Source organism: Amphiprion ocellaris, chromosome 17, assembly GCF_022539595.1.
Source record: "Amphiprion ocellaris isolate individual 3 ecotype Okinawa chromosome 17, ASM2253959v1, whole genome shotgun sequence".
Classification (NCBI taxonomy): Eukaryota; Metazoa; Chordata; class Actinopteri; family Pomacentridae; genus Amphiprion; species Amphiprion ocellaris.
Window position 1 is genome coordinate 6794613 of NC_072782.1, and position 144179 is coordinate 6938791.

At 39.1% G+C, this 144179-nt stretch overlaps 9 protein-coding genes across 12 annotated transcripts; 1 reads left to right on the forward strand and 8 right to left on the reverse strand.

The window, feature by feature from the left end:
• Positions 1-642: 642 nt before the first annotated feature.
• On the forward strand, positions 643-6949 carry LOC111570736 (prosaposin-like). Its single transcript, XM_023273656.3, has 10 exons — positions 643-784; positions 869-924; positions 1405-1479; positions 3997-4122; positions 4210-4323; positions 4409-4489; positions 4595-4778; positions 6243-6301; positions 6383-6448; positions 6533-6949. Exons 1-9 carry the CDS (start codon positions 703-705, stop codon positions 6437-6439), a joined length of 834 nt encoding a protein of 277 aa, XP_023129424.2. The 5' UTR covers positions 643-702; the 3' UTR covers positions 6440-6448; positions 6533-6949.
• A 317-nt stretch (positions 6950-7266) lies between these two features.
• Positions 7267-19298, reverse strand: mat2aa (methionine adenosyltransferase II, alpha a). Its single transcript, XM_023273647.3, has 9 exons — positions 18955-19298; positions 15561-15638; positions 14787-14909; positions 14253-14365; positions 14027-14170; positions 12479-12697; positions 12046-12228; positions 9964-10097; positions 7267-9848 (listed from the first exon to the last, which is right to left on the reverse strand). Exons 1-9 carry the CDS (start codon positions 19046-19048, stop codon positions 9746-9748), a joined length of 1191 nt encoding a protein of 396 aa, XP_023129415.1. The 5' UTR covers positions 19049-19298; the 3' UTR covers positions 7267-9745.
• Positions 19299-22000: 2702 nt separating this feature from the next.
• On the reverse strand, positions 22001-44581 carry LOC111570731 (inositol polyphosphate 5-phosphatase K). Of its 2 annotated transcripts, none has more exons than XM_055019345.1 (13): positions 40545-44581; positions 34392-34958; positions 32189-32296; positions 31926-32034; positions 31717-31833; positions 30181-30356; positions 28668-28779; positions 28348-28457; positions 26756-26966; positions 26522-26659; positions 25272-25337; positions 25092-25196; positions 22001-23298 (listed from the first exon to the last, which is right to left on the reverse strand). In XM_055019345.1, the coding sequence occupies exons 1-13, from the start codon at positions 40682-40684 to the stop codon at positions 22807-22809; spliced, it is 2451 nt and encodes an 816-aa protein (XP_054875320.1). In that variant the 5' UTR covers positions 40685-44581; the 3' UTR covers positions 22001-22806. The 2 variants fall into 2 exon arrangements, with proteins under 2 accessions (XP_054875320.1, XP_023129416.2); XM_023273648.3 differs by lacking the exon at positions 40545-44581 and adding an exon at positions 37645-38066.
• Positions 44582-44720: 139 nt separating this feature from the next.
• smtna (smoothelin a) lies at positions 44721-48514 on the reverse strand. The gene is made up of 8 exons (XM_023273660.3): positions 48356-48514; positions 47760-47858; positions 46969-47044; positions 46766-46894; positions 46621-46678; positions 45754-45865; positions 45474-45625; positions 44721-45321 (listed from the first exon to the last, which is right to left on the reverse strand). Exons 2-8 carry the CDS (start codon positions 47844-47846, stop codon positions 45174-45176), a joined length of 762 nt encoding a protein of 253 aa, XP_023129428.1. The 5' UTR covers positions 47847-47858; positions 48356-48514; the 3' UTR covers positions 44721-45173.
• Positions 48515-52193: 3679 nt separating this feature from the next.
• Positions 52194-61888, reverse strand: slc35e4 (solute carrier family 35 member E4). 2 transcript variants are annotated; one of them, XM_023273651.3, is made up of 3 exons: positions 61759-61888; positions 58769-59379; positions 52194-53695 (listed from the first exon to the last, which is right to left on the reverse strand). In XM_023273651.3, exons 1-3 carry the CDS (start codon positions 61842-61844, stop codon positions 53172-53174), a joined length of 1221 nt encoding a protein of 406 aa, XP_023129419.2. In that variant the 5' UTR covers positions 61845-61888; the 3' UTR covers positions 52194-53171. The 2 variants fall into 2 exon arrangements, with proteins under 2 accessions (XP_023129419.2, XP_054875352.1); XM_055019377.1 differs by lacking the exon at positions 61759-61888 and adding an exon at positions 59478-59613.
• Positions 61889-64350: 2462 nt separating this feature from the next.
• On the reverse strand, positions 64351-81352 carry LOC111570739 (oxysterol-binding protein 2-like). Its single transcript, XM_023273659.3, has 14 exons — positions 80817-81352; positions 78328-78533; positions 74015-74265; positions 73707-73875; positions 72438-72555; positions 72277-72343; positions 72017-72154; positions 71617-71862; positions 71083-71203; positions 70288-70391; positions 69837-69932; positions 68714-68898; positions 68336-68556; positions 64351-66750 (listed from the first exon to the last, which is right to left on the reverse strand). Exons 1-14 carry the CDS (start codon positions 80975-80977, stop codon positions 66608-66610), a joined length of 2226 nt encoding a protein of 741 aa, XP_023129427.1. The 5' UTR covers positions 80978-81352; the 3' UTR covers positions 64351-66607.
• Positions 81353-91926: 10574 nt separating this feature from the next.
• Positions 91927-106180, reverse strand: atp6v0a2a (ATPase H+ transporting V0 subunit a2a). Of its 2 annotated transcripts, none has more exons than XM_023273640.3 (20): positions 105505-106180; positions 105091-105169; positions 104808-104905; positions 101641-101778; positions 101169-101245; positions 100932-101058; positions 100695-100777; positions 100509-100602; positions 100215-100427; positions 97905-98055; positions 97657-97796; positions 97411-97568; positions 97207-97297; positions 96998-97116; positions 96294-96504; positions 96087-96206; positions 95887-96003; positions 94726-94843; positions 94442-94613; positions 91927-92953 (listed from the first exon to the last, which is right to left on the reverse strand). In XM_023273640.3, exons 1-20 carry the CDS (start codon positions 105613-105615, stop codon positions 92851-92853), a joined length of 2520 nt encoding a protein of 839 aa, XP_023129408.2. In that variant the 5' UTR covers positions 105616-106180; the 3' UTR covers positions 91927-92850. The 2 variants fall into 2 exon arrangements, with proteins under 2 accessions (XP_023129408.2, XP_023129407.2); XM_023273639.3 differs by having other exon boundaries at positions 101169-101266.
• A 1346-nt stretch (positions 106181-107526) lies between these two features.
• Positions 107527-113761, reverse strand: nfkbil1 (nuclear factor of kappa light polypeptide gene enhancer in B-cells inhibitor-like 1). The gene is made up of 4 exons (XM_023273643.3): positions 113409-113761; positions 112474-112586; positions 110648-110759; positions 107527-110559 (listed from the first exon to the last, which is right to left on the reverse strand). The coding sequence occupies exons 1-4, from the start codon at positions 113680-113682 to the stop codon at positions 109976-109978; spliced, it is 1083 nt and encodes a 360-aa protein (XP_023129411.1). The 5' UTR covers positions 113683-113761; the 3' UTR covers positions 107527-109975.
• Positions 113762-121792: 8031 nt separating this feature from the next.
• Positions 121793-123880, reverse strand: aplnrb (apelin receptor b). The gene has a single exon (XM_023273649.3). The coding sequence runs from the start codon at positions 123775-123777 to the stop codon at positions 122701-122703; it is 1077 nt and encodes a 358-aa protein (XP_023129417.1). The 5' UTR covers positions 123778-123880; the 3' UTR covers positions 121793-122700.
• Between the last annotated feature and the right edge of the window lie 20299 nt (positions 123881-144179).

Sequence of the window (144179 nt, forward strand, 5' to 3'; positions counted from 1 at the left end):
CTTGTTCAAATTCATACTAATACTTACCAAAAAAATTACGGTAAAGACATTCAGGACACATGCAGGTCAGCTCTATGGGCTGAATGTTGTAGGAACTTTAAAAGTACAACTAAACATGAAAATGAACTACAACTAAAAACCACAGTGATCAAAGCTTAATTCTCTTTTTTGGGATGACAGATGTGTTCAAAAGATGTCCAATGATGAGATGTGAAGAGGTGCTGAATACCTGCATGTTCTGTGTGACTATTTGCTGATACTGTACAGTTTCTGGAAAGCTGAGAGGGATGATTTAAAGAAAGAATAATTTATTCTATTTCAGTTTCTCCAATGCAAACTAGGATTATGAAATCTCAGTTGTGTTTCAGTGTGGCCACAGGGTTGTATATATACAGTAAGATGTAGTCTTAAAGAGAGTGAAAAAGGCGAAAGAGAGCATGCTGAGCTGGATATGATGGCGTTTTTAAGTGTGTCTTTTCACAGATCTCTTTCAAATAAAAGACATCTAGCTTTTGCACCTTGGTGAGGAACTGAATGTGAAACTTGACTAATATTAGCATATAGAAAAAACTGTTCTGCTATGCTGGAAAGCTGAAAATACATCTTATCACAAAAGCACAGTGTTTTTTGTGTGTTTGATAGGGGCCACAGTGGGCAGGTGCACCAAGTCAAATATAAGCTGCATTTAGAGTTTCCTCACAGATGCGAGGAGGGAAGACTTTCAGCTTCAGGATGGCCGTGTTCACGTTTGTGTTGCTTGTCTCTATTGGTCTCCAAGGATGTGGTAAGACGATGAAAATATTGTCAACTTAAATAATTTTTTTATTTTATTTTTTGAATCTTAAATGCTCAACATTTCTGTCTGCAGTTCTGACTTTGACTTATGATATTGATGGTTTGCGAAGTGTTCCAGATGATTCTAAAGTAAGTGATGATTTTTTTTAAGAATTCCAACAGAAGTGTGTTTTGCATTTCTCTGATTATCAAGTGCAAGTTTTACAATGTGTCTATCATTCAACTTACTAAAACAGGAGTGATAAACAACAAATATTGTTTTAAGAGATGTAACTATGAAGAAACTCAGGGAATTAATGCATTCTTATGGTTTGCAAAATCATTTTGAGTGTTAAATTGCATTTTATAATGCATTCATGTTCCTATTTTGGAGTAGTACAGTATGATATTTCAACACCACTGTTCCATTTGCAGTGAAATTAGAAGCAACAGGACAAACAGTGTTGGCTTTCTACAGAGAAAACAGTGATTTGCATTTGTTCAAAATCAGGAAGTCTGTTGCAATCCTTTCTCTTCAAGAAGCTACAAAGATAAAACTTTGACACAATATTCTAAAGTTTGAATTCTACTGTAACTGATGTAGCTACAACTGAGGTTCTTTCTTTTCAGACTGGGGATGTCTGCAAAGACTGCACCCAAATATTTGAACTCCTTGTTGACCTGCTTTCCAATGCAGACCTCCAGGTGAGTACAATAGTTGGTTGAGCAGCAAACACATTCCTGAGTGTTCAAATTTGCTTACTGATAACATTATCAATATCGTGTATGTCCATATTCTCAAGTCAATATTAAAATATACACTGTGCTACTGCAAGTATCTGCTCAGAGCTGTGGTTGAATAGTTTTCATTAAATGATAAAAAATGCTTTAAATTCCAGGAATTATTTCATCAATTGAAGCACATTCTTCACATTCAGAGATACAAACAATCTGTAATCAGTCGTGTATGTCGAGGAGTGTACATGATTGAAAAAAAGGTTTTTTTTTGTACAAAACCACTTCCTGTTTTCAATGTTTAACAAAAGTTGAAATGAAATTTCAGAGAGCTTTCGTTTCTCACCTGACCTTGAGGATCCTCTTTTTTCTGAGCCTGATCTGGTTTGTGGAGAGTCCCATCTGAGTCCAAAGACAGAAAGCATAAATTCTAGATGCTTGATTGACTGTTCAGAGTCAAGCATCATTATAGAAAGAAAACTTGTCACTTATGGTTCATTTTGCAAAAATGCTAGGTTGGGACTGGAAAGCTGAGAATAAATATGCAAGATTTGCTCAGTTCCTCTTTCCTTCTTTTACCAAGTAAACAGTAATTTATTTACATACACGCATTACATATACACAGTGCTTCACCAGGCAAAGATAACAACAAAAAGTTTATGACATGAGACCTGTTTTGTAGTATGGATGAACAATTCGCTAGAATTTTGAGAATACATTCCTGTATTGTTTTACAAATTATATTTAAGAATTACAGCTCCAAACCACTGGAAAATTAAACAGTGCAGAGATAGCTGCAATAAAAATGTTCAGTGAAAGACCCATGGGCTTTAAAATGCCACCACAACTCCCATTCACCTCCACTGTACTGGCATGGCAGCAAAAATCCAGTATCCATGACCCGTAAAAGTGAACCTGCCAAATATTCATAAAACTCCAAATTTGACAGCTATTAGATGAATAAACAAATAACACATTCTAAAAATAAATATGTGCACAAACATGTAAATTAAACAATAAATTAAGAAGGGGCTTCATTAAATAATTAAAACTTCACCCAGCAGGGAGGTTATTTACACAAAATTACAGAAATTGCATTTTTCAGGGTGTGATTTTCACCATAAAAACAAACTTGAGAGTTGTCTAGCCTACTAATACTCAGCCAGTCAAATGCCACATACTGAAGTTAGCCAGCTAGCTCATGATAGCTTTGAGCCACAACACAGCTCAAGTACATGAAGCTAAAAAACAAAATAGCTTCTATTATAAACAAAAAACTGTCCACAGATACAACCGTTAAAGTAGCACAACGAAACTACAGATGCTAACCGTATTGATGCTACCGAGCTAGCCCGCTAGCCTACCTCGCTTTGGGAGAGGTTTGGCATTAAGAGTTGCTGCCAGTGCCATAAATTTGTTTTAAATTCAATTACCTTGACAGGCTTTGTGGTTTTGAAGATGTTCTGCGTAGAAAGCTCGGTATTACGACCGAAAAAGTGACTTTTCTTCCTCAGTTTCTCAGGAGTTCGCTTGGCTAGCTAACTGACGGTGAGTCTGAGAGGAGTTCTGTGATTGGCTGGGAGATGAGAGGGCGGAAGTCAAGATTAATTAAATTAAATTTAAAAATTAAATGGAAGATTTTTTCATGTGTATTTTGTGTATATATGTTTGTACGGTGTCCTTGCGTGCTGAGAAAGGCGTCTTCAAATAGAATTTATTATTGTTATTATTATTATTATTAGTAGTAGTAGTAGTAGTATTAGTAGTAGTAGTAGTAGTAGTAGTAGTAGTAGTAGTAAAACTATATTAATAGAAGTAGATACGATTCATTAAGTTAGGTAATTACTTGACCATTTATGATTTTACTCGTATGCATTATCAGTTAAAACAGATAAGATTACCCCTCAAGAATAAATAATAATAATAATAATTAAACTAAATATGACATCTTGGAAAGGGGCATTTCCTTCCACAAAATGATAGTTTCAAGTCATTTTTTTTATCGAGACAAAGGCAATAAAGGCAATAATGTAAAATAATCATTTAAATTTTCATATATTGACACTGCTAATACCACAGATGCATCACTCAAAACTCCAGTATTTCCACATTTTCTACAAACAAACACACCTGTTGTTTGGGGGTGTTTTTTGTTCAAACTAAGAGACAACCTCCCACAGGACTCTCATGTCATTTGTTTTTTTTTTATATACATATATACATATGTGTTTATGTTTGTTAGTAATTACAGAGGATCATTTCAAATCAGACCAACATAATGATTTTAATGCTATTTAGAGATTAGCATGGCTACTATCACCACGAAAAGGGCTGAAATGAAAACTGGCCTTTGTTTATTCTGAGGTAAAAGCTAAAAGTTTTACTCCAACCTCCACCAGTTAGGGACTGCTTTTATTTTGAACTTCGACTGTGTTTCGCAAAGGGGAAAATATATCTCCAGTAATCGTAGCCACTTCTTTACACTAGAAAAAGATCATGGGTGAGATTGAATCTCTGTGCGACCATCTGCCTGGACCAGCTGCTGTCAAAGTCTGCAAAGACGAGGTGGAGAAGATGCTCCCAGTGGCCATCAACTTCATGACTGTTGTTGTCGTAAGTTTGAAGCTGGATCCAGATTAAAACAGAAACTGTGTTTCTGAAGCTGTTCTTCATGAATGTTGTTTCCTTTATTCTTTCTAGAAACCAGCAGAGGTTTGCAAGATCATCGGTCTCTGTAACTCTTGTGACAGTCGTGAGAAGATGCTCAGGTACTTTGTCCAGGAGGCACTACAGTCTGCAGTGACAAGTGACAATGTGAGTAACTTCAAAAAGGAATCTTACTGTATGTGAAAAGGTCAACTTGTGCTTCACTCCAGTGCTGTTTGTGTCTGTCTATCAGGTGCAGCCCACAACACAATGCTCCTTCTGCATTTTTCTTGTCAAGACTTTGGAGGATTTGCTGCCAAAAGAAAGGACCGAGGTGAGTCGTGGTAACACGGTGAAGAAACTGAACAAACACCTCTTTGATGCCTAAATGTCACCAGACAACACTGCTGATGGTATACGACTCTCCGTTTCACTGCAGGGCGCTGTCATCAAGCTGCTCGAGGAGATTTGTCACATTTTGCCCTCCACCTACCGCGACCAGTGCGAGGCCGTCATCGGCAAGTTCAGCAAGACGGTGCTGGATGCGATCCTGAGCTACGCCACGCCTCAGACCATCTGTGCCCTCATCCACCTGTGTAAAGGGCAGGAGGCCGCTTTTGTAGGTCGGTTTGCCTCATCTCGTTGTCACTGAGGTTCACTCATGGCTGAAAAGTTGTGAAATTTCAGAGGAGAGAGACAAAAGTTTCAAACTGGCTCCTTAACACCCTCTAACTTGCAAAAATATATTTACTTGCAGTGTTTCTGTGCTAGATATTCAATAGTTTGTGACGATAAGGAAGCCATCTTAAATATTGAGTGGCAATAAGTCTTCAACAAATCACATTCTCCATGTACTATTTTATGACAATTTCCAATATCATACAGAATGTTAGAAAGCCACGACACACTATATAGTAGATATCATAGATGTACCCCAGTCTTGTTCACATTAAATTGGTAGATTCCCGTTCCCAAGAACCCTATACAGTCCCCAAATCTTCCATCCATCCATCCATTTTCTACCGCTTATCCGGGGTCGGGTCACAGAGGCAGGTCATTCCAGATGTCCCTCCCCCTTTCCAGCTCTTCCTGGGGGATCCCAAGACGTTCCCAGGCCAGACGAGATACATAATCCCTCCAGCGAGTTCTGGGTCTACCCCGGGGTCTCCTCCCAGGCGGACATGTTCGCAAAACCTCCAAAGGAAGTCTCCCCGGAGGCATCAGAATCAGATGTCCAAACCACCTCAACTGGCTCCTTTCGACATGAAGGAGCAGTGGCTCCCTCCAGACGTCTGAGCTTCTCACCCTATCTCTAATGCTCATCACAGTTTTTTCTCTAATTAGCCTCACTGATCAGTGGTTTTCTTAGAGCTACACAGCTGTTTAGTCCCAATCCCTGGAATTCCCTTTGCATTGCACATGTGGAAATACTCTTACTTTCACTATTAAACATAGCCGTGAGTTCTACTGTTGATTTCCTACGATCATCCAAGAATTTGTTTCGACCACATTTGTTCCTCAAAGATGATGGTTCACCACTATCCTTCCAGGTTTTGATAATGCATCGGACGGTTCTTAACCTGATTTTAGTAGTTTCAGAAATCTCCTTAGTTGTTTTCTTTGCTTAATGCAGGTCAATAATTTGACCCTTCTGAGACAGATTAACATCCTTTCCATGACCACAGGATATGTCTTCCAACATGGTTGTTTCAGAAATGAGAAGCTCCTTGCTGCATCAGCTAGAGTTAAATAAGTTGTTGCAGCTGAAACATATTCATCAGTAATTATCCAATGGAAGGCTCTTACCTGTTTGCTTAGTTAATTCCAGGTGGTGACTTTTTTGGGACAGGCAGTGTATTTTAAAACAGATATAACTTGTTACCGCCTCTATAAGTTGAGGCCTTCTTCTGCTTATCATAGCAGAAATACCACAACAGCAACTAAACATTGAGTCATACTGGACTTAAAAGTCATACTGGTGTGTCATTTGCTTGGCAGGTTTAAGTGGCTAAAAAACAAAATACATTTGATCACATTTTAGAAGATGACTCAATCTAAAAGGAATGTGTTTTCCGTTAAACTCACAGATCCATGCACTTTGGCGTCGTACAGGTGCAGAGACATGAAGACCGCCCTCAAATGTGGAGTAAGTACATCAAAATGAAACTACCTGTTTATCGTATAGATGCTCAGTGGTGAAAATGTTTCATTTATCTACTTTGTGCAGACTTTGTTCTACTGCCAGAAATTTGCCGGGAAGCCTCTGAGCTACAACACACTCTAAAATCTTGAGGTAAGTGAAATCTTAAGACAGGAATTAAAATAGGTAATAAAATGTTACACAACAGTGCATAAAATATCAAATTTCTCTTTCCAGGGTGGATCAAAAATATGAGTCAACCTCGTGGACGATCTTTCCGCATCAAGCTGCAAGTGTTTTCCAACTGCTCCACGTTCTGATAGTATTCCTTTCATGTCCTGATTTGACATGTTACAGCATTTTGTGATTTAGCGCCTGCTTTGAGTGAAGAAATCCATAGTTTAACAAAATACAGGGAATTTCTGAACTTCAGCCGCAAAGATATAAACGCTTTACTGGATCAAATGGTTAAATCCTTAACAGTTACTTTGTTTTTTACACTTTTGTACTAACCAAATAGTATTTTATACATCAACTTTCCTGACTTCATCAGCTTTAACAAGGTGTTTTCTTGTAATCTTTAAGAAAATTAGCATATAAAGTATGCGACATGGCTGTGATAGGACTGCTTTATCAATAAAAGTGCCATCTGTGTTTGTTGTGCTTCTATCAATTCTCTGTATTTTGTAGGCTCAATTCAAAGGTGTAAATCCTAAATGTAAGGAGGTTATGATTTCTAAAACTAAATTTGCGCATTTGAGGTTTAAAAGTAACTGTTACCTGCAGTATGTGTTAATTTTCAGTTCTTTCTAACAGACAGCAGAATAGTAAAAACCAGAATAGAAACCATCAGTCTCTCCCAATGAAGTTACCTTTTGTTAGAGAAGTGATCATTTTTACCGCCTTGATCGACTGAATCCTACTTCTGCTTTCACACTTCCACATTAAATAAATACACAAAGTACAGCCCATAAGCACAAAGCAAGAGTGCAGTTTATTTCAGCAGTTTAAAAGAGAAACTCAGCAACAACTCAGACTCACCAGTATGAACCAGTGAGGTGGTGACGTTTGTAACCTCGGGGTACAAGTGGGAGGAAAGGGCCAAAGAGGTCAAAGAAGTCATGTGTTTAGGGGTACAAGTTGGGGGCATTTGCAGGGAGTGAGAGAAGGCACTTTTACACATTTAGCAAACACACCGAGACTCACATTCAAAGTTTTACAAAACAATTTTAACAGGAAAAAGCTCTTTAAGTCCTCCACAGGAGACCACGTAAACAGGCTGGTTTCTCTGTACAACACCAACCAATCATCGGTCTCACCTGTAGAGGAGCTGGAGGAAGAAAACGCATTGTAAAAAAAATCCTTGTGAGGTTGTGTACTTTCACCGGATTGTCGCACAGACTAGCTCACAGCACCACTATGTGGTCGTTACCTGAAGTGTCTGTAGCTCAGTGAGGAAAGCACAAGGTGGTGCCAAAGGAGCCAAACTAGAAGTCTTCATTTCAGTACTATTTGTGGGGACACGGCGCCATCTAGTTACATGATGTACACATATTTTAATCTCACTAACTGCACAAATCGCTGACCAGCAACCAACCGTGATGATTTAATACGTTAAACATTGATCTCACTTAGGCTGACAGCTAACTTTTGTTGGAGTGAAGGAGAAAGACAACTGGGGAAGCATTCAAAGGCATATACTGTGTATTCATTAATGTCTTAGGTTCAAATTTAGCCGTGGTCTCTTGTCATGCTCCTTTCCACATCTTATTTATCTCCATTTCTTGAACATAAACTCCAACCAACAGTTTATAAAAGAACAAGAAGAGGGGGCAAGCCTTGCAAACCCAGTGTGCCATTAATAACCCATGGGGTACGATGTAAAGAACAGACCTATGTTTTAAAAAACAAATAAATAAATAATTTAAAAGGAACGCGCCGGCTGCGACCTCAACATTCGTTTTGACAACTTCAGCACATGTAACATTCAAAACAGAAGCCTGTTCAATTTTTTGGGAGCTCCAGGAACTAACTCTGCCAAGAAGGCAACAGTCACAATACCATGTCTTACATTCACTGACTGTGTGCTGCTTCTTTCTTTGTCTTTCTGATGCTCTGCTCTTCGTGGTCTTCCGTACCAGGCCACTTTGACTCTCCACGTGGAGTGGAAAACAGTTTTCAGATACAAAAACGTGTGGCACATGTTATTCAGTTGTCTGTCCTTGCTGGTTGAACTGTTAGGTCCGTCAAACGCAATTATATAAATTATTTCAAGTACAGTGTTGCCGTGAGATAAAGGCAGTCCCGGCCTAGGAGCGACGGAGTCTGGGTTTCTCTGTAGCTACACCCAGAGTCGGTCCCAGGAAGGGTAAATACAGTGTCTTTATCTTGATTCAGCAGAACATTGACACATTTAACATAATTTGGATTATTCACATGACATTTAAACCTACAAAATAAATTACAAAAATGGAGTGATTTCATGGTGCAACCCAACAGAACCACAAGGTCGTTAGCAGCTTCTGACTTCTCTGTAAAACGTCAGAAAAGAAAAAATGGCCTGAAGGGTGAGCACAAGTAAAAAATAAACAATAAGAAAACTGTTGCGTTTGACCCCATTTGTGTCCTAAAAACTATAAAAACAGAGAAGGAGGAGTGTGAGGGAAACAGAGAAGATGTTTTTGCGATGCTAAACTGCCTTTAACCCAATAAAGTTAGGCAAAAGTGGAAATAACACGTTGACATGTAAGGACAACGCAACAGAGGATGCTTTCACTTCTACAACTAGTCGGGCTCACGGAGAGCAAAGACCTCTGCCAAGGCTAAAAGTTCACTTTTCTTTGATATGCCGTTTCACATCCTAATCCTGGTCAAACATTAAAGCGTTCTTCCTGTGCCTGTACTCCACCTCTCCACCAAGTTTCATGAACACCAGCCTGGTAGTTTTTGTGTCATAATGCAGAGAAACGGTAACAAAAACAGAAACTTCTTGGCGGAGGCGACTATACTGCAGTGAGTTTCTGTATTTAAAGGTTCCGCAATACTAGAAATGTTCTCATTACTGGAAAACACATGCTGGAAATCTGTCATAAATGTAGTTTTAATACAGCGTTAATAATACTTAACAGATTTTCTGATTAACAAGTGAGTGCACTGTTTACTCGTGGTGTCAGGAAACTAGATGATCATTAATCACCACCAAATAGATGAATAATGGCTGGTAGCACCACTCAGATTGGTAGATGTTGGCAACTAAAGTAACTATTGTTTTCTCTTTCCGGATCTGTGCTAACAAGTGGATAAAGGGCATTTTTTTAATCTAACAGAGGCTCTTGTGATGTGATTGTGGGTGTGAGGAGAAAGAGGGAAGAGAAGAAGGAAGAGAAGGACGGTCGACAAACACAGAATTTTCTGCAGTACACCTAAAGCCTGCTAGGAGAGAAGAGAGGTTCAGTATTTCAGCTTCTTGGGCACCTCCCATGAAAAGACGTCACGACCAAAGTGACCATAAGCTGCTGTGCCCTGGTAGATGGGCTTCTTCAGGTCAAGATCCCTGAGAGACAAATAAAATTACAATTAATGAAGCTTGAAATGTGTAAAATGTCTGTAATGGGGACCTTAGCTGCATGGTTAGTAGTAAAAATCTGAAAACAGATGTCACAGGATACCTCACGATAACTCCTGGACGGAGGTCAAAGTTATTCTTCACGATGTCCAACAGCTCCTTTTCGCTCTTCTGGGAGGTCCCGTAGTGGAAGATGGAGACAGAGAGGGGATGGGCAACTCCAATAGCATAGGAGACCTAAAACACACGTCAAGGTTTATGAACACATTCGGTTTCTAGTTTTTCAGTTTGCATCTGGATCTCTTCCTCCAGTCCTAACATGAACTCAGTGAAGAGAAATGTGAGAAATGTAAACTGAAAGCTGTACGGTTCAACACAGCAGCCAGAGCTTTACCAATAAATCTGCCTGGTCACTATTTAGATATGTGAGCTGACCACAAATATATCAGCAGAGAAGAAGCACAAAACGCTAGCTGAGAAAAGCCATAGATATGGTCGGGCACAGTTTAAAAAGTTTGTCCAGATAGTAGCACTGAAAACGTATTTGTAAAACGTTCTGCACAGCACATATCTGAAAATATATTCTGACCAGCAACTTAATGGGTCTGAGCAGCCACAATCAGGACACTCAGGACTACATAGAACATCCCTCTAAAATAATTACCTGTATCTGGTAAGTGGAAAACACAAGAACCAATCACAGAACATGATACTGCTCAGTGTCTGTAGAATTAGTAAATTATTTTTTCCCCTCCGAATTCACAATAATAACAATGTACTAAATGGCGACTTAAGAAGACATAAAACATCCAAAAGCACCGAACAACAGAACCTGACAGGTGACACGCTGGTGCACGTGTGACAAATGAGGACTGATCATAATTACTAAAAATAGCAAACTATTAATTTGTAACATTCACCTTCAGGCCTGCAGGAAGCTAAGATATTGCTGTTATAATACAAGAGGTCCTCGGTTTATGACGTCCTCTACTTACGTCGTTTCACCGTTATGTCGGAACTGATAACGGGCTGATCCTTGGTTTAATGTACGGCGTTTCGTCATTAAGTCGGAACAGGTTCAGTGGAACTAGTTGGCGAGCAGAGTGGATGAATATGTCGTCACGCAGTGAGTGGATGAATACTATATGTACAGTAGTTACGCAGCGCTATAAGACGGCTTTGTTTACATTTGCCGCCACACTGGATTATGCTACATTCACTTACTTCATTATGGCTCGCAAGCGTAAGTCAGACTTACAGTTTACATTTTCGCCGGTATTTTCCTACCGAGTTGTATTTCAGTGTGAGCCAATGACTGTTTTTGTTACTGTAGTTGTACAAATATGTAAACTGATGGACATTGTGATGCACGTAACGGCTTTGTTTACGTTTTCACCGGAGTTCCAATTTATGTCACACCGTAGGAAAGGCACTCAGACGCAAGTCGAGGACTCCCTGTATATAGATCCTATAGATAGTTCCTACAGATTGATGTAAGCCGATTTTTGCTGTATGTTGGAACTCCAGAGAAAATGTAAACAAAGCCGTTACGTGCATCACGATATTCATCAGTTCTTCATAAAAGTCAGGAATACCAGTAACTTTCATGCATGTATGAGTCATTGTACAAGAAGATAACAGAACATGGTGCACTGTTTTTACAACTCGATCTAACAACGCCGATGTTCGTCGGTGTTTCGCCCTGTTCCGAGCGTTTTATTAAATCTAATTTCACTTCCATGGTGTGTTGCCCTAAGGGCAGAATTATCGATGTACTTTTATTTTGAAAATCCCTTTATTTTGAAGTTGCCTGTTGACACTTGTCCTTTCCTGTCCGCTATTTTGATGTTTAGCTTTACACATATACATGCTTTTCTGGATGCACGGCTCTCTACTTTGTAAACACCACAGAAGCAAAGTCGTAAATAATTAACGTCACTTTTGGACTTACTGGTTAAGTTAAAAGGATTTATTACTTACATCTGGAAGCCATAATTAAGAGCAAAAAGTTAGTGAATGTGGCACAATCCAAGGTGGCGTACAACCGGAGAATGTAAACAAAGCCGTCTTATAGCGCCGTGTGACCGCGTATTCATCCGCTCATCAACTAGTTCCATGTAACCAGTTCTGACGTAACAACGAAACGCTGTCGTAAACCGAGGACCCCCCTGTACTACGTACTCACCTGGACCAAGACACGCTTACAGAGTCCAGCTTTTACAAGAGATTTGGCCACCCAGCGGGCAGCATAAGCTGCAGAGCGGTCAACCTTTGTGTAGTCCTTCCCAGAAAAAGCACCGCCTCCATGAGCTCCCCAACCTCCATAAGTATCAACAATGATCTTACGCCCAGTCAGGCCGGCATCACCCTGTGAGAGGAAACACAGAGTTCTGAGGTTTACGTACCGTCAAAAAATATACGTCGGCATAAGCATTTTAGAACAGCTACTTCAATATATTTGAAGTAATGTGTCATCATTTTATTTCAAAGTATAAAAACTTGAAATAACAATTTGTGTTAAACAAAAATCAAAAACCCTTCAAATGGTTCTTTAAAGAAATGTGACATGAGGTTTCACTGATTTGAGTGTGCAGACATTACAGATGTCTTTGTCTCACCTGTGGTCCTCCGATGACAAAGCGGCCGCTGGGCTGCAGATGGTAGATGGTGTCATCGTCCAGGTACCCACTGGGAACCACAGCTTTCACCACCTGCTCCTTCAGACGATGACGCATCTCTTCCAAACTTACGCACTCGTCGTGCTGCACAGAGATCACAATGGTGTGGACACGCAGCGGCACCATGGCTCCTCTGTCCTGCCTGTACTGAACAGTCACCTGAGGGGGGAACAAACAGAGAAAGGAAACCAAATATTTAAAAAGTAAATAGTAAACTATCTGTTCAGTTCAATATTTGTTTTACCTCCCGGCAATATGATTGTAAACCTTTCTGCAAATAAAAGTACACAGGTTGGAAAAGCATGTCCATGCTTAAAGTAAATACATGATTGTAAATGACATTTACCATAAAGGGATTCTACACTCCCCCAATGGCTTAAAGGTGTGATGTGACCTGCTAATGTTAACTGTTATTACTCTAAGTTTCCTTTTGCATCATTACCAGAACAATCCTTAGAGTGGCACTAATTACAATAAGCTGCAGGACAAAAAAATCTATGAACATTTCTTGTTTGGCATAAGGTGCAGGACTGCTGACACGATAAGTAAATTAAGCAGCATTAACTGGCAACAACTTAACCATTTAAATCATTTATTGGGAAGAAAAAAGTATGCTGATTTAATAAAATCTTGTTGCAGGTGTCACGGTACAGGAGTCCAGGGTCCACACACACTGCTGTACTTCCACTGTGTTTTATTGATAATAGCCATGCAGCAATTCAATCAATGAGATTTTCTTCAGGCACAAACAGACAGTGTTTATTTGGCTGTTGATCAAATTGTTCCATGGCAATTATCAACAAAACACTGTTGCAAATGTTAACGTTTTAACTTTTTATTAGCTGTCCAAAATCAATATCAAAAATTCTGAATAACTCAGCATCAAGTGGCATCTTGACAAACTTACACTAAATTAAATCAGCTACGAACAAAGAACACTGAGTGATTAAACACACAAATCAATGACGAACGTTTATACAGAATATGCAGCACAAAACCAGCAAATCGAGAAGTTTTACGTGTGCCTGCATAGACTGTGAAATTACACTAAAATATATGAACAGATTAATGACAGCAGAATGTAGTGTTTCTCTACAGTAGTGGTGATATGTCTGTCTTTAAATATCATCACCTTCCTAAAATAATGGCCTCAGTCATTTTTTGACAAAAGTAATTTTTTTGCCTAAATCATCTCCTCATGATGCTGGCCACCTCTGGTAAAATCACCTAAATCCTCAGTTGGACAGATCATGCGATTCTACCCCTGTCATCTGATGGCTTGCGTCAAGGTACAGTGTAGTTTGGTTCAGTTTTTTGTTTTACTTGAAGAACCTGACAAAATGACCTAGGCCGTTATTTTAAGAGGGTGTCAATATGTACATTTGGAAAGAAAAATTCCAGAAAAAAACAACAATATTTTGCTTTCTCCTATTTTCTAAGCAATTAAGATGGACTGCAATGAAGTGGAGAACTGTTTCCTTGTCTGACCTGAGTTTTGGAGTCGGGTCGGAGCCACGGCAGCGTTCCATCTCGTCGTAATTCCGCCATCTTGGCATTCAGCTTGTGAGCCAGGACAATAGTGAGAGGCATACACTCCTCGGTCTCATCGGTGGCATACCCAAACATCAGACCCTGTCAGAGGTGCAGTCACATATCACAGCATGAATACAGGTCAAAATAACACTTAAGTACATTACCACCACGACTCTCCAACCTGGTCGCCGGCTCCCACGTCCTCCTCTTTGCGATCCAGATGAACACCCTGAGCGATGTCAGGGGACTGCTGCTCCAAAGCCACCAGCACGTTGCAGGTCTTATAGTCAAAGCCTATAAAACATGAGACCAGAGCATCAGTACAATACTTCACACCTCACCATTACATTTAGTACTCTTTGGCAGTTTTTAAATCACATGGGAGCAAGATATGTCAGTCAAAACTGCCAATTAGAGGTTAAACTATCCAACTGATTATTGAGAAAGAGTTGATGATGTTTCCTCAGGCATGTAAGGTGAATCAAACACATTTAGCCTGAGGGACGGCACGTCGTATGGGAAAGGTACAGGTTTCTGCACATTCACCCTTCTGGGCTGCAGTTACATATATCGTCTTTTTAAAAGACATCTGGATGATGCGTGGCCTTCTATACATCAGACCGGAGTAGTTACAGCTACCACCACTTTTACAACTGTGGACGGGCTTTTCCTGTACTTGAACTAAACTCACAGCTGCCTGCTCTCATCACTGTACCTTTGGAGGAGTCGTCATATCCAATGTGCTTGATAGCATCCCTGACAATCTTCTGGTAGTCGACGTGGGCCCTGGAGGTGATCTCCCCCGCCAGCAGGATCATCCCCGTCTTAGCAACAGTCTCTGAGGACAAAACAGCAAGCAGTTTAAGCAACGATTGTAAGCAACAGGCCGGCAATTCTTACATTTGTGTTTTAAATAATGTGCCTTAATTAACATTATAAAATAATTAATATTTTGACATAAACAGTAACCGTATGTTAATTTGAACACAACATTATTATGGTAAAATCTGTTTCCAACACCTAGAGGGACAATATAAACCTACAGGCCTTGACACAGGATATGAATTGTTTGTCCCAAATAGCCTGAGGTTGATGTAAAGCTGACAAGCAAAGACAAAACTGAGTTAATTTGCAATTTAAACATCCAGTCCATTGAAGAATAACTTTCTAAAAACCCCAAAAGCTTCTAAAGCTTTCAGAAACTGCATTTCTGGTGAATTCTAATCTATACAGACACAAAATGAGACTTTTAGCTTCCGATTTAGTTTAGATACTACTCTTTAGTTCCTGCTGCCATCTGGTTAAAATGTGGCGAAAACAGTATGATGCATCAGAAAACATTACTCAGAGGAACCACAAGATCCAATAAGTAGCATGACTGTGACTGGATGGACTTTACCCCTATTTTGCTAAAAGCCTCAGTTTACATAAGCACTATTCAGTAAAACACAGCCTTTATAGTCGACCTGTTTGCTGTCCAAAGACTCACCACATGCTACTTTGGCATCAGGGTCTTGTCTGAGGTGGGCATCCAACACGGCGTCACTGATTTGGTCGCATATTTTATCTGTGGAGAAAAATTTGTATTTTTCAGAACATGTAACAACAATTTCTTAGTTTTGCTTATGGTTAAATAGTGACAAATTCCAGAAGACTTAGTGTTTGATGTTACACCAAGTTCACAATTAAAATTAAACAGATTATCCTGGCTTCAATTCACTAAAAATAATAATATTCAGAATTGAGTCACACTCTTCTTGGCTACATTCTTATAAGTAACATTTGTGAAAAATAAAACCTGCTTATGGCACTGGATGTGCTTTAGTTTTTGATAAGCTCAAGATTATATTATTTCCCTGCAACACAGATAATGCTGGTACAAAATTAATTCTACTCATACAGAATGCTGCAGCTCGAGTCCTAACAAGGACCAAAAAAGTAGATCACATCACTCCCGTTCTTAGATCTCTACACTGGTTTTCCTGTTTGCCAGAGAATAGATTTTAAAATACTGCTGATGGTTTTTTAAAGCACTGAATGGTTTAGGTCCAAAATACATAGCTGATCTGCTGTCACTTTATGATCTCGACCTCTGAGGTCATTAATTACTGGTCAGCTTTCAGTCCCTAGAGTTACAACTAAACTTGGTGAAGCAGCATTTATTCATTATGCTCCACACATCTGGAACAAACTCCCTGAAAGCTGTAGGTCCGCACCAACTCTCACTTCTTTTAAATCAACGCTCATAACTTTTCTGTTTGCCACTGCTTTCCTATTATAGCTTATTTTAATCTGTTTTAAATGCAAATTGCAATTTTATTTTTAAATATATTTCCAATTTTCCTTTTCTTTTCTATGTTTTATTATATTTGTCATTTTAATCCTGGTCATTTATGCTTGTCTGAATGGTTCCAATGTTTTAATGTAAAGGACATTGAGTTGCCCTTGTGTATGAAATGTGCTATACAAATAAAGCTGCCTTGCCTCAAGCAGCAGTAGTGCACTCATCCAGGTTAGATGTGTTCATTAACCAACATTACCGTTTTAAATCTCAAATCGAAATAAAAACCACTGATTTCCTTATGACACTGAATTTTGACTGTATGATGCAGGAGCTATTTTTCAAAAACATTTAACATCTCAGTACAAAGTATGCAAAGAATCCAAAAGAAAAGGAAAAAAACGTCTCACAGTAGCACACGTGTTTTCTGGCATGTGTTGAGTAAAGAAAGGCTGTTTGTACCACTGTTAAGGTCTGAATAATCCAAGCTCTACTACAGACTGGTTTACCTTTGGCAGCCTTTAAATGATATTTTCTATTCACAGACCTTAAATTCAAGTTTGCTCTTGTATCTACCTCAATTTAAATTTACTGTGTTGGCAAAATTTGGACTGGTGTGACTGCTTTTAGAGGATGTCTGAACCTGTTCTGATGTCCTCCTCACATTTTGTTCACCTGTTGCAAAGTATTTGGAACACGACACAGTTAGAAGTTTCTGTTGCTGTTTGTAATATGTTAATAAATTTTTACAACTGGAAAAAAGTACATCTCTACAACAGAACAGATGTCACGAAACAACCAAGTGTGGAGACGTAACCAGACCAGAAGTCACAAGTCAGTAATGATTTAAACCATCTGCAACTCAGAGGTAATGAGGTTATTGATACTCTTCCTGTAGGGTTTGATGAAGCTGGTGGGCTTTTTGAAAGATAGGATCACATTAAAAGACTCGCCCATCTACAGAACCATGTGTCGGATCATCTGTCATACCAGGATGCATTAAACTATTTCTTGGATGCCAAATGGTGGAGCTGTGGACATTTGAGTGTCTGGCTGCAGCCTGAACTGACCTCCCATCATCCATCACGCTAACGGCCTGTTCTTGTCTTTCTCCCGTCATCTGTGGCATCAAGTCGTTTCAATAAAGCTGCATTTTAAGGTGGACTTTCATAAATCACCGGTCAAAGTAGTGCCATTGTGCTGATCACACGGTCTGATTATTGTCGTTTAGAGCTACAGCTGACTTCAGTGTGGATTAACCCAATAGTTAAATGGCTAAATTGAACCTTTTGCCAACAGGAAAAAATTGATTTCTCTCCAAGTCAGAAAAGAAGACCACTTGCAAGCTGTGTTTATATTTTAGTTCAGTGTGTAAAGGCTGTGGATGTGACTACATTACACCCACTGAGGAGCAGTGGCCCCTGCAGTACCTATATTTAGGAGCAGTCATAAGCCTATTATCTGTGGCAATAGAGCTGCCCCTGCTGCCCTAATGTACTGAAAACTGCAGCATATTGTAGGTCAAGCTGCTGAATAGTTCTGCAAATAAAAGGAGGAATCACTGTGCTGCTTTTTTATTTTACTACAATCTTTGAATTGTACCTGAACATATATTAGTTTTCCGATTTCATTATCACTTTCAGTTCCCACTTAACTCCATTTTAACCTTTTATACTGCAACATAGGCTATATTGTGTTGTTTTTAGTTAGCAGAAAGCTAAAACTAAAGAAGTCTGATGCAATAAGTACTAGCTTCGTGAAGCTAATAAACTTCAGCTCCAACTGTTTTATAGAGGTGTTTGTGGTCATGTGGGAGAAATTCAGCCTTTATTCATTATCATAGAAGCCAAATATTTCAAACTACTGCCTTAAAAATGACCATAAAGCTGAATGAACTCTGACAGCTTCAGCTCAGAGTAAACAATATGATGATGCAACACAGCACGGTAGTTAGCAATACTGTCTGACTGAAGGCCAAAATACTCCCGTTATCTGTCTTATTATTGTCATTATCAGCTACAAAACATCCGACCACATGCTGCAGATCCATGTGGGGAACCTTGTGATTGACAGACACCAACAGTCCCGACTAATGGGTGTTAGCTTCAGCAGCTAGCTGTTAGCACACATCCTGAATGGACTACAAAAACGGTACTTCCGCCGCCTGCAGGCTGTAAATTGTCGTTGTTGAAATATGTACGCTTTAAAAAGAGTGTATATATGGATTTAAACTGCTGACAGAGCAAAAGAAAGGATTGCCAAGCTACTATATCGTTTTTATTTTTTTTATAGTTAAAACAGTCACTTTTCCTCAGCCTTTATAGAGCCATGAAGGCAGCTCTGTTTAGGGCTTTAAATGTACTTCTATCCTCTTATTTAAGTCTGCTTTATTCGAGACCATAAAAAAACCCATGAACTCACTGTTAGCATTTGAAAACAACCCATGTTGTTTTCAAATGCTAACAGTTGCAGCTAAAGTCGATTAAGGAGCAGCTGAGCTAACTGTGACCTTGTTTGAGAGGCTAACGGGATGCTAGGCTAATCATCCTGGTCGCAGGGATAAAGTGCTTCTCAGACAGGCTGTGGTGAAGTTAAAACTCACCGGGGTGTCCTTCTCCGACGGATTCAGAGGTGAAGAGGAAGCAGTCTTCATCGTAGACGGAGTCGTTGTGGAAGCCGTTCAGGTGGCCGTTCATTTTCACACAGTTAGCTAACGAGCTAGCCGAGCTGATGCCTGCGTTAATGCAGCTTAGAAGGAGCCGGGGACACTTTGGTAGCCTTTAACTTTGGTCTCCTGCTTTCACACACGAAGCTGCCGCGGATATTCAAGTGTAGCAACGCCGGGTGGAAGTCAAACGAGGCGGACAGCTGTATTTATTCGCCTGAACAACTTCTCCAGAGCCCTCAAGTCATCCCTCTGCAGCCAATGCTGTCGGTGAGCTCAGACCATGTGGTGCTAATGGGCGTGATCCGGCTGGAGCAAAACAAAAATGTGCCCGTGGGGTAAACCGGAAAGCATGGATCCTGACGAATATAATATGCAGACAATAACTGAGAGGCTGGAGCATTCTGGTGCATAATGAGGACTTTTATTTTAAGTGGATTCTACTGATAAAACTTTGAATTTAGATAGTCTTTATTGTCAAAATATTCAATAATTAGAGTAAATAAATAATAAATGGTGAGGCTAGAGGCAGTGTAATTAGAAATAAATACAATTATTGTACAAGTTTGAAAGAAAGTGATTGCACAAGAAAAATTTTATTACATTATTTCCTGGGAAAGAGGATTCCAGTTTTTAAATGTTTAAATTTAAATGTTTCCTTGTGGCTTTTGAAACAATCGGGTAATGTCTTAGTGCTGATATATCTCCTGCTTTGGATTTTTCTGAGGTTTAACATTCAAGAAATTCATTAAACTTAAGATTCTTCAGATTTTAAAACACCATGAAATAATAATTCTAACATTTTATCATTTATATTAGACAGTATTGGAAAGATGGAGCGCTGCAAGACATGTTTCAATGTGTAATTCCTTTTGGGATAAAAACTTTTTATTTTGGATGTTTACCACAGTAATGGAGAAAAAAGGATAAATATCTATTGAGTGTTTTGTTGATTGCAAGTAAGAAATCTATAACTGAGATATTCCCACCATGTCAGCATGCTGGATAATTATAAAATGGAAGCGATGACAGCGTTTGTAAATCAAAAACAAGACTGGTTTGTAGCATATTGGGGAAAATGGGTTGCTTGCATAAAAATTAAAAAGCCCAATTTAATTTTGAGTCTGGAAATTTAAAGGCAACATAGTGGTCACTCCCTAATGTTCTTAAAGATGTTCTCATTTCTGTTTATCTTATTTTTTGATCAGAAATTATTTTCTGAGAAAAGAACAATGATAATATTGTGCACATGCTGACACGTAAATTGTACTCATCACTAAAAATGGTTAAAAGTGATAAATAAAGAATAAAGGGGTTTGGAATTAAAGTATTTCCCTTCTTTGATGGCTTTTAAAAGATCAAGTTTTTGCTGAGGTGATTTTTGAAATCTAGTATTTCTTAAATCTAAGGATTTTTAAGCACGGAAGACATGAAAGTATCAGCTATATCACACATTTCAATGATATCTAAATGAGTTAAAATATCTGTATTTTGCACATTTTAAGGAGTTTATGAGCCTGAAAGAGTTAAACGTTTTCAGTATTCCACTCATCTGAGACAATTCAAGCAGCCTAAAGAGATTCCTTCATTTTTTGTCGTGCTCATTGTATTCTTCAGGTAATATAACTTTAGTGGTACCAGATATTAAAATAAACAAGAAATTGAAGAAAACAAGGGTGGTCTAATCATTTTTTCCATGACTGTTTATCTGCTCCACTGCCATAATGTCATATAAACAACTAGCTTGAGTAGATGTGTGATAATGACGTTATATTATACATTGACCCTTAACTTTCTGCATGTGAGCTACACAGCTGGCATCAGATGACACTTATCACTCAGAGGAAGATTCCTCTCAGCTTCCCTCGCCTCCCTGGCATCTAGCTTTGGTTTTAGATCCGTTTGTAATCCAAAGAGTGATTGTCTTGATTACTAACATCATGACACACCATAAGCTGTGTGCACTCATCCAACCCTCCGCAGAAACCTTAAAGTCTTTTTTCTCTAAACTAACCGTTGATTTTACTAGAAACTGACATCTGTTTTGATGTTTCTTTGTCAGATTCTCGTCTGTATGAAGAATTCGTAGCATATTATTGATATATATATATATATATATATATATATATATATATATATATACATATATATATACATATATATATATATTGGACAAGCTATTTAAAGCCTTTTTTTGCTTGTTTTCTATTTATGATTGTTTGATTGCGTGGTCACTGCTGAAAACATGAAGATTTCTGGGATAATAAATCTGTGATTCTTAAATTTACAGAAATAACTAACAATTTAATTACTTTCTTTTTTAAATCTGAAAGAATCAAGATCAGATCTGCTTGATCTGCTGATATGTTATTCCTGTGACACCATTGCAATAATTTGTCATTTACACATTGCCAAACGCCTTTAATTGATTATAGCGGCATCTGAATGGGATAACTGGGTTACATTTTTGCAAAAAGTGTGAAATCTGTTTCTCACGGTTCCGTCCTGCTCCAGTAGTGTGTTTGGGCTGTTTGTTGGATTGGTTTTGAGAACATCAGTGATTAGGAAAATGAAGAATAAAACCCCTGTCAGGCCCCTGTCTGGGTTAATGTCAGATTTTTTTCCCCAGAAGTTGTGACTGCAGGCAAAAGTTTAAACTTCATGCATTAACTGATAGGCGCATCTGGCTTTTGGGGGGTTTGTGAAGCATTTTGAGGAAGACTTTTTCTACATTTTAGCATTGAATGACACAGTTTACATGCCAAAACCATAAAACCCCTGAACACCTCACAAAAGTCATTCTAAGTTTTCTAATTCAGAAGTGTCAAGTCCAAGTAAAGTCACGAGTTACTGTTGGTAAAGTGGGTATGCAAGACTTCACTGCTTCTGTGTGAAATGTCACGACATATATGCACACGTATAACAAATATGCACTTCTTCTTCAATGTTTGAAGTATTGTTTGTCCAGTAAACAGCACATTAGTTTAGTTTCCCATTTGTTGTTGTTTTATTTGCACACTCACACAGTTAAACAGCACTGTTTTCCTTGAAGCAAAACGACCACATTAGCCTAAACGTCCATTCACTGAGCTCCATAGAACAGGGGCTGTATTCACAAAGCAGCTAAGAATAAGAGCACTGGTCTGGGATTACAGTTCAATTTCACAGTCACGTGTAAATTTCAGATTGACTTGAGGTGATAAAATGCTCTAAAATCTCCACTCTTGGACACATTAGACTTCTTTTATGAATACAGACCAAGACCTATAGAGTGAAAACCACCATTGGGTTGGAAATTTCACACGTATAATTAATGTTTTAACACATAGGCCTACACAAAAAGACACACACACACACACACACACACACACACACATACACACACACTCTCTGTTGTGAACAATGATACCATCGATGCTTGTGGTCCAGGGTCCTTATGTGATATCAGACTGCTTACATGGATCCATATTGCTGTCAATAATAACTGGCCGCATCCATCACTTTGGTTTCACATTCATTATGCTTTGTTTATGTATGATATAGCTTATGAGTCTATAAAAGCACTTGTCATTGAGAGTCTGGACACATTTTTGACTCTGAGATACACATACAGTAGTGTATGAGATGACTGAGAAACAGGGAGCTGCAGGGCTACAATGTGGAATGTTTGCAAACTACGTTAGGAGTCATTAAATGTGCTGCTTCTACGAGCACAGTGACAGCGTGGAGGTCGGATCAGACCCAGAACACATGGATATCGCCCTCGTCCTCCTCGTCCTGCATCTCAGTTTAACTCTTGATCTTCACGTTCTTTGCAGCGTCCGTTTCCCCTGCCTTCCTTATGTGTTTCACCCCTGTGGGGCTAACCTGAGCTGGTCTGGGTTCACCTAGGATGGCGGCGATCAGGGCCTCCGGTGCCGTGACGCCGCCGCCCGGAGACACGGGGCTGCGGGGGGTGAGGGGGCTGATGGTGGGAGACGGCACGGTGTCGGGGGAGACCAGGCGCTCCTTCTTAGAGGCAGAGCAGGGCGAGCGGCTTCTCGTCTGGCCGTCTTTGGAGCGAGGACAGAGGCTGAGTCCCTGCAGGGAGGGGAGGGGGTTGGACGACAGAGAGGGAACAGCGGGGCTGCGGCTGCGACGGTGGCGGTGGTGGTGTTTGCCGGTTTTGGGACTCGGGCTGCGGGAGTTTGGAGCCAGCAGGACCAGAGTGCTGTCGTCTTCGGAGCTGACGTCGGAGCTCTCAGAGCGACACACGGTGGGGCTGTGGACGGGCATCCTGATCTGTGGAGGACGAGGAGGAGATTAAAGTCAACTACAGGGCAAATAAAAGGAGTCACAGCACGACTCCTGCATTCTAAAGCTACTTAACAAAAAGAAACATCAAGGAAATCTATGATCATGATTATAAAATTATTCTTGTGCAATCACTTTCTTTCAAACTTGTACAATAATTGTATTTATTTCTAATTACACTGCCTCTAGCCTCACCATTTATTATTTATTTACTTATTATTATTATTGTTGCAGATACATACATTTTAATGTAGCATCTTAACCCTCCTGTTGTCCTCATTTACAGACACCAAAAAATATTCTTTCCTTGTCTGAAAAAAATCCCAAAATTCAGCAAAAAAATTCTCCAAATTTCTGTAAATTTGCAAAACTTTTAGGAAGAAAATTCCAATAATTCCTTAAAAGTTTCCCTTAAAAGTTTTACTTTAAAAAAAAAAAAAAAAAAAAATTTGGCAAGAAAATTCTTATAAATATTTTCAAAAACTGATTAAAAAATCTTCCAAAAAAATCCTAAAAATATCTAAAGTGATTACACATATATCAGTAAAACTTCTAATATTTTCTTTAAGAACATTCACAAAAAAATCTACCAAAATCCAGGATTATGGTTGATTTTTTTGTGAATGTTCTTAAAGAAACATTTTCAACATTTCTTTTTTTCCAAAAAAATGTTCAAAAATTTCCCAAAAATGTTGAAAATGTGGACATCAGAAGTTTCACTGTGAAAATATTTTTTTTCTACATTTTCAAACTTTAAAACGGGTCAGTTCTGACCCGCAGGACGACACGAGGGTTAAAGTAGGAACTAGTCAAGGTTTAGACAGTTTATCATATTTTGCAAATTAATCAACGTTTTGTGTTTATAACCTGAATCTGCATAGTAACTAGAAACAGGGACTTCTTTTTTATTACCAAATAATCATTATTTTCTCTCATATGTTGGATATTTTCCACACAGCAGTTTATTCTCATGGAAAACAAACAGCTCCAGAAACAGTGGTGGAAGAAATATTCACATTATTTACTTAATAAGTAAAGAATAGCAACAAAAATGTTAAATTAAATGCAGAAAAATGTCCCCTGTGAATGATATACTATCATATATTATATCATTTGACTATTATTAATAATGCATTCATGTAAAAACAGGATTTTACTGCTTGTGATTAAGCTCATTTTGAACTATTCTGCAACTAATCATTGTTTTCATTAAGGAGTAACTGACTGATTATTTTCTCCACTGATTGAATCTCTAAATCATAAAAACAATGCCATGAAAAGTTTCCTAAAGGATTACTAAAGTAGCTGCCAATTAAGTGATTAATGGACTCATTATTTTAGCTCTACTTTAGCTGTACAAAACAACATATTTTTATAAGCCCTTTATATATTTTGTGTGCAAAAAAAAAACAATTTTTAAAGTAACTACAGCTTTTGGTTAAGCGCAGAGACGTAAAAAGTACAATATTTCCCTCTGAGACGCAGTTAAAGTGAAAGTAAAGTAAAAGTACCTCAAATGTGTTCCTAAGTGCAGTGCTTGAGTAAATGTAGTTAGTTACATTCCACCACTGTCCAGAAAATATTCACGTTTTAGGAGCTGGAATCAGATAAATTTAGCTCTTAAAATCTTTTAAAATGAGACTTTAATACACTGTATACTTAATCGTAATCACATCCTGCATACATATATACATCTATACAGTATATATGTGAATATCAATTCATGAATCAATCACAAATAGGATTACAGTTGCTACTTTTTGCTTTCTGAATTGTGTTACCTGAATCGGTGACGACAATCCAACGATGCTGTTCATGTTATTACTGTAGTAACCCAGCATGTATTCACAGTCATCTCTTGGCAAATCCTCCTCTGAGAACGTCACCTGCAGAGATGAAAACAATAAAATTAACTCAGCTGCAGCTCCGCATGTATTTGTAAACGTGAATACATGACCCACCTGTGTCGCATGCTCTCCTTTGGCCCACACATACGCCTGGTAATCTTTGTGATGTCTGAATCCAACCTGCACACAAACAAATAGTGCTAATAATAATTCCACGTCTTGACACTCTGCTCTTTCATCATGTTTTCTCTAAAAAAAAATTAAAATCAATCAACCCTTCTTGCGTCAAGCACTCTAGTTGGCTGTTAAAACGACAAATTTCTGTTTCTGCTACACAAATAAAAGTCTGACAACAAAAATGGAGGTCAATATATAATTGCGGGACTTTTTGTATCATAGTTGACATTTTTGCTGTTTTCAGGCCTAAAATCAGCATGACCGCCTATAACCAAACACCACATGGCATTTTTACAGAAAGATTCTTCTAAATATTATATATACAATTGAGCTAAACTGAAATTGAAAGTTATTAATAAAGATATTATAGTAAACCTGTTGACTTGCCATAAATCCACGCTTGACTCACATACTACTTTATATTAAATAACTCAGAAAGCCTTGGAGTCTGGCCAGTCTTTTCTTCAGGAGGAAATGACATCATGTGGAGCAGGTCATGTGATCTGGAATTAACACACTTCCTGGAGAGGTGTTTTTGTAATGGGGAACTTAGTTGAAAATGATTTCTTGGACAAAGATACAATTTATTATTTTCCATATAAAATTTGATATATTACCAAAAAAGAAATATCTGTCATGATTATCTCAACTTAATAAAAAGAACACAATCAAAACTATTTTTGAATAAGCTCATTTTACTATTGTCTAGCTAATTAGAAGGTGGTTGTTATTAAATTGGGATGGTTATTTAGTTGACATTTTAGTGATATCCAGTCATTTTTATTAATGTGATTGTTTCCATAATAAATAATTCTGGAATTTTGTAAAGACATGATCATAATGAACATAAAAAAAATGATTTTTTTTTAACTTTTAATAAAAGGGTATATCCCATGGACTTCAAAAGTCCCTCAATTATATATTGATCCATGGAATCAAATGTTTTTAAAGGTGCTATTTTGCAGTCGATCAGTTAAAGCAGCTTTATCTGATTTGAAAATGTGTACCTGGACAGTTCATACATTTATGACTTTTACCATTTCTATTATTTCATCAGATTTTTACAGGCGTTTGTATTTTATTGGATGTGAAGTTATAGATTAGCAAGTAGGATGTTTGTCATCTTAAGCTTTTTACTTTTTTACAAAGTTGTCTAAGTTTATCTGAAGAAATGCTTCAGAATGTACCTTGTATATTGCGACCCAGTCCCACGAGCTGCGCTGATAAGTTGCTGCGACGGTGAATCTGACTGTAGCGTCTGAGAGTTTGCTCCACTCCTTATTTACCTGCAGCTCCACCAGAGGCATTTCCACCTTGAATGGGAACTAGAACAAAGACATATACAGTTAAAACAGCATAACAATAAAAAAAAAGACATTTATTAGCGTGTATTTGAGGTTAAGTATCACATATCATCTTACATGCAGTGAAAACAGAGCAGAAACAGGTTTGTGGTCGCTGATGGTGAAGCCCATGTGGCTTCGGTACACGTGTTGCGTCACTTTAGTTGCGCCCCCCAACCAGGAGGTCAGACCCCGCTGCAGCGCTGCATTGTGGGTAGGAACTGGGGAACCGGTGCGACGAAGGCGCCAGAGGATGCGATCTGTCCAGGCAGGTTTCCTCTTCTTAGCACTGACAGAAAAGAAACAGAAACAGACTTTGAGAGCACCAGTTGCATATGTAAAGGAATAAAATCTATAAGTCTCTCTGTCATTCCCCCAGACGACCACACGGTCTCTGCCCGGATCTCATCATGTCTTGCAGATATCTCAGGAAAAAAAATCCACTTTCAACTTAACCCTCTCCAAGACTGAGCTCCTTGTCCTCCTAGCCAGTCCCTTTATGCAACAAGAAATCAGCATCCAGCCTGAGTCAGTCCAACTGAAACCCACAAAGTCTGCCAAAAACTTGGGTGTCATGATGGATGACCAATGAACCTTCAAGGCTCATGTGGCCTCCGTTGCTCGGTCGTGTCGATTTGCCCTGTACATCAGGAAGATCAGAGCCTTCCTGTCTGAACATGCAGCTAAACTCCTGGTACAGGCTCTCGTAATATCACAGATTGACTACTATAACTCCTTACTGCCACGTCTCCCCACATGCACAAACCTGCCAAACCTCTGCAGATGATCCAGAATGCAGCAGCACATCTGGTTTCCAATCAGTCAAAAACATCACGTCACCCCACTGTTCAGACCGTTTCACTGGCTTCCAGTTGCTGCCTGTATAAAATTCAAAACTCTAACACTTGCATTCAAAACTACACTGAAAACAGCTCCCTCCTAACTGAACTCACTACGCTCGGCCAACTAAAGGTGCTTGATCCAACCACTACAACAGGGCCGGTCCATAGCTAGACTCTTCTCTTCTGTGGTTCAACGGTGGTGGAACGAGTTGCCAAACTTTATTAGATCTGCAGAGTTTCTTTCAGCATTAAGGAAAAGACTAAAAATCTGCTCTTCACTGAACATCTTTGCACTTGACAGACTGCAAAATAAAAAATCCTATTACCTCCCGCACTGCCTGTAGACACCACAGTCCTGTTATCACATTTGAACTTGTTTTATGGTTTTTATCCAGGTTGTTTTCTCCTGACTAGATCCTTGCTTGTGTTCTATCCTCTCTCAGATGTACATCGCTTTGGATAAAAGCGCCTGCCAAATGAAATAGTAGAATTGTAGAAGTTTGTGACGGGCGCTTCTTGTCCCGGCCTGAGATCTTTCTTGCGTGTAGTTTGCATGTTCTCCCTGTGCATGAGTGGGTTTTCTCCGGCTTCCTCCCACAGTCCAAAAACATGCTGAGGTTAATTGGTGATTCTAAATTGTCTGTAGGTGGGAATGTGAGTGTGATTGTTTGTCTGTATATGTAGCCATGTGATAGACTGGTGATCTGTCCAGGGTGATTCCTGCCTTCACCCTAAATCAGCTGGGATAGACTCCAGCCCCCCATGACCCTAATGAGGATTAAGCAGTGTATAGATAATGGATGGATGGAAGTTTGTGAAGAAACGAACCTGGTGTCGTACGTATGAGTGCCAACATCAAACTTATATGTCGGTGGGAAGTTGAGCGGCCCCTCCATGAAGCCTTCCAGGATGGATTCTGTGTTTTTAGCCATGTTGAGCTGTGAAGTCGTCAAACAAATCGGAAAACAAAACAGAACAACAGGCCTGGATGAGTTCCATTCAGTGTGACAGAAGGTGATGTTTGTTCAGTTTGTGCTGCAGCTCCCTCTGGTGGTTGGTGATCAGCAGGCAAACAGGTGGCCTAAAGTCCTCCAAAAACCTCCATCTGTCTCTGGGAGTGTGTGAATGTTGTGAAAATAAACGCTCACCTGGTCTCGCTCCCACAGCAGAGGCAGCTTGTTGCTGTCTATGGCACATTTCACCACGTGGATGTCGTAGTCTTCAATACGGAAATTTAAATCCCCAAACCAAAACACAACGCTGGGGAGAGAACAAACAGGCCTGTCATTTACAGGAGGAAGTGAGCAGAGACACAAAGGAAACGGATAAAAAATTAACCCTCTGAGCTCCAAAAAACACCAAATTGGTCTTGAAAGGCATGCTATGAAATTACACCATTTATCAGAGCCAGAAACCATAAAAACACAAAAAAAGATCAGATTTTCAACTTTTCAGTGGTCCTTGAACTGCTCCTTTATGATGTGAAGGTCTATCTGAAAATATATCCAAATTTAAGCTTATAATCATGATATGTTATCAAAAACTACTTTCTTCTGCACCTATTTTTTATTTTTTTAAAAAACAAAAATAAACCACTAATGAAATTCTGTAAAAGACAAAAAAATCTGCAGGAACTTTTCACCTGAACTGGGTTGAACTGCAGGCTGTGTTTATAGAAGGCAGATTACAGAAACAAATTAAAAATGTAAGTAGTAAACTATTTTTCACATGCAGAATCAACATTTTTCCAAGTATTGGTAATACCAGTGAGTACTTTTTAGGATTTATGTATTTTTAACTTTTACTGTTCTGCAATAAAAATATTTTTGAGCTCTTTCTACTTGAAGCTGTGGTTTTCACAGAGGAGCAGGACCTTATATTGCAGTGAAAAATGTGTCCACAGTGAGTAAAAATGTGATGGGAGCAGCTTCAGAGGGTTCATTTATCCCAGCTGAACATTGTGCTATTTTTGTTTGTCATATAACTGTTTACAGCAATATCCTGAGAAAGATCCAACATTATTGGAGAAATAAACTCAAGAGACGTTAACGATCAAACGGTAAAGCTTTTGAGTTTTACTGTTATTCTGCAGATGTTCCCTGTTTTGTTGAATTACAGATAATATCTAGAAATATTAGTCATGTTAACAATACAAAATTGGACAAAAACTGTAAATAACGTCCACATTCAAAATCAGTATTTTTAAAAAAATGTTAATTTGTTTTTTTTACAATGTTTGACATCAAATTACACTAATTACTGTATTTAAATTAGCTAAACGTCATTATTTGTGCATATTTGTCATTACTTGAACGAAAAATTGTGTATATTAAGGACTGAAAAATGGTACATAATTGGTTTTAGCAGTTATATTACAGATTTGCCTTAATTTATGAAATTACCAATAATAATTAGTAAAAAGAAAAAAATACATATCGACTGTAAAATAAAAATTAAAGTTAAAAAAATGGTGAAAACTGTAATAACTTTCCATTTAAAAAATCTGTATTTTTACAAATAGTCATTTGTTCATTATTTTGGGCTGATAAATTAATGTGTGTACGTTTGACTGACTGACTTAATTATGGCAACTCTCTTTCTTTTATGGCTGCAAACCTCATTTGGCTCAGTCAGACTGATACATAAAATAACGTCACCCACTCATGGTCCAGTACGCCGGTCGCCGTCCCTCCCTCAAACTGCTGCTGCTGAAGGATGCTTTCAAAGTCCTCCATCCGCTGCTCCAGGTTCCTCATGTGAGCCGGCAGGTGACAGTTGAGGAAGCACACCGGGTGTCCAAACACTGTCATCCTGGCGCTGACGCCCCCTTTATTCCCCTTAGAGTGACAGAGAAGGGCAAAGAGAGGATGCCGTGACAAACCCAACGCACTGAGTCTTTATAATAACCTGGCCAAGAGGGCAGCAGCATAGTCACATTAAAAAAAGAAACAAAACAGTACACAACAGATAAAATTAACCCTGTAAGACCCAGATATAGAAAGAACATTAACAAAAATTTTTTTTAATATATATATATATATATATATATATATATATATATATATATATATGTAAAACCCAAATATAGAAAAAAAATTTGCAAGAAAAAATAAAATTGGCCTAAACAAAAAATATGTAGAAAAAAATTAGCAAGAAAAAATAAACAAAAAAATTATATACATATATACCAAATATTAAATAATGAGCAACAATGAGCAAAAAAATAAACCAAAATATATATACGTATGTACGTATACACACACATATACACACATATATATATAAAAATCTCACCAAAAATTGACTATATATATATATATATATATATATATATATATAGTTATATTTTTTATATATATATATATATATATATATATATATATATATATATATATATTTTTTTTTTTTTTTTTTTTTTTTTTTTTTTTTTCAGTGGGTTTTACAGGGTTAACAACATTCTAACTTGCACACAGACAAAACTGTAATGATTTCACCAGAACTTTGAACTCATCCAGTGTAACAAGGGCTTGAAGTTGAAGTTGAGACTGTAGTTTATTCCAAGCATTAGATGCAGAAAACCTAAATGCTTTCTTGCCCAGTTCAGATTTGGGGACGACAAACTGCAGAGTATCCATAGATCGGAGATTGTGACTTCCATGTTTCCTTGTTGAAAGACAAGACAAATAGGAAGGAACAGCACCCACAATGGTTCTGTAAATAAACACCAATGACTGAGATGTCGGGGACTTAAAGACGTGTAGTAAACTTTAGAATAAAGCACACAGTGGTGAGTAAGGGGACCACATCTGATAATGAACCTCAGTGCCTCATGGTTCACACTATCCAACATGCTAAGACAATTAGCAGAAGCCTTCATATACAACACATCTCCATAGTCAATAACAGGCTTGTTGGTTGTTTCCACCAGTTTCTGTTTGTGATGTTTTTTTTTCTTGTTTTTTTGACACTGAGTCACAGAAGCAGAAAGCCAGACAGCTCTGCTGCTGCACTGACCTCAAAGAGAAGGAGACTGCACCAGCAGCAGCCAGGGTGATGCTGACATCAACACGCACGGGAAGGTCACACAGCGACACACATGCACCTGCACACGCTACCTCTGACCAGCACGTCCCATTAAACCCCACCGACACGCTCCTGCCTCATCATAAATCAGCCGCTTTGATGCGCAGCACGTACCCAGTATCCTCCCAGTCCTGTGCGAGTGCTCTCTGTCTGCACACCTCGGAGGAATGGAAGGTGGCAGAATTTAGAGAAAACCAGCAGCAGCACTCCCTGCATTCTCTGGGACGCCACCTAAACACACGAACAAGATCATGAATCACTAACATTTACAAAAAGGGCAACGAAAAGGAAGTGAAGGACGACAGATTTAACCCCTTACTGACCAAAACATAACCAAACGGACTGAGCGTGTCCATGAAGAGCTCGCTCCACTGGTCTGAAAAAAGAGCATCCTTCAGCCTCTTGTTTATCATGGAGTTGACTTCTTGGAGTCTAGATGAAAGTAGAGAAATATCATTAACTAAAAAAAATGAAAGGAAAGTGATGGGTAACAGGAGGTAACAAATCAAAACCAACACAGATGACTGAGTGGGTGCTGGCGGCTGTCTCTCTGGCACCGCTGAGCCGAGCACAAATACTTGCTTACCCGATGATAAACATGTCGATGTTCCCATCTGAAACATTTGGTCCAAACAGAGAAGTGATGTCATCCGGCGGTACAGCTGATCCCACGTTCCATGTGACGATGTGGACCCTTCCAGAGGGCAGAAACAGAGGAGACGCTGCATTAGATTTAAGTACCATACAGTGGAGGGTGAAAGAGGACATAATCCACGCTGTAATCCTCAGGGGAAACAGCTTTCATCAGGGTTTCTGTATATAGAAAAAAAGATAAGCACAATTAAGCACCTCCGTGTACCTCCACGATGACTAAGTATTGAGCGTGCATGTGCACGTGGGTGAGCCGAGAGGGAAAGAAGTGATGGAGCTTTAAAACTGAACTACTCGACACGCTGTTTTACTGCAGAGACAACATTTTGGATTACTGTCAGCTTAATTATCTATGAATCTATTAAGTGTCTCACTTTGTTTTCTTGTCGGTAAAAGTGTAAATTGCGAAAAATGTCCATTAACTGAAGGAGACGTCACGTAAGATGAAGAAAAGCAGCACAAACTGATATCTGAAAGACAAAAACGGGAAAATATTTGGCATTTTTAGGTGAAAAATGATTCAAATATCAAAACAATTGTCTTTACATGGACTAATCAGGTAATCTGCTGCTGATTTCAGCTTCTACTCTCTTTATATTTTGATAGATAGATAGATAGACAGATAGACAGACAGATAGATAGATAGATAGATAGATAGATAGATAGATAGATAGATAGATAGATAGATAGATAGATAGATAGATAGATAGATAGATAGATAGATAGATAGATAGATAGATAGATAGATAGATAGTTTATGGTAGTTTAAAAATCAAACAGCCTTGATTAATTTAGTCTTGTTTTCTATTTTAGGTTCTAATAAAGACGCATGTTATTGCTGAGTACTGATAGCTGCCACTGAATGTTTGCCTGTTTTAATGTCATAAATGATCAAATTTACATTACTATTCTTAAAAATGTTATTGCTGTCTTATTCTTTGTTGTCAGTAATTAATTTCATCTCATAATTCCATCACTGAATGACCATATGATAACCTTGAATGTAAAAATCGATATACAATATAGAAGAAAACAGCATCAGTGTGTTATTGTACGTTTTCCATACAAATCAATCACCACATCACACCAAAACAAGCCTGAAAGTAAAGCAATCGACTCACATCAACACGTGCTTTCAATGTAAAGTATTCAGATGTGATTTGTGGTGATCTTAAAAAAAAAAAAAAAAAAAAAGGCCTCTCTACAGGAGCTGATGCCATCTGAACGCCTCTCCACACATTTTATTCTTCATATAAACACACGTCCACCAAGTTGAACTGAGTTTTTACAAGCAGCCGTTGTTTATGAGCACGGGACCCAACAAAATGCCTCTGGGAAATGTGCCAACAAAATGTGCCTGTGTCACTCTGTCAGGTTCATGAAGCTCTTAGTGCCGCTGTGATTCATGTGACATGAGTTGGGCTCACATCAGCTTCCTTCCAGCCGCTGACTGCAGGACACTTCTGCAGCTGTATTTAGACACGATGAGCACCAGCATCCATCACAACAGATTTAACCCTCCTGTCTGTCGTCTTCATTTAAGGGCACTGCAAAATATTGTTTCCTTGTCTGAAAAAATACAAAAATTGGGCAAAAAAATTCCCCAAATTTCTGAAAATATGCAAAACCTTCAGGAAGAAAATTCCAATACTTCCTTTAAAATTTCCCTTAAAAGTTTTATTTGAAAAAAAAATCCCCCAAATTTGGCAAGAAAATTCTTGTAAATATTTTCAAAAAATTAGAAAAATCTTCCAAAAAATCCTAAAAATATCAAAAGTGATTACATATTATTATTTATCAGTAAAATTACTTATTTTTTCGTTAAGAACATTCACAAAAAAATCAACCAATTATCCAGTGAATTTTGCTGGATTTTGGTTGATTTTTTGTGAATGTTCTTAAGAAACATTTTTAACATTTCTTTTTTTCCACCAAAAAATGTTCAAAAATTTCCTAAAAATGTTAAAAATGTGGACATCAGAAGTTTCACTGTGAAAATATTTTTTTTTCCACATTTTCAAACTTTAAAACAGGTCAATTTGACCCGCAGGACAACAGGAGAGTTAAACAGTGGGTGGAAACGACACAGGCTAAGCACTGCAGGACTGTTATGATGAAAGTGTTGCTGGTTGTCTCACCTGAAGTCGTTGTTTTCTCCCTCTGTCTTGTCCGACTGAGTCTGGCTCTGAGTGGAGCCCCCGGGTGAAGGCGTCCTCTGCTGAGGACTGAGGCTGGACTTGGGGCTGAGGCTGGAGGGTGGGATGGGGCTCAGGTAGGTCTGAGGGCTGTGGGGGCTCTGAGGACTGTGAGCCGGCAACGTGAACTCTGTTGGAGTATGTGGCAGGACGTTGGCACTCTGAGGTCCTGGGATGTTAACGGGGATCAAATCTATTTCCTTCCAGAGCGAGTGGTCCAGGGTGATCCTGGTCGGCTTTGGAGAAGGTTTAGTTCCAAGAGCAGTCGGTCTCGGCCGACTGATGCTCGCCAGGGTTGCTGGACCGGACCCAGACTTTGCCTCCCCTGACTGCATTCGATCTGTCGGCGTGGGACTCGTTCCAGACGGTTTCTTGAGGACCTCTGGAGGACTGATCAGAGGAGGTTCCTGGATCGTGAGCTGTGGAGTTAAACCTGGGCCGGCTCCGCTTAACGCACCGGGTCCAGGTTGCACCGGACTGACCGGTTTCTGCGGCTGGCGATCCATCAACCTGCAACATTGTGAGGATTTTTATTTATTTATTTAACCTTTAGTTCACCAGATAAAAGACCCTTTGAGATCAAGACCTCTTTCACAAGGGTGACCTGGCTAAGAGAGGCAGCAGCAAACATCAAAGTAAACAAAAAAACAGACAGATAACAATAACAACAAACATTAAAATACTAAATACAAGCCATTAGATACATAAAATACAGGAGTAGTTTTTACAGTAACAATTTAACCCTCATGTCATCCTGCGGGTCAAAACTGACCCGTTTTAAAGTCTGAAAATAAGGAAAAAAAAATATTTTCACAGTGAAACTTCTGATGTCCACATTTTCAACATTTTTGGGAAATCTTTGAACATTTTTTGGTGGAAAAAAAGAAATGTTAAAAATGTTTCTTAAGAACATTCACAAAAAAAATCAACCAAAATCCTGCGAATTTCACTGGATTTTGGTAGATTTTTTTGTGAATGTTCTTAAAGAAAATATTAAGTTTTACTGATATATATGTAATCACTTTAGATATTTTTAGGATTTTTTTGGAAGAATTTTGCTCATTTTTTGAAAATATTTACAAGAATTTTCTTGCCAAATTTGGAGGATTTTTTTTTTTAGGGAAACTTTTAAGGAATTATTGGAATTTTCTTCCTGAAGGTTTTGCAAATTTTCAGAAACTTGGGGAATTTTTTTGCTGAATTTTTGGATTTTTTTCAGACAAGGAAACAATATTTTTTGTTGCCCGTAAATGAGGATAACAGGAGGGTTAAGAACTCAGGCACTGTTCGAAGGATTTCCGTTGCCGATATCTTAAGACAGAGCAGAAGGAAGGCTTTCAGTGAAACAAATTCTGACAATTTCAGTTCAGATATGGAGGGCATTCCAAGCAGAGGGGGCAGAGGAACTGAAAGCTTTTTTACCTGTTTAAGTTCGGACACGAGGAGCAGAGAGATACAGAATGTCATGTCAGGGTAACATTTTTTTTTTTAAAGATACTTTTTTGGCTTTATTTGACTGCTACTAATAGAGAGACAGACAGGAAGGTAATTAGAAGACCTGCAGCAACAGGCCATGAGCTGGAATCAAACCCAGGCCACTGCATGGTGGACTATAGCCCCTGATCATGGGTCTATCTAGGCACCCGAGGATAACATTATTCTTAACCCTCGTGTTGTCTGAACATCTCCCAAGCAACAAAAATGACCCACCTCCACTGAACCTCTAAAATAAAGCAGCTTAATTGAATTTTTAACCAAATATCTATTTTACATGAAGAACCAACCTGTCACGCATGACACACTTTGTGAATGTCTGGGTTTTATGCTCTTAAGAGGGCAAAAACACTGTATTTAGTCAGTGGACACTTTATTTTTATTACATCACACATATAACTGTTTTCTTTACTAAAGTAGAGGTTTATTATCACTCTTATTGCTGCTAACAGTACTGCATAGGTGTAAACTTTGTTTGTTTAGCAAGAGATAGTACTTGTACATCCTAAGAAGGTACCAGAAACACGCAGCCAGTAGCTTGAAATGCATTTTTTAACACTTTGATGCACAGTGTGAGTCAGGAGATACCCATTTCCCATTGGATTTGGGCCACTTTTGACCCATGTTGCACATCAAAGGGTTAAGGGAATGGAAAACTACAAAACTCAACTACAAAATACTATTCTTCTCATATCTTTTGAATCATTGCTCCCACCCACAAGGTGCAAAACCTACAACAATAAGAAGAATTTCACTTTAGGAAATTTAGAATTTCAAGTTGGAAAAAGGTCATTTAGGGGATTTTCTATGCTACTAAACATAGCAGTCGAGTCATTTTTGACCCAAAGACAACACGAGGGTCAATATTGAACATGACAACAGCAATTGTTGAGGACATAAAGATGCCAAAGACCTCGACATCAACCACTGAGAGCTCAGCAGGTGAAGGAACCAAAGATGTGCCTGGAAGATGAGTGAATGCATCCCATTATATCGAGTATCTGTCCACATCACGCTCCCCGGACGGCACTGATGGTTTTATCACCAGGAACTAACTTTGGACCTGCGTCCCGGATTACATCCTCGCCGCCTAGCAACATTAATTAGCCCCTGACCCTTTTTACGAAGCAAAGGAGAGAATTGTTGGTGGTTGTTTGGTGACATTGTGAAGAGCTTTGCTGCTTCACTGTTTGGTCTTTCGCACATGAGCTCAGCCAGAGAGGACGCATGAGGTGAGGACTGACAGCTGCAGATAACGGAGCACATCCACAATGTCAACAGATACTGTAGGTCACAAGGAAGAGGGACATGATAGGATGACAGGGGCCTCCCTCCATTTTGGTTATGTGCCCTCCCACATAGAAATTATACACCTTTTTTTTTAATAATTCATGACATGCAAATGAGGATCTCTTTCTGACTAAGAGATTCATGTGACCACAACCTGCAGAAACAGAGCAGTGAGTGATCTTTGGACTGAAAGTGAAAACTTTCAGAGCCAAAAAACACAGAACAAGTGGGCCTTTTTCTATTTATTTATTTATTAATTTTAACATTTCAGTCTATGAGTCTGCAAGTGTGAATGACAGCTCCATTATGTGCAGAGGTAAGAGGCTGGAAAACATCACAAAGCACAGTAATTAGAAGAACAGTCAGACGAAAAACAGCGGCAGGAGCTGCTGTTTTTCAAAACATGTCTTACCTTTTATGCGTCTTTTTTTTTTTAATTCCAAGGTGAACCGCAAAGGTGATCTCACCAATTCTCAGAGGGCAAAAGCATCAGTCTCCTCTTATTTATTTTATTTTTTTTTAATTCTAGCAATCAACCCGAGCTAACAGGATGGATTTACGGTCCAGCCGGTCTGCAGGACGGATGCGACCCCGCCGGTTGCGCGGACTCGTCTCGTCACGGAGCAGGAGACCGAGCCGCCGGGCTGTCAGGACAGAAGACGGTCACGCTGGATGCGCCCGGACTCCTGCATGTTGACGCTGCTGCCGCTACGGTACGACAGCTGATTGCGCCTCATCCTGCTTATTATCGCTGTCCGTGCGACGCGCCGTTGACCGGAGCAGCTGTGCACTTTTCGGTCAGCATCCCGCCTGCAAACCTCCTCCTGCACACCGGCGACACCTCCCTCCCTCCCTCCCTCCCTCTCCGGGTAAAACGTGAACACGTGGGGGCGGGCAAAGCAGCAGAGGCAAAACACACACACACACAAAAAAATCAGCTGCCAAAGTGCAGCCAGCCAGAAATAATTGAGCATCTGTCCGATCAGTGACGCATAAATCTGGCACTGGTGCGTCACAGCCTGGAGAATTGATCAGCATGTCGATAATTAAATTTGGCAGAGATACCCATCTATCTGCACCCCCCTCTCATGTGTTTATGGCAGCAGATCGTCCAAATAGCCTCCTCACAATCAATACAGTAACCCAGCAATTAACGCACGACGATGTTTACGATCCACGGAGAGAAATCCAAACAGATGTTGCTTCAGTTTGGTCATTTCTGTGTTTTCATAATACTGGCCTTATCCCTAATATAAGAAAAACATTCACAGATTTCCCTTTTTTATTGCTGTTCAATAGTGAATCGTGGTCGAAATAATTTGGTGTTATTGACAAAAATTTACAAGAAAAGACTCTTTAATGTCAAAGTGAAACCAGATTTCTACAAAGCAAAGCATGTCAATATATAATTGGGCGACTTTTGGAAGTCCATGGGATATATCTTGCATACATTTTTATTAAAATAAACAAAATAATGTTTCTCATGTTCATTATGATCCTGTCTTTACAGATTCCAGAATTATTTATTATGGAAAAAAATCACTTAATAAAAAATGACTGAATATCACTAAAATGTCAACTAAAAAACTGTCCGATTTTAATAACAACCACCTTCTAATTAGCTAAGAATAGAATACAATACAAATTGTATCTGTGTCCCAGAAATCACTTTCCACTAAGTTCCCCATTACAAAAACACCTCTCAAGGAAGTGAGTTAATTCCAGATCACATGACCTGCTCCACATGATGTCATTTCCTCCTGAAGAAAAGACTGGCCAGACTCCAAGGCTTTCTGACTTATTTAATATAAAGTAGTGTGTGAGTCATGTGTGGATTTATGGCATGTCAACAGGTTTATTACAGTATCTTTATAAATAACTTTCAATTTTACTCAATTGTATATATAATATTTAGAAGAATCTTTCTGTAAAAATGCCATGTGGTGTTTGGTTATAGGCGGCCATGTTGATTTTAGGCCTGAAAACAGCAAAGATGTCAACTATGTTACAAAAAGTCCAGCAATACTGACCCATGCAATTTAAATCAAAATATTAAATGGAAACCAGGTGACAGTTTTTGTGAAGCTTGTAACTCCTTCAGAGGAAGTCATAGAGTCTTGGTGGCCCCCTTCACAGTCAAACAGTTTATAAGGACCACCTACTTTGGGCAGATTTGCACATTAGTCATAAACCTTCTATTTCCTAATAATGGATTTAACTGTACTCCAGGAGACAGTCAGGGACTTGGAAAGTTTCTTGCATCCATAAATGACTTAAGCATTTCAGTAACCTTTTCACAGAGTTGCTTGGAGTGTTATTTTGTCTTCATGGTATAGTTATAACCAGGAGTATTGATTCAACAGTGACTGGACCCTTCAAGAACAGCTGTTATTAGACTACAATCACCTGAGACGCATTCAATACACAAAGATTATTTCTATTTCACCAGTTGTGTTACTTCTAGCACCAATTGGCTGCACAAATGATGACTTAGGTGAGTCAGTTTAAGGGGCTGAATACATATGCAATCACTTGTTCTATATTTGATATTTGTAATTAACTGACATTACTCTGTAGAAATCTGTTTTCACTTCGACAATGAAAGATTTTTTTTTCGTAACTTCTTGTCAGTATCATTCAGGATTCAATATTATATAGAAATAAAAGAGAATGCTTTTTATAGATACTGTACAGGGCAATTTAAGAATAAATCATATTGCAATGCACAGCCACAGGAGCATAATTTTCCTCTTCAAAATGACTGTTATTACTACTTATTGCAGGGCAACGCAGTCACATTGTGGTCAAACCTAAATACATACAATAGTTCTTTTGAAAGGATAACTTGTGATTATTATTATTATCTTAGTTCAGCTCTGTTGTAAGGAACACAAATGATTCTGCAGACAGTAATTCTCTGCATCTAAATGTACATTAGAGAAAGCTCAGATGCTACAGTTTCCACTTTACATTTCCTATCAGTAAATGCCCCATGTTTTTTAAACTCCATGCTTGTAACCCAGGCTTAAGACAAAGCTCACTGGATTAGTGTGTAAGATTTTTGGATTCCAAAAAATATACACAGAATTTGGAACCAAATTCACAAAAAAAACACGCCAATCTTGGCAGGAAAGCGGAACTTCATGTCTCTACGGCGCCTCTTCAACCGACACAAATTTAAACCATTCACATTCGTCACCATGGCATCTTACAAATAAAATGTTTAGGTATCTACTGGGCCACTTTCAGCCACATAAAACGACAACGTGTGTGATAAAATGGATATTTATTGAATGGATCTTTAATACTCACACTCTCAGGCCTTCAACAGCATCATCATAAAAGTCGTTCCCAGATTCTCTGCGGCTCTGACTGGGATTAATACAGATGTGTAATCTCAGTGGAATGAACTGATGTTCAGCACCAGCTGTCCACTGAGACCACACAGACATCCGTAAGTTCCCGCTAACACACAGATCGATACAGATACTGCATGATAGGCGCTGTGGATTTACATTCAGATGACGCACCGGCCAGATGCATCAAATAGATCAGAGGCAGGAGATTAAAAAAAAAACAAAAAAAAAAACTGCAGATTATCTTTTTTACATCAGCATGTAGTAATGTAATAGAAAAACATGGGAGTCATGGTGTAGTGTAATATTTTCTGATTAAGATGAGCTAAAGGTAAAAGATGATATAATTATGGCAAAAGCTATTAGACTTAAGACTAATATAAAACATATGTATAAAATACATAATGATGAATGACTGATGTTTGATCATGAGGTATAACCTGTAACTTTGGTGTGAAGATACATGCTTGGTAGAAAATGATATGTGGAGTACTCAGAACACAATGGTGTAAACTTAACCCTCGTGTCGTCCTGCGGGTCAAAATTGACCCGGTTTAAAGTTTAAAAATGTGGAAAAATATATATATTTTCACAGTGAAACCTCTGATGTCCACATTTTCAACATTTTTGGGAAATCTGTGAACATTTTTGGGTGGAAAAAGGAAATGTTCAAAATGTTTTTTAAGAACATTCACCAAAAAATCTACCAAAATCCAGCAAATTTCGCTTCCTAAAGAAAATATTAAAAGTTTTACTGATATATATGTAATCACTTTAGATATTTTTAGAATTTTTTGGAAGATTTTTACTCATTTTTTTGAAAATATTTAACCCTAACCCTTTTTTTTTTTCTTAAAATAAAACTTTTAAGGGAAACTTTTAAGGCATTATTGGAATTTTCTTCCTGAAGGTTTTGCAAATTTTCAGAAATTTGGGGATTTTTTTTGCTGAATTTTTGGACTTTTTTTAGACAAGGAAACAATATTTTTTGGTGCCCATAAATGAGGACAACAGGAGGGTTACATCAGTATAACTTCTCATAGGGCAAAGTCTGAACATATCTGGGCATGTTCTCTGTAAAAGATGAGCTAATGATAACCTAATGTCGTCTGTCAAGTAAGATCTATGGGTGAAATATGATAACCCGACGTCATGATTTGACCAGTAGATTTAGAAAAGTATAATGGTGTCAAAACTGTCACTCCTATCATACGTCCTATATGCGTGGAAAAATGACCAACTCTCACAGCATAAAAGACGATACACATCTCAGTATCTCTGCTTTTTCTTGGCGTGTTAATCACTGCTAAGAACTACTCCTGGGTTTTTGTTGACAATAAATCCTGCTGCCTCCGAATGCCGACTTCTCAGTGATTTTTTTTAGAGCTTTAACAATTAATTAAAAAACATTTTTTTGTGTGTTTTTGCTTTCTAGCTGATGCTAAAATAAGTGAAGATTATTAATTTATCTGTTACACATAGAACATAGATATATAATAATAAGAAGAACAGATATACACACACAGACAAAATTGTTGGTATCCCTCGGTTAATGAAAGAAAAACCCACAATGGTCACAGAAATAATTTGAATCCGACAAAAGTAGTAATAAATAAAAATTCTATGAAAATTAACCAATGAAAATCAGACATTGCTTTTGAATCCTGTTTTAATAGAATTATTTTAAAAAATAAACTCATGAAAAAGGCCTGGACAAAAATGATGGTACCCCTAGAAAAGACTGAAAACAATGTGACCATAGAGACATGTTCCATCAAGGTGTGTCCTCTAATTAGCATCACAGGTGTCTATAAACATGTAATCAGTCAGTCGGCCTATTTATAGGGTTACAGTAGTCACTGTGCTGTTTGGTGACATGGTGTGTACCACACTAAACATGGACCAGAGGAAGCCAAGGAGAGAGTTGTCTCAGGAGATTAGAAAGAAAATTATAGACCAGCATGTTAAAGGTAAAAGCTATAAGACCATCTCCAAGCAGCTTGATGTCCCTGCCTTTCTTCTCACAAAACTCTTGAATCTCTGCTCTCAGATCCCAAACTCGTTTCAGCACCTTGTCCAGGCTGATCCATCTGACAGCTGTCTGGTAACCAAGGTCACCATGTTCACTATCATCTCCTCCAAAAAGACAACAAACTGTCTGTAATTCAATGCTCTTGCCCTGATGAAGTTAACTACTTTAGTTACAACATCAGTCACGTGGTTGATTTTTAGCACTGACTTACACAGCACCTCCTGATGTATAATACAATGCAAAAATATCAGTTTCTGTTCTGGGTTTATTACAGTCACTTTATCTTGCATCCGTTTCAAAAGTCCAACATTTTTCCCTGTCAAATTTGGACAGCCATCAGTTGTAACACCAACCAAACTCTCCCATTTTAGTCCCAGCTTGTTCATGCATGTATTTACCTCAGTGAACCGTCGTGGTTCCCTTCATTGGCTGCACAGCTGCCAGCTCCTCCGTCATCTCAAAGGTTTTTGTTAGTCCACGTACAAAGATGAGTAACTGGGCTGTGTCACGGACATCACAGCTCTTGTCCAGAGCCAAGGAGAAAACGTCAAAATCGTCCACTTTTGTTGTGCAGCTGAAGCTCCAGACTTTCTGCGCTGCTCTCCACCCGCCTCGTTATGGTTCGCCTGGAAAAGGGCACATTAACGAACGCTCCTTTCTTCTCCGGGCATATAAACGCTGCAGAGTCCACCAGACATTCTTTGACAAACTCTCCATCAGAGAATGGCTTACTGAGTCCTTTATGTGTGAGCTTTGGTAAAAAGTCATTGCTGCTTTAGCAGTTTAGCTAGCAAACCTTCAGATATCCTCCCCGCTCTGCATCAGTAAATGTTTGTACTTCTCCGCATGTTTGCTCTCGTAATGTCGATTCAGATTATAATCCTTGAGCACCGCGATCTGTTCGCCACAAACTAGACACACAGCTTTACCTCTGACTTCAGTGAAGAAATACTTGGAAGTCCATGCCTTGTTAAAAACTCTGCACTGGGAATCAATCTTTCTTTTTTGCCGTTAGCTGACATCTTCCCGGGCTGAAGCTAACAAACAAACCATTCAGCGCATAAACTTTATGCTAAGTACGGAAAGCACGGGCGAAAAAAACGTAAGGTCGCGCGCGAAAGAACGGTAATTTAGCAGATCTTTCAAAATAAAAGCAGTGCAGGCGTATTGCTTGCATGTATTGTGATGATATATATTTGCATTGACTTTTAATATTTTCCAGTGACCTCATACGGGCCAGTCAGGGCCATCCGGCGGGCAGGATGTGGCCCGCGGGCCGTAGGATGCCCAGGTCTGCTCTAAAGACATTAAAGGTGAACTCCAAGGTCAAGGTACATCAGTGTCAGATCACACCATCCGTCGTTGTTTGAGCCAAAGTGGACTTCATGGGAGAAGACCAAGGAGGACACCATTGTTGAAAACAAATCATAAAAAAGCCAGACTGGAATTTGCCAAACTGCATGTTGACAAGCCACAAAGCTTCTGGGAGAATATCCTATGGACAGACGAGACAAAGCTGGAACTTTTTGGCAAAGCACATCAGCTCTATGTTCACAGACGCAAAAATGAAGCATATCAAGAAAAGAACAGTGTCCCTACTGTGGAACATGGAGGAGGTTCTGTTATGTTCTGGGGCTGCTTTGCTGCATCTGGTACAGGGTGTCTTGAATCTGTGCAGGGTACAATGAAATCTCATGACTATCAAGGTATTCTAGAGAGAAATGTGCTGCCCAGTGTCAGAAAGTTTGGTCTCAGTCGCAGGTCATGGGTCTTGCAACAGGATAATGACTCAAAACACACAGCTAAAAACAGCCAAGAATGGCTAAGAGGAAAACATTGGACTATTCTGAAGTGGCCTTCTATGAGCCCTGATCTAAATCCTATTGAACATCTGTGGAAGGAGCTGAAACATGGCGTCTGGAGAAGGAACCTTCAAACCTGAGTCAACTGGAGCAGTCTGCTCATGAGGAGTGGACCAGAATACCTGCTGAGAGGTGCAGAAGTCTCATTGACAGTTACAGAAATGGTTTGATTGCAGTGATTGCCTCAAAAGGTTGTGCAATAAAACATTAAGTTAAGGGTACCATCATTTTGTCCAGGCCTGTTTCATGAGTTTATTTTTTAAAATAATTCTGTTAAACCACGGTTCAAAAGCAATATCTGATTTTCATTGGTTAATTTTCATAGAATTATTATTTATTATTACTTTTGTCAGATTCAAATTATTTCTGTGACCATTGTGGGTTTTTCTTTCATTAACCGAGGGGTACCAACAATTTTGTCCACGTCTGTATCATAATTAGGTCCCACTCCAACCGATCCTACGAGAAACCGGTGCTTGCAAAAGGTTCTGAGGTACATATTTAATATGCACAAACCAGCATTGGGGAAATGGATACGCTATCTCGGCTGCAGTCTGAATGAAAGCGGTATATTGCAAATTCGTGACAGTAGGCATCAAGAGGTTAACATTTGAACACGGTCAAGTCTTAGACTCTGGCCCATGATTTGTGACTTAGATTACACTTCATCAGTGGTCAATCATGATGGAGTCTACGGCCGCTTTTTGGTTTTGACCAGGCCTTTCTCCACCAGGCAGCGGTAGAACTCCTGGATGTAGGTGTACACACACTTCCAGTCGGGTTCTTTCATCCGGACCAAGTCCTCAGGGTCCAGCAGAGCGGGGCAGCCAGCCAGCCTCCTGCTTACGTCAGGGAATGATGGTTTGAGACAAACAATGACAAAGGAAGCAAGCTCTCATTAAGTGTATAGTCACATTGTTATTCCGCTAAGATTTACTGCTGGAGTTTATTTCAGACAATCTGCCTCTTCATATAAGGAAAGCGAGCTCACTCTGCAGTGCTGAAAGCCAGCTGGAAGTTTTCCTTGTGCTCGTTGGGGTTGAGGATGGAGTACTCGAATGCATCGGGGAAGAATCGGTGCACCAGGGCGCAAAAGGCGATGCCATCTTTCCAACTGGAGGAGAAGTTCTGGATGTCCACCCCCTGGTTCACACCAGAGACCAGCCAGTTCAGAAGAAGCAGTCAAAGCAAATTGGACACAAGGGATGGAGCTATGTATAGCTCCACTGGGCCATAACTCACAGATAAAGGAGAGTCGGGGGCGTATTTACCTCATAAGGCTCTGTTTTGGCCCGGCACCAGTCCAGAAGCATCTGTTTGACATTTTTAGCGTTGGGTGCTGCAGCGGGAGGACATTGCTGGGCTGCAGCGGGACTGGGCTTGCTGAGGAGAGGAAGCAGAGACATGCAGTGACTGGACACAGTTTGGGTTACATCATCTTTTATGCTGCTTCTTGGAAGTTTTTTTTTTCTTTTGGTGGCTGTGACTTTAACCTTGGTGTCGTCCTGCCGGTCAGATTGACCCGTTTTATAGTTTGAAAATGTGGAAAAAAAAATATTTTCACAGTGAAACTTCTGATGTCCACATTTTCAACATTTTTGGGAAATTTTTGAACATTTTTTGGTGGAAAAAAGAAATGTTAAAAAAGTTTAAGAACATTCACAAAAAAAATCAACCAAAATCCAGCCAAATTTGCTGGATTTTGGTTGATTTTTTTTGTCAGTGTTCTTAAAGAAAACATTAGAAGTTTTACTGATATATATGCAATCACTTTAGATATTTTTAGGATTTTTTTTGGAAGATTTTTACTCATTTTTTGAAAATATTTACAAGAATTTTCTTTCCAAAATTTGGGGGATTTTTTTTTTAAATAAAACTTTTGAGGGAAATTTTGAAGGAATTATTGGAATTTTCTTCTTGAAGGTTTTGCAAATTTTCTGTGGTTTTTTTTCAGACAAGGAAATAATATTTTTTGGTGCCTGTAAATGAAGACAACAGGAGGGTTAAAAAACACTGAGCTGCATACCAACATAATGCTAATAAACAGGCCATTAAGAAGCTAATGATGCAGGAATGTCTGGGATTACTTCAAACATGCAAAACAGATCACATTACATCTCCACCTGAAATCAACTCACCTGCCTGCTGTCCTGCTGAAGGGGCTGGAGGCTGATGGAGAGGGCTGGCCTGTTGCTTCTAAGAAGATGAAAAGAATTGAATTAAAGTATTGAAATACAATATAGAAAGTGAAAGCAGGAGCATCAGAGAGTGAATCAGACTCACTGTTTGCTGTCGGCTGCTGGTTCATGGACGCTCTGCCGACGCTAACGGCTCCTCCTGGTGCTCCTCCTTTGCTCAGACCCTGCTGCCTTAAGTCCTGCTGCCTCGACCCTCGCTCCTGCTCCCGTTTATCTGACGACAGAAACGCATCAATGACGATATCACTGGTTTTTCTATGTTGCACAGCTACACAAGTTTTTTTTTACCTCTCTTTTTTTTGAGCAGGTCCCTTAACGCAGCACGAATCAGGCGTCTCTCTTCAAAGTCTGTTGCTTTGTCAAGCTAAATAAAAAAAATAAAGGTAACAGAGGGTTACACTGACAAACTGGACTTTTATCTCCTTTTCAAACTTACGGTAGCAAACCTCTAAACAGGAACACATTTTGATGAACATGATTTTCTTTTTAATTAATTTTTATTACTCCTATACACTAAATAATATGTGCAATATCTACTCTGACATTTATTTATGTGGAGTGCTTTTAATAATGTGCATTGATTTTTTTCTTATCATTTATATATACATATCTTCTTTTTGTTTTTACAAAACTGACTTTGAAAAACAAAGAATTCCAACATACTTGTACTGTAATGTACTTGTGCAAATGGCAATAAATTCTATTCTATTCTATAAACTTGTGATGTTTCAATAACACCAAACAAACATGAATTATGAAATGATTTACGAAAAATGCTACAGGTCAATTTCTTACTTAGTAAACAGGTGAAACTGGTCCAAAAGAAAGAGCCAGTGGGAAAAATGAAATTACAATTAGGTGCGTTTCACAAATTAAAAATTCTTGCAGCAAAATAAGTTGCAATAATACAGCCCAGAGTCTGTGGTGTTGGGATATTTTGACTTTGTAGAAACTCAGTGAGGAATTGGTACAACTGGACAGTTTCAAATAGATTTTGCAAACTGTGGGGAGGAGAAAATCTTGCAGGAGACTTTGGTCAGATTTTTACAGAACAGAAACACACAGTACAACCTGCTCACCATCTGATTGAGAACTTCTTCATCGTCTATAGCTGCCAGTTCTTCGCTGGTCAACGATGCCGCTCCACCTTCAGTTTTTGACTCCATGTCGACTGAATCCTAACACACATTCAAAGTAGCACATTTTTTTGAGAATATCTTGATGGACAAATACACAGTTGAGGAGGGGCTGATTTTTGAAGTGACACAATCTAAAGTACATCATTGACATAGAAGCTAAAATGTCTGAATTATTTGTGACAGTGTTTACCCTAAACAATACACACACAGCGCAGGAAGCACATCTGTTCTACTTGTTCAGTAACGGTTGTGTGAGTCTGAGGAGACACAAACTGAGCAGAGAATGTTTGTCCTGCTGAAGTGCTCCTCAGTGTATCTCAGCAACTGCAGCACAGTTGGGACAAAAACACGTACAAATATAGTACTGTAGCGGAACGAGACCATTGCTAAGAGAATCTGATAACAGCCTGAAACTATGTGCCGAGAAACTGGGAAAATATCTTGTGCCTGATGGCAGATGAAGGGAAGTAGCACACACGTGAGAAACAGAAATGTGGATGAAGGTTTGGTGGCTGCTGAGGTGTAGTTTGACTCACCTGCTGTCAGGATGCAGACTGATGTCTCCGGTGGTTTTCTTTCTTCACTTTTCTCTTCTGGATCCTCCTTGGAAGTCGTCTGGAAGCTGCTGAGAGCTGAGCCTGACATCACACCTCACACTGCTGCGCTTCGAGAGGACACATGTTTGGAGAGAGACTGGAGTTTGCTTACATGAACCACCCAAAAAGGGATGAAGAAGAAGGAGGAGGAGGAGGAGGAGGAGGAGGAGGAGGAGGAGGAGGAGGAGGAGGAGGGAGAACCATGTCAGGTCTCGGTTTCATCCATCTCTGTCACCTTCAACCCGTCTCTCCTCCTCTTTGTCGCTGGTTCCTGGATGATGTCATGTGAAAATTTATGGGGCATATCCTCACATAAACTTCTGGAATCACAAATCTCCACTGATTACGCCTTTATTTAGTGAGCACTCCAGACAAATCATTTGGGGTGGGGGATAAAGGGTTAACAGTGGCAAAAAAAGTGAGCAAGCACTGCCTTATTGAGGCAAAAAAGCTGACCGGCGAACTGTTTACAGAAGTAAAAGAATCTCTGTGAGGAGGACGCAGCACTCAGCACACTCACACAGACATAAACACACATCTGGAAGAACACCGAATCTGCAAAACACCTTCAACTTCAGTGGGAGTTATTTAGCTTTTTAAAGAGAAGGAGCTTCCACACATCAATCTAATGAATTAGAAAACAGACAAATTGCTCCATCCAGTGGTGAAAATGTAAAATTACTTTATAATAACTTAATGAGGACATGCTATGGGATTCAATCATTGCATTTTAGAAGACTACAAGGGCCCAGGGAACTTTTTTAAAGCACTTTTCACAGATTTATAGACTCAAAATTTACAGATTAGTCAAGAAAATAAGCATTAATGAAGACCTAAAGGCACCTTTATCAATTTCACCATAGACAGACAGACAGATACTATATTAATCTGGAGGGAAATTCAAGAAATATATTTTATACACTCTCATTAAGTCTCCAGCTTCTTTTAAATCTCTTCCTAAACATTTTCTTTTCATGAAAGCAAAGAAATCCTTGATATTATGGATGTCCGATATTGGTTTTTCTGCCAAAAAGCGTTACGTCGATATTGTTCAACTCTCACTTTCCGATTCCGATATCAACCGATACTGATATATGTGGGCTATTTAACTAATGTTACACACAGACATATTGTTAGTCGCTTCACGATGTAGTTTCATATCATCATTTGTGCACCAGTAAATATTGGCGATAACCAGGCATTATTTCATGATAGGCAAAAAACCCGATAGCGTTATTGACCAATATTACATTTTTACGCCAATATCGGGCCGACATCATCGGACATCCTTACTTGAAATCTGTTTTTTAAATACTCTTTTACTCCTATTTATTTGATCTTATTCATTTGGCTATTTTTATTTCCTCTGTGCTCATTCTCCTTGGCTTAATTCTTCTTTTATTTGCATGTTACCTGGCTAAAATTGTTGTATTTGTAAGGAAAGTGCCATCTAAATAAACTTTATAATTGTTACTGAGGGACTTCATGTGTGAATATTAAATTATCTTTTAACAATTCAGTCTCCTTAAGTTGTATTTAGCTCTAAGATTACTAAAAGAAGGTTCACTGAGCAAACATACATGTGAAATTATCTCAAAACAACAAATTACATCAAACCAAAGTTTGTTACAGAACAGAGACTTCAAGAGGTGTCAAGAACAACAACATGGATTCCTTAATGAGGTGCTTGGTTTTCGTTAGTTTATTATACCAGTTCAATGATTTGTTTTCAAGCAATCATGAGTGTATGAATCTTTGCCCCTAAACAGAAGCACCTGTGACATTCAGAGTATTAACCAATAAGATCAAACCACCCCGTCTCATCTACAGTATGTCCAAATAAGGCATGAGGCAAACGCTGTCATTCTGGAACCAGTCTAGTTTAAACCAGCCACATACAGTATGACTATAAAATACATAAATATATTAAAATAACTATTTACAACCGACTAGCTTTGCCAACAATAAAAACCAGTATGTACACAGGAACCTTTGAAGGCAGCGTCTTCGTACCTTGTCAGTGCAACAGTAGCTTTTCTCCGGACTCGTAAATCGACTCAACATGATTTCCATGAGAACAAGCAGCCAGACAATCACTTAACTGAGATTAGAAAACTTAAAAAAAAAAAAAAAAAAAAAACAGCTGCTGAGGGAGTCCTGATCATCAACATGACAATACGCATCTCAAGTTTGTTTTTTAACGTGTTAAAATCTGTGGTTTTCCTTATTGTTTTCGGAGAGCTGCTTGATCTCAGCTAACAATCGATGAACACAAGTCCTATTTAACAGTTGAGGTATTCAATTATTGGAAAATTATGTGTAACTGAGGCTAATTTAAAAACAGAAAATCAAACAAAAAAACAACACATTAAACTGCAGGAATAGTTCCATTATCTTTCTTGCACTGTGGGATTTTTGAAAAGCATCCTTGATACACTGATCAGCCACAACATTAAACCACTAACAGGTAAATCAAATAACACTGATGCTTTGTGTGGGTCAGGAGATACTCATTTTCCATTGGATTTAGGTCAATTTTTACCCATGTTGCACATCAAAGGGTTAAATGCCACGTTCTGCTAGGAAGCTTTGTGTTATGGTATCTCTGTGGGCGTTACTTTGGATGTGTATCACCCATTTCAGAAGTTTCAATTCTGTTTTGATATCACACGATGACCTACATAACATATATATATATATATATATATATATATATATATATATATATATATATATATATATATATATATATATATATATATATATATATATATATATATATATATATATATATATAAATAAAATGCTCAATATGATATGAAGCTCAGGACCGAGTTATGTCATGAATGGCACCCTTGAAATGTAATTGCGTGGCACATCAAAACAAAAAATTATTACATTCTTACAGCAAAATACGCAGAAATCAAGGTGGATTTTTGATGAATGGCTCTGCGTCGTCTTGTGAGACCTTAAACTGTACAGTGGTGGAAAAAAGTTTGTGAAATATTGCATCACTCTTAGGTCTTCAAGTGCGTTTTCTTTTAGTACAATCACAGCCATAATACTAAACAAATCCTTGAAACGTAATTAATAACTTAAAATTAATTGGTTCCATAAAAATAAGAGTATTGGTTTAGTTCAGTTTTGATAGTTTTTCTTGTAAACAAACAAAAAATATCTATGACTTATATTTGTTTGTGTCTGTCTAATGCAGCCACACTTTTTTGAGACAAAAAAAAGATTTTCCCACAAATATTTCACGAAAATATTTGAGATTGTGTAAAATTTTAAGGGTGTCTGGAAACTTTTTTCCACCACTGTACGTGAACAATGATGACTGACCGAACCAGTAAAACTACACATATAAGCTCCAAAGTAAACATTTGGCATACCGTACATGTAGGAGGGTGTGTAGCACACATCCTGGGCTATTTTAAGATGTTTTCAGAAGCAGCAGCATGCAGTCTTTTGCCTTGTTTTTTTTCTCTCAGGAGAGACTAGTGCTGTCAAATATTACATGTTGCAAGACCCTTGAGGACCGGAATCTGCAGCATTAAATACCAGTGATTAAGGCCCTTAAAATAAATATTTTCTTTCACATAAATATCAAAATGGGAAACAAAATATGTCATCACAAAATAAAATCAAGTCAATAAATGCTTTTGTTGAATACTGAAAGACAAAACACAACACCGTCCAGCAGAAGTGAGTTTCTAAAGATGTGCTGCTCGACAACTTTTTAAAAACAACACTTTAAACCTAACAGATGAGGTTTAGATTTAAGAAGCGACTGTAAAGGACAGCCCGGGCTTTCTTTTTCCTCCTCTCACCCGCAGGGAAAAGACAGCTAAAGTTGATTGACACTCCTTAGAGGACTCGTCAACCTAATTATCGAGGAGCGTGCTGCTGTAAAGGATGGAAATAATTGGACTTATCCTACAGAGACCGTCTTTCCAGGTTGGTATGAGGGCAAAATCTAGGCCTTAAGTAGGAAGCTACACCGCAGTTCATATGGGAGGAAAAAAAAGACACAAAACAAAGAGCTCAGGCCTCTTATTAAAAATGTGCTTCAGTGGAGGAAAAGAGGCGTCTCATTGTACAGAAATGTTGGCTTCGTCTGTAACTTCGACCTTATTTAACAAGCTTTCTAGTTTACGTACCAAAAAGAAAAAAGCTGCCGAAAAACCCCAGTCCCTTACCGTGACAGGGCCGGGTGCATATCAGTACCATAAATATAGATTTTTAATACAAATTGTGCCCGTTTAGATTCGAGGCGGGGTGCTTTCTAAGCCCCGCCCCCCCTTAATGTCACATGAGGCTCACTGCAGCAGACAATATCCACAACAGCCACCCAAAAATATCGATTAGAGCCCTCTGGAAATGAGAACATTTTCACAGTGGATTAGTATGAGTGACAGTGTGAATACCTGATGAGGTACCAAACAGTTCAGTGTGCTCGTGCATGCATATACTGCTATATAGGAGTGATTTACAGACAAAAGGAGAGAATTCAACCGTCACTGTGGAAAATAAAGGCAACCTTTTCCTCTCTGCAGACTCCAGTTCTGTGTGACCAGAGGAGAAATCAATTGGCACAGTGAGGAATTTAAAAAAATAACTAAAAAACGATCTGTCACTCCATTAAGAAGTCTCACTCTTGATGCTCTTGACGGCTTAATGACACAAAGGGTAGAGAAAATGCATTGCAATGTAGAAAGGTTTCTTTTTCTTTTATTCTCCCCTTCATCCTTTCAGTTCAGTCCATTTTGTCTTCCTGTTTTCCATCCACTCTCTGTTGTTGAAATGTTTTTTCAGCTGCGGTCGAGTCCTCTTCCCCTGTAGTGTGAAAACCTGCCTGTTCGGACCCTTTAGCTTTGGCCCTGCGAGCGTCCAGGTAGCTGACGATGAATTCAGAGTTCTGATAGATGAGCATGCCGGACAACGTGAGCACAGCGCCGGCGCAGCTCAGGGCCGACAGCTCGCTCCCGAAGAGCAGCTGAGACAACAGCAGGTTTCCCACCACGCTCAGGTTGCCGAGGATATGCAGAGTGACGGCCGAGGTGAGCGTGATGACGCAGCAGCTGGCCAGGTTGTACATGACCGAGCCCAGGCAGCTGAGCAGGATGAAGACCCACAGGTGGCGGTCGTAATGCAGCGGTGACTCCAGCACGGCCCAGTTTTCTAACGCCAGAGCGGCCACAGCCAAGATGCAGAAGCTAGGAATGGACATCAGGTAGAGCAAGAACACAGAGTTGATCTTCTCCTCCTGCAGTAAGATGCCTGAGTGAACAAAGACATGTATGCAGTGGTTACAAACAGCACACATGCTATGAAACCTGTGGAAATAAACTTTTAAACTAAGAGGGAGGCGGAGGACATGAACATGTGCAGGTACGACTGGTCTAATGCGATACAAAGAGTCATGTGTGGAAATATTTAATGTGTCAATGACATGTTATAGGCAACCAAAGAGCTTTTCCAACAAAAAGAATGCACTTTTTTGTTCAAAGCAGCTCAAAGACAAGAACCTTGATCTGCACGTAGCTTTCCAGGTAGGATTTCAAATTTCTATTGCCAACAAATCATCAAAACGCTCACATCAGGGAATGTTTCTGCTGCATTTGTTGTTAGAGAACAGCGTCATTTTGTTGGGAGTAACATCACGATAATTCATGAGCAATCAGTCTAGATGTGTGTATATTAGCATATCGTCTGAGCAGGAGCAGCAATTATGAGAGTTCATGTCTGGTTTATATTCATCTGATTGATGAATTTTGTATTCAATTTGGTTTCAAGAAACATGGAAGTTCATTAAACATCAAACAAAATACGTATAAATCAAACTGCAGAAATAGTTCTTTATCTTTCTGGCACTTTTTTTCAGCTGAAAGGGGAATTTTTGAACAGCATCTTAGACACACTGATCAGCCACAACCTAAAACCACTGGCAGATGAACTGAACAACATCGATCATATTGTTAAATGAAACGTTCTGCTGTTCTGATGGCACCAGGGGGAGTAATTCAACATTGATGAGGTGGATTTAATGCTGTGGCTGAAATATAAATTCTCAATTTGATATGTAGTGTTGGAACAGTCTAAAAAGTGTTTAGTTTTTGTTTACTCTAAGACCAGAGTGTTATGAAGCCAGAACAGGAAGTAAAAGCACTACACTTCAGTGGTTTGGTGAGGACACTGTTAATACAAATCACTGAGTAAAAGATATTGGTAAAAGTGTTTTGTCCACACAAAGAGAGGAATTGTTGGCCAGAAGTAAATGCACTCCTCTGCTATCTGTTAAAGCAGGGGTGTCAAACATGCGGCCTGCGGGTCAAAACCGCCTCTCCAGAGGGTCCAATCCGGCCCACAGGATGACTTTGTAATGTGCAAAAATCACAGAGGAGACATTAACTGCAGATTGTAAGTTTGTAAAACTATAAATTTAAAATAATTTCTAGACCTTGACAGGTTGTTTTGATCATAAAGTAAAATACTAGATTGCTCATTGTTCTTTTGATGTTTCATGTCTTGTTTTTGTAATATTTTTGTTGTTTTTCTGTCTAAATTTTGTTGTTTGTCCATTTTTTTGTTGCTTTGTAATTTTTTTGTCTCTTTTTTGTTTTGCTTTGTGTTGTTTGGCTCATTTTTTGTCATTTTGGTTTTCGCTTTTGGCGTTTTATGCCTCATTTTTGTAACATTTTGTCTTGTTTTAGTCTTTTTTTGCCTGACTTTTGTCGTTTGTCTCACATTTTTGCTGTTTTGTGCTTCCTTTTTGTCTCGCTTGTGTTTCTTTCCGTATTTTTGTCATTCTGTGTTTTGCTTTATTTGTTGCTTTGTGTATCATTTGTGTCTCGCTTGTCTACTTTTTTGTCGTTTTGTTTCTCATTTTCATCATTTTTGGTCTTGTTTGTGTCATTTGTGTAATTTTTTGTTGTGTTTGTGTCGTTTGTCCACTTTTTTGTCACTTTGGAACTTTTTTTAATCAAATTTTGCATCTCTTTTTTGTGATATTTGTGTTTTTTGGTTGTTTTTGTCTTTTTTTGTCTGACTTTTGTCATTTTGATCATAAAGTAAAATACTGCATCGTTCAGTTCCAGATGACTGAATGTTTTGTTCCGTTGTAGAAATTCTGTGATCTGTAAGTTATAATGTGTAAATGATAAACTGAGGAATAATGTTGTTGAAACTCAATTTATTTTCCTTAAGAAGCTTCAGGTTGTTCATAATGTTTTGTAAAAAGATAATTCATTAAATGTGAACATTTTCAGAATGTACTTTTTTGCACTAAAACAAAGGAAAGACTTGGAGTTGTGGTTATTTAACAGTTATTATGCTGTGATTTTACTGGTCATTTGAGATCAAATTGGGCTGAATGTGGCCCCTGAACTAAAATGAATTTGACACCCCTGTGTTAAGGGCTATGCTTTGTTTAAAACTGATGGTGACAATACATTGCAACAACAGAACTCTACATGTCCGTATGCTCTCATATGACTCGACGTGTGTTTTATAAGCTTTAATTGTATGTGTTTCTGCTTTACAGTGAAAAGCAAGAGCAAAAAAAAAAAGGAAAAAGAGCAACAGCAAAGAGAGAGGGGGAGTCATGAGCAGGACTCAAACTCGCAGTATGACAAGCACATGGTTATGTACGTTATCCTTCTGATTTATAAAAATGTCTGATAAGTTCAATGTAACCTCTCTGTATTTCCTACCTGAAATACTAGAAACACGGAGGTCTTTAGAGGACTGTGTACTCCACATAACAGCAGGCATTTGTGTTTTTATAGCCAAAACAACCAGGACAGACTCTGATATCAGGAAAATGACACAGAACTATGCAAAACTCCTTTCTGTAAAGTCTGCAGGCAGTAAAACACATCATATTACCGGTTCATACACTGTAAACACTTCAAACTGTTTACTGACGTTCAAACCTGTGAAAACTGAGACTTTGACTCAGCACGATCCATCAAAGTGTGAAAAACATAAACTTATAAGGGAAACTGTTACAACAACAACAACAACAACAACAAGTGAGAGAAGATTAAAATAGCTTCTTGGAACCTGAGACAACATCTCAGGATGGACATTAAGTTTTAGCCGCGATTAAAAATAAAAGTAATGAGCAGCAGCAGGTTCCATCTGCTGGACCTCGTTTACACATTCAGATCCAAATACAAAGCAGGACTCAGATTCTACACATCCTACATATTTATTTACCTGTATTTAATAGAGAAAACCAGCACATTTCTAAACGTATTTGCAGTCTTATGCAGTTTCAAACTAATGGATTTAAAGTGATGACCCTTGTAGTCACAAGTTTGCCCCTCTAACAGTGTGTGTGAACCTCTGTGTGAACAAAGTATGCAGCATTACATTCCTCTGAGCACACTGAAATATCCAGTTTTGTGTTATGTAACGAAATAAGACGGGGCCTCTATATATTTTTAGAAACTCACTACTTTCTCTTTACTTCTCTGACAGCTACAATATTATGGAGACTAATGACATTAGCTAATTGGCTGCACACAAACACAATCGGTTTGCAGAACCAAGCTTTTAAGTAATTTACGCAACTGATGCTTCACAGAAAGCACAGAACATTAGATAAACGAGTACAGCGGATAAAAGACGCTAGTTCACATGAGATCAATTCAAGAAAGGCATCTTTCTCCTTATCGGGACACACCGACTGAAACTGTGGCCATATGTTGAGCCTCAAAATGTTTGTTTACGTTGCTTTTTCTTTTCTTTATTTGTTTGGATGAGACAGTGTATATTAACCCTCGTGTCGTCCTGCGGGTCAAAATTGACCCGTTTCAAAGTTTGAAAATGTGGGAAAAAAGTATATTTTCACAGTGAAACTTCTGATGTCCACATTTTCAACATTTTTGGGAAATCTTTGAACATTTTTTGCTGGAAAAAAAGTTAAAAATGTTTCTTAAGAACATTAAAAAAAAATAAAAAATCAACCCAAATCCAGCGAAATTCGCTGGATTTGGGTTGATTTTTTGTGAATGTTCTTAAAGAGAATATTACAAGTTTTACTGATATATATGTAATCACTTTAGAAATTTTTAGGATTTTTTTTGAAGATTTTTACTCATTTTATGAAAATATTTACAATAATTTTCTTGCCAAATTAGGCGATTTTTTTTTTTAAATAAAATTTTTAAGGGAAACTTTTAAGGAATTATTGGAATTTTCTTCCTGAAGGTTTTGCAAATTTTCAGAAATTTGGAGAATTTTTTTGCTGAATTTTTGGATTTTTTTCAGACAAGGAAACAATATTTTTTATTTCCCATAAATGAGGACAACAGGAGGGTTAATGAACATACAATCTCATAATAGTTTAGACAAGGTTGCAGTAAATATACTGGATTCAGCACAAGGCTAATTTCCATCCGTTGTCCCAAACAAAAATGAAAAACATACAGGGTTACAGACGTGTAAAAAACAATATAGTCAAACAAAGATGACAATTAATACTGACTGGGTTAAACCTACCCTAAAGTGCTACTATTTTAGAAAAGCGCTTTCTATGCATAGCCTTTCATAAAGTGCAAATGGTTAAAAAGCCTCTTTTTAAAGTGCCTGAATTCCTTAATGTTCACATGTTTCATTGTCAATCAGCCATGTCTTATAATGTCTACTGCTATTTGGATAATCCATTCAGAAACATTACTGCTCTCTTGTGAGTTTTGGGTGTATATGCTAAATAAAAACAAACAAAAACAAACAAACAAAAACACAATAAAACAATATTTTTTTAAATGACTAGAAACAAGACTGTTACATTGTTGGGGGACTTTTACCTTTATTTTGAAAACAGTTGAATGAAGAACCCATCTTTAGAGTGAAGTCACTTCATTCTACTCACCTTGTAACTTTGTTTTGGAACGTTTTGAATGCAGCTCGTTCAGAAAACAGAAACACGCACTGCAAATCTTCAAAACCAGGATAACGATTGTGAAACACTTTCTGCGGCTAGTTCGGTCTGTCTAAACTTTTCAGTTGAACATAAACAGTCAAACAGGACGGATCAGCCTGTCTCCAGACATGCCACTCACAGATGTACGCTGATGTTTGTTTTGTTCCCTAAGCAACCGGAAAATATGCCGTTGTGCCATCCGACCTTAATGTCAGGGTGTGTTGCTGGACTGAGGAGTGATTCATTAAATGGCTAAAAAGTTCCAGGACCACAGGACGCTGCGGTGTCGGTGGAAAAAGCCCTAAAATAGTCCCTTATGTCAGAGGAGTTAGCTCAGAGAGATTACTTTCTATAGCTGCAAACAAAATGCAAACTTCTATGGTCAGAGAGCACTGAAGTGACACAGTAAAAGTGGTACTCACTCTGCTGAATGGACTTGACGCCCCTCAACATGGTCGCTGCGAACACAAAGAAGCAGCCGGTCTGGTCGAACTGGACCTCTCCCATGATGCTGAAGGACGCCCCCAGGCAGATGGGCATCATGGCTGTGTACTTGAGGATGTGATGCTGCTTGCCCAGGATCAGCGTGGAGATGGCCAGGGTGAAGAGCGGCGTGGTAGTGTAGATCATTTGTGCAAACGACAGCTGGACATAGTTCAGACCCATGTTCCCGAAGGCGATGCTGGCGCAAAACGTCAGGCTCAGCAGGAACACCTTACATTTGGCGCTGGGGGTCAGGTCCTGCTCTCCGGCCCCTCTGTGGCGGATCACCTGCAGCTTGATCAGCCCGTAGTCCACCACGATGGCTGTCAGCATGTGCAGCGCCGACAGCAGCAGAGGGTACCTGAAGTTGTAAACGGCGAATATCCATTTGTTGAGGCTGGAGATGGTGGTTCCGGTCACCAGCCAGACAATGACGGCTGACAGCAGATGGAGCATCTCTGCGGGTGGCCTCCTCCTACCTCCCTGCTGCACAGTCGCCTCGCATTTAGAGAAGCCATCGGCGCTGATCATGTTCGTATCATTGTCCTCTCTGTAAGGGAAACACATGTTGAGTCCGCCCGTTTCATCTCCGAATGAAATGTAGGACCGATCTGGAAAGTTTTATGTCGATAAATGGCGAAAAATAACCTCCGACGCAGCTGGTTGCGAGTCTTTGTTGTCCGGTAAAGCTGCGGTTTTTTTTTTTTTTTCAGCACCGCCTATAGCCACGTGTTTCTATTTTGCATGACGGCCTGGTTGTGTAACCTGCGTTGGCAAAATGACATCTGCTTCGGCAGGAAGACGGGCGGAGGAGGAGGAGGAGGAGGAGGAGGAGGAGAGGAGAGCAGCTCGGGGGCGGAGTTCAGTAAAGTTAGAAAGATATTACCAGATTCAGACATCCGGCATCAATAACTCATTAGATACACATTGTCAAAATATAAACGATGCCTTTTTCCTATCGCTGTAAGGTAGACAATGTGCTACAAGCCCAGTTTTATCAAAAGTAGCTGCAGAAATACCATTGGTGTCTATGAGCAGCCGGCTGTGCGGCGAGTGAACAGGGACCGTCTACAAATTGGAAAACCGCTGCAACAGCGAAGAGAGACACAAATATTCAAGTAGGAAAAATGAATAACTGCACTCTTATGTTCTGTAGTGTCACCAAAATCACCGCAGCCTTCAACTGGCCCCTGCTGGTCATACTACAACTCTTGGTTTGATATATATCATAATTTTAAGGAATTTTATTTGTAATAGAATTCAATAACTTCACACTCGTGCACTAACACTGTAGTTACTGAATTGTATTACTAATAAAAAAAAAAATCCTTAAAATTCTGAAAAAAAATTTGTACTTATATTTTTTATATTACAACTCTTGGTTTGATATAAAAAATAATTTTAAGGAATTTTTATTACTAATAAAATTCAATAACTTCACTCAGACAGTGTCTAAGAGTGAAGTTATTGACTGTAGTACTAATAAAAATTCCTTAGAATTATGAAAAAATATTTTTATACTTGTATTTTTTATACTACAACTCTTGTTTTGATAAAAAAAACAACAATCAGAATAATTTAAAGGATTTTTTAATTAGTAAAACAAGTGTCCTAAGAGTGAAGTTATTGAAATTAAAATTATGATTTAAAAAAAAAAAATCAAACCAAGTGTTGTAGTATGACCAGCAGGAGCCAGGTTCAGGTGACACTATAGTGCATAGGAGTGAAGTTATTGCATTTTGTTAAAAATTCCTTAATCTCTTAAGACCCGACGTCCGCATGTGTGGACATCTTTTTGCTTTTCAAAAAGACCATACTGTTCATAATAATTATAATAATAAAATAACATAAATAATACATATAACAATAAAAAAATAACAACAAGAATAATAACAATATGAATATAAGAAAATATAATAAATGTAATAATCAGATATTAGATATTATCCAGTTATTATATTTATTGGTTACTCCTTATCCCAAATAACTAGAAGAAATCTAAAATGTAAGCTCAACCAAAGCTAGGGTCTTAAGAAGTTACATTTCTGATTTTTATTTAACTACAGTGTATAAGAGTGAAGTTGTTGAATATTTGTGTGCGGTTTTGCTATTTGCAGACGGACCCTGTTCACTCGCCGCACAGCCGGCTGCACATAAACAACAATGGTATTTCTGCAGCTACTTTTGATAAAACTGGGCTTGTAGCACATTGTCTACCTTACAACGACGGGAAAAAGGTATCCTTTATGTCCTGACAACGTATATCTAATGAGTTATTGATGCCGGAAGTCCGAATCTGTGAATATCTTTCCAACTTTACCGAACTTCGAGAGGATTGGTTCTGATCCGGACAGGTGGTGACAAATCAGTGTGATGCCCCAAAAAACGTTGTAAACATCACGGCAACTTAAGGTACTGGATGTCCCGGGAATTATAATGCAGCCCACATCAGTTATGTTTTTTTCTCCCTACATGCTGGCTTTAAATAGCAGCTGACTTCACTGCCGAGGGGGCAGATCTTGTGATTCATTTTCTCAGTGCCGGAGCACGGGGGAACCCAAACACCGAGCCGCCTGTTACACCGTGTTAGCTTAGCGGGACGGCGGCTAAAGTTACCGTTTCATTCACGGCGCTTTGAATTGGGGCCAAACAGCGGCGCGGCTCGGTGAAACAAAAGCAGAACACTGCTTTGTGTGACAAAAATAAATGACAAAATGAGCTGACCTCTACTGTGGACTGTCACTCGACACCGGGCAGTTAAATGTCTTTCTGCTCTATGCTAACGTTAGCTAGCAGCGCCCATTACTGGATACAGTGAGGAGGTTGTTAGCTAAAAACAAAGCAGCACCTCTTTATGTCCCGCGGTGAGAAGCGAATATTAAATACACCCTAATGGCATTTATTATATTTTAAGCGTCTTTGTTTTTACCTTGTCCTCGGAGCACTGGCAGCATCCCCAAACCAGTCGGTCACCGCGCTGTCAGCCAAGCCGAGGAGGACGCATCTCAGTATCATTGGACGGTTCGCTTAAAGGGAAATGCCGCTCATTTAGCCGAGGCTTTATTTCAGTGACAGGTGCACCGTGAACGCATCATCTCCTCTGCACTGACATCTGAAGTGTTGGGGGTGGGTTTGAAATTACACGAGGAGACAAGCACAACAAATACAGATGTTTCCCCACAAGTGCATACGGGTCAATATATAATTGTGGGACTTTTTGTGACATAGTTGACAGGTATCATACTTGACATTTTTACTGTTTTCAGGCCTAACATCAACATGGAAGCCTATAACCAAACACCACATTGCGAAAGATTCTTCAAAAATATTATATATACAACTGAGTAAAATTGAAATTGAAAGTTATTTACAAATATATTGTACTAATCCTGTTGACATGCCATAAATCCACACTTGACTCACACACTACTTTATATTAACCGTCCAGTTGTCCTCATTTACGGGCACCAAAAAAATACTGTTTCCGTGTCTGAAAAAAATCCCAAAATTCTGTAAAAAAAATCCACAAATTTCTGAAAATTTGCAAAACCTTCGGGAAGAAAATTCCAATAATTCCTTAAAAGTTTCCCTTAAAAGTTTTGTTTTTTAAAAAAAATCCACCAAATTTGGCAAGAAAATTCTTGTAAATATTTTTTTTAGCATATATCTTAGACCGTTTGAGTTTTTTAATAGCTCCTGTGCATAACAGGGAACATCTATTTATGTAGCACCTAGCCACTTTGCTCTCTCACCTTTGTATGTAATTCATTTATGATACATGTTCTATCTTAATAAGCTCATTTAGTCCTCTCATATCACTGTTATGTATTGATTTTGAGACAAATGTGATGTCTTTATACCATATTTAATGTGTGTGGAGGTGGGATGACAATACAGTTGACCTAAAAAGAAACAAAGATCTCAGTGAGTTTGAAAGAGGAATTACTGTTGAGTCACAGATGGCAGGAGCTTCAAACAGACTGCTTCACTGGTGTTTCAAACTCCTGGGAACTGTGACTAAAGTGACATTTAGACCTAATGGAAAGACATCGGTAAATAAGGTTGGATATTTGATGACTGTGATATTCCTGCATCAGCGAGATAGCAGAACTTAGTAGATAGTAGCCTAAAGACAAACTGAAGCACAACTCTTTAACCCAAACAAAGCAAACAAAGCTAAAACCCATTCATATAAACAATGTTAAAGATGTAAACATTTTAAAAGAAGGAAATTTAGCAATTTTTAAAAATAAAAAAAACAGAAGAAAAAAGAGGAATGGAAGGCAAAGTGAGTATGCTTGTTTCAACAGGTGGGTTTTGAGATGGGATTTGAAAATGTCCAGCATATTGATGTCTCGGATGTCAGGTGGGAGGGAGTTCCAGAGGCTGAAGGCTCTGGACCCCATGGTGGTCAGACGGGCAGGAAGGGATGGTGAGGTTGAGGGAGGAAGACGATCCGAGAGTCCGGCTGGGTGTGTTTATGTGGAGGAGTTCAGTGAGGTTATGGAGGGCCTTGAAGGTTAGCAGCATGGTTTTAGAGATGATAGGAGCCAGTGAAGCTGTTGGAAAACAGGGGTGATGTTCTGGTGATGATCTAGGCTGCAGCATTCTGAACTAGTTGGAGTTTACGGAGGGACTTGAAGGGGAGGCCAGAGAGGAGGGACTTGCAGTAATCCAAGTGGGAGGTGACCAGCGAGTGGACCAGGATGGCGGTGCTGACAGGGGTGAGGGTTGATGTTACAGAGATGGAAGTATGCAGACCCAGTGATGTTACTGATGTGGGTTTGGAATGACAGATTGCCGTCGACTGAACACTTGTGGGAGATTCTGGACTGACGCTCTCCACCGCCATCACCAACACACCAAATGAGGGATTATCTCGCAGAAAAGTGGTGTTTCATCCTTGCAGTGGAATTCTAGAGACTTTAAAAATCAATGCCAAGGTAAACTGATGTATATGTTCAAATGTTTCATAACTCATAGTGATAGTCCAATAAACCAAGCAGTGTCATATTAAAAGACCCTCTTTAGTCCTAAATGAGGTGACTTCTAAATAATGCTGCTAGTGTGTTTGGTGCAATATTAAAATCCATAAATCATACAAATATGAAGTGGTTTATGTGTGTACTAACAGTATAAATTGTCACAAGTAAATGAGGGAGCTCAGTGAGTTACCCTTCATTGATTTAAATTTATTACCAAGGCCATTAGATTGCTTCAGCAGCTAAGTGAATTTTCTTCATCATTGCTACATCAGGAAATGAAGTGTAAATAGTGCGCAGAAAGGAGAAGCTGATTAGAAAACATTTGTCATCTGATGAGAAGCTAAAGGCTCCTGCTTTGTTATTTTGGGCTCTTGACAGCAGCTGGAGTTAAACATCAGCACCCAAGAGAATTTTGCTGTTGGCCTCGGGGTGTTGTGGCAGAACTTGTTTTTCTGGACCTTTTCTTTATAATTTGTCCCTTGTGACATGAAACATTTCAACAACATTGCTTTGACCGTAAATAACAACCCATGCAGTGGCAGCTTTAATGTTTTTATTTGAGCTCAAAAATTAAAAATTTCTGAGGTAATTGGGCACAAAAGGTGAATTCACATCATGTTTCAGTAAGAATCCACAAACAGTTAGCTAGGTGAAGAGGCTTCTCACTACAGAAGTGCACGAGCACTCTAAAACCATGCATAGCTATATGTTGTCATGGAAACCTTTGAGTTATGTATTGTTACGTGAACACAATATTGTGCTTTTTTGAACAACATCTTATTCGCATCACAAATATTCTGTATGGTTTCTTATAAACTTAGATTCATTATTTCATCTCCCCAACGTCTCATTTACTGGTATACAATCTTCACTCCATTTTCAATCATGTATACACAAATAGAGATTATTAAGTAGTGACCAGAAGATGATTATTCAAGTAATGTGAAACAATATTTCCTTACAGAGTTTATAAATGAGGTGGTTCTATTTCTACTATATTCTTGCTATATACAGGCCGAAACCAATCGGTAGTCAAACATGTGCATCATGCCCTGTTTTAATACACAGTAAGCTATAAATAAACAGGTAATTATTGGTTATAGAGTGTATGTATTTACTACTAATGTACATCAGTGCCTGTTTGCACACAAAATATATTGTTAAGCCTTCCCTTAATTGTGTTCTGGCCCTTCATTGATATATATAAATCCAATTTTTCACACAGCTATCAATCATTTAATGGAATACTGTTACGATAAGATCATATTTGGGCTGCATCAAACACCTCTCTGACCATGAACCATAGCTTGTGTTATTGCTGACATATGCAAATAAAGTAACACAGGTTTTAAAGATAGAAATCCCTAATAGAGCTCTGCATTGCTAACAGTGTTAAACAGGGGGGGACGTGTTTGTTGCTACTTACCAAGTGGATAAACCTTGATATTACAAAAAAACACCCCCAAGTATACATGTAAGTTTCCTCAAGAGAAAAAAATAGCCTGCCAGATTGCTATAATCTGTACAAAATCTTTTCATGTCAGTGTAGTAGTTACTAGGGACTTACAACTCAATTACACAATTAAGGCTAAAATTACCATCAAGCACCAATATAATCCCTTGCTGAGGAAAAGCCCAGGCTGAGCAGATTTATACTTTAGTGGAACTCTCATGGTTGAGTGTTACGATATTTGAAGATGAATGCCTTCAAGTACTTCAAGGCCTATTGCACTTTTACAAAGTCTGGCAGCTTCATAAAAGATGTTGTTCAGTATTGTTAGAGGGTAGATTCGCCAGAGACAAATTTTAAAAAGAATTGTTAAAACGCATGCAGCAGAAGCAGCAATATCCTGAATTTTAGACCCTGGTATGTGTCAAGCTCCAAAAACGCTAGACTCAGCCTGGCAAAACTGTTCCTTTAGTAACTCAATAAAGCTCCAGGCCAGTGGAGACATATAAGTGCTTTCATGGGGTGTGTAGTGCTTTCTGTTTCTACTAATTTAAACATGTAAAACTAGGGGAGTGCACCTTTAATAGAACATGAAACGTGACTTCAAGATCACTGGAGAAGCAGCGGTTACCTGTAAAACATCCTGGTGTTCCCCAGTCAGTTCCATCCATCCAAAGAGATTGACATCTACTTTGGTATTCGTGGTTTAGTCGTTGTTCTTTAGAGCCCAGGCAGGTGTTAACTTTAAATCCTTCAAGATACAGTCTGTGCAATTTTAAGAAACAGAGTAATAAAAAATACCCAAGATTATTGAGGGGAGGATCAATAAATGTTCTGCAGAGAAAGCCTGTTAGCACAGAAAAAGGCTTTTAAAAGCCTGGTGTCTCTGCCAGAGCCCAACAAGGAACAACTTGTTCCGGTTTGGAGGAAAACAAGACATTCAGTGCTCGCACCAAAACATCCACAGCACTCCTTGCCCCCAAGTCATTCCGTACACACTCAGAGAAGAGTGTTTCCGTGAAGAAATCTGTTCCCCAGTCACACACACATATACGCAGGCACACAAGAACTCTACACACTATACTTCCATAAATTAGTTGTCTGTAGTGGTGAAGCGTACACAGAAACTGAGGCCATGCATTCTGGAAACACAGAGCAGAAACAGGTAATTTATAAAGTGAAAGCAGGGGTTTTTGTGCTTGAAATTCTAGGAATGAATAGGTGCCTCACTCACCCACACACGCCCAAACTCACACAAACAACTGTCCATAAGTCCCAGGAATTTTTACGTCACAAGAAACCATGTAGCCTGTCCGACACCAAAGTGTGAGACAAACTTTGTCCTAGAAGATGTCAGGACACTGGCTCCAGTCCTGTCTGTCTTTGGCCTCCCAGTAGCCGCCTCTGTAGGTGTAGGTGCTTTCTCCTGTTCTGTCATCTGTCCTCTTCTCAAACCACAGTGGATTGTAGCCCTCAATGTCTTGCCCTGATGACACAGAATCATGCTTTCTTTCAGTGTGGCTTGAGTATGTTCTTCACAATGTCTGTCTTTCTCAATGCAATTTAAATATCACACACTAGTTACTGCCGGAGCTGCAGTTTATGTCAATTTTTTTGTCTCTACAGTGACAGTAGCCAGTATTCTTGTTTAAGTTTCTTTACCAGTTGCAAAATTAGGTTTTGTTGTTGCCCACAACCAAAGACTAAAGCAACGATCATAACATATACAGAGTGATCAAATGCACTTCTATGCTGAAAGTGTGAAAGACATATAGGTTAGGTGTCCACATTGTATTTCCTTTAGACTGCCAGCATTACTTTATCCAGTTGTTCCCTATGAGTAGAAAGCATATGCGACTGTTTGTAGCTTCCCAGTGAGAAAAGACACCCATCGTCTTTTTCCAAAGCCCTCCAGCGTTCTTCTGCAGCCGCTCAGAGCACATCTTGTTCAAAATTTCTAACTTTATCATATGGTTGTCACTAGTCCCGATAACCAAGGAAATGGAGGAGATTGTTCTGGCCATGTGTGTCTATCCTGACCTGTATGACATTCCAGAAATTACAGCAAGGATGGATAGAGTCTAACATACAACAGTAATGAGAATGGTGATCTGTTGTCAGGCTATTGCTGTCATAGAAACAAAACTGGAGTGTTCTGCCCAGCACTTTTCTGATGGGATGAAGAGCTCCCCAGCACCCTGCCAGCACTTTTATACCAGAGAGAAACACTTAATGGACACACACTCAAAAGCCCTATTCACACAGGATTAGTATTACCTCAGGACCAGTGGTGATTTGTAATAATTGTGGAGGACGTCTATGATCTTAATCCTGAATGCGTCATGTCCGTAATTTGTAAAGTAAAAATTCCACCGCAAATTACCGACCATATTTCACCAAACACAGACGTCCTGTGATAATACTAGTCCCATGAAAATCTGCGTGTCAGTGATTGGGGGGTATTTTAGTTTTTTTTTTTTTTTTATTGCGTGCATTTTTCTACCTCTTTCTCGGTTGAATTCTGGAGGCTGCAGTGGAAATTATTGACAGCATTTTAGATGCAAATGCAGGAGTAGGCCGGTACACAACAGGCCTATGGACCATTCGCAGAAACGGCAAAATTAGATCAACAAGAGGGAAATATGGGAGGATATTGAGATGGATGTCATGCGCAGCAGCATGTGGTAAGAAACATTTTTCTAGGTCTATCTTTCAACAGGCTTAATACAAACACCCAGACAGCCTGTTATCCCGACAACGCTGCCCTCTGTTCTCACGTCACATTGCTGCTTTGAAATATTTACTGTTGCCATGACGACTACATACCACGTTAACAGCGTGACAACAGTGGATGTTGCGATGTGCACAGATTTGACATCATATCCGGGATGTAATGACACTAAATTCAAGTAAAATACAGACTTCGCTTATCCCGTGTGAATGCACTGCAAACACAGACGTGGGGGCGTAATTCACAAATTACCAGAGATCCCCAGGAAATACTAATCCTGTGCGAATAGTACATAAGAGGTAAAAGTCATCACTGGTCCTGCAGGTTTCCTTGTACTCACCCTCCTCCAGGGCCTGATTAGCTTGTGCCTCCCTTCTCTTCCTCTCCAGTCTCTGACGTTCCTCTAAACGCTGCTTCTGGCCGTTGGCTTCATCCCACAGACCTGCCTCCATCAGCCGCTGGTCCGGACGCAGACGACTGTCAGTGGGAGCAACACCCTCTTCAGGCTCATTCAGGGTCAGAGCCAGCGAGGAGAAAAAGTGCATGTTCTCTGCATTATCTCTGGAGAGTAAGAGATAGAACAGACGACTCATTGTGACAAAAGGTCAGACAGAAGGGAAAGAGAGACAGGAACAGGCAGATCACAGCAAGGGAAGGTTGAAATAATGCATTCAATCATCAAGATGTAATAGGAATGTGTCTGATACAATAAACATACGGCAGAGGATATTTCTTCCACAAAAGTTTGGGTTGCAGAGTTTGATAAACTGTCTTTTGTTTGCCTTCAGAGCCTCCGCAGCCTTGGCTGCTATCCACTATTTTAGAACTTTCCATCTTGTCATCCCAGGTCCCTGACAGGATGTAATGGGCTGTGCTCTCTCTGTCCTCCACCACTCCTGTCACCTGGGGACACCAAAGAACAGGACACACAGGAAGAGATCAGTTACATGCACTCTCTGACTTCTAGGTGCTGACAGATTCAAAGCTGGATACTACTTTGTTCCTTTCTTGCTTATGTTGATGAATCATCTAAAACAGGACAAACATTTCACTCACAGATTACATGTATAAATATATAAATTCTCTTAGGTTTCCTGTTAGCTAATGAGTCAATGGCTTTGAAGGTTAATGCTGATATCATGACACAAGCATTCTTTAGGGAGAACACATCCCTTGAGGTTTATCTACACTGTCCCTTCCTGAGCTCTAAGCATGAAAGACACAAGATTTACAGTGAATACTAGTCAAGAGTGAAGACAGATATATGAAAACAGTGTTCTAAATTCTTTGCACAGGCTTGAGTGGTTGTAAACTTTTTGCCCTCTGGCAAGTGTAAAATTGTGTAAATGCTGTGACATTTGAACAACCAGCAATGGTGCAAGTTGTCTGTTACCACATGACAAGTTATAACCTGATGTGTGGCATATTTTGGTTTTCTTCTGGAGCTGTTTAAATAGTTACTATTAGAAATTCTGGGCTATCATACAGCTAAGTCATGTATACTACTGTACTTTGGTGGATATTGTGAAAATCTGTAGTCAGCTTGTAAACAGGCCATCACAAAGAGATAATACAAGGCAGAAATACCAACACTAGATGAATGGCTGAACATTCTTAGTGAAATAAATGTTATAGAGCAGCCAAATCAAACTGGATGATGTTTACATGTTAAAGACAAGTTGAAAGTATTAACTTTGGACTGAATAGGTGTTGTGGGACGGGGCAATTAAGACCTTCTGATGTGTTTCCCTTTTCGTTTATATTTGATATCAGTGTGATCTTTCATGATGGAGATGCAATGAAAACAAAGTTTTAAAACAGTAAATGTGAAACAAACTTACTTTACGTGGGACTTCTCTGGAGAAGTAACTGTAGGGGGAGAATTTGAGACGGCAGGTGTCTTTGGTGGTGGTGTTTACGATGTCAATGTCCCCAGACTGCCGACAGCAACAGAAAGGAAAACAGCAAGAAAAACAGGTATGACTTGAAAATGTACCAAAACCAAAATCATTTCCCCCAGCAGCACAACTGAATGATGCACCCACACACACCTAATCATTGACATGAAGCAGTTTTAATTCCTGTCAATTTTGAAGTTCTAAACAGTAATTTTCTTTTTGTATTAAAAGGTCTCACCTTTTAAATTTTACTTTTACATTTTACTTTTATTATTATATAATAATAAAAGTAATTATATTATACTCCTCTAAAACATGCAAGGACAGTGCCTTCTTTTTGTTCACTGAGCTGATAAAAATAACATACACTGCCCTTAACAGAAGAGGAACTCACCTGATCAATCCAGAGCTTCCCAACAATAATGTTGTGCACAGTTGACGTCACTTTGCTCCACACATAGTGGTTCCCACTCGAGTGAAACTGCAGGTGAATGTTTCCTGTGGTAATGAAGAAAACACACAAACTCCACTAAGTACAGAGTGTCCCAAAAAATTTGACATCATTTAATCACCTAATAATTTGTTTAAAATTTTCTTGCTTTTTTCGCTCAAAAAAGTGTTAGCATTCACAGAACACTTTTTTGAGCAAAAAGAGTTAGCATTTTTATTTTTCTGCTTTCAGGAATAGACATGCCGTTCACTGCAACAGAAAAGGTGTTCTGTGTGTTGAAGTACGCCCAAACTCAGTCAAATGTGAATGCCTAACGTGAATTTGGTAGAAAATTTCATAAACAAGCACCAACAGAAGAGCAGATTTGGACGTGGCATAAGAAGTCTCAAGAGGAAGGCTGTTTGTGTCAGAAAAAAAGGATCCGGACGGCCGGCAGTTTCAGAAGTTTCAGAAGCGGTGCACACATTGAACATTTGTAATAACTTTAGAAAATTAGAAAATTACCATCCCCCAGAATTTTTCATTTGAAATTTGTAGAATAGAACATTTTATGTCCAAAATAAATCCTATTAAGCATCATTTCTCCTGACCATGTAGTCACTCTGATATGGACATCTCAAATGATGTCATTTTTTTGGGACACCCTGTAATAACAGATCACATCTGACATGTAGTGCTATCTATGATAATATGCATTGATTGTCACTTTGAGCAAATTCCTAACGGACTGCTTCTTACCTAATGGCACGACGGAAATATATTTCCCACGAAACTTGCTATCGATAGTAATATGCTGCCACAGGGTCCATCCTCGCTGTGATGTCACGTGGTGGGCAGCAGCTGGTGGATGATGACTGACCTGAGAGTGAGATATCAGCTGGTGTCAGTGGAGGCAATACAAACATATCACACTGTCTTCATGTTTTTGCTCTTCACCAGAACATGTATTACACAAGTAAAAACTAGACTCTGACATGGAATTTTTCAAAAACCGTGCAGGTTTTCTTTTCCAATATGGAGAATATGATGCAGACCAAGGAAACAATACCTGTCTTACGATGCAAATAACAATTATACATAATATACACTTCAAAATAAAAGGCAAAATGGAGCTTTTCGTCCATCAGATTGGTCGCTATGTTTGCCGGACACAGATGAAGCATGGTGGTGGCATCATCATGACGTGAAGCATGGTGGATAATCTGAGATCTCTGTGTGCAAAATAGCAGCGTAAGAATGTATAAATATATATTGTATATATTTTTGTCTTGCCTGCTCACAAATGGAGCGATAACCATACTCCTCCAGTCTGTCCAGCTCGTAAGTCTCCCCCAGCAGAGGGTTGAAGGGTTTGGCTGTACGATGGACTGTGGTGGAGTAGGAGGAGACAGAGAAGGCAGCCACCAGGCACAGCTGCTCCAGCGACGAGTCGCAGCGAGCTGCCCGGTCCAGAAGCTCACTGTACTCCAGATCCTCAGTCAGACGCTGCAGCATTGACAACGGCTCATTGAAGTTTACCTGCAATCAGACATTTAAGATTTTAGAAAAGACTGTTTGGTGCTGAGAATTCCACAAGTAACATAGCTATTTACTCACATTTGCACAAAATAAAAGCTACATTACACCTAATCTGTGGTAATTTGTGGGTGGTACAAATACGTATTTCATTTACAGGCATGGGTATCTTGGACAGGTCTTTGCCGATGCAGTTTTTCATGATGCTCCACAGGTTTAGAGAGTAATTTGGTTTGTCGGGGATACGACTGCGCCTTGTTCTTCGTAGCTGCATGTGGTTTGTGGTTGAGGTGTCCTGTAAGAAATATGACAAAACGCAAGGCTTTAATTTAAGCAAAAAACTGAAACACACAACTGTAAGTAAGACTAAGATGAAGTAAATGGTATTCTATTATTATCAGTATGCTTGAGACGTACATTCTCGTTGTGAGTCCAGTCATTGGGCACTCCTCCACTCATCATACTCTGATTACTTCCTGAGCGCCTGAGGGAAAGTGACATACTTTAAATACAGTTCAATGTTGTACTGGCTAGAACACAGCTTAGAGATTACTGTGTCTAGAGGAGATTTCTCTCACTTGTGCTGTATATCACCAGTAGTCACAGTTATGAACGCAGGGGACTCCTCCATGGCATCAAAGAACTCTGCCTCGTCATTCTCATCGCTCGCATCCCCCTCCTGAGAATGCTCCACATCTACAGCATCAGAAACAGGACAGGTTAGCTGAGAGTCTTTAGCCTGTAAATATTGTTCATATACAGAATATAGAACAACTAGTTAAATTGTAGTTTACATCCCTGCTTGTATAGATTCATGCAATACATGTAGTCAAGATTTCACTAAATGTAATTTCATTGAGAGAAACAAAAAACTAAGTCAAATTCACTGTATGTGTTCATATGCTTGGCCCATAAAGCTACAAAATATGGTCACAATCTTTCCTTCTGTTTCTTAGTTATGCTGTTAAATAATGAAGCAAACGACCTTTTCCATCTAATCTCAAAATGTATCATTTATCCTGTCAGAGGTTTGTGTGAAATTATGTCATGATTAGTGTATTGCTTGTGGGGTCACAGTGACCTTTAATCACCAAATTCTAAACAGTTTATCTGAGTTCAAGTAAACATTTATATGAAGAAATTTCCTTGAGGCGTTCCTGATATATTGCATGCACAAGAATGGAATGGGAAGGACGGACAAGTCAAAAATACGATGCCTCCAACCCCAGCTATTGCCACCACAGAGGCTTAAAATGATTTACAAGATTGTTCAAACTCATAACATTTTTATTAAGCCCTAATTCAACTTGGTTATCGTTCCTTAGAGGCTTTTCTAAGTGATGGGACAGGAGTTGTTTGGCCTATTTATAGCTTGGTAACATTTGCTTGATGCTGTTTGGGAATTGGAATGTCAGAGGCAAATTAATATACAAATGACTTGTTTATAAGCTTTTGTAACTGAGATTTAAAGTAGTCGCTGCGTTGATTATAACAGTATAACCATCTCAAAATAATGGGTGATCAAAAAAAGACTCATACCAACACTGAAAGGTACTTAGTAAGATATTTACTTCATTGGCAACAAACTATGGCCTCAAAATGAACACATACGATGAAGAACATTGTAACAGTCATTAAAAGCAGGCCTGTTTGACTACTTTACTAACTACATTGTACATGCATGTAGATAAATGCTCTAAAAATGTGCTGTAAGTCTGTCTGAGACATATTTCTGTGCCAGAAATGCATTTATACTGATGGCCAGAAGAGGGCCGTATTCTGTGACACTCTGAAGTTACACATAAGAGTCAAGCTGTCTAGTCGAGAGAGAAAGTGATGTGTCTCACCTGTGTATGAGGAGGGATTCTCCCTCCAGGCTCTCTCTAAGCTGTTGTGCTGTTTGGCTAACTGTTCGATGGTCTCCTCCAGGTGGTGACGCTGTTCTCTCTCATGCTGCAGGGCCTTTTGCCACCTCCGACTGTGAGATTCTGCCACATCCAGAAAGTCACGACAAGCCTGAAGTGCGAAAAGCAACACACATCAAAGGATAAAAGGCAACACCCTCCAGCTAGAATCCCTCGTTTAAAAGTGACATTTTCCAACTGATCGGGCTCCAATTTACCGTGTGGCTGAAACTTGAATTGTGTGAACTCACATTGATCATAGCATTGGAGGTGATGCGGAAGAGGGTGGCTCGCTCATTAACAGTTTTCACTTTGTCTGTGCTGTCAGTGGAACCACGCAGATCCTCGAGTTCACTGAGGGAGCGCTGGAGGGCGGCACCGTGCTTTCCTATCAGCTCATTACAGGTGCTCAGATCATCCAGCTTACTGGCCAGAGTCTTGAGCACCCCTTGGGTTAGGGCACGGTCCTCCTGAGGTACAGGGGCTTCATCTCCGGAGTCATCTTTATGAAGAGACACAGAAACGAAACGCAAATTCAGTTAGTAATTAACCAAAGACACTGGGGTATCATTATAGGACTTACAGGTTACTAAGTCTGAACAATGTGGGTGTTTATGGGAGGTGAAATTCTATACTATAGTAAACAGTGCATTACAGGGATTAATGTCTCATCAGACAGATGGAGAAAGATATTTAAAATACTCTAATTTTAGACGAGTTGAGAGCATTAGTGGGGAACGGATGGAGGAAGATAACACTTCACACCCTGATCCCCCACAACCCTTCCTCTACACAAGATTGGAAAGCTGTGAATGAACACTGTTGCCCTGGAAACGCCGGCCTGTGCAATCAGGAGGCAAGGCTATTTTTAGAGGAAGAGGGAGAAAAAAAGATGACGCACTACCCTTTTTCTCCTCTCCTTCTCTCCCTATACCCCTTGCTGGCATGAGCTGAGCCATCAGTCTTGAGGATTTTTGAAAGAGCGCAGGGAGACTGAACTGATTACAAGGCATCACAAAACAATTATGACACTGATTTAAAAAATCTTTGACAACTTGAAGCATTAAAGATATCCCCTCACAGTCCCTGTTTTTGCCTAAAATACAGAAAGTTAGGCAAAATATTTTTCTGCATCTGCTCTCACTTCCTTGCATTTCACATACATGCATCATAATGCCAGATAGAATCTGATACACTGAGTACTTTTTAAAACCTTAGTATATTTCCTGCCTGTTTAAATGCATTTTGAGGCTTTGGATGCAGCTTGTCCACACATTATGTGTTAGTAATAATGGACCCACTGAAAAGTCTGTGGGTTGGAGAACATAATAGAGCAAACTGTGCTCCATTAAAGCCTCTTAGTGAAAAAGTCATCAGTTTAAAAAAAAGAAAAAAAAGACCTAGATTTATAGACAGTTATAAATATCAACACAAATAATCCAGCTTTAAAATGCATATAGCCACCTCCATTCAATGTAATTAAACTTTTCTAGGTCAAAACATTTCTTCTAGGGCAGCACAGCGTTGCCTATGAATAGAGTAAAGCGTGGAGACAAACTGTTCCACTCCATCAAAGGGGAAAAGAAATAAAAACAATCAGGGCAAACTGGATTAACAAAGTCTCTGGAGGAGAAGATTAAAAAATGAGAGGGTGAAAAATCCTTCGGGCATCTGTAATGGTTTCATGACCCACATATAGCCGAGAGAGAAATATCTCACTTGACTTTTGGTCAAAAGTGTTAGGACACTAGATTATGAATTTGAGATGTGGAGCCATCTGCCATCCAACATGTTGGTAGGCAAGAGCACACCCTTAATACTCATCCGTGGATTAATAATGCCCATGCAGAGCATGCACTAGTCTGTGCGTTAATGGGTTATTGTTCACACAGGACACCGGAGAGTCTGAGACCAACTGGTGACTCATCGTTGAATCATTAAAAAAAAACACACCCACAGGTGATAGAGGGAGCATCAGTATGGACACAGTGTGGTAAGAGAGAGTTAAAAATCAGGGGATGCACTGGAAGCTCCTGCAATACAGACGAAGCATTTAAAGTCCGACTGTGATATCCTGAAAGCTTGCTGTAGCACACACACACAGAGCTGAGGTGTATCGTTTCCACCATGTAATCAGCTATTTGGATTCCTTCTCACACTGCGTTAAACTTTCACCTTGTATTTATTAACCGTTGGAAAGACAACATTCATACATATTCTAGAGAATGGAAAGTCGGTAGTGGTCGTGCAGTAAATATCACAAGATAGGTGCCTCATAACTTCTGCAGCATCCACTTAATTACTGCTGCTCTAATCCACTTTCAGTCAATTAATTTCCCTGCTACTAAGCCCATAACTAAAAGCTCATGCAATGATAATCTATAATCACATCACACACTTCACCAAAACACACAAGGATTTGCTTCAGCTGAGCTTTTCATAATTGTGTGAACCCAAAGTGAGAAATTAACATACAGACTATAAATCAGACAAAACATGCAATAACAGCATTCTAAATATCCTTTCTGAACCATGAGAAACCATAGAAGTAGTGTAAAATCTTCTAAATGGGCTCAGCTCTTTAAATCCTGTTTGTTTTAGCTGTAATCACCATAAGTGAGGCAAAATCTACTGCATCACGTAGAAACAGCATGAACCCCTCCTGACACATCGTACGCTAATGTGGTTAGAGTGACACAAAGCACTGATTTGCATCTCGCAGGTGCAGACCTTTTACTCAGCGTTAAAGGGTTCGTACATGTGCACACCTCCTAGTAATGAAGTCTCTAGTAGCTGCAATAATCATGAGGAAAAGTTGGATTTAAATCAGTCGTAAACAAACAGGACAAATATGCTACATTTGACTGAGACTGCTGACCTCTTCTGCTGTGACTTTGAAAATTACGATGCCATTTTGTTTACTTGGAAGCAAAATCTGTGTTCGTGTTAAATTGCCAAACTTACAGAACTCAAAAAAACAGACACACTTCGACAATTACAAATACACACATGAATGCAAACAGGCATGCAAGCACACAGCTTCTATCTAAACTGCTATTCTGCTCTCAGTAAAATAATGAACAGGTTACTTACAAGGTGACACTCAATGAAAAGGCTGCACTCATGTCTCCCTATTGTCCACAGTCTATGGTGAAAAATATTTTCAATGAAAATCCTCACATCCTCCTGTTCTTTCTGTTTTTTCTGTTTTTTTTACCCCTCCTGCTATCAGAACGGCAGGAGGAGTCTAAAGGAAGGTCATTTCATTCACACTCATTGTCGTCATACTGAAGGAGACGGGGAGGGAGGAAGGAGACAGAGTGGGAGGGAGACGGTGGCTGCATATGTGTGCACATTTGTGAAAAAGAGAGACAGACAAAGACACACAGAGAGGAGAAAGCCCATCTTTGCTGCAGGTTCTTTTTATCTAAACATCCACAAAGTGCAAGGAAGGCTAGACATCAGCAAGCAGAAAGAGGCTCTGAGACTCCCAGCAAACAAATCATTATATATTAATAAAGATATTAAGGTTCAGAGGTTAAAATAATAGTGTTGTCAGGATGATAGCAGATTGAATATGCAATTTAACATGACACATACAGATTTTTCCTTTTTGCCTTTAGCCACACCTTTGTCCTAACAGGCCGTTCCCATAAGAACTTATTGAATTACACTGCCATCTTGTGTCTTGATGTTTACACAACACTAAAGGCTGCAAAGGAACACAATACTCATCTAGGTAAGTGGGTCTTGGTTGCATGAGCGTGCATTCAGGTTACAGCTAAAATTAGTTTGACTACTTCAGACTTTCTCAAGTGAGCCATGCTGTTCCTTTGGAGTACATATTCTGGGGCACACTGTAGTTTTTTTTTTTTTTGTTAACCCTCGTGTCGTCCTGCGGGTCAAAATTGACCCGTTTCAAAGTTTGAAAATGTGGGGGGGAAAAAAATTTTCACAGTGAAACTTCTGATGTTCACATTTTCAACATTTTTGGGAAATCTTTGAACATTTTTTGGTGGAAAAAAAGAAATGTTCAAAATGTTTCTTAAGAACATTCACAAAAAAATCAACCAAAATCCAGTGAATTTCGCTGGATTTTGGTTGATTTTTTTGTGAATGTTCTTAAAGAAAATATTAGAAGTTTTACTGATATATATATGGAATCACTTTAGATATTTTTAGGATTTTCTGGAAGATTTTTACTCATTTTTTGAAAATATGTACAAGAATTTTCTTGCCAAATTTGGGGGATTTTTTTTAAATAAAACATTTAAGGGAAATTTTTAAGGAATTATTGGAATTTTCTTCCTGAAGGTTTTGCAAATTTTCAGAAATTTGCGGATTTTTTTGCTGAATTTTTGGATTTTTTTTAGACAACAATATTTTTAGATGCCCGTAAATGAAGACAACAGGAGGGTTAAAGGAACAACAGATGTCTCACTCAACAGATCAGAAAAGATCACATTATTTCTTTGATCCAGGACAATATTGTGTGTGAACAGTCACAATACATTCGTGAGGATACAGTTAAATATTAGACCTGAGTAGAAAGCATCCATCTCACCTGAGTGATGTATCAGGAGCGTGGCGTTGGCTTTGGCCTGCTGCAGGGCTGACACCCATCTCTGACACTCTCCCTCGGAGGTGGCCTTCAGGTGATAGCTACGACCTCCACTGGTTAACACCAAGTGGCAGGTGTCGCCCACCTCGATGTGGGCTGTTGCCAAGGGAATGGTACCCCGGCATGTGTGTGCCATCTCTGCCTGAGTCCTGAGGGGAAAATAAACCGAGTGGATAGTAGTGTGTGAGTGCAGGACAGAAAGAGGAGCACTACAGGCTCTCTGCTGCATTTAGAAAATGAGGCAGCTCCATTTTAAAGCACTTTACTGTTAAAATAACATCCTACAAGGTCTGTAAAAAAATGTCAAGCCTGAATAATGGAATGGTAGGCCTTTTCTGCAGAGACAAGCTCTGGACTTTTGGCAATCTCTTTCAACAGACAGGATTTGGGCAGTCTGTACTGGAACAGTTGGAGCTTTTGCTTCACATACGTATGGCCTCTCTCATACAGATTTCACAAATTATCACACTGAAAGCTTTTGAGACTCAGATCCTTGAAATGAAGGGACAAACAGGCTGAGAAAGAGCTTTTTTCCATGGTCCATCAGACTTCAGAACTAAAAAAAAAACACCTGAAAACCTAGACGCACAGTGTCACTTTTAATGGTTCAGATACTGCTTATGTGCAATCTCCTGAGCATATTTATTCTATTTTGCTGGTTTTTATTTCATTTTATTTACCTCTCACAATGTATATATCTTGCCTGTTTTGCATATGTTTTTGCATTTGATTCTATTATTTAATGTTGTTACTTTATGACTCACTGCTTGTTACCAATGTACCGTCCAGTGGCAGCTATTTATATTTTCGTCATGCCCCCATGTACGATGACAATAAAGCTATGCTATTTTATTTTACTATATACATAAGAATTTAATATTTAAGGTTTAAATGATACATCACAATATGGCACTCTTCCTCATCTACATTAATTATTTATGTCTATATATTGCAAACATACTGAACTGAATAAAACTGCCATATGCCATATAAACATTACTCTTTTATATTTGGCAGTATATGAATGATGAACCGCACCATTTGGAGATTTAGTTTATCTTCCTGCATCTCCCTTGATTAATTATCAGTGCTTTTTATATACTTTTTATATACAGACTACATATAAACTATATTGATATCTAGTTATTTCGTCGATATTGAATTTTAATATTTACGTGAAAACAACTGAGAAAAAAGTTAGTTTAGCTAAAAATTCAGCTAACTACTTAGCTTAAACAAACTAGCCCCATTAGCTAATTACACACACGTATATACTAAATACATAGCTTGCACAATTTTGTATGACATCCTCAATGAATAAAAGTACTTTGGGATCTAGGTTTACTGTTAAATTAGTTTTGTTTTGTTTTTTTTACATTTTGTAATAGTGACTCAGGTCTTCTTTTTCTTCAGTAATCAAACAGGCATTTTTCAGGGCACTCAACTTCTTGACAGTTAAAGTTAAAAGTTTAATTTCCCGTTTAAAAAAAAATTTCATCACAACATGGAAACAAGAAAAAACAAGGAAGAAAACACAGCCAACTACTATCTAGCTAATTAGCTCAGTTCGCCAATGAATAAACATATATGCTAAATACATAGCTTAGCATAATTTTGTATGTCATCCTCATTAAATGAGCACTGTTAAATTTGCATTGTTCACAATTTAAAAAGAATTTTCTTTTTTTAACATCTTGTAATTATTAAATACAAGTTAAAGTTAATAGTTTGATTTTTAAAAAAATCAAGTTTCATCGCAAAGTGAAAACAACAGAAAACAATAACAAAAAAAGCTAGTTTAGCTAAAAAAAAATACAGCTAACTACTATTTAGCTAATTAGCTCAGTTAGCTAATTAATATACGTATATACTAAATACATAGCATAGCCTAATTTTGCATGGCGTCCTCATTAAATAAGCACTTTGTGACCTAAATTTGCTCCTAATCCCACCCCAAAGTGAAAACAACAGAAAACAATAGCGAAAAAAAATCGTTTAGCTAAAAAACCAACAGCTAACTACTTAGCTTAAACTAGCTAGCTCCGTTAGCTAATTAATACGTGTATACTAATTACACAGCTTAGCATGAAATCCTCACGAAATAAGTACTGTGGAACACTATGTGACCAATGTTTGCTTTAAACTTGTATTGATTTAAGTGCACAAATCACATTTTTTTTGTTAAATTGTAATTATGATTTTTTTTTTAAGTTATCTAGCGGCCATTTTTAGGACACTCCATCCTTTGCCAGTTAAAGTTGGAAGTATGATTTTCCTTTTTTTTAAAAATCACTTTTCATCACATTAAGTCGGCCCGCATGCTGCTAACAAATTCAACTATGATTAACTTTGATTTTAAATCGGTGTAAATACAGCTGCGAGCAGCGTCGGATCGAGCACCGACGGTCGCCGGAGCCGCTAGTTCCCGTCACCTGTAGTAGGACAGCAGGCCGTTACTGAGGACGAACCACCGCCGCTGGTAGCCCTTCAGGTAGTTGGTCCATTTAAAGAGCCAGCCCTTGTAGGTGTCCAGACACGGGAGGTGCAGCCCGGGGAGAGTCGGGGAAGGCAAACTCTTCACCAGCTCGTTCATCTCCCCCCCCCCCCCGTCTTCTTGGATGTTTAGACCGGCGGGTTTGGACGGAGGAAGCGGCGCAGTCGGCGCGGAGTCGCCGCCGCCTGTCAACAGCTGCACAGTTTAGCTAGCAGCGGCGGAATGCTCACTGTAGCGCACTGACTGTACCCTCCGACACGGCTACTGTTAGCATGCAGCTGGGAGGTGAAGCCGTGTCCCCCTTCAACCACTGGAACAACTGTCACTAAAACACCAAACGCTGCTGTTGTAAGCTAGGACGAAATAACGGAGCACATTATTGTTATTCTAAGTGACTGTACAGAGGCTGCACTTTAACTGCGTTGTAATGATAAAGCCTGTGGATGTGAGAGAGGGGAGATCATGATGACGTCCTTATCACAGGATTGTAGCATATGAGTGCAGGTCTGTGTGTGTGTGTGTGTGTGTGTGTGTGTGTGTGTGTGTGTGTGTGTGTGTGTGTGTGTGTGTGTGTGTGTGTGTGTGTGTGTGTGTGTCTGTGTGTGTGACATATGGCATTTCACTGCGATTTTCTGCAGCAACGCAGACGGTTGCAGTGCATGTCAAAAATGATGCATCGCATTTAAAATCCAATGTAGACTTTTTTTTTCTTAAAGAAATCTCCAGAAATTATAGTAAAGATTGCAAAATAAATCTGGCAATGTAGTCATAAGTTTTAACTTTATCAATAATTAATTTGTCAGTGCACTCAGACTGTACTAGTTCGTGCAGTTTTGCATCTTGCACTGTGATCTTAACTCCACCAGAAAGCACCATAGTTTCCTTTGCTGTACTGTAACACACACAACAGTCCTGGATTTATATGTCATAGTTTGTATTAATATACCACAATGCTCACTCACTAATGCAGTAGTGGATTTTGTGCCCATTTTTATTATTATTTTTTTTAATCCTTCTAAGCCGTCCTAGACGATTAACTCATTTTGGACAGGTTTTGAACAGCTAAAGAGAATTTTTTTGAGCAAGTTCTGGAAATATTTGAGTAATTTCTAGTCATTTTGCTCATAACTATGGTGATTTAACACATTTTGAGAACACACTTATTTTATGAGGTCAAATTTGAGTCATTTTGGACATGTTTATATTGTTTTTAGTAATTTTTGGAACCCTTCTAAGCCATCCTAGATGTTTAACTCATCTCGGACCGATTGTGAATAGTAAAAGAGGATTTTTTTGAGCAAGTTCTGGACAAATTTCTTATCATTTTGGACAAATGTGAAGATTTGTTAAAGATTTCTGTATTATTGCGAGATAGAGGCACAGCGTCACTGTAACTATGGCAACAAGTAAATGCTACATCAGCTGCTTGCTGACAATCACATGATTGTGATCCTACTAAAAATCCACCATTGTGGACTTATCGGGGCTTATCCGTTTGAAATAATACAAGGAACAACTGATTAAATTGTGGGGGTGTTTCCGAGTCCCATCAATTGCTACATATTTAGGTCACAAGATTTGGTATCTGTGTATAACTTACACATGCATAACACACGTCTGTGCTCAGCGAAAGGTCATTTTGTTTGTGGGTACATCTATATTAACTGGCTTTTGAAGTCCATGGCATATATCTTGCATACATCTCTATTAAAAGTTTTTTTAAAAAAAACTAATGTTTTTTTTATGTTCATTATGATCATGTTTTTACAAATTCCAGAATTATTTATTATGGAAACAATCACTTCTTAATGAAAAAATTACTGGGTATCACTAAAATATCAACTAAATAACTGTCCCAATTTAGTAACAACCACCTTCTAATTAGCTAAACAATAATAAAATGAACTCATTCAAAAACTGTTTTAATTGTGTTCCTTTTATTAAGTTGAGATAATCATGACAGATATCTCTTTTGCCAATATATCAAATTTCATATGGAAAATAACAAATTGTATCTGTGTCCCAGAAATCACTTTCAACTAAGTTCCCCATTACAAAAACACCTCTCAAGGAAGTGTGTTAATTCCAGATCACATGACCTGCTCCACATGATGTCATTTCCTCCTGAAGAAAAGACTGGCCAGACTCCAAGGCTTTCTGAGTTATTAGGGTCTGAGCACCGAATGGTGCGAAGACCCTATTGAAATGCTAGGGTTTATTATTATTATTAGGGTCCGAGCACCGACGGTGCGGAGGACCCTATTGGAATGCAAGGAATTATTTATTATTATTATTAGGGTCCGAGCACCGACGGTGCGAAGACCCTATTGGAATGCAAGGAATTATTTATTGTTATTATTATTATTATTATTCTTTCTTTTACCGTCTTTTGAATTGCCTTTTTGGCGGCCTTATCATACCCCAAAATGCGTCAAACTTGGCATGCTCATCAGGACTGGCAAAAAATTTGATATTTTATGGGAGTTGCGCATGTGTGTGAGAATATGGCTCCATAGCGCCCCCTGGAAAATTGAAAATTTGGTCATTAGGCCAACTTGCACGACGTTTCATCTACAGCTACAAAATTTTGTATGCATATTCAGCACATCAGGAAACCCAAAAAAGTCAATCATGGCCACGCCCTAAATCCAACAGGAAGTCGGCCATCTTGAATTAGCTGTAAATTTTTTAAAATTAATAACTCATCGGGGATAAGTTCGAGAGACGTCAAATTTGGCCAATATATGCAAACACGCGACCTGATGAAAAGTTATCAAAATGTTCATCTCATTTCAAAGGGCGTGGCCATGGCGACTCCCAAAAAAAATGGATCCTTCGCCATGAAACAGGAAGTGGTGCCTAACTCAGCTGTACATGCTCCAATCTGCCTGAAATTTTACATGTGTGATCAATGTCCAGCCCTGACAACATCCATGTGGTTATATACATTCACAGTCATAGCGCTACCTTGTGGTAGCAGGAAATTGACATTTTTCACACTTTGATGTACTATTCTTAGCACGTTGATCAGATTCACCTCAAATTTGGTGACATAAGCCAGAACACATTGATGATGATTCCCAGAGAAAATGGTGGCTCGTCATCAAAGGGCGTGTCTGTGGCAGAGCGGCGAATTTCGATTTCTCGCCATGAAAATTGAATTATTAATATCTCAGCTGGAAATAGTCCAGTCTGGACCAAACTTGATATAGTGGACACCAGTCCGGATCTGAACACATCCACACTCATAAATTTAGAAATACTCATAGCGCCACCTATTGGCAACAGGAAGTAATTGTCATTACATTTGCACCTATCATTGCCGGAAACTTTGTCATATCATCTTGAAAATTGGTCAGCTGACTGGTTATGCCTAGACGATGCCACAGTGTGAAGATTTTGACGATTCATAAAACACTGTTGCCGTGGCAACGCATCGTTGCCTTAATAAACAAAGTACTTTTTGACAGGTTAAAAATGCTCAAATGCTCGCCAAAATTACCGAACATATTTGGACCGGCAACCCATTTCATATTTAAGGGAAACTGCACATGTGTATGGCAAAATGGCTCCATAGCGCCACCTGGAAAATTTCAAACAGTTACTACGGCCAGTACGTGTTACCGAGAATTATGAAACTTGGTAGGCATATGTAACTCGTCAAGACACACAAAAATGTAATTGACACCCATGCCCAAAACCCAACAGGAAGTCGGCCATTTTGAATTATATGTCATATGTTTTGACAATTTTGGGTCATTTTTGTACATTTTCAAAAGCTATAAACTCAAACAGGGCAACACCGAGAGAGCTGAAATTTGACCAGGATGTACTCCAGGCATGGGTGATCAAAAGTTATCAAAATGCTCACCTTAAGTCTGAGGGCGTGGCCATGGCGGCCTCGTGAATTTTGGTGCTTTGCCATGAAACATCAACTGCTGTGTAACTGCCCTAAACATGCTCCAATCTGCCTCAAACTTTACAGGTGTGATCAGAGTCCAGTCCTGATCACATCCATAGGCCGACATAAACTCTCGGTGGCAGCGCCACCTGGTGGATGGAAGGAAATGCTCTATAACTAGCCTGGACATGGTCCGATCTGCCTGAAATTTTACATGTGTGATCAGAGTCTGACCCTGATCACATCCATAGGCCAATATACACTCTCGGTCGCAGCGCCACCTGGTGGATGGACAGGAAAAGCTCTAGAAGTAGCCTGAACATGCTCCAATCTGCCTGAAATTTTACGTGTGATCAGAGTCCAGCCCTCATCACATCCATAGGCCGACATGCACTCTCGGTCGCAGCGCCACCTGGTGGACGTGCGTGGATTCGCCGACCAGCAAGGATGCGAGGACCCGTCCAACGCTGCTTGCAACTTTAATTTACTTTGTGATTGCAACAACTTGTCAAGATATGGAAATGATTTTAATTTGATATTCATTTCCACGTGTAGTAATCCTGACACCACAGCATACAAACTAAACAGGAACTATTAAGGAAGAAGTTTCGGTTATCTCCCTGCCTTGTAAATGGAGTTTAATGGATGTAATTTTTTATTTTTAAAAAATGCATAAAAGTTTTCTTGGTGCATGAACTGAGGCTGCTGACTGACCTTATATTGCACAATGTTCAATGTCTTTAAATATTTTCACAGTAAGGATTCATCTGTCGATCTATCTATACCTGAAACCTGATCCTCTGTATATAGTCTTCTACATGTTTGTTGTTTTTTTTTAAGAATAAAATCATCTGTATATAATGCTATGGGCAATTTTTGCACCGTTTTTTTCTTATTTATTCTTGCACTGCCTTTATACTCTTATACTTTCTCCTTTCCTAAGGAAGAAGTTTCGGTTATTTCCGCAGTTATGTTTGAAATGTAACATTACTTCTGCAGCTCAGTGCATCAGTGATCATATTGGTTTAGTGGTTGGAAGTCAATAAAACATTAGCGTCAGTCAAATTGAATGCGTCAGTGGATGGAAGTGGTGGTTGCCTTGTGCTGCTCTTCACTTCACTGCAGCTCCATGGCTCCATCTGCTGGACGGACAGAAGTGCAGCAGCTGATGGCAGCTTCTTTGACCTCACGCTGCTGTCAGACCCACAGATTAGGGTTTATTTCAGATATATACAGGGGTGAAAGTAAGCCGGTACGGTCCGGAACGGCGTTCCGGTAAGATTTTAGGTCCCTGAACGGCGTGGTACGGAGATCACAGGAGATGAGCTGCCAGCTCAAACAGTGAACCGGCCGCGGATCCCGCGACCCGTGCGAATCGTACTCGTGAACACAAAAAAGTGATGCTAAAGCATGAAGCCTAAAACATTAAGCACTTTATTTCCTACGTAAATTTCAAACACGAGATTATTTTTGCTTGCAACCGTAGGATAATAAGCCATGACAAAGCGTTCATTCTCCGTGGGCGTCTGTCTCGCTCACACACGAGAGCGAGAGGCGAAAAGCCAAACCCGGCGAAACTTTTCCTTTACTCTAAGCCGAGTAGCCGAGAGCGAATTGAGCATGCGCGGTCTGCAAAGGGGTGCGTTTGATTTGATGTTCGGGGACACTTGCTTCTGTCAAAACCAATCATTCACACAATAAATTTGAAAGCGGGCCAATGCAAATAATAAATGAAATGACAAATAAATGTGTATGTTTTGATAGGGTAATTTAAAAGACGAATTTTTGATACTTTGCGAGGATCAAAACCAGAGAGAAAGAAAGAAAGATAGAAAGAAATGCAAGAAATGGGATCCACTGCCCTATGTGAAAACTTGGCTGGGGAAAGGCAGAAGAGCAGCTCATGCAACAAGTGGCATGGCACGCAATGACCCTACAGAAGATGACTATTTTAGCCCACTTTGGGATATGTTGTAAGCTTCAGATTATTTTAAGTATGTTGTTCTTTTTCAAGTTAGTTCTGCCATTCCCAGTTTATACATTTTCATGTTGTTTACATTGTTGCATTGTTGCACTGCAAATAAAAGCCTGTTTACATAACTGACTATACTTTTTAAATCAATAAATGTATTTGATGAATTAAAATTATGATAATAAATTTTTTTAATATATATATATATATATATATATATACATACATACATATATATATATATATATATATATATATATATATATATATATATATATATATATATATATATATATATATATATATATATATATATATCATGATTTTTCCATTTATCTACAGTACCCGCAAAAAAAAAAATCGACTTTCACCCCTGGATATATATAATAGAAAATAGTAATTAAAAAATAAGCTGATGTTGTATTTTTGCAGCAGTGAGTTTTACAGGGTTATGAGCAACCAGTCAAAGGTTATTACTGAGGATTTTAAACAAAAACATTCAGGCAAACAGTTAACATCATAGGGTGCCTGACATGTTTGTTTTTTTTCCGGGTCGATACAGATTTTTTTTGTAATCAAGGAGATCAATAACCAAGATTTGGAATCACTACACATTTGCAGAAAAAATAAAGTTTTTGAACAGCACATAAAGTTAAGTTAAAATTAAAATAATCACGAGTTGCAGCCTTTGCTTATTTATGTTTTACATGCTGAAGTTGTCCTTCAGTGTTTCACTGATCAGATTGTGCTGTGGGCAGGAACAAGATCAGAGGGAGGCAGCTGCAGCAGACCCAAAGTAGTTTCACATTCATTTATCTGATCAGATTTCAGCGGGCTTTTTTTTTTTTTTTTTTTTTAAGAAATGGGAACAATAATTGAAAACATGGTAAATATCAGATGGGATCATTGGTGTTATAGGACATCTGCAGACACAGGTCAAAGATTACAAGCAGTTTATTTAACAAATGAAACTAAAACCAACACAGAAAGGATAACTAAACCAAGGTGAAAACAAAAAGGGGAAACCAGACTAATTGTAGGAGAAAGGTTCTGGTTTCAAAGTCTCTGGTCTGGCAGAGAGCGGAAGAATGAAGAACCGGGCCTTTGTGGATTAAGGTGATTGAGAACAGGTGAATCAATCCCCACACCTATGAGAGAGATGGATGGATGGATGGATAGATAGGTAGGGAGGTAGATGGACCATAGATAGATGGATGGATAGGTAGATTCTGCAGTGGGGAAATTTTCAGTGTGGCAGTAGCAGATAGGAAAAAAGTAAAAAGAAAAGCAGCACTCAGTGCACAGATATAAATAGATGTTTTCTCCTTAGAGAAGAAATAGAAATGCTTGTAAAAAAAAAAAAACCTTGTGAAATTGCACATATTGACTTATTTACATTTTATTGCAGTTGCTTCATGGGTGATCTGAACTACTGGGAGCAGGCTTGATTGAACACAGTCTGACTGCTGCAGGGAGGAAGGACCTCCTTCAAACATCGTGGGTGAAGCAGTCTGTCCCTGAAGGAGCTGCCGGTGATGGTCCTGTTTCCTGCAGGGGGTGGGAGATGTCCTCCATGATAGACAACAGCTTTGTCATCATCCTCCTGTCTAACACCAGCCCAGGACAGAGCTTGCTTTCTTAACCAGTTTCTTTAGTCTCTTCCTGTCTGCAGCCGTGATGCTGCTGCTCCAGCAGACCACTCCATACAGGATGGCTGATACCACCACACAACCATAAAAGGTCCTCAGAATTGCTCCCTGCATCCTGAAGGACCTCAGTTTCCTGAGCAGGTGAAGTCTGTTCTGACCTTTCTTACACCGTGCGTTGGTGTTCTATCTCTAGACATGTTTGAATGTCTTTATCAATAAATGGTCAAACACATGCTGAGTGTCAGTTCAGCTCTTTGTTCCACACATGTATATGTTCCTATGTGATTGGTGTCTTGCAGTCAGAGTGTAAAGAATTGAAGCTGTCAGAGGCTTTCTGTGGTGAAGAGGCTGCAGGACATCAGCTGCTCCAACAGGTGACGCCTTTGTTCTTTGGCTCCAACCAGAACCAGCAATAAATCAGCATGAGCTGCAGCTTATCCACCTCATAGAGTGTATAATAAAGAAACCAAGAGGTTTTAGTTGATAGCTGTCTCTAGTGAATGACCAGCATTGTCTTGTTCAGGTTGTGAGGAGAAGTAAAAAGCTTACAGCAGCTGGTATTCCCAGGTAGTCTCCCATCCAAATACTAACCAGGCCCAACCTTGCTTAGCTTTGCAGATCAGATGAGATTGGGTGTATTCAGTCTCAGAAACAAACCTACAATGTAAGTTCTGTACTTCACATGATTCAAATCTCCACTCACATCTTTTATTTGTCCTTTGATTGCTCCAGTACTGATTGATGCCATCATTTAAGCCAATTTACAACACCACCTTGTAGGAAATGTGGTGCAGAGGTAAGTTCTGTGCCTCACATGTTGAAGGTCCATGGTTCAAATCCCCACTCACACTTTTTATGTGTCCTTTGGATGCTCCAGTACTAATTGCTAGCATCATTTAAGCAAAGTTAGAGCAGCATCTTGTAGGACAGGTGGTGTAGAGGTAAGTTTTTTGCCTGGCATGTTGAAGGTTCCCGGTTGAAATCTACTTTAGTACATTTATTATCTTCATCTCCTTAATAGTTTTGTGTACCATCATTTACGAAAACTAACAGTTACACCCAGTAGGAAGGATAGCGCAGTGGTAAGTTATCTGCCTCTCATCCAGGAGGTTTTTGGTTCGAATCCAGCCCAGGGCTCTTTTGACACTTTTTAAGATAAGATAAGATAAGATAAAGTTTTTTATTTCTCCCTACTCCAGGGGAAATTTACATTGTTACAGCAGCTTTATTTACAATATATACATACTTTGACTGTATGACAACCTCTTTCAACCATCATTACAACAAAGTCCACGAAGGACCTTGTGTGAAAGATAGCTCACACATAGGTTGTGTGTCTGTCATGTGGAGGGTCACGGTTCGAATCCCCACTGGGAACCTTGTGGAGGATGATAGCGGAGTGGAAAGGTTGTGGTCTGTGGTGTGGAGTGTCAGTGGATTGGAGTTGAAGGGTGGTTCCAGTAAAACTAAGAAGTTGCCCGAAAAAGGTAAAGAGCGTAAAGAGCGTAAAGAGCGTAAAGAGCGTAAAGAGCGTAAAGAGCGTAAAGAGCGTAAAGAGCGTAAAGAGCGTAAAGAGCGTAAAGAGCGTAAAGAGCGTAAAGAGCGTAAAGAGCGTAAAGAGCGTAAAGAGCGTAAAGAGCGTAAAGAGCGTAAAGTTCAACAAATGCTGTTTTTATTTACTTCACTGGTGACATCAGTAGATGCTTGCAGTGAAACCACCACTGCAAATATTTATGCATTAAAGTATCGCAACTGAAAACTCCCTACAAACGTCCACTTCTAACACCACAAACATTGTCCAGAGGAAATGATATTAGCTGAACATAAAAACATGTAAAACAGCTCTGATGCTTTCATCCTGAGCTCCACTCAAACATTTCACTGTGCAGCAGCTCAGCAGTTTGTTTAAGAAAAGCATTTAGGTTCAATCTGTGAAGCCCAAAACCCACCAGCTTTGAAAAATGACACCATTTACCAGAGTCACAAACTGTAAAAACAGAAGGAATTGTTGGATTTTCTATGTGAATGTGTCGCCTCTCTAGTTATTATTATACTTTCTTCGTCCGCCTCCAAATCGGCCTTTTTGACGCCCTAAACATTCACGAAAACGCATGAAAATCGCCACACACATCAGGACCGGCGAAAAATTTGATATTTTAGGGGAATGGCACGCGTGCGTGCCAAAATGGCTCAATAGCGCCCCCTAGAAAATTACGAAAATTCAGCCCCTGGACAGCATTCGACCTAGACTTCTGAAATTCGGCACACATATGTAACTCATCAAGACGCACAAAAAAGCCTCTTGCATCATTACCCATAATGCAACAGGAAGTCGGCCATTTTGAATTATGAGTCATGTTTTGGACAATTTTGTGTCATTTTTGGACATTTTTTAAAATCTATAAACTCAAACAGCGTAACTCCAAGAGAGCTGAAATTTGGCCAGGATGTACTCCAATCACGGGTGATCAAAAGTTATCAAAACGCTCCGCAAAAGTCTGAGGGCGTGGAAATGGCGAGCCACGGAATGCGGCCATTTTGAAATATGATTCATATTTGGACAATTTTGTCATTTTTGGACATTTTCAAAAGCTATTAACTCAAACACCTTAACCACGAGAGAGCTCAAATTTGGTCAGGATGGACACCAGTCATGGGTGATCAAAGGTTATCAAAATACTCTGCAACAGTCTGACGGTGTGGCCATGGTGACCAGCAGAATGTGGCCATTTTGGATGTCTCGCCATGAAACAGGAAGTGCTGTCTAACTAGCCTGGACATGCATCAATCTGCCTCAAACTTTACATGTGTGATCAGGGTCCAACTCTAATCACATCCATAGGTCGATATAGACTCATGGTCATAGCACCACCTGGCGGCCATTTTGAATTTCTCGCCATTAAACAGGAAGTGATGTCTAACTAGCCTGTACATGCTCCAATTTGTCTGAAATTTTACATGTATGATCAGAGTCCGGCCCTAATCACATCTTTGGGCCACTTGGTGGCCATTTTGGATTTCTCGCCATGAAACAGGAAGTGCTGTGTAACCAGCCTGTACATGCTCCAATCTGCCTGAAACTTTACTCTCTCAGTTGCAGCGCCTCCTGGTGGATATGCGTGGGCCAGCCGGGCCGCTCGGATGCGAGGACCCGTCCAACGCTGCTTGCAGCTTTAATTTAATATAAAGTAGTGTGTGAGTCAAGTGTGGATTTATGGCATGTCAACAGGTTTACTACAATATCTTTATAAATAACTTTCAATTTCAATTTTGCTCAATTGTATATATAATATTTAGAAGAATCTTTCTGTAAAAATGCCATGTGGTGTTTGGTTATAGGTGGTCATGTTGATTTTAGACCTGAAAACAGCAAAAATGTAATCTATGATACAAAAAGTCCCGCAATTATATATTGACCTAATTGTTACAGAGGAAAATAAAGTGAACTGGGGTTAACGTGTTGACAAAATGGACAGTGTTCACCAGTTTTTCACCAAAACTGATTAATGGAGTTAATAAAATCACAAAAGTTGCCTTATTTGCTTGCATTTCTCGAAACCTTTATTTAACACATCAAAATGGTAAAATATTCGACTCTTGTACAGACAGTAATAATTTAAATAAATACCGTGATTAATTATCATCAACAAACGCAATAAGCAGTATCATCAAAGGAATACCTAAGGCTTCTTGACTTTTTCTGGCGTATTTGTTGTTTTTCTAGCGATTACAGGGGAGGTTAAATAAATGCATTAATAAGTAAATAAGCAAACAGCTGATTATTTTCATTTGGCATCATCACAGTCATTAGTGAAAACTTTTAAATTGTACAATCATTTCTGCAAAGTGCTTTGTGACAATATGCCTCACAAAAAAAGGGTTGTAACGTTTTAATCTGTCTTTAGATGTCGATGCCTGCAGCTTTTTCTTTCATCACATGGAGGAGCAGTTTTAATAAAAACCCCAAGGCATCCCCATATCATCATCATCAGAAATAAATCTCTATGGCACTACAATAGGATGCATGATATGGTTTTGCAAATATATAGTTTTCAAACTTTACATTGCACTGTATAACTGTTCAAATACCATATTGTAAATAATACAAAAAACAGTTTACACAGCACAATGCAAATAAAGAATCTGAATTCACCCAACTGGTGTGACAAGTAGTGCTGAGCAGAATCGTACCTACAAAATCTAATAATCAACAGAATTTTGAACCTCCGTATATCCGGAGGTCTGCTGGGTACAGTAGTAAGGCAGTCAGCGCAGCCGAGGACATTTAAAAATTGTGGTGAAAAACGTTGCTACAAGAATGAGTTTCAAATTCATTGTCTTGAATGTTTGTTGACGTAATCACAGTGTGAATTGTTCCACCTTTCAGCGTCCTTCCCAATTTGTAAAGTCTGCTTCCGCTCGATTCGCATCACGTCCTTCAGGGTTTTTTTTAAAGCAAACTGTCTTGTTCGAAAACGGAGGGCAGAAGAGAGAAGTCGAAGGGCACAAACTTGACACCGGTTCCGTGGTAGAATTTGTTCTGAAACTCCACCCTGGGATCAGACGGGACAAAAATTAAACATCGCTTCAAACTTAATCATGGAAGTATTACATTAACAAATCACTTAAAATGGATCAGTCATATGTTTTTCTCCAATACAGCCAGAATTGCATTATTTAACTGTATAATTTATTGCACAAATTTATGGACAAATTGGGCTCATGAAAACTTGATGTTCAATAGAAAGGTCTTTAAATAACTGTACTGATACCACAGTAAATGTAAACCAATATAAGTATGACTACCTAAAAGTAAAAGTGTTCAATGCAGAACAATGGCTCCTGCAACTGATCACTATATCGTATATTATTAGATTAATATTGTTGCTGCATTCTTGTTAAAGCAATTTTTTTAAAGACCTAATTTATTTATTTATTTCAGCTATTTTGAATGATATCTGCGTTTCATTGGTATCAGCTGATAAAGGCTTTAAAAGGAAATACTGTCATTGTTATGTTTGAAAGGGTTACATAGAAATAAATATGAAGTTATATAAGTTGCTCTACATTAGCTAAAGTTGCTCCATATTAGTTTAAAGTTGCTCTATATTAGCTAAAGTTGCTCTATAATAGTTGAAGTTGCTCTAAAGGAGTTAAAGTTGCTCTACATTATTTAAAGTTGCATTATATTAGCTAAAGTTGTTATTATTAGTTAAACTTGCTCAATTTTAAAGTTGCTCCGCATTATTTAAAGTTGCTCCATATAAGTTAAAGTTGCTCTATATGAGTTACAGTTACTCTACATTATTTAAAGTTGACAGTATTAGTTGAAATTGCTCTATATTAGCTAGAGTTGCTCTACATTAGTTAAAGTTGACCTACACTATCGTTCAAAAGTTTGCGGTCATCCAGACAATTTCATGTTTTCCATGAAAACTCCCACTTTTATTCATGTGTTAACATAACTGCACAAGGGTTTTCTAATCATCAATTAGCTTTTCAACACCATTAGCTAACACAATGTAGCATTAGAACACAGGACTGATGGTTGCTGGAAATGTTCCTCTGTACCCCTATGGAGATATTCCATTAAAAACCATTCGTTTCCAGCTACAATAGTCATTTACCACATTAACAATGTCTAGAGTGGATTTATCATTCATTTAATGTTATCTTCATTGAAGAAAAAGCTTTTCTTTCAAAAATAAGGACATTTCTAAGTGACCCGAAGCTTTTTAACGGTAGTGTATATGTAATATTGTTATTACCACATCCAGAGGAATTTTGACAATCTGAAGTAGTAGCTATGTGTATTTTTTGTTTATTTTTATTTTTCTACTGATATTTCTTAAATGTTTGCACTATCCACTGTGCTGCTGTAACAATGCAGATGTCTTACTGTATGTAAGGTTTATGCTGCCTCGCATAGTAGGACATTTAGCTTCACGGCATTACGACTGGTACATTTCAAGACAATATGTGGTGTCATATCCCAGTATTTCTGATAATAACTGACTAAATCAGTTGGAGCAGTGACCCACCAGTGAAGTCGGAGAGCGTGCAGGAACGCTGATAAACCCTCCATGACCAGCAGGATGGAAACTGTGAGCGATGCGAAGAGGCCAAACACGGGGACCAAAAACACGACTCCGACTTTGGTGGTGATCCTGAGACCCAGGCGCATCACCATGGCCCACAGCACCTCTGAGAGCTCTGAAACCCAACGCAGAAATGAAAGTGTGTCAAATGTAAAGTGGTGCAAAGTCAGTGGGGACACAGAGGTGCAGGCAGCTCAGGGTGAACTGATTATTCGTACTGAACTTACGGGCGTGGGCCAAGCTGAGCGCCCAGAGACGCAGGTAGGATGCAGTGTTGGAAATGCAGCCCAGGCAGTACTCTATGGTGTGAATAGACTGGTGCAGGAGCACATCGGCAAAGTCAAACTGCAAAACAGCACAAACAAAATACATCACACTTAATTCATACTGCCGAAAATGAAATTAGGATAATCTGGCTCGTCTGTTTTAACAAAGCCATGCAGTATCTCTGTAATCACCAGGTTCATATGACACTGATTTAGCGCCAAAGTCGACTCTTTTCTGCTGCCCTACTTTCTATTTTCTAAAACAGAACATCACATGTCGCACACACTTCAGAATGGCACAAATACAATTTATAAACATCAAGATGTGCACACACAGACTGACAGTGGGTCAGTGTATGATTGCTGGACTTTTTATAACATAGTTGACATTTTTGCTGTTTTCAGGCCTAAAATCAACATGGCCTATAAATAAACACCACATGGCATTTTACAGAAAGATTCTTCTAAATATTATATATACAATTGAGGAAAATTGAAAGTTATTTATAAAGATATTGTAGTAAACCTGTTGACATGCCACAAATCCACACTTGACTCACACACTACTTTATATTAAATAACTCAGAAAGCCTTGGAGTCTGGCCAGTCTTTTCTTCAGGAGGAAATGACATCATGTGGAGCAGGTCATGTGATCTGGAATTAACACACTTCCTTGAGAGGTGTTTTTGTAATGGGGAACTTAGTTGAAAGTGATTTCTGGGACACAGATACAGTTAGTTATTTTCCATATAAAATTTGATATATTGGCAAAAAAGAAAAATCTGTCATGATTATCTCAGTTTAATAAAAAGAACACAATCAAAACAATTTTTGAATAAGCTCATTTTATTATTGTTTAGCTAATTAGAAGGTGGTTGTTATTAAATTGGGATGGTTTTTTAAGTTGACACTTAAGTGATATCCAGTCATTTTTTATTAATAGGTGATTGTTTCCATAATAAATAATTATGGAATATGTAAAGACATGATCATAATGAACATAAAAAACATTATTTTTTTTTTTTTTTACTTTTAATAAAAATGTATGCAAGATATATCCAATGAACTTGAAAAGTCCCTCAATTATATATTGACCCTGGTAAGAGGTCACTGTTCTCTCACCTCTTTAGGAAGAGCTTCTCTGTTGGTCACTTCATCAACTCCCTCCTCTTCATCATCTTCGTAGGATGGTGCTGTGGAATTATCATCCTCACTGACACGTCTCACCCTCTCATAACCCTGAGGTGAGGCAACAAAATGATTTCGAAGTCCTGACAAAACGAAGCAGAATGAGACACTGCAGGAGTTTGGACTTGACTTACTCTGCGTCTGCGCAGGCCTTTGCCTCCACGGTAGAGCCAATACAAGTACAGTGGTTTTCCTAACAGCAGAACCGGAACCGAAAGCATCGCGATGATGACGAGGAAAATCTGCAGCCCCATCTGTGGAATTAAGGTAACACGACTAAATTCATATGTGGATCCAAATACATCTGATTAACGGATGTGATTCCAGCCGTCAGCGCGTACCTGTCCCGGGTAGAGAGGAGTGATGTCCTTCCCCTGCATGACAAACATGTTGATGAAGTGGATGAGGATGCTGGGAGCCTGGCTGGAGTCCCGTGCACCGAACGCCAACCACTTGTAGAAAATCATGAAGACCAGGTAGCCAAAGAGACAAAGCAAGAAGAGCAGCTCAGGAAGAAACAGCAGAAAGACATTAAATTTCTGTCGGAAGTGCCTGAGGAGAGAGAAAAAACAAAAATAAAGAACGTAATAGGGTAAAGTTATAATGACTGGATCCTTAAGTGCTCATAAAAACAAAGGGTAGATAAAGTTTGTGAGCGATAAAACATGGACAAAAATCATTCATTGCTGGTTTTGCTATTTTTATTTGATTTACCAGTCATAACCTTTAGCTATGACAGGCTTGGAGCTATTATACCATTATACCCTCAACTGCATGTATTTCTGTTTACACCAGCTCAAAGCCAAAACATTCCACAAAGTCATTAGAGTTCGTTTTCATTCATTAGAGCCATCAACGGTGGTTGGTGAATGCAGCCTACTGGGCAGTTAAAAGGCATAAAATCCAATCACAACACACAGTAATAATTATCTATCTATGTATCAATCTCCACTTCCCTTTTATCAAGTGCACATGTCGATTATTGCTTCTAACGGATGCTCATGCTGTCGATAAATGAGGAAAACTGACGTCTGAAGTCACTTACAAGTGGTTGAAGACGCTCAGCACCACTCCGAAGCTCATGTGAACGACTCCAATGACAACTGACATCTTCATCTTGTAAGAGTTGAGGAAGGAGAGGCGGTTCACTGCCATGTTCCATATCTGATGGATTATTGAAAAGCATCTCGGTGAAAATGACACAAGAATGAGCCGGTTATAGCTGGACTGTAAAATCTGAGTGCATTTACTCACAGGATCGATGCCGAACGGGTACGGTCCACTGAAAACGCCGCTGAAGTTAGGGTCTAATGTGAGCAGAGCGTTTGTTTGGAGTGTTTTGTTTCTGCCGCGTGGAAAAGAAGTGAATAAATCAGATAAACATTAAAACACCACATGCACTGACAAAGCAATAAACAAAAATGGCATTTGCATGTTGTATTAGCACCGATAACTCACGTCCACTGCTGATTTGTGAACATCGCCTTGACGCTCCAGCCAGAGCCAAATATATTGAGAGATTTGGAGAAGCAGTCGTTGTAAACGAGTCCGGTGTAGACAGAAAAGAGCCCCATCATCAGGATGATGTAGCGTCCGTTGAAAAATGTCGTCCATATCTGAGAGCAGCAGAAAGGACCGTCAGCCAGAACTCATTTGCGATAATCCACCTCTGCATTAGGGGTGACAGTAACAACTCATTCCCACCTCATTACTGGAACGCTTCTTGTTCTGCTTTTTCTCCGTCAGCACCATCCACAAGGCGAACAGACTTATTACCATCCCGTGGCCGAGGTCACCGAACATCACAGCAAACAGAAAGGGGAACGTGATGATGGTGTAGGGAGCTGTTCATTAGGGAAATAAAAAGAGGAGTGTGTTCATTCTGAACTTCTCCAAGGCAACCGAAGATTGGACTTTACTGAAGTTTGCTAAAGCACAGTATGAGCTCTTACCTGGGCTTACCTCGCGATAGTCCCCCACCCCATAAGCCTCCACAATGCTCTGAAAACCGGATGTGAACTTGTTGGTTCTTAACAGCGTAGGTGGAGTATCGTTGCTCGGGATGCGGTTCACAAAGGAGGGCACGGTGGCGTCACCTTTTCTCTGATGATAAAGGATGTATGTGTAAGAAAGTAAAGGATTATTTTAAAATTGGTCTGGCATAGAACTCTAAGGAACTCTAAGGGACCATTTCAAATGCTGTTCATGTCAAATAATGATGGTCTAGTGAATTCTAGGTGAAAAAATGATCTGAAAACAACCAATTATAAATCACGATTCAGGAGGACTTGCTGGCACATACTGTACAGCAAAGGAAGAGAATTCCCACTGATGTACACTACAGCTAATAATGCCAAAAAATACAACATGAACAATTGGCGAAGGACCGGGAGTCATCCAAAAAGGCCTGCTGCCAGCGTGGAGACAATGGGGAGAACTAAAAACGTCTCTTGTCAGTGCTCAACAGCCAATAAGTTATTTAAATTCAATTCAGAGGCCAACAATGAACCATCTGAGAACAGTAAGACACTATGAACAAACAGAGTTTATCCTTAAATCTAATTAGCCATTGAAGTCATGTAATTAATCTCAGACAAGATTTTCCCTTCCAAAATAATCAAACTAGAAACACTGATGTTTCTGTGTTTTGAGAGCCTGCTTTGCTTTCAAGACTGAGAAACTAAGCAGACTATCTTTGCTGTTTAATTATTTCTTTCTACACCAGAGCTACAAGACACTTTATGATTGCACAGAAAATACAGCGCCATAAAATAATAATTTACGTTAAATTAAAATGTTATAAAGATGCATATATATTCATGTGGAGTTAAAACAGTTTTTCCAGATTTGTGGGGTTTTGTAGAATTAGCAGGTTGTAGATCTGAAAGGTTAGGCAGAGCTAGACTATGTACGGATTTTTAGGATTTTGTGTTTTATTCACAGATAAACTGAACAATCTCAGGCAGTCATGTGTTGCTCAACCACTTGTTTCCCAACATTTTTACAACACAGAGCAAGTGCAATACAACTGCCATTATCATTACTATAAAGGCAGTTATATTTCCATGTTTACAGATTTCCATAATTTGATGGTAGAAGGACACCAGGGAGGCAGCTTCTAGTGATTCCACTGTAATCAAATAATCAGGTTAGAATTTTGCTTTGACGTCAAGCGGACACACCAAAACAGGTGACAAACTCAAAGAAAAACCGACATGAAAAGCCTTAGTTAAATGTTGGGCCAACAAGAGCTACCACAACAGGTTTACTGCACTTCGACACTGATTGTCAACACCAATGTTCCAAAAGATGTTTCCTCATTTGGTGTTTTGTAGGCAGTGGTAGCTGCTGTCTAACACATCAGCCCAAAATCTCACATAAGTGTTCGACTGGGTGGAGCTCTGATGACTGTGAAAGCCATAGCATATCATTCACATCACATTTCATCCTCATCAAACCAGTCAGTTACCTTTGTGTCCTGTGAATGGGGGTATTTTCATCCACTGCCATTAGAACCGAGATTTTCATCACAGGATAAAGGTGATCACTCAGAACAACTTTATACTGATTTGTGGTGATCCTTCCCTCCAAGAGGACAAGTGGATCCAAACTATGCCAGCAAATGCCCTCCACAGAGGCACCAGATCCCCTCACTGTAGGGCAGTCTAATGACTTCCTGTATGGACATTCTCAAACACCTTATGAAGAGTTGCTCCTGTTCTTCCTCAAATATTGAATTTCTCTCAGGATTAATAAAGTATCTATCTATCTATCTATCTATCTATCTATCTATCTATCTATCTATCTATCTATCTATCTATCTATCTATCTATCTATCTATCTATCTATCTATCTATCTATCTATCTATCTATCTATCTATCTATCTATCTATCTATCTATCTCACTAATGGACAAGCATCATCATATTCAATAGTCTTGAGTTCCTCCCATTAAAATACCAACCAGCTGAACAGACTTCGTCACTGAAGCTCCTGCCATCTGTGCCTCAACAATGAACCAACTTTAAACTCACGTAAAGTGTCTCCCTTTTTCCAGCTTGATACAAAATCAGAATCAGCTGAGCCTGTGTAGCATTTCTACACCTACCATGGATCATTACTGGATGCTAACTGCTTCACTTGTGTCTCGTCTCTATGTCTCATGTAAAAAATGTCTCTATGACTCAAGCTTTATTTTAATTTTAAGCAAGTATTGATGAATAATCAGCTCTTAAACTCAGTATATCTTCCTTTGTACTCACTGAGCCTTCTTCCAGTGCCCCCCTCAGGTTAGCCAGGTCACTCACGGGACACCACACCTCAGCAATCAGACACTTGTTGGTGACATCGAAGCTGCAGAGGTTGAGGATGTGATAGATGGCCTTCATCTTTTTCACCTGCACCACCCAGGTGTAGGCTGACTCCGAGGCTTTCTGCAGAACCTGCCTCAGGTACTCCTCAGTGCGATGAAGCACCTGCAGACAACAACAAACACTATAAACTCACTATGAATGTGTTTGCGCTTTATATCGAGTCAAAAAGGCCTTCAGTGTTACATTGTTAAGGTCCTGGATTCGTGTCCTCAAGCTGTCCAACACATCTGCTCGCTCCTCATCGTTCTCAGGGTGTGGATAAAGATGGCAGTGGTAACTAGGGGCAACATATACAGATATGTAAGCTGATAACAAAGGAGAATGCATCAGATATTGAAAGGTAAAGTTGTCTAATGGAGGATTTCTTACCAATCGCAGATCTTTTGAACTTTTTGTCCAATCTGGTCTCCCCAGAAAGAGATGAGAAACACAACACTTTTGCTTATCTCACCCTGAAACAACACAGATTAGACAAGTTATCACTGCAGTAGGCATGTGTCCCTATCATAATACTTGATACACATTATTGATATGTCAAGAAATTTCCTCATAACATGAAATGCATTTTAACAAATAAGCAGCAGCCACATGTTTAATTCAACTCACAGTGTCCAGATCAGCAAGGTTTTCATCCACTTCTGCATAGCTGAGGATGGTGTAACCTTTGCACACTCTCCACAACATGCGCTCGAAGGCCTCCACCTTCACCCGCTGGATGAGACCTGAAACAAATCTACACCCAGAACAGATCAGATTAGGTGCAAGATTTGCATTTTTAATGACAGTGGAATCATAATATGACATCCGGTTATGCAGCTGTAAAGGAAACATGTTGCAGCTCACCCCAGCTTGGCTCCGAGTCTTTGCATACCAGTGCATCCTGAGACCGAGTCCGTCTCCATAGTGGGGAATTCTTCATACTGGGGACCAAGAGCCTCATGCTAATTATAAAGAGGGACACATTTCATTTATAACAGCCTACATTAACTGCACCCTGCATGGTTCTAGTACGCAAAGCCATGTTCACACACTGGACCGTGATGTTTACTCTGCCTCACATAGGCGTCATTTGTTGCAGCCTGGATGAGTCAGGTGCTGCTCGTAACGGCTGCATTGTGACCGTGTCATTAATTAAAGTCAGAGCTGGTTCCAGCTCCGTCACCGAGGGAAATAAAACACGTCAGCGACAAGAAAACAAGATGCTGCTGGCGAGGTGAGGGGAGGCATCTCGCCAGCGACGCAAACGGGGCAGAGACTGGAAAAAACACGACGGCTGATGTGAAAAACCCGAGCAGGTAAACGGAAAAACACTCACCCTGGAGCGGCTGTGGATGAAGGTCCGCGTGATCTTCAGCATGTGGGTGTATTCGGTGAGCTCCAGGAGGTTCCTCCGGAGCTTCTCTTTGTTCTTCGCCACCTCGCTGAGCTCCATCTCCAGCCTCTGGAGCTGCTCCTAAACAGCGAACACATTGAACACTGGTTAAAGTCTGAATTAAGCAGCAGAATCACCTGTTCAGGTAACTTATGGAGCCAAGAATCAACACAGAATGCAGCTGATGCCAAAATATAGTTCTAGTTCCACATCTTTAAACCTTGAAGTGAATCTGTGTAACTTTTTCTGAACAGAAAAACAACTCAAGAACCACTTTTTACAATTAAGTTAAAATGTTAAAGAGTTATTGCTTAAGATTTTGAGAAACTTAAATTAAATGGAGTACTGAAGCCAGAATGTTGTGATGACATGATTCTAATAGGGATCAACTGATGTTTTGGGGTTTTTTTGTTTTGTTTTTTGGGCTGATACTGATGCCGTTTATATCATGTAAGACCAATAACCGATATTTTTGACCCAATCTACATTTGATGTAATGTTTTAACAACATGTAATAGCAGAGAACCTGTCATTCATGACCAAGCTTCTTCATTAATAAGAGTGACTATATCTGGGTCTCTCCATCAGTCAATTAGAACTGAAGAAGCCTCTTGGATGAGAGGTGAAATGTCTTTAAATATCAAAAAGAGACATCCAGTTTCCTTCTACTGAAGCTCTCAGACAGTACAAGTCAGTGATTCAGGCGATCATTTCTATTGTTTCCTTCTTATTTGCATTAAAAGGCTAAATCTAGAAACAGTGGGCTCATTCTCTGTTGCTAAAGGAAACTTTGTTCAATCCCACAGAACTTTAAATTAGCAATATAAAAACACATGTTGCTTTCCCCTTTCTTTTTCCAATGTGTTCAAACAGAATACGGAATCACAGAAGTGCCACAATAAAAGATAAATGTTAAACAATAAGGAAATAAATGTGTAAATATAAAGAGGAATAGCATAATTGAATGTTAATTGATAGTTATAAGAGAATGACAAAATGGAAAAACAAGAGGAAAAAGGGAAAAGGGGAAAGCAAAGACAAAATTTACTTTTATATTTCCCTATGTTTTTATTTATTCTTTTTTATTTATTCCTCTTTATATTTACACATTTATTTCCTTTCCTATTAGGATGTTACAAGCATTATATAAATAGCCAGGTTTGTCTAAGTTCAGGGTTAATGATGTATCTCCAGCAGGAACATTCCCACAACATTAGTTAACATTACCTACAAGTCCCTACGAATGTTTTAAAGAAAACATTTTAGTTTAATGTTCAAAGAACATTTTAAAGATTTTTATCATTTCCAGTAATGCGCCTATGAAGATAAAAGTAAGACATAAACTGCAACATTTAGAAGATGTTTGGAGGATATTGTCAGGACCACAGATTGTGTTTTATGATAACAAAGGAAGGACGTTCTCAAACCAACATTCAGAAATATTTTCCAGTTGTTATCGAGTTCTCCGATGACAGAATATCTTTTCCAAAATGTTACTCTATGGTGATATTAACAAAAGCAGAAAATTTTGCATGCAATGCTCCAAGGATGTTTTGGAGTTAAAACATTACCACAATGTTAACAAAGAGAACAGATTGTCATTGCAACATTTTCAGAACATTTTATGAATATTCAAATGCAATGGTCTAACAATGTCTTTAGAGAACAATATCCTTTTTTTAAAATTTCGGTTTCAAACATTAACAGAACTTTGCAGAAATTTTTCAGACTACTTTCAGAATAAAAGAAATCTAGCTGGGGCCAAGTACGATCAAAATACATACAGGGTCAACATATTACTGAGGGACTTTTTGTATCATAGTTGACATTTTTGCTGTTTCAGGCCTAAAATCAACATGTCTACATTTGGTGAAAGTTTAATCTCCACTGGCAGTTTGTTCCACTTGTTTGCAGCATAACAGCTAAACGCTGCTTCTCCATGTTTAGTCTGGACTCTGGCCTGGACCAGCTGACCTGAGTCCTTGGATCTAAGAGCCCTGCTAGGTTTGTATTCTCTGAACAGATCACAGATGTACTCTGGGCCTAAACTGCTCTGGGAATTGTAAATGAAGATATATCCCATGAACTTCAAAAGTCCCTCAATTATATATTGACCCACAGCTTAATATCAAAACAATAAAAAATATGAGCACATGCAGAAAAGGAACAAGTTAGTGCATGAAAATTCATCCAAATGCAGGAAATGAAGTGTCACAGTCAAACATTTCTGCAGAAAGACCCTTAGATTCCATTTTTAATGGATCAAAACAAGCGTCAAACTACATGAATGAGCATTTCTATGTAGTTTGTTCCTGTTTATCTCTAAACTGCTACATCACATCTCTATTTAACCCTTGTGTCATCCTGCGGGTCAAAATTGACCCGTTTTAAAGTTTGAAACTGTGGAAAAAAATATATTTTCACAGTGAAACTTCTGATGTCCACATTTTCAACATTTTTGAGAAACTTTCGAACATTTTTTTGGTGGAAAAAAAGAAATGTTAAAAATGTTTCTTAAGAACATTCACAAAAAAAAAAAAAACAACCAAAATCCAGCGAAATTTGTTGGATTTTGGTTGATTTTTTTGTGTGAATGTCCTTAAAGAAAATATTAGAAGTTTTACTGATATATATGTAATCACTTTAGATATTTTTAGGATTTTCTGGGGAAGATTTTTACTCATTTTTTGAAAATATTTACAAACATTTTCTTGCCAAATTTGGGGATTTATTTTTTTTTTTTTTAAAATAAAACTTTTAAGGAATTATTGGAATTTTCTTCCTGAAGGTTTTGCAAATTTTCAGAAATTTGGGGAATTTTTTTGCTGATTTTTGGGATTTATTTTCAGACAAGGAAACAATATTTTTTGGTGCCTGTAAATGAGGACAACAGGAGAGTTAACCACAGCGGGCTTAATAAAAATGTATGAAAGGTATATCCCATGGACTTCAAAAGTGCCACAATTACATAATGACCCATACATACCCAAATAAAAACAATAAAAATGAAAAACAGGGCACTTTTGGACACTTGCCATGATCAAAATTCATGTAAATATGCATCTAAACACAGTAAAAATGCACAGAAAGGGGCACCGTTGTCCACTTACCATGATCTCTAGAACCTGTCTGGGTGGAGGAGCCAGAGGACTCTCATCCTCCTCTGGAACAGCTATATTAGCCTTCTGGATCTCCCTCAGCAGGTAGCCTGTCCACACAAAAAACACACACAGTTTGTTTCATCATAATTACCACTGAAGTGTCAGAGCAAGCTGCCAAACCTAAACCTCTGAGGGAGCATTTTTTATAGACAAACACAACAAATAGCCCAGGTGTGTGCATCAGGAGAGGCTACACCCACCACATGCATGATCCCAGGTGCTGCTCTCTTACCCAGAATCCTCTCCATCTCCTCGCATCTCTTGATTTCGCTGACAAAGCGCCGCTGGAATGAGCTGACACTGGGGTTGAGCTGAAACCAGAGGAGCATCACAAGTCAGGTGGCCGCAAGTTACCGCATCAGTCAGTGCAGGTGCAATGAGAAGGGTCAGTAAATAGACTCTAATGTAGGTCATAGCTGCTTTTTTAGGTTTTATAAATAGAAAATACAGAAATGTGGTTAAAATCTTGCATATTTTGAGCATTAATACAGATATATTCCCCGTTCATTCCCTCCCTTGCATGCAAATATCACAGAGGTGGTGCAGAATCCATGCATTCTGTCAAACAGTGCACACATTTCAACCTGAAGAGATAAATGTGTGCATCATCATCATCATCATCATCATCATCATCCTCTCTACTTACATCTCGGAACTCCACCAGCCCCAGCTCCCCCAGCTCACTGATGCAGTCATATTCAGAGCCGGACTGCAGGAACAATTGCGCCAAACACATCTCCTCACTCCGAAACACCATCTTTAGAGGCAGACAGACAACCTCCCCTCCTCTCAGTCTGTCTGAAGCCGCTGAAGCTGCACGACGAGCCGCTCAACACGAACCCGCAGAAGACATGACAAAACGCGACGAAACCCCCCCCCCCCCTCCCTGAGCCAATTAACTCCCCCCGAGGATTAATTATTGTCCATTAATAACGACGACGCTTTTCCTGGAGGGGATTTATCCTCATCCTTGGGTCTGCGCAGGTTCGATTCCCGTCAAAAGTCTGTTTTAGTGAAGGAGCAAAACAAAGCGAGAAACCTCCCCGATGCACCTTCCAGACGGAGCGGAGAAAGGCGTCATCCTGTGGGGCGCTTTACCTTCAGCACCTGTCAGAAAAAAAAACAACTAAAACAACCAAAAAACAACAAGGCCACGACGACGAGACGACGCGACACAGACAGAAACCGAGCACTGGAGCAAACCGACCGGATCAATGATCAACGCTAACGGGGCTGAAGGCTCGTTAAAAATAAGCCCGAGTCAGAAATAGGCTACGGCCTTTATTCGCGCTGCGTCGCCCGGCAATTGACACAGATTGCGTCTCCGGGTTGCCAGATAGCGCCGCATCCGCTGAAATAATCCGGCTTTCTGGGTGCGTGTTTTTTTGAGGCGTTACATCAGCCTAGTGTGGTTAAATGGGGACGTGATGTGGCAGTTAACAGATAAATAGGAACAAATTACATATAGATGTTCATTAAGGTAGTTTGACGCTTGTTTTGATGCACTATAAATGGAATCTGAGGGTCTTTCTGCAGAAACGTTTGACTGTGACACATGAATTTTTAACTTGCTCCTTGTCTGCATGTGTTTGTAACATTGCATTACCCTCATATTTCTAATGATACTGATATTAAGGGGTGGGTCAATATATAATTGAGGGACTTTGAAGTCCATGGGATATATCTTGCATACATTTTTATAAAAAGTAAAAAAAAAAAAAAAAAAAAATTATCTTCATTATGATCTTGTCTTTACAAATTCCATAATTATTTGTGGAAACAATCACTTATTAACTAAAAAAAAAAATGACTGGATATCACTAAAATGTCAACTCAAAGTGGCCATGTTGATTTTAGGCCTGAAAACAGCAAAAATATCAACTATGATAGCTGTCAACTATGTTACAAATAGTCCCGCAGTTATATCTTGACCCGGGTATAAACTTATTCTCCCATGTCACTGATTTGCCCCACGTGGCGGCTCAACCCGGAGCTACTTCACATCCTGCAAAAGAATACTAACACCAGTTATTTGGTAAAAAAGCAAAATAATATTAATAAAAGCACTATGATGTTCTTCAAATTTTTGTTAAAGGTACATAATATGAGCACATGAAATATCTAGAACACAAATTTCATAATTACAGCTTAAATCATCCAGATTTTATATTAAATTTGTCAGTAAACTCAAACACTATGATCATTATTATGTAGTGAACTTTACTTACATTTTATATCTTTATCATATAAAATAGTACTAATATGAACCTGGAATGACAACATTTGTATTTACTCCTTTGTTTGGTGCCAAATTATGCACACGAATAGCAACAGTCTCTGAAAAGGGGGGATTAGCTCGCAAACCTGGCAACCAGCGCATCTTCTTATTCCGTTCCATCGCTGAAAGCGGCCCGACCATCTGCTGTCGTTCTTTGTGTGAAATCCTTCATTCTGCTTTTTTGAGACGGTTGATACGTTTATTTTTGGAAGATAATAATAATAATAATAATAATAATGATAATAATAATAAAATCGTTTAATATAAATGATTACTGCATGTTCGATTTTTTTTTTTTAAATAAATTTGTTGCCTTTGTTGCAACACGTTTTTAATGAGACTTCTGCATACATGACCCAACAAACATTACTCAGGTTTCAGAAATCATGATGGTGTTTATATTTTCTTATTTATTAAATAAAGGAAATCAACAAATGAAAATATGTTTGTACTCATTTTTTCAATCTGGAGCCAAAACCATCTGGAGTGTTTTAATCCTGCAGCTCCACACTCACATTTTAGGAACATTTCAACCAGATTAAATATTGAAAATCCATCACACTGATACGCTTTTGTCGGAAGCAATTTGCATTTTCACACATACACTCACCAGGAACACTCCGGGATCAATTTTAGAGATTAGAGAGGTGAAGCTAAAGGTCACAGCATCGATCATCGGACTGACAGATTTGAGCATCGCCATCACTAAGGTGCCCTTGAGCAACGTCTCCTCCCTTCAACTAATCAGACTGTAGCTGCTGCAAATGAAGAAAGGTTTAGCAGATGAAGAAGAAAAACCGTGGAAGTGTAGCAGAAACCTGAGAAACCCCTCTTGGTTTGTGCATTAAGGAAACAATTCTTGAAAAAGTCTTACGGACAGAAGTGACCTCTGGAGAACTTCTTCAGTGCGACACTGTGGGACAAAATGAACGACTGGATCTTCAGATTTGATTAGAGCTCATTCACCTTAATCTGAATGCAGGCTAAAAGGGGCTGCTTGCATCCTCTGTTTTTAATTCTAGGTTATTTCCACTTTTACGTCCACTCACCAGCCACTTTATCAGGTCCACCTGTGAAATCAAATGCAATCCAATAGAACAGCTCTGCCATAAATCATAAATAATTTAACAAAACTTCTACATTTTCAGCTTTTGTCGGCTGGACTGCCTTACATTTAAATGTACTCTTAATATTTTGTTCACTGAATTATTGCCAGAACTTTAAAATTACCCTTGAAGTCTCTGACGTTGACATGTCTCATTTTTCCAACCAACTTTAAAAGTATGACCTAAATAATAAACAGACAGCAGAGTTATCCCATCTTTGACAACATCCACAAAAAGTAGAAATTTAAAAGCTTTGTGAAAGTTGAATTTATAGCTGGATTGTTCCTCAGTATCATTGCCAGCATTACTTTTTACTTTGATCATTTTCAGTAATTGTTATGAAAATGATTGTATTTTATGATTAAATGCTCTCATTCATTGTAATACTATAGAACAGTGTGGAACTTGTATGAAGCTGTGCTCAGTCATTTTCCATTTTACGAGAGATAACACATACCAAGATGTGTAACTCGTGCTTATGTGCCTGTATAAAAGCTACGCCGTTTCCCTCCTTTGTCAGCCACTTGTTCAGATTGTGTTTTGTTCACATTAATTCTTTGCCGCAAGTAAAACTTTGCTTTGACTTTAGAGACGATTCTGAGTGTTAATTTGGAGAAGTCAGGACTCCACTGAAGAATTTTCCTGACAGTAATGTATCGTACTAGATGGATTGTGTTCATTTTGTCGTTTCTTACTTTAGAACAGCGTTACTTTTAAACCAACAACTAAGTAAGGAAGAGATGGTTTTTCACCTTGCTGACATGTTTGTCACGTCTGCAGTCTCCCTCAGAGCGTCATCTGACGTGCAATGACTTGTCGGTTTTTTTAAGTAGTTGGACGACTCACAGGAACACTAAAAGACAAAGCCGAACAAGATAACTTAATCAACCATCACGGACTGCTGCAAAAGAAATAACCACATTATAGACCAAGACAAGGGGAGGATCATAACATCAGAGGGTAATAAATACAAACGATGGATTCAGGAGGCCATAGAGATCAGGAAGCAGGCGAGCAGTTCCACGATTCCATCCTCCACAGACCATCAGACGGCTGGGGGTTTGACCGGTCTGATAGATTCTGATAGATCCGTCAGACCGGTCACCTGATAAAAATGACACATCATCACATGGCAGATGATGCTCTGAGGAAGACCGCAAACACGGTCGAAACATGTCAGCAAGGTAAAACCATCTTCTCCTTACTTAGTTGTCGGTTAAAAAGTAACGCTACTCTAAAGTAAGAAACGACAAAGTGAACAGTCGCCTCTTAAGTCAGAGCAAAGTTTTACTTGCGGCAAGGAATCAATATGAACAAAGCACAGTCTGAATAAGTGACTGACAAAGGAGGGAAACAGCGTAGCTTTTATACAGACATATAACCATGAGTTATACAACTTGGAATGTGTTATTTCTAGTAGGCTGCTGGTTAGGCCTTGGCTCCTCTCCTATCTCACTGCTTTTCTTCTAGGTACTGCATTTCTTTTAGTTCTTTTCTGAGCACAAGCTGTCAAAGGAGTTTCCTTTGGGATTAATAAAGTTTTATCTTATCTTACCTGTACTGGGTTGTCTTTGGGTTTCACAGGCGTAACTGACAAAGTGGCCAGAGTGATACCAGCGCTATTGGTCTGAATGATTTCAAATGAAGGTGGTCTGATGATTAAAATGTTGCTGGATATTTTTCGCATTACTGGAGGAGCACATGTAGAATACGACTGGTACACATGTTGATTTCTAAGTCCTCAGACTCTGAACTAGTCTGTTGAGCTCCTGTGACAGAGCCGTGACTGTATCTAGAATCCGCTGCTTGTCTTTCTCCTCCAACCGACTTCCACACCTCTGAGCAAATTTATCCGGATGCCACAGCGCCTGTTGCTTCAGGACGACTTTACGAAATGCCGGCACATCCTTCCGGTCCACGCCGTGCAGCATCACATCCACCATCTCCTGGACCGTCCCTCTCGGAGCCGGCCAGGGGATGTCGCCGTAGCTCAGCTTCGAGGCGCCTGCAGAGGAACCGCTGTGAAACGTAGCGGCGCACCTCTCGTCATACTGCCGCTTCTTTCCCCGTCGGGTCTCTTCCTCTTTACGAGCCGCTCGAGCCAGATACTCTTCATGTTCCCTCTGCAGCTTCTCATGAAGCTCCTTCCTGCTCTGCTCCTCTTGTTCTCTCTCCTGTTTCCTCTTCTTCCATCCAGAAGACGACGCTGCCAGTCTTTGAGCTTCTGCATGTTTTTTATCGAAGTATTCTCTCCTGATGCGATCGGCCCAGTCCCCGAAGTCTTCCTCGTCGTCATCGACAGGAAGAAAATCATCATCTGTGGAACAAACACAGCAGCGGACTACTAAGTGGAGAAACGTGGGTATCAAATTCAGCTTTAAGGAGAGACTTTTACCGTCATTTACCGTCATATACTCCAAAAGTTTCACAGAATTCGTCCTCGCATTCACCAAACAGCTTCTCCATCCACTCCTCCTCAGGGTCTCTTTTAGCTGCATGGCTCATGTTGTCTGCAGTCTGTGATAAATGTAAGAAAATGACATGCAAATATGATCGTAAAAGCATGAAAATCAACTCAGAAAGAACTGAAACTTGAGATGGACGATTCAAAACGTCGAACTACAGGCTCAGTTTCACAGGATATCTGTCAGTTAGTGCATTTCCTCAGATCTACTGTCAATATTGTTTTGTGAAAGTTACCGCTTTCATTGGCTATAATGCCGTGATTCACACAATCACATTCTCTCACGACAGAGAGACAAACAAAGCGTGTGATGGGTGTTGAAATGATCTCAGGCACATTTATCTCAAAGTTCTTGTTACTCAATTTGCAAAACATACACAATTACTGACTGCAAATAAAGGTCTATCCATGTATCTACATATTTGTAGTAAGCAATTATAAGAGCTATCAGATTATTTACATTACTGATCAACCTCATTATTATCATCTGTACTAATTAATCAAAAAAAATTAGAGGTGATTTACAGTCACACCACAAAAAGCAGCAAATATTCCCATTTGAGAAGCTTACATTCAAGTATGTTTAACATTTATGTTTGAAAAATGATCAAAACTGCTTACTTAGGAAAGCAGTTGATATTTATTTGTTTTTTAATATCCGAATATTCAGTCGTTGTTGTATCTGAATACTAATTTTCAGAATATCCGAATATCCAGAGCAAAAAAATTGCTATTTGGACCACCCCTAATTTCAACTCTGATCAGCTACACTGTCAACAGAAAGGAACATTTGTGACCCTATCTAATATTATTAAGCTGCCGCAAGAAAATCTCATACAGACGATTCTGATGTAGTAATCTAAATACCACAACCAGATAATAATCCTTTATTACTCCCAACGTCAGGAGAAAATCCCAGATGTTGTAAATGGTGGCTTATCCTGTGTTTTTGTTACTTATTTTGGTACACAATGGACTCCGAAATGAAGAAACAGATGAGTTAATTGTGTTAGGACTTATTTTTTTAAAGGTACTGCTGGCTTAACACTGAAATTGATAGCGTGTATAAGTAGTATAACATTGATACTAATACCAGTTATTGTGCAATAAATGCATGAGCTGTGCTTGACCTTTAAGGCAGAGAGATGGATTCAGGCATTAACCCAGGGGCAGGTCAAGCTGGATAGTTTTCACACACACAGACACCAAAAAAAAAAAAAAAAGAAATTTGGCTTGGCTTCACAGTATATTCCTCTTTCCTTAGAAGGTAACAAGTAATTGCACTGAAACTGCTAATTCAAGGTTGTTTAAGAATGGAAACAATAATAATCCTCCCTATGAGATACTACCAGTAGCTCCATCACATCACAGCTAACAAGGAATAGACTGAAAGGCAGACAGCATGAAGAGGGTTCTAGAAGGGTTCTTTTTAAAGAGTGCGGCTCCTGAAGATTGGATGAAACGTGTGCCAAGAGATATGGACATATCTGTGCACCAACTAATGGGAGAACTAAGTCTAAACCACGGTTTATCCCCACCTTTAGCCAATCACATTTCACCATACTGTATAAGATGTTATGTTCATAGCAAACTTTATCTTTTTCTGGGAGGCTGTTTCAAGCAAAAAAAAGTCCTTAATCAAGATTCTTTTCAGACACTGATATTAGAGAATAAACAGCTTAATTGGAGAGAAGTTTTCTATCTCAAAAAACGAACACACTCAACAATTGTTAGTTACAGTTCTGCAATTACTATCCAGCTGTTTACCTCTGAATGTTTCCTCCAGTTCAGCAGGTCTTGAGGTGTGACTCCAGCTGTGTTTGCAGCATTCAAAGCTTCTGGGCAGTGTTTTTTCAGAGGCACGACCAGGTCATCATACGCTGAAACGGAACCCCAAACAAACAACAAGGTTTAGAACACAAAAGCAATTGGCAATGTTTAGCTAATTAGAAGGTGGTTGTTATTAAATCAGATGGTTATTTAGTTGACATTTTAGTGATATCCAGTCATTTTTTTTTATTAATAAGTGATTGTTTCCATAATAAATCATTATGGAATTTATAAAGAAATGAGAATAATGAACAAAAAATATATATATATATATATATATTTAACTTTTAATAAAAATGTATGCAAGATATATCCCACGGACTTCAAAAGTCCCTCAGTTATATATTGACTCATACTACAGTCCAGTATTTAACATCTAGTAATACTCTGTAGCAGGTATGAAAACGCTTAGCAAGTCCAGAATATTCTTATTTTCTGTCAAGATTTACTGTTTTACATACAGTGATATACGTTTCTTTTAATATGATACATTTTATAGCATACATCTTAGACATTTTTAGTGTTTTTAATAGCTCCTATACATAACAAGGAGCACAGAATAACAGTTTTAGCTATATTTGTAGCTTATTTATACAGTACCTAGTCACTTTCCTCTCTCACCTTTATATTTAGTTCATTTATGATACATGTTAATGTCTTAATAAGCCCATTTTCTCTTGTCATATTACTCTCGTGTTGATTTTGAGACAAATGCGTCATTATAACATATTCCATGTGTGTGGAGGTGGGATGACAATACATTGACTTGACAAACAAACAACAAAGAACAAGGTTTAGAACACCAAAGTAAGGGCAGTTAAAGGTATTAGTTTAATTTTAAAAAAAAAATCTTCTATTCACGTCTTTCTAACCTGTTTTCCCGTGTTTTAGAGCCCTGTTAGCGGCGGTGTGCAGCGCCGTGTCTCCTCTCCGGTCCCTCTGGAGAACATCGGCTCCGTGTTTGAGCAGCAGCCGCAGCACGGCGTCGTCTCCCAGGCAGCAGGCAAGCTGCAGCGGGCTCCTCTGCCTCTTTCCCTGGGAGAAGTTGACGTCCAGGTCCCGGTGCTTCCGCAGGTACGACTTCAGCTTCAGTAGACTTCCCTCCTCCACGTACTTCCACACCCGAGTCTGTTTTCGGGACACCATGAAGAACACAAACAGGCCGAAGCTAGTTTTGGTTAGTCGGGCCTTGACGTTGGCTAATCCGGTCCGTCTTCTTAATAAGTCCGAAGCTTGCAACAGCACGGATCTTGAGGTTCCGGAGACAGGATATTTCCGGGGTCAATAAAGAATTGAGGAACTTTTGAAGCCCATGGGATATATCCTGCATACATTTTTTATTAAAAGTAAAAAAAATTAAAAAAAATAATGTTTTTTATGTTCATTATGATCATGTCTTTACAAATTGTTAAGTGTTGCTCAAAAAACATTAGGACCCGGCTGTCAGGGACAAACATGTAAGAAACATGAGAACAGAGAGAAACCAACCAGTAGGTCACAGTTTATCATCATCTAATCATCTCCTGAAGTCCATATGGTGAGAGACATCAGTATCTGGTTGTTAATTTACCAGAGGATGCTTATAATCATGCTGATGTGGTCTGTACCCTACAGTATTTTAGTGACTCAATAAATGCCTAAGTTGTTTTTTTTTAAATGCTTTTTAGTTTTTAATAAACATTTAACAGCCTATATGTAATCAATAAATGGCCTTTGCCTATCTTACGAAAAACTCACTCAGAACTCTGATATGTTAACAGTACTAAATAAATCAATAAATACATGCATACACACATAAATAAGTTAATACATTAACTGTGTTAAGATAAGATTTAGATTTTAAAAAAAAAAAAAAGTTGTTTATGTTTTTGCAGAATCCAGTATTGCTCACTGGTTGGTTATTACATTTTGTTAGTTTGATTTCACTGTTTAAAATGATGCCACCTCTTTTCAGACATATATATATATATATATATATATATATATATATATATATATATATATATATATATATATATATATATATATATATATATATATATATATATATATATATATAAATAATCTATCTATCTATCTATCTATCTATCTATTCTCTACGAAATACGAAATCTGACATACTACTAACTTTCAAAGCAAAAACAACAGCAAAAACAATCTACTCTGCGAAAAACAATTCAAATGAACAACACTAAATAGGGATCTCCTATCCCGGAACACTCGATCCCGCTGAGTGATTCACATAACAAACCGAACCAATCAGGTGATTCGAAGCAGTTGAGTGCTTCAAACGTCACTGAAGTGATTCAAACGTCACGAGTCACGTGACCAAACCACGCCTCGGCACAGTGGCTCGATACGTTTGCTTCATGAGCTACAGCGCATGTGTCGAAGCCTCGGGTATCAGAGGACCATCACTAGTGTCAAGAGTGGATTTATGGCATGTCAACAGGTTTACTACAATATCTTTATAAATAACTTTCAATTTCAATTTTACTCAAATGTATATATAATATTTAGAAGAATCTTTGTGTAAAAATGCCATGTGGTGTTTGGTTATCACTGAGCTGCCACCAGCCGAACTCCCTCTTGAAAAAGCAGAAAAATTCTGACTTTAAATGTTGATAAGAACCATCATACTCCATCAGGAATCTGTTGCCTTCTAAATGTTTTCGTCACTGTCACTTTTTCATTTGTGTTCAGCTTCATTAGATTTCAAACTTTCACAAGGAACATAATCAGTGAGGATCATTTCTTTTGTGGAAATACTTGCTTTAGATATTAAAATATGTATTTTTAGTTTATACTTTTCATTTGTATTGCACTAGTATGATATTTGCACTAGTATGTTACTAAGCAGTTTTTTTTTGTCTTTTTTCTCTCCTTTTTGTTTTTATTCTTATATTACGTGCTCTAGATTTGTATATATATTTTTCCCTATTTCTTTATTACGTCATTGTTGCACTGCCTGCTCTACTTGCCTTTTTAATTGGCCCCTGGGGACAAATAAAGCTTTCTAAATCTGAATCTGAATATAACATCTGTATCGATTGGACAGCTCGGTGGGGGAAAAAAAGCTATTTTTTAGTTATGAGAAATATACTGGAAACATATCAAATAACAGGTGTTCTGGGCTGTTTTCTTTTACTTCCTCTTAAATGTGCTTAAGAAATATTGTATATTGTGATACGTTAAAGCTGGAGTGCAGACACAGAATAGTTCCAGTGTTACCACAAGGTGTCAGTATTGACTCTCTTTCCCAAAGTGCTTTCTCTTCCATACACTGAATGTTTATTTCCACTATTAACTCAGTATCTATTTGTAAACAGACTGAAATGGCCTAAGACGTAACTTGTGTTCCTTCCGTGTTTAATGATGGGAAAATACAGCTTTACTATTCATGCTATTTGATTTGGCTTGCAGAAAAATTATGTTTCACACACTTTTTAAGACTCATTTGTCATCTTCTATCAAAATGAAGATTTATGCTTGGAGGAAATGTGTCTCACATTAAACATTACTCGGTATTCATGTTTGCTCTCTGTGGCTTTCTGTGCCTCCCTTCAATGTGCCACCTGTCCGGAAAACGTCACGTTAAAAGGTCATCTGTGTGCCTCTGTGTGGGTACAACAGCAGCTTTTAGACTGAAAATGCACTCTGATAAACCAAAGCTGCATGTTCCCACACACTGTTCTGAAGTCTGATTTAATAACTCCGATGTGTGTTATGACTAAACCTGGTGCAGCAAATGTTCCAGCTGCCTGACGACGCCTTACTGTAGACTGGAGCTGGAAGATTGAACAAAGACGCTTTATAAGAGAGCAGCACTTACATGTGTGGACTGCAGACTGGATTACAGAGAGTTAATTTTACTCATGCTTTAAAGACACCTGCAGGGCTCATTTTAAAACTACATAAATGAGTTGTGAACCAGATTTAGTTAGTTCTTTATGCTTCGGTTTGTGTTTCATAGCATATAAATGACTTTGTACTAATTTGGATGACTTTAACTGTGTCACAGCTGAACTGAACCACAGACAAGGGAAAAATTTGACTGATAAATTTCAAATGTGACCCACACTTTGTAAAGCGATATTGTAAAATCACTCTCTGACTCTCATCAATCCTGAAGCCCACTGTGAAATGACCCCTTTACTTTCCTTATTGCTACTTTTGTTGGATGTTTGAGTTTTATTTTGTAGAGCGAGGCAGACTTTGACCCTGGAAAGCTGCTTTTGCCTTCAAAGTTTCTCTGTCCACTTTAAATCTAATTTTAAGCTAGATTCTGTGGTTTTATACACAAATATGATGCGAAAAGTGAAGCATCCAGAGCATATTCACTAAGATTTGGATGTTTCAGCAAAATAGGAAACATCTAGTGTCACAATGTTAAGCTTGAAATGAAAAACATTTGCATTTTTACTGACTCTGAAAAGACAGCGTGGCATTTAGGCAATACAGTTAACTGGCCAATATCAGGCCAATAATATCAGTGGGCTGATATCCCTACTATTTTTATGTCTCAAATAATGTCTAGACTGGACACAGGCCCAAACACTTACTTAAATTTAACCCTAAGTTTAAATCAATCCTTCACCTCAAATTTTAATGATTTACATTCAAGGAATTTGCTTTTTTTGTCCCCAGTAGGAAGCTGAGTCACCTCAGTGTGGCTGTGTAAACACAAATCTGTCCCGACAGCATGAGTACAAACACACACACATAAAATACACTGTGTGTGGCAGCAGATTGTTGTTCCAGAGTCCTTCAACATGTGGCTGCAACAACACAGGACAGTGTTTATTGTTTGTTGTCTATCAATGCCCATCTTTCCTCCTCTCAGACGGTTGCCCTCCCTGAGTGTGTCGGAGGTTTCTTCCTGTCAGAGGGGAGTTTCTCCTCCACGCTGTCGCCAACTGCTGCTCTATAGGGAATTGTTGGGGTTCTCTCTATATTATTGTGAGGTCTTGGCCCTGAGATGACTTATAATTATGTGCTATGTAAATAAAATCGAATTTGCATCTCTGATTTATTTCCTGCAGAAGAATAAAGCTGCATTTTGGAGTGAATCAATGAAACCTGTACGGATACGGTGTAAATTCCTGCTAGATGCTCATTATTCTTTACCTGTAGCGCTCAAATCGTTGCAGCTGAGCCTCTGAACTGGCTCAGTGCTGCTGCGGCTGACAGGGCCTCCATTTAGACCTGAGGCAGGGAAGGATGCACAATGGAGAGGATAGACGAGAGGAATGAAGGGACACTTTGTGCTCGGTGAAGAGGGTGATCTTCTCTGAGACTCACATCAGCAGAGATCCGGAGTCACCCACAGCTTGGACACTTCCGCTCCTTCGGAAACGACGTGTCTCCACTAACGATGGCTGTCTTGTGTGAACGCCTTTGAAATGTTTGCCACGCAGGAGAGACAGAGACGGAGTGAGAACAGACGCATCTGATTTGTCACCTCAGGTGTTGGAGTCACATGTCTGCCACTAAATGAGCTTATTTGCAGTAGCCAGAGAAGAGAACTTTGTCGTAATTTGAGTGTTTCTTTGCATCACTGAAAAATCCGTGAACCAAGCACCCTCAGGTGGAGCATGCATCTCTGCCGGAGCCCTTAAACCCACAGGGATTCCTCTTAAAGACAGGATATCCCCTACCTTGCCCACCCTCCCGCTACCTTTCCTGCTCGGCCTGCTGACTCCTATCCTGTCCGTGGGGTCTGTCGTCCTCCAGGGAGGAGTTCTGGAAGACCGAGTGGCAGGAAGCTGGAGGTCCTCCAAGACCCTCCAGAGGCCAACATCTCATCCTACCAGGCTACGGACAGACCAGACTCAAGGTCCGGTCTGCTGGCTGCTCTGCTCAGCCTCCATTGTTGAAAGGGAGGAGAAATGTGTGCACACTTCCTTTGTCTATTTTCTGCTTGACCCCATTTATTGGGTTCTGATTTATGGCAGTAGGACATGTGTTTCTAACATACAGTAGCTCTGGCTGCAGGCCTGATTGGAAACAACACAAAGACTTGAGATATTTGTCTCCCATTGATATGACAATGAATGAATGAAGGAGTGAACCCCGATGGAAACTCTTTTTGTCTACAGTTTCCATTGATTTACATCTAAACAAATGCTATCCCTTGTGGTGAGAGTTGGGGCTGGACCATTTCATTGTCTGTAATTTACAGATCACCTCCAGACCAGAGAGGAGTTTAGGTTTCTGTTGAGATGCAGTGAAAGAAAGAAAGAAAGAAAGAAAGAAAGAAAGAAAGAAAGAAAGAAAGAAAGAAAGAAAAAAGAAAGAAAGAAAGAAAGAAAATATTTTACAAGAATGCATTTCTAGTTGTATTTGGCTTTGTGTGTTTAGATTAATGCATGAAAACTGTTTGAACTGAACAACCGTGGTTTAAATATTCATTATGTTCTACAGTTCACTACAATTCAATAAGTTTTATTAATAGATTTTGCAATGAGACTTCCCAAATTGGAGCCAGCTCCTTGTTATCATCATATAATTTCTCAGAATTCTTCTGCTTAAACATGCAAAGGAGGCATTATTTACCTAAATATGTGCTAATTTGATTCATTTCCAGCACTGAAATTTGAACAATACATAAAGTCAGCTTCAAAAATGTGGTTTCATCTTGTTGGATTATTGATTACGCTTTAATCACTCCATAAATTCGAAAACAAAATCAAATTTTCACCCTGTTTTTTGCCTAAAATGCTCCATAAATCAGGGTATGACTAATATATATGAATATACCCTGAATTAAACTGGAAAGTTTGGTGTATGAAGGTGTTCTTCAGATGGAGATTTCTGTCTCAGTGTGAGAAAAAAACTCATGTTGGAAAAACAGACTGTAAAGATACATACTATAAAATTCCATAAAATCTTAATTTAACTCACGCATATCACCATGGTAGTCATAAAACTGTGTCAACTGTCCATTAAACTGAACATTCTTCTTCAAAACAGTCCCAGTTTTCAGCTGGAATGAACATTTCTGTAACTACGAGGCTTTAAAACCAAACATAAACACTAAAAACAACAACAAAAATGGTCCCATTTTGCAGTGATACAGTATGAAAACCCTTCAAATTAAATTAACTTCAACATTCAGCTGAAACAGACAGAAAACTAAACTCCCTTCTTGAGTCGTCTGTTCCTCACACAGCGATCCAGTGTTAATACATCTATTTTTTATTAATTATTTAAACATTATTTAGTCTAAAATGCCAATCTGAAGTTTTCAGGACCAAGGACTCAAGACAAATACACTTTTTTTTCTCCAATTTCCATAAAGCTCCAATAGACAAGATAAATGCCTAAATGTGTATTTTGGACAGAAGACATGTTGTGGAAGCAAAATATAAAAATAAATTTTAAAAAATTATTTTTGCCTCTGTGGTGTCTTTTCTAAAGGCTCCTTATATGCACTTTAAAAAAATTCAATTATAATTACTGATGCATTGATTTATGGGCAGCAATTGATGGAAATTTAATATAATATAGAACAATGAATTATATTTCTTTTAGCTGACAACATCCTTTTGTCTTTAAAATCTGACCAAAGTAGCAATTACAGGTATTAAATAAATGCAATGGAATGTTATGAACTAAAATAAGAAACTCCACAGTTTACAGTTTGAGGTCAGAAAATAATTTTCTTATTTCTACTGAGGACATGTGGATATTATATAAACACTTAGTTCAAAGTGAAGCAATTTCATGCTATTAGAAGTAATTAAAAAGAGTTAACTGTCTACGAGATATTATTAAAAACATAATTACTGGTTTGAGTTTGTTATTCTACATACTGTGGCATGTTTTCAGACAACACTAACCTTAACCCATAAAGCAGCCTCATCTTTTAAGAGTTAAATTGTGATTTACTGTTTTTTCTAGAAAGTTGTTGCTGGAAAACGAAGGCTGCTTCTACCCTCGGGATTCCCTGCGGCAGAAAGTCTGCTTCCAGTGTAGACATGCTTAATTTTCACGCTGTGTAATTACAGAGGAATGAAAACATTTGTGCAATCGTTTCTGAGCAGACAAACACCAGGCCTACATATGATCAAAGCGGCTAAATCACTTCTCTCTTGTAGCACTTTGTGTAACTTTGCCATGAAATCTGCGTAACACGATCGCCTAAGCTTCATAAAACTTAAGAACCCATGAAAATAATCTGTCCGGATTGTCTTTCACAGCTCGCTTTGACTTTGATGCTGACAGGTGGAGGATAATGTGACAAATCATCCTGTAAAAAAAGAGTTTTAAAGTGTACTGTGGCGTTTCAGTGCATGTTTTGTGCCACGGTGCTTTAATTTGCTGTTACATATTTCATTAGCAGCTCAGGAAGTTCCCTGTCATCTTTATGCACAACATTAAATGCAGAGAAGCATTTAGCAAAGATTTTGTTTGCGTGTCTGTGTTTGTGCTTCGACTCGGATGAGATTAAGCAGAGCTGAGACAGCGATGAAGGAGGAGGAGGTGATGAATGTGGCTGCAGCTGTTGGATTTCTTTCTTTTCTTGGCCACGAGGACGTTTTCACCTGTCTGAAATTAAAGCCACAGCTGCAGTTTTTGCTTCACATTTACCCCTAAATAGCCCTCAGAAGTGTTCTGTAACTGAATTAGATTAAGCTCCATCACAGGTTTCCACAAAGGAACAGATAGTTGTCACCCACTACAAATCAAGGATTAGCCCAAGCCCCCTGTCTCCCCTCTGCTGCTGATTATATCCTGTAAGAAGCTCATTACAGTCAGAATTGGTTAATCGTTGAATCAACAACCTGTTGGATCTTGCTAGAAACAACACATTTAATGACCACAGAGTTGATTGAATTTGCTAAACTTGTGATACCATTAAGACTGAGATAATGTCTTGGGATAAATTGGTGCAGACTAAGAATCCTGAAGTTGTGTTAATTAACGCTGAAGATTTTAACATCTCTGGGACGAAGCCAAACGTCCCGAGGTTGATCCCGGCTGGACACTTTTGTCCTGGCTGATTGTTTGCGCTGCTGAATTGTAAGAGAAGAAACAAACAGCGCTGGAAGAGGGAAGCAGAAGTCGAACATGCATTTCCTGCAGACATATGCTTTGATTTCAGCCCCATGGAGAAACAATGGGAGGGAGGCTGCCTCCTCTCAGCAAAGCACCAACAGGAAGAAGCATATTCTCTGGATGGGAGAAAAAATACATTCCAGCAAAAACGTAACGAGCTAAAAGTAACAGAGTGACACCAAGAGAGAGAGAAAGGTTGTTTCTTCAGAGCACCTTTTTTCTTTTTTATTACAAAATCATAGACATGGATTCAAAAAAAAAATGTATTCACAAAATGCTTTCATGTCAATTCGTTGATATTCCGACACTCGACATACAAATTCATTCCTTCACACACACACAGACGCTGTCAAAACAGTCACCTTTTAATTGGGCTTTTCACCAACCTGAAAACTTTTGTCAGCTGCCATCTGTCTGTCTGTCTGCTCTGTCTGCCCAAACCCCCCCAACACACACACACACACACACACACACACACCACACACACACACACACACACACACACACACACACACACACACACACACACACACACACACACACACACACACACACACACACACACTCATCACAGCACTTTTATCAGACTCAACACCTCTCGATGGCTGGCACACCCCTCCTGACTTGTAGCACTGCCAGATGTGCTGCAGATACTACACACTGATCTGGAGAGCAGTCTGGTTGTCTGCCAGTCTAGATATCATGCCTCAAGTGCTTACTAATGATAACAAGAACAGCAGGCGCAAATGCATGAGTGACACACTTCACCAGGACTTGAGGACAGGATTTCAAGAGTTCATTGGCTTTGCACACAGTCCACAGGACAGCCCAGATACATTCCACTGTTTCCCACACAAAAAAAGTCACTTTTAACTCTGGTCCCCTTTTGTTCAAGTTTTGCTTCCCTGCTCATGAAAGTTGAGGCTGGAGTTTCAGAGCCCAAAAGGTTTTTCCAGCCTGTAGTCCACAGAGTCAAAGGGGAGCAAAGATGATATCCTGAAACAGATTGCAGACGATCTGTGAGCAAGCACCCAGTGCTGCAGAGTTTTACCTGCATTGTTCTGCATCGTCCACCTCCTCCCCGGCTCACCTGTGGGCCTTCAGTCACACCTTGGTGGCCAGAGACTGAGCCTCCGTCTTCTGCGAGGACAAGGAGCTGGCCGGGCTGGAGTGCAAGAACTTCTTCAGGTTGAGGAGGCACAGGCACTGGGATCTGAAGCGCAGGTCGAAGAAGGCGTACAGGAAGGGGTTGAGGCAGCTGTTGACATAGGCCAGGCAGGTGGCGTAGGGGTGAGCCAGCAGCAGGAAGCGCAGGAAGGCACAGGTGGCGGGGAAGAGCTCCAGGTAGGAGAGGGCGTCGGCGCTCTTCACCACGTGGAAGGGCATCCAGCAGGCGGCGAACACCACGACCAGCGTGGTGATGATCTTCAGCAGCCGCCTCTTCCGCTGGTCCTCTTTGCGCAGAGTGTTGAAGTGGCGGGTGACGGTGCAGCCGATGAAGCCGTAGCAAACCATCATCGCCAGGAAGGGCAGGAGGAAGCCCAGAGCCGAAGAGGAGATGCTGAGGCCGGCGATCCACAGGTTCTCCTGGTCTTTGCTTGTCACCACCAGGCTGAAGTCCATGGCGCAGGAGGTGCGGTCGGTTTCTGGGTCGTACTTGGTGGTGCGGAAGACGAGGGTCGGTGCAGCCAGGAGGCCGGACAGCAGCCAGATGGCCGTCAGGGAGCCTCGTATGTGGCCACGTGTTCGCAGCTGGGTGCTGGACAGTGAGTGGACGATGGCCAGGTAGCGGTCGAAGCTCATGCAGGTGAGGCAGAAGACGCTGGCGTACATGTTGAGCAGCACCACGTAGCTGCTGATCTTGCACAGGGCCACTCCGAAGGGCCAGTGGTAGCCCATGGCGGTGTAAATGGCCCACAGGGGCAGAGTGACCACAAAGGTGAGGTCGGCCAGCGCCAGGTTCCCGATGTAGACGTCAGCCGCTCGCCGCTTGCCTTGAGCCCGCCACACCGTGAAGATGACCACGCCGTTTCCAGAGAGGCCCAGGATGAAGATGAGCATGTAGAGCACCGGGATGACAGAGTATGACGGCGTCCACTCGGAATAGTCGCACATGGTGGAGTTTTCTGTCTCCTCGTAGTCGTAGTACTCATAAGGACCCACAGTCGGCTCCATCTCCATTCTGTCTCTTCTGAGCCTCAGTTTTCAGAGAAAGAAAAATGCCTGCTAGGAGGGCAGATAGATCCACAGTAGTTGACAGCACTCTACAGTCTGTTGCTGTGTGAAATCTGCCCACCCTTATATACCTCCTCCCGGCTTCCACCCTCCCACGACACCCCCTCTTCCCTCCCTAACTGCCCCCCTCCTCCTGCCTGCTCTGCACACATCCACCCCTCACTCCATTCATTCAGTCTGTCACAGCGAAACAAGTCCTGTCGCTTCACATGGTTTACTTTCTCAACTTTTGTGCACAAAATATTTGCAACAAGAACAGATTTCTAAAATTAAACAGTCCAAGCAACAAATATAATTCCATAGTAATAGAGCAATAGAGGAAAAGTTCATGAGACGAGTCTGGGCATGGAGAAGTTTATAAAGTGGGCAATTTTAAGGTCAATCGAGAGTCGTTCTGGCATTTGAACATTTGAATAGGAAACTATTAACATTTCCTTGTGTGTTCTTTCTTGCCTGAACATGCTCGGACATGAAAAAACACAAAATGTGAACACAGATAGATACATTTAGTTTTAATGAATTGTAGGTTACACAAAAAAAACCGGTCTGACCTCAGATCTTTAACCGGAAATGTGCAACTATATGAACCATTGAAAAAATACGAAGCAAATCACTCTCAGATTGTACATATAAGTGGTGTTTGTGCTTTGCTTGAATATTTTAATTCTACTTTGCTTCCTGCTTTACCTCCATTATTTTGATCTGACATCTGTAATTACCTTACTGGACTCCTTTTATCATGAAATATATAAAATACAAACATACAGTAAGTTAAACCACCTTCAGTATATATTGTAAAATGAGTAGCAGTGCTTTCTTATTAATTCATCAGTGATAATATTCTAATAAAAGAACATAGTGTCCATTTTGGGATGTAATAAATATTTTTATTGCCATATTTAACATATGTTTAGCCAATAACACAGAGATACTTTTACTTGAGTATAGTTTGCAGTACAGACTTTTACTTAAAATAGAGTATTTTTATATTTTGGTAACTTTTACTGAAGCAAAGGATCTAAATATTTCTTCCATCTCATGTTAAAAAAAACACATTTTCATATAATGTAAACTTTTAAAGCCAAATTTAATCTTTATTTGAGATTTATTTATTTTTTGTTACAATGGCATATATCCTTTGGTAGGTGAAGGATAATATGACAAATCTTTTTGTAAAATGTCCTGTTTACTGTTTCATTTATCTATTTTTGTTGTTGTGTTGACTGCTCAGCCACAGTGCTGATTTGATTTATCGTCACACATCTGTATAAAAAGACACATGATATCTAATCATAATTACCTCTGTAAAGTTTAAAATAACTTTGTAGACAACAAAAAAACTGAAATATAGTATGATACATAATTTAAATTTTTTTCAGAGCGTGATGCTGATAAAAATAGCAAAATATAGCAATAAATACTACAAAATAAAAGCACTGATAGCAACATTTATCTGAATGCTCTGGCTTAAAAGAAAAGCATTTTGCTGCTTTACACAGGAGAACATGTGTGACAAAAAAGAGAGCAAAACATTCATGTGGAATAAGATGATTTTTCTGACTTTAGCACTTGTGTGATCTTAACATCCTGAACCCTCCCCTTGTCCTCAGGGTCAGAAATGACCCGCCTCCACTGAACCTCTAAGATAGAGCAGCTGCATTGAATTTTCAACCAAAAATCTATTTAATATGAAGAACTCACTTGTCATGCATCACACACTTTGTGAATGTCTGGGTTTTTTTGCTCTTTAGAGGGCATAAAGACTGTATTTAATCAGTGGACACCACTCGTTTTTACTACATCACACGTTATATCACAGTTTTCTTTATTAAAGTAGAGGTTTATTATCACTATTATTGTTGCTAAATGTGTTGCATAGGTGTAAACATTACTTGTTTAGCAAGAGATAGTACCAGAAATGTGCAGAAAGTAGCTTGAAGTGCATTTTTTGACGGGAAACAACAGCGTACTGCGTAATGTACAACAGAAAAGAAAACTACAATGCTAAACTACAAAATACTAGTCTTCTCACATCTTTTGAATCATTGCTCCCAGTCACAAGGTACAAAACCTACAACAATAAGAAGAATTTCACTTTAGGAAAAGCCATGGAATTTCAAGTTAAAAAAAGATTATTTAGGGGGTTTTCTTTGCTATTAAACATCGTGGTTGGGACGTTTTAGACCTGAAGGCAACACGAGGGTTAAAGCTACTTGAAGGCCAAAAAATGGAGGAAACTTTTGTGTCTTTGTCTTCTCGGCTGTTACTTCTCGGCCCAGGTGGGACGTCTCAGTCCTCCGGCTGCTCCGTCTCTCAGCAGAGTGGCAGCAGTGGCGCCGGGGCAGCGACCTTTAGACACAACTACTATATCACTCAGCGACTGGACTGTCCTCCACCGATCCCTTCCTCCACCCCTCCATCCTCCGCCCTGCTTAGTCACATCACTCCTCCTCTCACACTGCAAAAACTCAAAATCTTACCAAGTCTCTTTGTCTTATTTTTAGTCAAAATGTCTCATCTGTCTTGATTTAAGATAAATCCACTTAACAAGTGATGTTTCAGCAAGATGGAGGGACTAGTTTTAAGACTCTCGTTGAGTCAAACAAGCTTGAAATTATCTTGTTTTTAGTTGTATTTTACAAGAAAACTCAAAATAAGTTTAATACATCTCAAATTAGGAGGTCACATGAAAGCAGAAATCTATTTTTGAGTGAAAAACTACTATTTTTTAAGCATGTCTGGCTTATTTTAAGACACTAAGCTTGACAATCCTGGTAAAATAGAGCTTAAAATAAGTTTTCCCAGCTAATTTTAAAATCTCAATATTCTAAATATCACATCTTATTTCAAGAAATCTTACCAAGCCATTTTTCACTTGTTCTATTGGCAGATTTTTTCACTTAGTTCAAGGTAAAAGTTCCTTGAAATAAGTTTCTTTTTCTTGTTTTGAGAGGGGCATTTTTTCCAGTGCATTATGAGGATTTATTCACCAGCGTCATTTACTCTCAGAGAGCTGTTTGTCGCTGCCAGTTATTGTGATGTGGTGTTTGTTAATCAGCTTCTCGTGGATGTGTTTGCGTGCCTCTGCCTGAACGCCGTCCTTTCTCTCTCTCTGTCTGATTGTCTGTCCAGCTCTTTGTCTGCCGGACCGGAAAAAAGCAAAGTGAAGTGAATCAAAGTGAGCTTCCTATCTGCGCTATGCTGGGACGGGGGTCTGTTTTTAGCTGCGTTCGCTGACAGGGATGTGAATATACGGCTGAATAAAACACCAGGCCTTCATGATCCGTCCGCCCACTCACTTTTCCCAGAATCCCCTACATGGAGCACAGATTTTGCATGAAAAGTTTCCTTTTAAAGACATGAAATGAAATCGGCGGCAGATGAAGATGGATTCTGGTGACTCCGTGCACATTTCTTGAGACACTTTAACATGACAAAAACCGCATTTCATCCTCTTTTTAGACTTTAAGAGCGACAAGTTCTGATCGCAGAGCGTCCATGTCTTCTCTCAACATACCAGAGACCCTGTTTCCACAACATGCAGCGCTTGTTTTTCCTTCTAATTGCCCACCTGTGTGTCACACTGAGTGCTGTTGCTCCTCTCATGTGTGGCCTTGTGCTGTAAACCACACACCATGACGCATTTAACCACATTTCAAGGCAATTTCAACCTTAATCCTTCATTTGACGGTCATCCATAAGCGATGAATCACTTACAGACGGCACATCCTGCAGGCTTCAAGCTTCTCAAACGATACACAAAGACACAAACTCTCGGTGGCAGTGCGTCTGTCTGCAGGGCTGCTTTGATCTTTCTTCATGACCTTGTGTTTTTGCGAGTTTATGAGCCCGTTTCTGGTGATACTTGTAGCGCCAAAAGAGCATGAGGTGTTTGTGTTGCTGAGGTGTGTGCAGGTTGGTGGGGGTCTGACAGTTGTTTGATGTGAAGCTGTCAGACCACATGCACTGAGACAGCTGCCTCCTCAAGGCTTCGCTGCCGATCCGAACCATCCTCAGTCTGAAAATTCATGATATCACACATCTGACACAAACACCTGAGAGCGGCCTGACAGCTCCGATGATAAACGCACCTCCAGGGCAAACACTGAATCATCAGCACCAGCAGCATTGCCAGTCGCATCAGAAGTTAGATATGCCCTTTTAATTATCCGACCCTGTCAAAGCTAGCACCTCCAGCAGGCCTGCAGAGCTGCACCATTTGGGGCATCGTTCCAGGCTGCTCCACTCTGCTAAGCCTCCTTTCAGCAGGGATGATGAGAAGTTTGACACCAGGATGGGAGAAGTTTACACCTTTAATCAGTTTCACTTCTCTGGCTTCAGACTGACTTTTACAGATGGCTCATTTCATGGAAAAAATGGCTGCCGACGAGTAAACGCTGGTGCATCTGGCTGCTGCTGCTCGCCGGTAACTTTTTAAGTTTTAGATATATTTTATGGTTGTATGACCAAATCGGACCTTTAGTATGTATTTTATGACTGGTTTTTATGAAGTTTCTCTATTTTAATGTTTGTTGATTTTATAAGTAAAGTGTCTCTGAGTGTTTTGAAAAGCGCTATACAAATAAAATGTATTATTATGATTATTATTACTGGCTGTCTGTATGACTGAAGTATCTTTTTTTAACCTTCAGTACAGTTCTGAATGATATCATGGCCGCTGGAGACCACCAAATACCCTATATAAGACAGATACTGGTAAGTGAGCACAGGCTCTCCATAAAGCTGAGCTATGTACACTGTAAAAAAGAAAACTACAGTCTATTCAGCAGAGTTGGTATTCTGATTTGTTTGAACATGAAAATCAACAAGATGAGTGGGCGACCCATAAGCAGGGTCTATATGTAGCAGTCATGGGTCCCAGTTCCAGCTCATGGCTGTTTGCTGCAGGTCCTTCCCCCATTCTTCTCCCCACTTTCCTGTCTCTCAATGAAACCAGAAAAAGGCCAAAAAAATAACTTGATTGTGGGGTTGATTAGCTTTTGGTAGTTCTGTGAATCACACTATTCAACTAAAAAAACAAGGTTATATTGGCCAAATGAAGAATCAGTAGTAGTGACTATTCACAGAACAATGTAACTGGTACAATGAAATATGACTTAGGACAATGAACTAGCAAATCGTTGAGAAAATTCAAAAATTTTACTGCAAAAGGTTTGAAATTTGAAGTTTTCTCAAATATTCTTTTTTTTTTTTTTTTTTTACGGTGTAGATGAGACAGTTTAACACAGGCCCTGCTGGTGGTCGCCAACCACAGGTTTCCTGCCCATTTCCTCTCCAGACTGCTCTCCTCAGACACCGAGGCCACAAACTGGTGGTTTTCAAGTCCAATATAACAATTTCTGAGCAATTGCAGCAAGTTTCTGGTTACTGTTGGTCCAAGTTTTGCTGATCGTCTTCGAACAGTTTTGCAAACTGTATCAAGAAAAATCTTTTGCTCTTTCTCCTCAGATTCTTCTGATGGATCATGGTCCTCCTCCTCCTCCTGTCCTGTCACTATCCCTTTTTCAGTCTCTTCCAGCGTCATTTCATTCATAATCTTCCCCTCTAGAGTGGCAGCCGTGGCTCCCGAGGGTCAAGCAGAGATTTTTTTGAAAATTCATAGATTTTGGTGTTTTCATGGGATTTGTTGACCAAAAGAAAATATATAAAATCACTAGACATGACAAGCCCAAATCTACTTGGATGGTGCAACAAGTTCATGACCATTAAAGCTATTAATAGTGAAAACAGCTTCTCCTCTTAATTTATAGATTCACCTTATTCCCGTTCCATTCAGCCGTTCTTGTGCAGAGTCAAGTTAAAGACAATGCAGAGTCCTTGGAGGAAACGTTCAGGTCCTACATGTCACCACATCAGCTCCCTGATGGATCTTTATAAAGGTCAGGATGCAGCCACGGAGCAGTCCTCTGGCTGATGTCTGTGTCTGTACATAAGAACCGTGGCCTGTCTTGATCCCAGTCAGCACATGTGCAAGAGGTCACAAGATGTTTTCTCGACCTTTTGACCCCCATTGACCTGCAGCTCTGCAGCCACTCAGTCATCCAGCAGCTTCTTAACCTGCTGCACACAGCTAATTTCAGTCGTCTGTTTGGAGGCCAGTGGACCGGGAGAGTTTGTTGATAGAAATCTTCCTGCTCTCAAAATGTTGTTGTCTTCTGAGCCAAGACAGAAATATTCATCAAATCTAAATAAGAGGACAGGAGAGGGAAATCCAGAACGGTTTGCATCAACACGTATAAATAGCTCTGACCTGCACTCGGGGTCACAAGTGAAAATATAACTTTTACATTGCAGCAGGGCGCCTCCTCGTCTCTGACGCAGAGCAGCCAAGGAGAGTTTTAATTGGACGGAGCAAAGCTGAGAGGCTCATTTATCATTTATAGAAGCAGAGAGGTAAAACTGTTGCAACTGTGGTTTGTTAATACTCACAGAGAGTTGTATCACAGGATAGAAACTAATTAGGAGGTTTGTTTTCCTGTGATGGGTGCAGACACATGAGGTTAATGAGGAAATACATACAACATGTGACTAAACAATCACAAGCATCACCAGTCTTTGTAACGATGCCAGAATGTAAGCCGTGATGGTGTCACCTTCAGGTAATAGAGAGTAAATCTACTTTGTGGTTTGCAGTGTATTTATTTGAACAGAACAGACTAAACTGGTCATGGCTAGTATTTTTTTTAATCATTATTTAGTGCTGGGTTGAGCCTTGCAGCTGTTCGCAGCACTTCAAAGTGATGTTTTGTGTCCTGAAGGATTTAGCTGCCACCAGTGTTAAGTGAGGACAGTGAGGCTGGGTTTGGATTTCCATCACTCTGCTGAAGGGTTTAAGGCTTCAGGTCTGCACAGAAGCTTACAGTCTTTCCATCTCATTCATTTGTCTGCTACAATGCAGCAGTGCGGGAATGAATAAGAAAAGAGATGAATCCTTGTTACAAGAAAACAACAAGAAATGCAAACTCAAGTGGCAATAATATGCAGTAAGTAATTGATATTGGGTGAAACTTGCATGTTAAGACATACACTCCTTTTCTTTCTTTCAGTTAATCAAACAGCATCTGAGTTGTTGGCTTCATGTCTGAATGAGGACCCTCGTCACTTCTTCATTCAACTTGCAAAGATCAATGTGGGAGAAAGAAGGAGAGATGACTATGTCAGAGGAGGAATGGACTGCAATATGGAAACTCCAGTGGAGAACTCACAGAGATGGAAGGAACAAGGATGGAAAACCTTCATAAAATACTTCATCACTCCATGTCAAAAACACTCTATGATGGAACTCCTCCTATCTGTTGGAGAAAATGTGGAGACCAAACCATTTTCATATCCTATGGGCCTGCCCTCTTATTAGACAGTATTAGAAAGATGTTCATGGAGCACTGCAAGACATTTTTAAAAGTGTAATTTCTTTTGGAATAAAAATTGTTTATTTTGGATGTTTACCGCGGGAACGGAGAAAAAAAGGATAAATACCTACTGAGTGTTCTGTTGGTTGCAAGCAAGAAATCTACAACTAAGAAATGGTTATCATAGGATATTCCCACGATGTCAGCTGAATCTTTATAAAATGGAAGAGATGACAGCGTTTATAAATCAAAAACATGACTAGTTTGTAGCATGGGTAAAAACGGGTTGCCTATTTAAAAATGAAAAAGCCCAATTTAAGACAATGTAATGGTCACTCCTTAATTTTCCTGAAGATGTTCGCATTTCTGTTTATTTTATTTTTTGATGGGAAATTGTTTTCTGAAAAAAGAACTGTGCACATTCTGGCACATGTGAATTGTACCCATCACTAAAAAAATGGTAAAACTGATAAAGAATGAAAAAAATAGTTGTGACGACAAACTTACTAAGTCGCCCATACAGTATACAACAGACAACAGTGCACCTCTGTGCAATATTACTGAAATGTAAAAAGATTCAAAGTTGTATCGTCTTACAGTAACTGCATTGTTTCTAAGTTGAGGGTATTTGCTTTTATGAACAATCAAAAAGAAATACTCAAAAAAACTCCACTAAAAAGTATATGTACCAAGATAGAAACTCAGCACAACAAATATGACTAGACTTGTGATCACCTGTGATTTCCACTTAGCCTAACCGCATGAATGTGGTTATAGAAGGATCTGAGAACACCACAACTTTCATGCTCAGATGAGGCCAAGATACAATGAATCAGTTTAGATGGGTTCCAGCATGTCTGGACTGAAGGGCTGCCACAGTGAACGCATGGTCCTGACAGTGAAGCACAGAGGAGACACGAGGGTGCATGAGAGCAAAAGGTGTTTGGAGACGACATTTACAGATGGGACAAACCAAAACTCCTGTCTGACAAGAGGAATCCCAGTCTGCAGAAGACTGACAGGAGAGGAGTATTCCAGCATGATAATGATCCAGAGTTAACAGCCAAAATCACACAAGAAGAATGAACTTTGAATCCAGTAAAACATCTTTGGGGTATTTGAAAGAAAAGGATAGGGCTGTATTTTTAATATAGTTAATCTGAACTGTTAGATTTTTTTGTTTTTCACGAGAGTTAACACCCTCCTGTAGAAGTAATGCAGTTATAGATTGCTGATTAGAAGCTGCGAGGAACATTAACATAGATGTTTGCAGCAATGAGTGCGCTGTGCTGAGAGAGAGGAAACGGACTTTAAAATGTTTACAAGTAGGCATTTTAAATTTGACCATCCAATCCATTGGTGAGAAACAAAGATAAGACCAGAGCCTCCCTGCTGTCTAAAGACCAAAAAAGCTGCAGTAGAACACTACACCCACATTTCCCTTTTCCTGCAGGGAAAATTCAGCAGGCGGGAAAATCTTCTTCTTCTTCTTCTTCTTCTTCTTCTTCCTCTTCTTCTTCTAATGGATTCAAGACTAATATTATCCTCCAAACCGTGTGAAACAGTGATGGAACAGGCAGCAATACCTTTCTGAACTCTTACAAATGCACCGCAGGATTTAGAAAGTGTTCGAGTTTTTATCCCTCACATGCAACATGAACTGTTTTATAGATTTTTATGGCTGTCCGAACTTCACAGAGTTTTGAAACACGAGCCGTCAGTATAGTTTCAAAGTTGAGAGATGCACGCTCACACATTCTCACACACACACACACACACACACACACACCCACACGCACGCACACACACACACACACACACACACACACACACACACACACACACACACACACACACACACACACGTGCAGAAAACACACTCCACAGTCCTGCATGTCCGCACACTGTGTAACACCCATGACTACACTGGGCGCAATACAATAAGCTATTGTAACCTCAAACCAAAGGTCCTGAAGCGCATATGCTTTAGTCGTTAGTCTCAATTATAACAGGCTATGAGGTCACTGGCTGGTATGTGTTAACATGTGTCCCCTGTGCTCCCTTTCAAGCACACATGCAAACATTAATCCACTAAAACTAGTTGAACCGACTCAGTGCCTACCAACATTTTTTACAATGTATTTTGGATGTGCTTTCGTTATAAAAGCAGAATCTCACTCTAAATGGGTTTTATTACAGTAGTTATTACCTTTAATTCTATTGGTAAATGCAAAATGATCTATCTAAATTGAAAATAAAAAAGTAATCGCTGTTTACTGGCTACGCAGCTACGACAAAAAACAAACTTAAGCTGTCAAATTTTATTCATGTGTTGCAAAGAAGATACAGGTTTAGCTTAAATCTGCATATACTTGGAATTAACACCAAAAGGAGTCATCCAGCGGTTTGTGGACTCTTGTTTTCAAGCCCCGAATTCACTACTTCCTGGTGAGGATCAAAGATTAGGACTGACTGAGAACCCGAGATATCCCAAAGCTGAGAACCCTGTTTTCTAACTTTCTGCTCTCATCTGTGCATTGCCTTTTTTAAAATCAACGTCACTACAAGAAACAGCAGCGACCTTTCAACAAGGAACCTACCAAACTGAAAATTTCAAGTTTGATTAAGGATTTGAGCAATCCAAAACTGTTACAGATCATTTTCATCAGCTAATTGATGCTAGTTTGGTTAGATTCAATAAACAATTTGATTAGATCAAGGGAAAATCATGGTTTGGGTCAAAATGACTACTTTTGTAATGTTAGGGGAGCATCAGTGTCCATAGTTACAAGAATAGACATGCAAACTAAACTGCATTCTTAATTATGCTTTGAGGGAAGTGCATTTTCTCCTGGATTACGGTTGCTAGCAGAGTATCACTAATACATGTCTCAACACGTCTTTGATTTTACTGCTGCATTTTCACTCCTTTGCAACCCTCCAATCACACATTAAATGAGGCGGGACTCATTACCTTGGTTACCCAGATAATGGAGTAGAAGCTTTAAACATGTTGTAAAATAGTCATATTTTAATCAAAACCATAATTTTCTAAACCTAAGTAGTGTTGTGCCTAAAATTAACCAGACTTCCAACACACAGTTGTTAAAATGTTAATATTAATCCAATGCAGGATATATTAATAAATGTAACAAAACAGTTTGAGTGTGTAAATTTAACCAAATAGCAAGTGAAAATAAAAGTAAACCCCAAATAAAAATGAATCCCAGTCTCCCTAGTGAAAGTCCTGGTGCACACTTTGTGGTAACTTCGAACTGGAAGTCTTTTTTATGTACTTATTATGTGATAGTCGTACCCTTCAGGAAGAAAACATGTTTTACTGAGAATGCAGTTTAGTTCTATAGGAATTTAATTTCTGCTAGTAAGGGAATTATTATTATTATTATTATTATTATTATTATTATTATTATTATTATTATTATTATTATTATTATTATTATTATTATTATTATTATCAGTTTATTTAAAAAGGGATCATGTACAATATTAAACAAATATTTCCATGTGATCGAAGCTAATTTCCATCTGCAGTCCTTTAGCAGTTTCAGTTTGAATTGGTAATAGTGGTCTCCTCTATTGAAGTTGTACTGACCCGTTCATCCACCACGACCTCCTCACTACTCTGATTTAATAGTGACATCATGCTTCCTTTGCCTCTATCATAAAATAAATACGCACCAATCAGCTACAACATTCTGACCACTGACAGGTGAAGTGAATAACATTATTGTTCTGTTGCACATTCATGTAGATGTTTGACATGTACCACCACCTAAACATTGCAGGTCAAGCTACCCCCCCACCCTCCATGGCAACAGCAGCCCTTGATGCCAATTCCCACCCTGAGCAGGACCATGCAACTCGACACACTGCAGAAACTGCCAATCTCCCCAGATCCAGATTTATCGAGCATCTGTGGGATGGTCCAGGATCAGCCTGATCTAGGTAGGACCCAGAGAATCCATCATCCTCAGAGGTCCTGGTTCCAGGCCCCACTGGGTCAGAGGAGTTTTAGCAGCATAAAGGAGGCCAACACATTATTAGGCAGGTGGTCATAATGTTACGCCTAATGTGAGTATGTCATTTTGAGTGGCCAGTGAAACAAAGTATTATCAAAATGATAAAATAAGATCCGAGTACGTCCAACTAAACTGTGCTGGAAAGTCTGATGGTCAGTGTCTCGGGTGTAGCCTGAAAGCAGCACAAGATTTCAAGATGAATACATTTCACAATGGGGTGCCTTATTTTCTCTTTTACAAGAAAACCCTCCAATTCTTTACTGTGTTGGTGTTGCGATTTGGCTGACGTTTGTGTTAGTGTTATCACAGGCTGCTCACCATCAACATCAGCCTGTTATCAGGGCCACAGCGTTACTCCCCCTTTCTCTCCCTTTCACCCCGTCTCACACAAACACCACAGCTCTGCCCCCCACCTCCCTGTATCCTCTCCCAGCTCCCGGCTTCCTTGCCGGGGAAAGAGAGGACTAGATGGACAGGAAGAGAGGAGACAGTGGGGATGTGACACAACAATGGCAGGATGTGACTTCAGAGCAATACAGATTAGTGCAAAAACACCATCAACGCAGCTAACAAACATCCCCAGTGAAGAGATAAACATGCTGCACAAACGCTGCCAAATAAAGTTTGCAAGACATCATTTTGCACACTGACCTGCATACACAGACAGAAAACAGTCTGAGATGACCTAAAAACTATTACATGAGCTGCTGTAAACTCTTTCATGACTTACAAATAAGCTCATGAAAACATTTTCATTATTAAAACACGTTTTCGGTTTCTGATTTACAATAAAATCACTGTATGCTGCACATTAAACATGCATTATTGGTTAAACGCACCACCGGATGAGCTTTTCCTGTCTTTGAAATTACTGTAATTATACGTTAAAGCCAACATGGTTTAACCACAGAGAATTGCTGCTGTAGGTATTTTTAAGTTGTGGGCATTCCTCAATATTTCAAATATGCAAACTGATAATGCAAAGCAATTCGTCAGCTTCAGCAGCAACAACAAACACGTCAGACAGTCCAGCTCAGCTACAATCCAATGCTTTGCAGAGCGGCAGGGGTGGATCTAGAGAAAAATTAATAGGGTGGCATATATATATGTATATATATATATATATATATATATATATATATATATATATATATATATATATATATATATATATATATATATATATATATATATATATATATATATATATATATATATATATCAGCAGGCATTGTCAAATTGATGCAAATACTGCTGAAATAAGTATGTTAAATAAGTAAATATCATTTGTATTTGTCAACCAATCCTAAACATGAGTTGTTCTTATTAGCTGTCAATCATAATATGTGATTTGATATGTCTAGCAGAAAGGGGAAAAGACTTCAACTGAAATAAAGTCAACCTTATACACTTTGAAGAAACCAAATGCTAGATATGTTAAAAATGTTTCTTAAATTTAGCAACAAATTAGATTAAGACTAGACAATGTCTCTCTTATGCACTGTTTTGGGAAATCTGCATTTGTGTGATCTATGCTTATGTTCAGCCTGCATTACATTATCAATTCATCTACAACAGAGCCAGAGTCCAGATAATTTTATTTATTGTCTTAGATTTGTGGTTTTATATTTTGATGCTCTTTATTTGAGACATTTCTTACAATAATTCTATAATTCCAATATTTGTATATTCTTAAGAATTAAGGATCTACTTATCATCTTAAAATTAAAAGACTAACTACATCAGATAATAATTTGTCCAAAAAGGTAATTATTATGACAGGTGTACCTCTTACTCAGATATATTATACTAAAGCAATATTCATAGCATATGGACCAGCTGGACTAGAGATAGTCTCTGATTTACCTTTCGCTGTCTGAGCTCTGCATGCCTTCATTTCTTTCTCTGAACTCTTCCTCCTCCATCTCCTCTCTGGGATGTTCTTCCTCCTCTCTTCTTTTAGGCTGGGAAAAGCTGCTGGTGGTTCCCTTCCTCTTCTCCTACAAGAATCATAATCTTCATTATTAACTATGATACAATCTGATGTGTACAATTTAAACCTTTAAAGAGATACTTAACATGTAAACGTTTTTTCAGCTGTAAACTAAATGATATGACTGTACTATGATGAAACACATCAATGTTGGTGTTATTATGACCTTGACACCAAAATTATAAAAAACAGCATTAAACAAGCAGGATGTAGTTTTCAAACAGTGCATGAAAACCTGGTGTGACTGGGGGTTTGGTTACACTTTAATGTCATGTAAAGTCTGAGTAAATGTGTGATTTATTTTGACTTACAGTCTGTTGTCAGAACCACAGGTTGTAATTATCAAAATAAGAGAAAAAACTTCCACAGACGATCCCCCACCATCCTTCTGTGGCTGTTCTCTAACATTAGCTAGCTACATAATTAAAAATTAGCAAGGCCCAGACTCACTGGAAACCGTGGCTCGTCTCGCAAGCAAACACTTTATGTGAATTTAGACACTGTTAGCATTTAATACATTGTGAACAGTTATATTAGCATGTAGTCTAACCCAGTCTAACTAGCGTCTTACTGCCACACCGAAGTCCAGCTGTCATCCACATGAGTGAGGTCTAAGAACAGCCCCCTCAGGGGGGCGTGTCACCTCGTATCTGTAGCAGCATAGACTGTACAGGACGTGACGTCAGCATGGTGCATTCGAAAGCACTCGGACATCGGAGTTTCACTCGTTATTCGTCTTTCCTGGACTTTCGCTCTTTACGGCAACAACCTTTCATATACATATTTTCGAATTAGATTGTTCAGAACTGGGGTGGCAGCCGGGGTGGCAAGGCATCTTCTAGGGGTGGCAGTTGCCACCCTATGCCCCCCCAGTAGATCCGCCCCTGCAGAGCGGCTCGTTTTTGTGGTTCAGTAGCTAATTGCAGTTGATTGAGCACTTTTTATTTTAACTTTGTGTCGTCCTGTGGGTCAAAATTGATCCATTTTAAAGTTTGAAAATGTGGGAAAATCAACCAAAATCCAGTGAATTTTGCTGGATTTTGGTTGATTTTTTTGTGAATGTTCTTAAAGAAAATATTAGAAGTTTTTCAGATATGTATGTAATCACTTTAGATATTTTTAGGATTTTTTTTTGGAAGATTTTTAATCATTTTTTGAAAATATTTACAAGAATTTTCTTGCCAAATTTAGGGGATCTTTTTTTTTAAAATAAAACTTTCAAGGGAAACTTTTAAGGAATTATTGGAATTTTCTTCCTGACGGTTTTGCAAATTTTCAGAAATTTGGGGAATTGTTTTGCTAAATTTTTGGATTTTTTTCAGACAATAAACAATATTTTTTTGTGGCCGTAAATGAGGACAACAGGAGGGTTAAGTTCAAAGAGAATAAAAGCCTTAAAAACATGCAAAGAGAGAGAAAGAGACAGTGAAACCTGTAAAATACAAGAAGAGAAAGAAGCTGAAACAGAGCGGAGGCTGAACAGGACTTCAGAGGTCACATGGAGGTCTCCAAAACAGAACACCCGATAGGCCTGAAGGCTGTATAAAGTGTAACCAGGAGACTGTCCAACTTCAAACATACTGGAATTAGGTGGAAAATGGCCAAAAGAACTGGGTGATGTGATCCTTTACGGCTGGAAGTCAAAGTGGAGTATATTTGGAATCAGCTGCAGACAGGAAAAGCTGATTGATCAACGTCAAAGTACTGCAGAACTGAGAGCAAAACTAAATTTGTGACTTTGTCCAGGTCTCCAATTGATTATTTTTTCCCTAGAAAGAAACTGTACTTAACTACTGGACTGAGTTTAAACTATATGAGACACTTTAACCACTATACACACAAAAAAAAACATCATTTCACTACATTTCTGCTTTTAGAGTTTAATCATGTCTCATGAAATCTCAGTCTTAGAGAGAAAACGACTGTCATTTTTAATCAGTTAATAAAAAGCACACAACTTTGACCTCACTGGTGTGAAATTATACCTTATGCATGGTGCACTTTGTGTCATGCAGGGTGGATAAAGCAATATAAATCAGTCTTAGGATGATTCATAAGACTCTTAGCACGAGATCTGGGGGATCCCCGGCTGGAACCAAACAGGTGTGTCTTATCATTTCCTTCTACAAATCATAACCTTGTGTCATAAAAGCTGATGTATCTGGGATCATCGGGGCTACACGACCAGCTACTGTGATCCTGAGCGGAGCCGTAAAAAGGGCAAACACACTTCCTGTCCACCGTGCATTGAACGAGCATCTGTCTGACCCCTGACACCTTCCACGGTGCTTCCTGTCCCACACGTGCAGAGCTGCTGCTTGAAACTTTTCATCAAAGCGGTTTCTCCCCCAAACATGGAAGAGTTACAAATAGAAACATCCATGAGAGAACGTTCACACTGAGACTGGCAAACTCTCAAGTGCATGTTTTACCTTCAATCCAGACAGAAGCAGAAGTGTGTCACGAAAGCAGTAAAATTGTTCAGTTAATGTCCAGAAACAGTCTTGCCGGCCTAAAACAAATAGTCCGGGAGCCCAGATGCCCACCACCCCCCACCCACAACTGAATACCACTTGATTTTTTTTAACCTTTAAGATGTCCTAAATGAGACTTTGAGTGGTAACAGTAAAATAACTCATTCCCAGTGTAATTTTTAATGTTACGTTTTACTTTACCCCAAAATACGATATTTTCCACACATTTTCGGTTCTCTTTTAACAAAAATTGACATAGCTATTGTAGAAATTTCACTCATGGCAATCACATGTTATACATCATATAAAAGCCTGGAATCTCTAGTTTACGAATATAATCATATTGTTCTTGTATTTTCATTTCATTCATGTTTACGTCTACAGATCGTCCAAATCTCTGCTGCACCTTCACCAACAAAGACTCTTTCATGTCAGTTTTGGCCTCAGTTTTGACTTCCTGAGAAATTTACAGCAGACTTTAAAATCCTGATTACTTTGAAAGCATTAACTAATTTGGTTTCTCCATATATAAGTGATCCACTTGGCCTCTCAGGTCATCAGAATAAGGTTTCCTGATGACACTCAGAGTTCAAGACCTGGCTTTAGATTATGGAACAGTCTCCCTTTGGGGGTTTTAAATCTCTTCTCAGAATCTATTTGTTCTCATTTACTGATCCTTCTTGGCCTTTAATTGCACCACATTTTTTTACGGCTTCATATTTTTTATAATTGGACACTGAAACACTTTTTTTTTCATTGTGAAAAGATCTATATAAATAAAGTTCTCAAATTTGTGTTTTTGTTTTTGTTTCTTGCCCCTGACCTCTACCCCTCCTAATCTCCCCACTGGACAGAGGGCATGATGAGGGGTGGCAGGTGGGGATAAAGCTGCAGACCCTCGGTCCTTGTTACCAAAAAGCTTTAGAGGAGCTTTGCAGCTCATGAAGCCAGACTATAATCTCCCAGACGCTTCACACATATGGCTTCGTGAGATCATCCACCTCACTATACTCACCACCCCCATAAACAGCTCCAGTGTATAAACAGACATCACGTGTGAGATATATCTGTTTACATTTGTGCCCTACTTGTGTGGGGTGTAGCTATGAGACGACTGAAAAGAACAAGGTGAAGTGATTCATGTGTGAGCTCAGGATAGACTACAAGTGCAGCAGTGTGGCTACTTATGTAAGGTACTTTAAGTCAGTCTAACACTCAGAAACGCTTCAAACAGTGCAGAGCTCTCTAAAAACAAATCATTCATGGACTCTCCTCCTCAGCCGAGCCATGACAGCTACTGAAATGTCAAATAAATGTTATTAAAACTGGCATCTATATAGATCGGAAGGATTGGACTGTTGATGATTGGACTAAGGTTCTCTTCAGGGATGAATCCAGTTTTCAGTTGATGCACACTCTAGCCAATTTATTGGTTAGGAGGAAGCCTGGAGAAGCTACAAACCACACTGTCTTGCTCCTACAGTAAAACATGGGGGTGGATCAGTGATGATCTGGAGTAGTTTCAGTCTGGGTGGAACAGGGCAAATAAACCAGGTCATGTTTGGGGCTACTCTTGAAAACAGTCTTCTACCATCAGCTGGAAAACTCTTTCCTGCCTCCAATGACTGGATTTTCCAACAAGACAATGCCCCTTGTCACACGACAAGGTCAGTTAAAGCCTGGATGGAGAATCAGAACATTGGAACCATGTCTTGGCTGCTCAATCACCAGATCTAAATCCAACTGAAAACCTGTGGAAAATCATCAGACACAAAATTGAGAACCACAAGCCCACAACCAAAGCAAATGTGTTAGAATTAGTGCAACAGGAATGGGCTGCTGTGACAGAAGAACAATGTTAGAAGCTGGTGGAGAACATGTCAAGATGCATGACTGCAGTCATCAGAAACAATGGTTATGCAATCAAGTACTAACTCCTGTGTTTAACATGTGACTAAAACAGACAGAAAAGAAAACATGGAATCCTAAAAGTTGTTTCTGGCAGAACAATGCCACGGCTATTGATGGAAGAACTCAATTGATTTAGGTTATTATCAAGAAAACCATGGAGAATGTCTAGATATCAGCTCTTAAATTAAACTCTTATGAGCTATTTTTGTTATTATATTTGTCCAAACAAATGTACCTTTAGTTGTACCAGGCATTAATATGAACAAGAAATTGAAGAAAACTAAGGGTGGTTGAATCATTTTTTCCATGACTGTATGTCTATGACTACAAATTTCAGTGGGATTCTGAAACTGTTTTTCTTCCATCTCTGAAAACGTTCTTTAACTACGGCCCAGTGTTTTCTGTACTAAGCTGGATGTCTGCATGGGTGGCAAGATAACTTTGAGAGGGAAATTAAATTGCTTCACACATGTCAGTGGAAACGATCTCCTTTAGAAAACTTGAACCTGGGTCAAGCCTTGTTTTTGTAAATTTTCTTTTAGATATTAATGTCTTCATTAGATGGTAATAGTGCAGAAATGACCAGAGATGAGGTCACATTTGAACTGGGAATGTTTTGTTTCGCAGTCAGCTAAGCCACTGGGGAACTTTTTTGCTGCAGCAAAACGCAATTAAATCTGTGCAGAAGCATTTTCCTGTTAGATTACTGTGTAACATTAATCAGGATAAAACGATTGTCTCAGTGATTCTTTTCTAGAGTTGTATAATCCCGTCTCCGGTATTATGAAAACGCTGTGTGGTGTTTCTATATCTGATGAGTCTTAGGGCACATGTAGTGTATTACTCCAAGTGGACGGCTCAGATCATATTTCGTCTTCTCACCACTGCTTGTAGCAACACGTCCACACCAACACAGCCCCTGTGTGTGTGTGTGTGTGTGTGTGTGTGTGTGTGTGTGTGTGTGTGTGTGTGTTTTAAAACAGGGCTATTTTCAGTCTGAACAAGGCTTCAACAGCAACATGGAATGGGAGAAAGGCCATTTCCAAATTGGAAGGAAGGAAAATAGAACAGATATTTTCTCAAAATGACAACACTGGTATTTAAAGGTTCAATTTGGTCACTGGACATTTGAGGTGCTCATGGTAGAGAGCTGGAGAGGGAAGTGTGATGACCCAAAGGCAAGACATTATACTCCAAATTAGAGATCGACCGATGTGGGTTTTCTGGGCGTTCATACCGTTGCCGACTATTGGTAATCTAGAAAGTGACATAGATTAAATGTAATGTTTTAACAACGTGTGATAGCAGAGAACCTGTCATTTATAACTGAACTTCTTCATTAATAATCACAAATATGTAAAATAGAAACAGGAGTCATTAGATTATGATGTTCTCTGTTTATGTGGGATCCACTGAGTTTGATCAGTTTGTCTCCTGCAATTACATCTCCTGCTCTTCTTTATTTTCTTCATCTTTGCTGTTCTATCACTTTCATTGAGCTCTAAGGTCTAGATCAGGGGTGTCAAATTCATTTTAGTTCAGGGGCCACATTCAGCCCAATTTGATCTCAAGTGGGCCAGAGCAGTAAAATCACAGCATAATAGAGAAACACAATGACAAAAATTGAGATAAATGGCATGAAATGAAACAAAAATCCATAAAAATGGGCAAAAAAAGACAAAAAAAATCACACAAATGAGACAAAAAAGAAACAAAGTGACAAAAACATGACTCAAAAGACAAAAAACAACAAACCAAGACAAAAAAATTGCTTATTACAAAAATAAGGCACAAAATGACAAAATCAAGAAATAAAATGACAAAAAATGAGACAAATGACACAAAACAAAAACAAGAGACAAAAAATTTCATTAAAAACTTCAAAGCCACAAAAAAAGTGAACAAAACAAGACAAAAACTTACACAAATGACACAAATAAGACAAAAATGAAACAAAACGACGAAAAATAGTCAAACTACACGTGAGACAAAAAACCCACCAAAGAACAAAAACGACACACAAAACAGCAAATAAAGCAAAACTCAAAATGGCAAAAACACAAACGAGACAAAAAGGAAACACAAAACGACAAAAACGAGAATCGAAATGACAAAAACATGAGACAAATGACAAGCCAGACAAAAAAACCCAACAGCAACCAAACAGAGTATTAGAAGTTTTACTGATATATATGTAATCACTTCAGAATTTTTTAGGATTTTTTTTAAAGATTTTTACTCATTTTTTGAAAATATTTACAAGATTTTTTTTTTTTGCCAAATTTGGGGGATTTAAAAAAAAAACTTTTAAGGGAAACTTTTAAGAAATTACTGGAATTTTCTTCCTGAAGGTTTTGCAAATTTTCAGAAATTTGGGGATTTTTTTTGCTGAATTTTTGTATTTTTTTCAGACAAGGAAACAATATTTTTGGTGCCTGTAAATGAGGACAACAGGGAGGTTAAAAGAAGAGACTGTTTTCAGGATTACAAAAGCAACTTTGTGCAAAAAAAAAGCAATGTAAAAATGTATCTTAAAAGAACATTTCCTATTTCAGTGACA

Coding starts and splice junctions, on each gene's coding strand:
- LOC111570736 (XM_023273656.3), top strand. CDS start 703: ATGCGAGGAGGGAAGACTTTCAGCTTCAGGATGGCCGTGTTCACGTTT. Junction 785..868: donor TATTGGTCTCCAAGGATGTG/GTAAGACGATGA, acceptor TTCTGTCTGCAG/TTCTGACTTTGACTTATGAT. Junction 6,302..6,382: donor AGACCGCCCTCAAATGTGGA/GTAAGTACATCA, acceptor TACTTTGTGCAG/ACTTTGTTCTACTGCCAGAA.
- mat2aa (XM_023273647.3), bottom strand. CDS start 19,048: ATGAACGGCCACCTGAACGGCTTCCACAACGACTCCGTCTACGATGAA. Junction 12,698..14,026: donor GACCCGACTCCAAAACTCAG/GTCAGACAAGGA, acceptor TTCCCCCCTCAG/GTGACTGTTCAGTACAGGCA. Junction 10,098..12,045: donor GTAAGCGTGTCTTGGTCCAG/GTGAGTACGTAG, acceptor CGTGTGTTTTAG/GTCTCCTATGCTATTGGAGT.
- LOC111570731 (XM_055019345.1), bottom strand. CDS start 40,684: ATGTCTGTGTGGTCTCAGTGGACAGCTGGTGCTGAACATCAGTTCATT. Junction 32,297..34,391: donor GGAGAAAACAACGACTTCAG/GTGAGACAACCA, acceptor GCCCTCTGGAAG/GGTCCACATCGTCACATGGA. Junction 25,197..25,271: donor AAGGAGAGCATGCGACACAG/GTGGGTCATGTA, acceptor TCATCTCTGCAG/GTGACGTTCTCAGAGGAGGA.
- smtna (XM_023273660.3), bottom strand. CDS start 47,846: ATGGAGTCAAAAACTGAAGGTGGAGCGGCATCGTTGACCAGCGAAGAA. Junction 46,895..46,968: donor CCTGCTCAAAAAAAAGAGAG/GTAAAAAAAAAC, acceptor TTCTGTCGTCAG/ATAAACGGGAGCAGGAGCGA. Junction 46,679..46,765: donor CCAGCAGCCGACAGCAAACA/GTGAGTCTGATT, acceptor TCATCTTCTTAG/AAGCAACAGGCCAGCCCTCT.
- slc35e4 (XM_023273651.3), bottom strand. CDS start 61,844: ATGATACTGAGATGCGTCCTCCTCGGCTTGGCTGACAGCGCGGTGACC. Junction 59,380..61,758: donor GCCAGTGCTCCGAGGACAAG/GTAAAAACAAAG, acceptor TTTCCCTTACAG/AGAGGACAATGATACGAACA. Junction 53,696..58,768: donor CGTCAAGTCCATTCAGCAGA/GTGAGTACCACT, acceptor TTGTTCACTCAG/GCATCTTACTGCAGGAGGAG.
- LOC111570739 (XM_023273659.3), bottom strand. CDS start 80,977: ATGAACGAGCTGGTGAAGAGTTTGCCTTCCCCGACTCTCCCCGGGCTG. Junction 68,899..69,836: donor CCAGAGAAGTCCCACGTAAA/GTAAGTTTGTTT, acceptor TGGTGTCCCCAG/GTGACAGGAGTGGTGGAGGA. Junction 66,751..68,335: donor TAATCAGGCCCTGGAGGAGG/GTGAGTACAAGG, acceptor CTGTGTCATCAG/GGCAAGACATTGAGGGCTAC.
- atp6v0a2a (XM_023273639.3), bottom strand. CDS start 105,615: ATGGTGTTTCGGAGTGAGGAGATGTGTTTGGCGCAATTGTTCCTGCAG. Junction 97,298..97,410: donor TTCACAAATCAGCAGTGGAC/GTGAGTTATCGG, acceptor TCCACGCGGCAG/AAACAAAACACTCCAAACAA. Junction 94,844..95,886: donor GAGAAGCTCTTCCTAAAGAG/GTGAGAGAACAG, acceptor GCTGTTTTGCAG/TTTGACTTTGCCGATGTGCT.
- nfkbil1 (XM_023273643.3), bottom strand. CDS start 113,682: ATGGTGTCCCGAAAACAGACTCGGGTGTGGAAGTACGTGGAGGAGGGA. Junction 112,587..113,408: donor TCTAAAACACGGGAAAACAG/GTTAGAAAGACG, acceptor GTTCCGTTTCAG/CGTATGATGACCTGGTCGTG. Junction 110,760..112,473: donor ACTGGAGGAAACATTCAGAG/GTAAACAGCTGG, acceptor CATTTATCACAG/ACTGCAGACAACATGAGCCA.
- aplnrb (XM_023273649.3), bottom strand. CDS start 123,777: ATGGAGATGGAGCCGACTGTGGGTCCTTATGAGTACTACGACTACGAG.